This window comes from Bufo gargarizans, chromosome 2 (genome assembly GCF_014858855.1).
Source record: "Bufo gargarizans isolate SCDJY-AF-19 chromosome 2, ASM1485885v1, whole genome shotgun sequence".
NCBI classification, from domain to species: Eukaryota; Metazoa; Chordata; class Amphibia; order Anura; family Bufonidae; genus Bufo; species Bufo gargarizans.
In genome coordinates this window covers 261,300,794-261,444,972 of record NC_058081.1, presented here as the reverse complement: position 1 = coordinate 261,444,972, position 144,179 = coordinate 261,300,794, and the positions used below count along the sequence as shown (strand labels likewise).

The following is a 144,179-nucleotide window of genomic DNA, read 5'->3' as shown; positions in this document are numbered from 1 at the left end:
CTAAAAGTTGTTTCTTTAGAGGGTTGCGTCCTGACCAAGTGTTCACCTCCAGTAGAAGAAGAGATGATCCCAACTACGACTGGGCCCCCTCTTGCCCTGGGCCCCATAGCAGTTGCCTGGTCTGCAGCTATGGTAGTTAAGCCCCTTATGGACGTTACGTAATCATACCATTTAATGACATACTGTGGAATAAACTTTTCTGATAGAATCAGACTTAGGGGTCGTTCACACGAACGTTTTTTGCATTTCGTATATGGGCCGTTTTTTGCGTTCCAAATACGGAACCATTCATTTCAATGGTTTCGCAAAAAAAACGGAATGTACTCAGTAGGCATTCCGTTTATTTCAATTTTTCCATTCCATTCAAGTCAATGGGTCCGCAAAAAAAAAAAAAACGGAACACATACATGCATCTGTATGTCTTCTGTATCCGTTCAGTTTTTGCGGAACCATCTATTAAAAATGTTATGCCCAGCCCAATTTTTTCTATGTAATTACTGTATACTGTATATGCCATACGGAAAAACGGAACGGAAACACAACGGAAACAAAAAAACGGAACAACAGATCTGTGAAAAACGGACCGCAAAACACTGAAAAAGCCATACGGTCATGTGAAAGAGGCCTTAGGCCTCTTCCACACGAAAGTATTTTCTTTCCGTGTCCTTTTAATTTTTTTTGCGGACCGTATACGGAACCATTCATTTCAATGGGTCCTCACAAAAACGGAAAGTACTTTGTGTACATACCATTTCCATATTTCTGTTCCGCAAAAAAAAAGAACATGTCCTATTCTTGTCTGCATTACGGACAAGGATAGTACTGTTCAATTAGGGGCCAGCTGTTCCGTTCCGCAAAATACGGAACGCAGCGGACCACAAGTACAACAATAGACATCCTTCACAGGATAGCAGCTGTGTGGATGTGATAAACAATAAAACAATATAACAATAACTTATACAAAGACAGGTGCACTCTGCGGTCTTACTAAACCCTCACACTGATGTAAAATTGAGAGATTAGGTTTCTCAAGTTCTCTTGGCGCGGTGCTCGGGCTCAGACATGTCCTCCACAGTAGGATATGTTGGCTAATCTTTCAATTTTACATCAGTATGAGGGTTTAGTAAGACCGCAGAGTGCACCTGTCTTTGTATAAGTTATTGTTATTTAGTTTTATTGTTTATCACATCCACACAGCTGCTATCCTGTGTAGGATGTCTATTGTGGTACTTTTGGTCCGCTGCAGGCATCCTCCATTGTATGCATTTTTGCTGGGGAATGCCATTAGCAGAAGACCACAAGTGCAGGTTCTGCCCCCCGGTATAGATGCACCACTGCATATGGGGTTGAGCACTTCCTGCTTTTCATTACCACGCCAATTTGTAGTTTATTTATAGAATTGTTTGGAGGCGTAAAAACTCCTAGTCTGGATGTGCCTTTATTTACATCTATAGGCAACATTCTGGTGCACGTGTGAGGCCTGGGCTATATCAGCCAGTCTTGGGTGGGGCTCAGAGGTCTCTCCCTCCTCCCATTGTAAGCATGGCTGCATGCTGGAAGTAACTAGGAGTTTTCTGTGAGTCAGACTTTGCGCTCCTGTAATTTGTCCACTGGCTCCTGGTATTGCCCATAAGGCACAGGTCGGTTTAGCGTTAGGTCCCGAGCTACTTGAGAAACCTTGGCGCCTACCACGCCAATTTGTAGTTTATAACTTGATGAATATGGGCAACAAGCTTAAACGCGTGGCTGACATGAAACCTTTGGAGTTCTCCCCCTTGCCACCCGCTCCTGTCATGGTGGACGGCAGTTTAGAATTCCAGATCACCAAGATTATTGACTCTTGAGTTCCCTGTAGATCTCTTCAGTATCTTGCTCACTGGAAAGGTTATGGACCAGAGGAGAAGATGTGGGTACCGGCATCTGACGCGAATGCCAGTCGTTTGGTGAAAGCCTTTCACAGGTCTTATCCGGATAAGGTTGGTCCTGGGTGCCCGGAGGTCACCCGTAGAAGGGGGTAACTGTCACGGATGTACCAAGACATATGGGCGTTTCCGCGACAGGTGGCAGGAGATCTGTGAGACTGGCAACACGTGGATTGATCTGACATGTTTTCCTTTTGGATCATTTTCCTTTCTGGTGCTTGCCACACCTATAATCCCCAGGTGTGGCTATTGTGGTCATTTAACCTTCCCTTTTTTCTTTTTTTTTAAACCATTAAATTATTTGAATCAGCAGCAACCATTGTAAGCACAAGATACATAAATCCAGATTTTCATAGTATCGTACATACATTGAAAAAGATCATATTACGGCATTTGTGTTCAACAAAATACATACTTATATCCTGTACACTTTTTCATATGAATAATCACAAATTGTTACAATTGTAAACACCCTAACCCCTCCCCCCCCCCCGCCCCCCTACCCTAGCTCGAAGAAGCCCAAAAACAGTTCGCAAGTCAGTGCTCTCCTTATCCCCTAATCTACCTCCGACATCAATTTATTTCCATCTGCACTACACCGGACACTACTGTTCCAGTCTACCCAGAGTGCCTTTCAGCTGTTCAAGTAAGTACCAGGACGTCTGTTTCAAAGGATTCATAATTGTTTTGATCTCGTCCGAATCCAGCACCCTGCCAATAAACCCTCTCCACCTGCTCATTAACTTTTGTAAAGCTTTATCTGAGCCTTGATCTGCCGCATAGATTTCCCTATACAGGCACCACTTTACTTGGGAGATGACTTCCCCAATTGAGGGAACTGTTTGGGATAGCCAGTTTTTCAATATGGACCGTTTTGCTGCCATGATGCAAACATGGGCAATTTGTGTTATCTTTGTACCCTCGGGATAAAAATGGAACAGCAGAAGGTCCGGTGTTAGCGATATCGTAATATGCATCACCTCTTTTAACCACTTTATAAAGGATGTCCAGAAAACCACTACTTCCGGACAATTCCACAACCCGTGAAATAAGTTAGAGTTCTCTAATGCACACTTTGGGCAATGTGTAATCTTATTTGCCAGAATCGCTGGTCTCGTATTGTAAAACCCATAGATCGCCCTATGTACTAATTTGAACTGAGTCTCCCGCCATATCTCATTGGGAGTCGAGTTCCTTAGGCATAGCCATCCCTTCAGAATATTCTCGTGGATTCCTTATCTATCAAGCTCTTTATCCCAAGCTTTGAATGGCTGAATAGCGAAGGTCACCTGCCTAGCATCTTGTAGTCTACCTTGGAGATCTGACAAGGATAATGAGGCTGTGGTCGTGCCTCGCATAGGGTCAAACCTATTTGTGGGAAATTCTTTACTAAGGTCGATCACCCTACCTTTCAAAAAACTATATACCTGACGATATGCCAAATAATGACCGGAATTCAGCTCATACTTGGTGCACAATTCATCAAAATTAAGATATCTATGCTCTACATTGTGCCACAAATCACCCACCAAGCGTATTCCTTTGGTTCTCCAGTCCCGGAATTGTATGTTCATTCTCCCTTCCATAAATTCGGGGTGTCCCCATATTGGCATATGCTTAGATAATGAGAAAGGCAGCCCATACTCCTTCCTAACTGCCTTCCACGTGGCCACCGTGTCTTTTATAATTAAACAGCTTTTCAAAACCCGGGGTAGATTGGCATATTTGGTGTGGAGCAGTGCGGATAAGGACCAGGGATATGCTAAGTGTGACTCTAGTTTGTAATTTGAGTAACTATTTCTCCCCATCAACCAATCCAGGGCATGTCTAAGGTTACTGGCAAGATTATACCTTCTGATATCTGGGAAATTCACCCCCCCCCCCCCCTTTAAACTTCCCTTTTTATTGTTGTTTCTCCCACAATGCTTTGCGGTTTATAGCTTCTGTTGGACTTGTGGTTAGCTTGTGTTTGGTTCTCGACTGAGTTCCTGGTGATACCAAAGCTTTGTTGAATGTAAGTGTTTCAGTTCCCTTTTGTATTTTAAATAATTAGAAAAGGCTCCACCAGCAAACTACTGGAGCTCAGCCTCTCAGTTACCAGCTGAAAAGGGAGATAAATCAATACTAATAATACAGGCTGGCTCACAGTATTTTTGCGTAAAATTTATTAATACACCAAATCAATAATAAATTTAGTGTCAGTATCAGCATACATACATAAACAAATAGGTACAAATGTGCGGAGCTCACGCACAGACCTAGATAACCGGAGTACTCCTATACATGAGACTTATGGCTAGAGTTATGGTGCAGGGGATGATGTGTTGAACCGTTCAAATGTCCATGATTATAGTTACCGATTCACCGGATAGTTGAAACCATAGATTCAGGATTGTTGTAATTTCCCACATGGGGACTCTGTTTAGATGTTGTCTGGCAGTTCGTAACCACACTTTCTCCAATCTGTGGGGCTCCACTTACTTGTTCCTTGCGGAGCAAACCATCCGACCCGCTCGCTCAGCGTCCCACGTGTCCAGCCAGGTAGTTAATCGCTGGTTTGTGACGCAGGCGCCTGAGCCGTCAGGCTAGACGGAAGCTGGTATAGCTGAGTCGAGCCGGTAGTTGTCTGGACTTGTCAGGTCAAGGAGAGTAAACACAACAGGATTTACCTTGTGTTTGTGGTAATTACAGATGTAGCGACATAGTTTCAGTCCACTTAGTGGATTCTTGGTGAACGGAATCTTTGTAGCGGTATCTCGTTTTGAAAAAATCTTCTTGCGTTTCTGAAAAAGCCGCACCGATAGCCAGGTCTCAATACACACTAGACGCGTTTCGGAAACAAGTTCCTTCCTCAGTAGATAGTTGTGTAATGCTAGATACAGACACGAATTGTTGCTTTATATACCCTAATTGGGTTTATTACAAAGGATGGGTCGGATTGCGGATTGAACTAGTTGCACAGCCGCAATCTTCACTTTTAATATAACCAATTGCTAACTACAAATATATCACAATGTCTGTCTTCATTTGTACATTGTGTTCATACATTGTGACTTACATGTTAAAATGATTAAATTATAACACATGCTGAAATGACTGGATTTTGACATAGGATTTGATAGAAAATATGGGTCGGATTTTGGACTTGACCAAGTACACAGTCTCAACCTTTACCCTAAATATGAAAGTCAGTATATTCCAGTACATTGCTGCATACGTTTTACAAAACGCATATTCAAAATGCTCACATTTATAAATTATAATAAAAATGAAAATAAAAACCTTATGAATAAAATAAATAAAATAATTCAATAAAAATTACATGCTGGGATGTGGCATTGGGGGGAGAAGGGGAGGGATGCAGGAGGGGTCAGTGCGCTGAAAAACAGCCCGGCACTGACTCCCCGTGTAAACCCACCCTTCTCACCTATAGGAACCCAAAAATCTCAATCTCCGAGTTGAGACCCTGAGGCATCAGGGACCCAAACTCGAATATTTTCTTGGACTCCTGTCTCGACATTTTGGCCACGAAATCGCCTCCTCTCCAGTCTTGTTTAACCGACTGGATAGCCATATAACTCATGTTGCTTGGATCACCTGCATGACATAATTTAAAATGTTTGGATAGGGGATGCGTTTCAGATTGTTTCTTAATATTATTAATATGTTCAGATATTCTGGTTTTAAATACCCTTTTTGTACGGCCGATGTACTGCTTTGGGCATGGGCACTGAACAATGTAAATCACTGCCTTACTGTTGCATGACAGGATTTCTTTAATATCCCATTTAAAATTGTTGGACTTTGATGTTATCTGTCTAATGTTTCTATCAAAGTGTGTCTGTCTGCAATTTTGACAGCACCCACACCTGTAGAAACCTTTTAAATTGTCCCATGGGGTTGTCATTGTTTTAATTTGATGTTTTCTTATAGTGGGAGCCACTTGTAGTCCTAAATCCGCAGCCCGAGTATAAACTATTGGAGGATGTACCGGAAGTATGGGACCCAATAGTTTATCATCCTTCAACAAGTGCCAGTGGTTGTGGATAATACTACTCACCATTTTATAATCCTTATTATATGGTAGGATTATTTTAGCTATAATATCAGATTTTTGTACAGTAGTAGATACTTCTTTAGATTTGAAGAATAGGGTTCTATCAAGTTGTCTTACCCTTTGTAATGAATTCTCCAATAACTTGTTGGGGTACTCTTTTAGAAGGAACTGTGTTTTCATGTTCAGTGCCTCTTCCTCAAACTGTCCTTCAGCCGTACAATTTCTTTTTAGACGCCTGAATTGGCTATAGGGAACATTCAAGAGCCATCTCGGGAGATGGCAACTTGTGTTCAAGATGAAGCTGTTTTTGGCTACATCTTTTTGGTAAGTGCTACAGGCAAATGTTTCTTCTTTCTTTTCAATATGCAGATCCAAAAAGTTAACTGTGTGTGGATCAATATTGGCTGTAAATTTCAAGTTTAACTCGTTGATGTTAATGTTTCTTATAAACTCTAATAGTGATGAATGGGATCCCTTCCAGACTAGTAGGATGTCATCTATATACCGCCGCCATAGGACCAGGTCCGCTCCAAGCTTGGGAAAGATGGTATCTTGTTCCCATGCTGCCATGAATAGATTGGCATAGCTCGGAGCGAACCTGGTACCCATGGCGGTACCGGTAGTCTGTAGATAATAATTAGACCCGAATTGGAAATAGTTATGGTTCAGCACAAAATTGATCCCATCCAGTATGAACTGTAGTTGCTCAGTCGCCAAATCACCTTTTTGTGATAGGATTTTGGACACTGCCTGTATCCCCTGAGTGTGATTGATGCTTGTATACAAAGAACTTACGTCCAATGTAGCAAGCATCCAGTCTGGGTGACAGTACATATCTTCCAACATTTTTACTACTGTAGAGGTATCCCCAAGATATGAAGGAGTGTCTCCGACATAGGGTTGCCAAAACCTATCTAAATATTGAGACAGGTTAGATGTTAAAGATCCTATGCCAGAGACAATTGGCCTTCCAGGGGGGTTGACCGGATCCCTGTGTATCTTGGGGATACAGTAGAAAATGGGCAATCTTTTTTGAGTGCCCAGAATGAAGTTACATTCCTTATCGTTTAGAATTCCTATTTCTTTTGCTTTTGTGCACAACAATAATAATTGTTTGCAATATAAATTTAAGGGATCCTCATGTAATTGGGTGTAAGTTGTAATATCAGACAACTGGCTTAGACACTCTTTGTCATATTTTTCAGTGTCCTGGCGGTATATAGATGACATCCTACTAGTCTGGAAGGGATCCCATTCATCACTATTAGAGTTTATAAGAAACATTAACATCAACGAGTTAAACTTGAAATTTACAGCCAATATTGATCCACACACAGTTAACTTTTTGGATCTGCATATTGAAAAGAAAGAAGAAACATTTGCCTGTAGCACTTACCAAAAAGATGTAGCCAAAAACAGCTTCATCTTGAACACAAGTTGCCATCTCCCGAGATGGCTCTTGAATGTTCCCTATAGCCAATTCAGGCGTCTAAAAAGAAACTGTACGGCTGAAGGACAGTTTGAGGAAGAGGCACTGAACATGAAAACACAGTTCCTTCTAAAAGAGTACCCCAACAAGTTATTGGAGAATTCATTACAAAGGGTAAGACAACTTGATAGAACCCTATTCTTCAAATCTAAAGAAGTATCTACTACTGTACAAAAATCTGATATTATAGCTAAAATAATCCTACCATATAATAAGGATTATAAAATGGTGAGTAGTATTATCCACAACCACTGGCACTTGTTGAAGGATGATAAACTATTGGGTCCCATACTTCCGGTACATCCTCCAATAGTTTATACTCGGGCTGCGGATTTAGGACTACAAGTGGCTCCCACTATAAGAAAACATCAAATTAAAACAATGACAACCCCATGGGACAATTTAAAAGGTTTCTACAGGTGTGGGTGCTGTCAAAATTGCAGACAGACACACTTTGATAGAAACATTAGACAGATAACATCAACGTCCAACAATTTTAAATGGGATATTAAAGAAATCCTGTCATGCAACAGTAAGGCAGTGATTTACATTGTTCAGTGCCCATGCCCAAAGCAGTACATCGGCCGTACAAAAAGGGTATTTAAAACCAGAATATCTGAACATATTAATAATATTAAGAAACAATCTGAAACGCATCCCCTATCCAAACATTTTAAATTATGTCATGCAGGTGATCCAAGCAACATGAGTTATATGGCTATCCAGTCGGTTAAACAAGACTGGAGAGGAGGCGATTTCGTGGCCAAAATGTCGAGACAGGAGTCCAAGAAAATATTCGAGTTTGGGTCCCAGATGCCTCAGGGTCTCAACTCGGAGATTGAGATTTTTGGGTTCCTATAGGTGAGAAGGGTGGGTTTACACGGGGAGTCAGTGCCGGGCTGTTTTTCAGCGCACTGACCCCTCCTGCATCCCTCCCCTTCTCCCCCCAATGCCACATCCCAGCATGTAATTTTTATTGAATTATTTTATTTATTTTATTCATAAGGTTTTTATTTTCATTTTTATTATAATTTATAAATGTGAGCATTTTGAATATGCGTTTTGTAAAACATATGCAGCAATGTACTGGAATATACTGACTTTCATATTTAGGGTAAAGGTTGAGACTGTGTACTTGGTCAAGTCCAAAATCCGACCCATATTTTATATCAAATCCTATGTCAAAATCCAGTCATTTCAGCATGTGTTATAATTTAATCATTTTAACATGTAAGTCACAATGTATGAACACAATGTACAAATGAAGACAGACATTGTGATATATTTGTAGTTAGCAATTGGTTATATTAAAAGTGAAGATTGCGGCTGTGCAACTAGTTCAATCCGCAATCCGACCCATCCTTTGTAATAAACCCAATTAGGGTATATAAAGCAACAATTCGTGTCTGTATCTAGCATTACACAACTATCTACTGAGGAAGGAACTTGTTTCCGAAACGCGTCTAGTGTGTATTGAGACCTGGCTATCGGTGCGGCTTTTTCAGAAACGCAAGAAGATTTTTTCAAAACGAGATACCGCTACAAAGATTCCGTTCACCAAGAATCCACTAAGTGGACTGAAACTATGTCGCTACATCTGTAATTACCACAAACACAAGGTAAATCCTGTTGTGTTTACTCTCCTTGACCTGACAAGTCCAGGCAACTACCGGCTCGACTCAGCTATACCAGCTTCCGTCTAGCCTGACGGCTCAGGCGCCTGCGTCACAAACCAGCGATTAACTACCTGGCTGGACACGTGGGACGCTGAGCGAGCGGGTCGGATGGTTTGCTCCGCAAGGAACAAGTAAGTGGAGCCCCACAGATTGGAGAAAGTGTGGTTACGAACTGCCAGACAACATCTAAACACAGAGTCCCCATGTGGGAAATTACAACAATCCTGAATCTATGGTTTCAACTATCCGGTGAATCGGTAACTATAATCATGGACATTTGAACGGTTCAACACATCATCCCCTGCACCATAACTCTAGCCATAAGTCTCATGTATAGGAGTACTCCGGTTATCTAGGTCTGTGCGTGAGCTCCGCACATTTGTACCTATTTGTTTATGTATGTATGCTGATACTGACACTAAATTTATTATTGATTTGGTGTATTAATAAATTTTACGCAAAAATACTGTGAGCCAGCCTGTATTATTAGTATTGATTTATCTCCCTTTTTCTATTTTGTTTTGATTTATTTGTGTGTTGCCTTTCCCTGTTGTTTGTCATTAGGCCTGAGGGAGACTCCCAATCATCCTTCCCTTTGGAGGAACAGGTTGACTCAGTCCTGACATTAGTTCCAGGATCCTATAGGGTGATATAGGATTCTAGGTATCCGGTATATGAACTTTCCTACCTTTGGGGCCTGTTCATACTGGTAGTCAGTCATAACTGGAGTTAGGGTCTTCTCTAGGAGGTGTCCATCTTTCTTCCCTAGTTTCCAGGCCTTATTCCTGTATTCCCTTTCCCTCCTATGCACGGTGTGGTGTTTTCCTCCCACACATGAGCGTGACACATACTGTAGATGCCTACACAATATTAAGGAGAATTTTGAACCATTCCCACCCACAAATGGTTTTATTTATCAATATTTCTGGGAAGACTTGCAAACACAACCGTCTTCAGGTCATTCCACAGAATTCCAAACCAAATTCTTCTTCTTTTTCATTAATTCTTAAGTTGATTTACCTGTGAGCTTTGGACATTGTCTTGATGCATCACCCAACATCTTTTCAGCTTGTATTTATTCGCCCTAATAGTGGCCACAAAACTTTTGTAGTTTGTAGAGTCTTCTGTAGATCTGCTCTTACTCTTTCCTAACCTGTTTCAGGATTTTCTGTTGGGCTTTTAGAGAGATCATAACATGATGCTTACTTGTAGGAAAGGTACTAACATTTCTGAATTTTCTACATTTATAGACAATTTGCGTAACCATGGATTCATGTACAGCTGGGTATTTAGCAAGTCTTTTGTTGCTTTTAGTTCACACTAACCAATTTTTCCTTCAGATTTGTCGGTAAGCAGGCTTTGTGTGCCTTTATTTCATGGGCAAAAAGTACCTTTTAAATCTGTACTTCCCATTTCAGCTCCTAAGGCTACTTTCACACTAGCGTTTTTGCTGGATCCGGCAGGGTTCAGCAAAAAAGATTCCGTTACCCATACCCAAGACGGATCCGTCATAAACTGCATTGAAAGTCAATGTGGGATGGATCCGTTTTCTATTGTGTCAGATTGTGTCAGAGTTAAATGGATTCCATCCCCATTGACTTGCATTGTGGGTCGTGACGGATCCGTCTTGCTCCGCATCCCATGACGGTAAGAAAACCGCAGCATGCTGCAGTTTGCTCTCCGGTATGAGAACAGAACGGAATGCATTTTGGAGAATTCCGTTCTTTTCAGTTACATTTTGTCCCCATTGACAATGCATAGGGGCAAAACGAGCGCTTTTTTTTTTTCCGGTATTGAGACCCTATGACGGATCTCAATACCGGAAAATATTAACTTTAGTGTGAAAGTAGCCTTATTTGAAATACGTTATTTTAATTAGTTGTTCGAGAAGTCATTAACACAATGGTTCTCTCACTCCTTCTCCCTGCACTGTAACGGTTTACTCAATAAAAGATGTGGATGGTACAAGCATTTGTATATCAGTTTATTTAGTAATAAATGCAGAAATTTAGGTACTTCAAAAGGTTTTTTTTTTGCAAATAAATGAGGTTTCAAAGCAATTTTACACGTCTTCTTTTATGTTTTGCCAACAGATACTGTATAGAAATGTGCCTTTCTTCTCCCCTTTCTTTAGGGCCCTATCATGCTTTCACCAAATCTGCACTGTGTGAACAAAGACTTGGGGTAATTTCTCCATGTTTAAGCGGGAACTGCGAGCCCCTGTCTACTCTGTTAGAACCATCCACTTATTACTCACAGCGGTGTTATACTTTAAACAGTGCAGCCAAACTGTTTCTTGGTAAACTGGATTTTGTGCTTTTGGGGACTTAGCAGCGGCAGGGAAATCTGACTTATAATGGAGGAAGTTGCATCTTCAACTAGTTAGTGTACATTAAATTCTCTTTAGTGCATACTGCTATAGCTTAACAAGTGGTTTGAAGATCATCCATATGTCCAGTTTTGATAACAGTGTGAACCAAGAGAAATTTTGATCAGTCGCCAGTTATCACGCATGGTGGATGTTGTATTATTACTAGGTTTATAATGTTTATAACACAAAATAAAGTAAAAAACTTTTCTAGAAATACAAGGAATCATCTAAGGAATGTATCTTTATTTGTATTTACACTACCTATAAGGTACATGCCAAGACAGGCTTGCAGACAGACCACTATAGAGCAGCTGGGATTCTATTCATATGCTAACCGTGGGATTTCTTAAACCACATAAAGCACCAAAGCATGAGCAATTCACATTGTTTGTCCTTTGTGTGCACTAAAAAGCTAAAAAAAAAACTGCCAAAAACTTATTTAGAATGAAACCACCACTTTAAGCCTTTTAAACACAAGTAGTGTTGTATTAATATATTCTTTAAAATACATTTAGAACTAAAAATATAGGAAATAAATGGTCCCTTACAACATTTAAAGCTATAGCAAGCATGTAAATTAGGAATCAAAATAATGTATATTTGTCATAACTGCAGACCAAACTAAACTATAAATCCCCCACAAAAAATGAATAAAGAAATACTGAATAACAATGTCTTTATTAATTTACACAAAATATAAACATAAAATCAATCACAACAGCAACATGCACATAAAAAGAAAGGAGGGTACAGTGGTCATGTAGTAATTTCATAAATCAGGAAGGCTTAATTGATCTTAATGGGGTGTTCAAATCAATAGTCAACCTAGATGGGTACATAAAATAAAATTATATACAAAGTGCACAGTGCTAGCCAAAATGGAGGATATAAATCCCAAGACAATAGACAATGAAAGCAGCAATACATAAAGACCAATAGTGATTTCACATATTAAGGAAAATCCCCTGAGGAAGCTGAACAGTGAAACGTACGTCGGGGTGGAGGCACACTGGTCTGTATCTGACTATCATGTTGGGCTATGCCTGGTCTTCTTAATATGTGAAACAACTATTAGTCTTTATGTATTGCTGCTTTCATTGTCTATTGTCTTGGGACTTATAGCCTCCATTTTGGCTAGTACTATGCAATTTGTATTTAAAGGGTATGTCCGGGTTCAGAGATGAACCCGGATATACCCATATTCTCACCCAGGCAGCCCCCCCTGAGGTTAGCATCGGAGGTTAGCTAAATCGCGCAGGGTATGGGCTCTTTTGTTTATCATAACACACTGCCGGGTGGAAGCTTCCGCCCGGCAGTGTGTTTGGTGACATCACCGTGTCTGGGCAGGCTTTAGTGCTGCCCTAGCTGTTTTCCTGGCTAGGACAGCGCTAAATCCTGCCCATCAGTGCCGGCGACGTCAACAGGCTTCCTGGCAGTCCCATGGAGAGCCCGGTATGTCACCGGATCTCCAAAAAATGCCTTTGCCATGCACGATTTAGCGCAGAGCAAAGGAGAGCATCGGAGCATTAACTGCTCCGATGCTCAAGTCAGGGGGGCTACCTGGGTGAAAGTGGAGGGATGTCCGGGTTCAGCTCTGAACCCGGACAACCCCTTTAATTTGATTTTATGTACCCATCTAGTATGACGATCGATTTGAACCCCCCATTAAGATCAATTAAGCCATCCTGCCTTTTGTGGGGGATTCATATTTTGGTTTGGTTTATACAATTCTATTTGCCCCACACAACCCCACCAGCAGTTATTGGCTGGTGGTTTGTTTTTGGGGGGATAACTACTATTTGAGTACACAGATTCCGTCCCAGACCAAGGAGTCTCTCTTTTAGGCCATCTGCATAGAATGGTAAAAACAGTTCCAAGATGTCTTCAAGAATAAATATTTCATAGATGAAAAAAATACACACACACATAGCTACAATCAGGTCCATAAATATTGGGACATCGACACAATTCTAACATTTTTGGCTCTATACTCCACCACAATGGATTTGAAATGAAACAAACAAGATGTGCTTTAACTGCAGACTGTCAGCTTTAATTTGAGGGTATTTACATCCAAATCAGGTGAACGGTGTAGGAATTACAACAGTTTGCATATGTGCCTCTCACTTGTTAAGGGACCAAAAGTAATGGGGCAATTGGCTTCTAAGCTGCATGGCCAGGTGTGCGTTATTCCCTCATTATCCCAATTACAATGAGCAGATAAAAGGTCCAGAGTTCATTTCAAGTGTGCTATTTGCATTTGGAATCTGTTGCTGTCAACTCTCAAGATGAGATCCAAAGAGCTGTCACTATTAGTGAAGCAAGCCATCATTAGACTGAAAAAACAAAACAAACCCATCAGAGAGATAGCAAAAACATTAGGCGTGGCCAAAACAACTGTTTGGAACATTCTTAAAAAGAAGTAACACACCGGTGAGCTCAGCAACACCAAAAGACCCGGAAGACCATGGAAAACAACTGTGGTGGATGACCGAAGAATTCTTTCCCTGGTGAAGAAAACACCCTTCACAACAGTTGGTCAGATCCAGAACACTCTCCAGGAGGTAGGTGTATGTGTGTCAAAGTCAACAATCAAGAGAAGACTTCACCAGAGTGAATACAGAAGGTTTACCACAAGATGTAAACCATTGATGAGCCTCAAAAACAGGAAGGCCAGATTAGAGTTTGCCAAACGACATCTAAAAAAGCCTTCACAGTTCTGGAACAACACCCTATGGACAGATGAGACCAAGATCAACTTGTACCAGAGTGATGGGAAGAGAAGAGTATGGAGAAGGAAAGGTACTGCTCATGATCCTCAGCATACCACCTCATCAGTGAAGCATGGTGGTGGTAGTGTCATGGCGTGGACACGTATGGCTGCCAATGGAACTGGTTCTCTTGTATTTATTGATGATTTGACTGCTGATGAATTCTGGAGTGTTTTAGGCAATATTATCTGCTCATATTCAGCCAAATGCTTCAGAACTCATTGGACGGCGCTTCACAGTGCAGATGGACAATGACCCAAAGCATACTGCAAAAGCAACCAAAGAGTTTTTTTAAGGGAAAGTGAAATGTTATGCAATGGCCAAGTCAATCACCTGACCTGAATCCGATTGAGCATGCATTTCACTTGCTGAAGACAAAACTGAAGGGAAAATGCCCCAAGAACAAGCAGGAACTGAAGACAGTTGCAGTAGAGGCCTGGCAGAGCATCACCAGGGATGAAACCCAGCGTCTGGTGATGTCTATACGTTCCAGACTTCAGGCTGTAATTGACTACAAAGGATTTGCAACTAAGTATTAAAAAGTGAAGGTTTGATTTATGATTATTATTATTCTGTCCCATTACTTTTAATTCCTTAGCAAGTGGGAGGCACATATGCAAACTGTTGTAATTCCTGCACTGTTCACCTGATTTGGATGTAAATACCCTCAAATTAAAGCTGACAGTCTGCAGTTACAGCACGTCTTGTTTGTTTCATTTCAAATCCATTGTGGTGGTGTATAGAGCCAAAAATGTTAGAATTGTGTCGATATCCCAATATTTATGGACCTGACTGTATATACTATATATTGTGGGGTTTCGCTCTGGTAGATAGGGTAAGCGGGCACGGTACAGAGGCAAAATACAAGTTCTTAACTCAAAATGTCAGTGTTTATTCACACTTGAGGCAATTGCACAAAACAGCACGTAACTTTGCAGTCTTGGTGTTAATTCACACACAATGGAAAGTTCATATAACACAAGTGACTTTGCTTGCAGTACTGCCTCCAGTAGTCCACAGCAGGCTTTAGGGGGCCTGTTTGCCCAGTAGAAAAAACTGTATGATAATCTATGGCTAGATCACCTATAAATACAGAGTACAAAGAAAGATTGGAGTGGTGAACTTTTAATTAGGTCAGTAGAAAAAGGGTCCTTAAATATAACACATATTAACAATCTAGTGCACAATGACACATAAAATTCTTGATACAGAGCGGCACCTGGAGCGTAACCGGTTGTCCTACTGTAACCCAGGTGTCTTCCGGTCTTTACAGATGTTCAGTAGATGTAATCTTGCTGAAAATGCAAAACGGCAGGAACCAGGCGGGAATGATGGTGGGCTCTAAGTCCTTATATAACCCTAGGATAGGGGTGCTGACGTGACCCTGACGTCCTAACCACGGAGAACCCGTCCTGAGAAGAACGACCCCTTCCGGAACCTTGCCCTTACGCTTCTTGGCCCTGTTGTGCCCTAGTGCAGCTGATCCCTATATGCATGTTTCATGTAACAATCATCAGGGGAATATTGTGCAATCGAGCAGGGCATAAATCACAGAGTGTTCATATAGATGATTCAATAATCAAAACTGAGGGTATTCGATGTGATATAGGCTCCACTGGGTATCAGGGCTAAACGCATGCCTAAAGATATAAGGCAGTATAAGGTGCCTGGCCTGTTTCCTCAGCATGCAGCTCTTAGCCCTCCAGCACGGCACAAAGCGTCAGATCCCAAAAACAGCTCTTCTGAGCCCAGCTGTCTATTTAAGGACAGCCAGGTGCTGCCAAAACCTGGACCGGCACTTAAACTCCGGTCCTGTATTTGACCTCACCTGGCTCTAAACCAGCCCAGCCGCACATGCTGGGAGGAAAATACCTGCCTTCCCAGACATTAACCCTCACCGTGTCACAATATATATATTAGAGATGGGTGAATTTCTTGAAATTCATTTAGTGTCCAATTTGCCAAATTCTTAAAAAAAATTAATTGACTCCAATTGCCCTAAAAACTTGTATATAACACTCTCTAGTCTCCTAGCAAATAATGTCAGAGTGACACTGGCACACATACAGTGGTATGCAAAAGTATGGGCACCCCTGGTTAAAATTACTGTTACTATGAACAGTTAAGCAAGATGAAGATGAAATGATCTCCAAAAGGCTTAAAGTTAAAAATGGCACATTCCCTTTGTATTTTAAGCAAAAATTATAGGGGTCATTTATCAAACTGGTATAAAGTAGAACTGGCTTAGTGGCCTATAGCAACCAATCAGATTCTACCTTTCCTTTTGAACAGCTCCTTTGGAAAATGAAAGGAGGAATCTGATTTGTTGCTATGGGCAACTAAGCCAGTTCTACTTTATATCAGTTTGATAAATGACCCCCTATTTGTTTATTTTTAGCTCCTACATTTTCAAAATAACAAAAAGGAAAAAGGGCTTGAAGCAAAACACTGGGCACCCTCCATGGTTAGTACTTAGTAGCAACCACTTTGGCAAGTATCACAGCTTGCAAATACTTTTTGTACCCAGCCAGGAGTCTTTCAATTCTTATTTGAGGGATTTTCATCCATTCTTCCTTGCAAAAGTCTTCCATTTCTGTAAGATTCCTGGGCCGTCTTGCATGCTATGCTCTTTTGAGGTCTATCTACAGATTGTCAATGATATAAAGATCAGGGAACTGTGAGGACCACAGTAGAACCTTCAAAACCTTTAAAGCAGTGACTTAGGACCAAATGTCCAAACATTATGCCTCAACGGGGGCAGAATGTCTGCATGTATTTATAAGTGCACAAGTGTTAATTGTAAAAAAGAAACTGTGGCTGATTCTGCACAAGCATCAAAAAATGATGTCTTAATGGGGGCAGAATTCGTGCCTGAACAAGTGTTAATTATTCTGAACTAGCCTAAAATTTTTTTCCCTTTTCATTAGGAGCAGCAGCAGTACAGTGTGGCTGTGGAAAAGGTAGGGTAGTGGCATGTGGCCACAATGGTAGTAGCAGAAGTAGAAGTAACAGCACAGCATGCCACAGACAAGGCAGTAGATGGGTGTGTGGCAGTAGTTATTAGAGGTGACTGTGTAGCAGTAATGGTAGTAGTAGTAGTGGGGGTAATGGAAGCGGCAGTAGGGAACAGCAGCTGTGGGGATGGTGGTGACAGCAGCCATATAGTATAGAACATTATGGTAGGCAGGCGGACAACAGCAGGATGGCAGCAGCCATATGATACGGAACATGATGGTAGGCATACAGTGGCATGATGGTGGCAGCATCAGCCATATGGTACAGAACATGATGGTAGGCAGGTAGGCTGTGGCAGTGGCATGATGAGGCACCATTAGCAAGGGCACATCTATTCATCATCCTCTGTTAGAGGAGTGTGAAAATCCTCACGGATCTATGCCTTATTCATTTTTACAAAAGTGATGTTTGTCTGCTGGCAGAGGACAGCTTTATCAGTTTGGGTATCACAATTTCCCCTGCCCGCTGAAAACCCTCTTTGAGATGACACTGGAGGCTGGAAAAAAGAGACCAGAGAGAGCATACTGGGTCAGTTGAGACCTCTGCTTCAGTCTGCCTGCCCAGAAATCCATGGGGGTCAGAGAACATGGTATGTACAAGAGAAAGACCAGAATCCAGGTAGATTTGAACCTGGGTGTTGAAGAGGTACATCTCCATTTGCTAATTTGCCTCAGCCGAGCGTGGAACATGAAAAAATTACTCCATGATGTTGATAGTACTGGTACTGCCCAAGGACCAAGTTCTTTCCATCTCTGCCCCCCACTGAAATGATTTTTCATCATGACTGCTGTCATAATCATCCTCTTCCTCCTCCCGTGGCAGCTCCTCACCCTCATCCCTCTCTTCTATGGGACAGGACGGCCAGCGAGTTGCATAAAATGTTCTTCCTCTGCCATGGTCCCATCAGCGTGAGCGTCTGAAGGGTAGGGAATAGTGCCACCCTGTACTCCACACACACCACTGTCCCTACCTACTTGCATAATCCACCCTAAATTAAGACCCACAATTTGATGACAATTCCTAAGTGCAGGGACCTTAACCTAGTTGGGTAAAAGAGTAAATCAGACAATAAGAGGTCATAACCAGACAAGAAAAACCAGAACCAGATCATAAACTAAAAGCTAAGTGAAATACACAGCAGAGTGAAACCAGGAGACAAAGTAAGAAGCCAAATGGAAGGTCACAAACTTGGTCTATTACGAAAAAGTGTTCCATATCAAGAAATCAAATAACAAGCAGAGTTAAATACCAGGAGGTTGCATCAGAGGGAAAATCAGATCACATTGGCAAAGTCAGAAAAAGTAAAAGTTGGTAACTCAAACACAAAACTAGCTACTGAGGCAGGAATACCAGTCATAGGCAGCTGTGGCCAGTGGCTATGTTATTTAATAGCCCGCCCTCTGGAAGCATGTGACGCTGATGCCAAGCCTGATTGGTTCAGCGCTCCTGCTCCCTGATAGGTCAAACAACCCAACTTTAACCAGAGCAGGTTGTGACAGTAACAGAGCTATGCCAGCAATGCAGCCACCCTGTGATCCATCAGCATGGCTGTGCTTGCAGACCATAGGAAAAAGCACCAACCTATGTGAGCTCCCACAGTCCACTGATGGACTGCAGGGTGGTCGTAACCATGGAAATAGTCAGTGTACAATGTGATGGAAAAATGCAATACATTAGTAAGTGCCATGTATTAACTTTCTCTACATGATAAATGCCATTTGCTGAAGTGACACAACCCCTTTTTCTACTGCAAAAGTGTGTTTGTATTGGAAAAGAGGTATAGTGTGGTGATGGTCTACTATGGGAAAACTGCTGAAAGGGTATTTGGCACCCACTCCACAATGATTATACACATTGCAATCCCCTTGGGCCTTACTCAGTTCCCCAGTCCTCTAACTCCCCTTTTTAATAATCCTGACTTCCCTTTGGGCCTTGGTTGTACGTCCTTTTTGGGGTTGGATTGCGCGGACAATCCTACGGTTTCTGTGGTCTGGGCAGGGGGATCCCTTCAGCCAATTTCATCCTTCCCGGGCGGAGCGGATAGGGGAGCTTGGCTTAAATACATTAGTCTGAGAAATTTCCTATCTTCACTGGGCCCCAATAGCTCTTGGTCCAGGGATCTTTCCCCTTTTGAGACGCTTTGCACCCAAACATCCCCACCTACACATCTAGTGTCTCTGGTTTACGGGCTGCTCCAGGGGAGAGATGATGCCATATCTGACCTTCCCTTTGTGAAGGCTTGGGAACGTGACCTGGGGAGATCTTTTCCTCCTAATGAGTGGGAGACAGCATTTGAGATATCATATAAATCATCAATAAGCAGCAGTCTACAGGAGAAGAATTTTAAGATTATGTCCAGATGGTACAGGACTCCGGTCCTGCTGCACTCTTTCTTCCCTTCTTGTCCTAGTTCCTGTTGGCGTTGTGGCCAGGAGGAAGTTAGCATGTCTCATATCTGGTGGTCCTGCAACAAAATCGCCCCATTTTGGGAGGCTATTAATGATTTATACGATATGGTTTGTGGCAGGTCCTCCAGATGGACCCTTGAGGGCGCTTTGCTTTCTATGTTCCCTAGCACTTTATCTACTCTGAAAAAGGGTCTCCTGAGGTTCTTTGTTCAAGCTGCACGTTTGGTTATTCCTAGATTTTGGAAATCCACGCGCGCCCCTCTCCCTGGGGACTGGCTCGCCACCTTTGAAAAAATATATAGAATGGAGGAACTATGGGCGGAGGACATGGGCAATACTAATAAGTTCCTGAAAACCTGGACCCCTTGGATTCTATTTAAGGGTTCTCCTGACTTTCTCACGTGGCTAAATGGGAGGTCGCCAGTCCCTAGGGAGATTGCACACCCCATTGGATCTTAACCCACATGTATTTGACAAGCCATATCAAGCTATACTTCACACAGTCCTTTCTACCTCGACTTATTTGGTCAGGGATTCTCCCTTCCCCCCCCCCCCCCCTCTCTTTGTTCCTCCTGTTGTCCTGTCTCGTTTGTCTAAATTTGTTGTGTGTCCTATGTAGGAGCTCTCGATACCGCTTTCCCGCAACTGGGTCTTTGAGATGCTTTTATTCTGATGTTGGGATCATATGTTATTTCTTTGCTCATATTCATGTTTACATGATGTCTGCTTATATTTGCTGTGATCATCTACCTGTATGATAATATTTTATATGGTCCCGTTTTATGTTCGGGCTATTCTTAATGTGAAGTGATTATTTTGGCTCTTGCTAATAAAAGTATTTGAACAACAATGATTATACACAGAGGCAGACTGGGAACTTAAAGTGGCCCTGGAAAAAATAAAAAATAAAAGTGGCCCAATGTTGCAGGCAGGTCCAAATTGACAATAGGCAGGGCCAACATAATTATAATCAAATACCACAGTCCAGCAGAAAATACTGATGCCTCAGGTCCTCTGGACGGCAATACAATTGAATGTGCCAAGCATAGAGTGTCAGATCGCTATGGACCTGAAGAAGGGCTTGGGGGGCACCCTGGGCATCGGCCCACCAGGAAATTTCCCTGTAGGGTCTATGGCCAATCCGGCCCTGATTATACTCTAGTAGAAAATGAAATAAGAACACCTAGAAAACTAATGTGATTGAGCTGAGATTGACAAAGTAGAACCTGCTAGTGGTGCTTGGTCAATGATCACACAACAAAGATGGTGCCCTCTTTATTTTGGGTTCTGTAGTGTTCTGCCCAGCAGGGTTAGAAAATTATTCTAGTTCATTTTGCCAGAGCCTTTGTAATTTTGAAGTGTTTAATGTGGTTAGAGCACCATCTAGCGGTCTTAAGTTGTATTACTCTTTGTTTTTCTGCTACAAAGACTACTGCATTGTGGGTGGTGCACTGCATTGTGGGAATGAAAAGCATCTTGGGAAAGAGAAGCCTCCAGTCTCCAGGACACATCAGCAGAGCTGTCCTATGCATGTCTTCTTCTCAAACTCCACCATCCTTGTAAATGAATATCTGGTGAGAGGTCTACCTTTGTTTCAGGAATATTGTGTTATGCAGAGCTGTTCAGCTAGTTGTAATTGTTACTCAGGGAGTTGTTACTACTGTTAGCTAGACATATAATCTTATGTATAGGCAGACATTTTACCATGTGCTTCAGTGTTAATGCAAATGTTATAGTACATGCTATCTATACTTTATACATATACATGTTATTTGTATTCTTGTAGTTTTATCAAACAATTCTGTTTTGCCAATCAACAATAATGTTTTACCAATAAACAAGTTAGACTACAATGAACAGTCCTCTTATTTGGAAGACAGGAATGGTTTATGCTGAATGTCAGACTGCACATTGTGTGAACATGTATGAAGACAGAACATGCAGTATGTTGAGGCAGGGTCACATTAATACTGGGTGACATCTCCCCTTGCTGTGTTACAGATTGCCACACTGGCATGGTAATGGCCATACAGATGCTGGATACTTGGATCCGTAGTTCAGCCAAGGTGTTTGTTGGCTGCTGTGCATGGGAGATCCGTCTGCTCATCCGGTCCCAGACATTCTCAATGGGGAGAGATCTGGTGATTGAGCTGCTGGATACCCTGAAGAGCACGTTGTGTGGGCGGGTGTTATCTTGTTGGAACTTTTAATTAATACCCTCCAGCACTGCCATATTATAAAATCGGCTTTTTACCTTAAAGGGATTATCTCATGATTAACGTAAAGAAAGAAAATCACACAATATTGTACATGACAATCGCTTTCTAACATTTCTAACATTGCTAGGACCAGTCCTGTACTGCACATGGATGAATTGCTAGATTTATTTCAAGCTGCCAGCTCAGGAGATGTGTCCTTTCTGCTGCAGCTTAAGGGGCGTGTCCTGGACGCTGCAACTCTCTATCACAGCTCACTGGCTATACTACATTTTTAATTACATGAAATTACAACAGTATTCAGATCCAGGTGCTGGTTTGAAAACTTCCTTATTGGAAACTGACTAAACAAGCTAAATATTAACATAAAACGGGAAATAATTTTAGCAAAAGAGGAACTGTGGCACTGAAAATGCTACAAGATGAAACTTCATTGTAAACAGCACATCAAGTTACCCATACCAGTTATACCAGTCACCAGTGGCGTACCCAGGGGGGCAGGGGGTGTTGCCAGAACAGGGGTGTATTAGAACAGAAGCAAAGAGCGATTCCATCAATACAGATGGAGGCGCTCATTGCTTTTCCCTTTATAAGATGCAGTGCATCTTATAAAGGGAATACTAGTAGTGAGTGCTTCCATAATGGAAGCGCTCACTAGTCTGCAGAAGGAGGGGGAGAGAAGCACTGTGAGCGCTGTACAGTACCACGCTGCTGTGTACTGGCTGCCAGCAGCATCAGGACGTACAGAGCGCACTCTGACCTGACGCTGCAGGAGGTCAGGTGACTACAGCACGGCCCTGAGAAGAGAAGACAGCCAGGACAGGGAGAGTGGCGGCAGGAGAGGTAAGGTACTTTATTAATATTAATATCTAATGGGGGTCTGGAGAGGTCTAATGGGGGTCTGGAGAGGTTTAATGGGGGGTCTGGAGGTCTGACTGGGGGATCTGGAGGTCTGACTGGGGGGGTCTGGAGGTCTGACTGGGGGGGTCTGGAGGTCTGACTGGGGGATCTGGAGGTCTGACTGGGGGGGTCTGGAGGTCTTACTGGGGGGGGGGGTCAGGAAGTCTGACTGGGAAGTCTGGAGGTCTGACTGGGGGTCTGAAATTATGACTGGGGGTCTGGAGTGGTCTAATGGGGAGTCTGGAGGTCTGACTGGGGGGTCTGGAGGTCTAATGGGGGTCAGATATAGGGATCTGGAGGTCTAGTGGGAGTCTGGAGGTCTAATGGTGGGTCTAAAGGTCTGATATGGGGGTCTGGTCTGCTATGTGGGTCTGAAGGTCTGATACAGGGGTCTGGAGGTCTAATGGGGGTTTTATATGGGGGTCTTATCTGAGGACTGATATTTGTTCAGGTTCTTACATGGAGGTCTAATGGGGGTCTGATCTGAGGTTTAAAACTGGGGTCTTATATGGGGTCTGACATAGAGGTCTAAAGGGGGTTTGGTCTGAGATTGGGGGATCTCATTTAGGGTTTAATATGGGGGTCTCATCTGAAAGGAAGAGGGGATTTTTTTTGTACTAGCGCACAATATAAAGGGGTGTTTTTGTACTGACGAAAGAACACTGAAAGAAGTCAACATTGTGGTCTGGTCTAACAGGAGAAGAAGAGGAAAGAGAATATCTACATCAGAGAAGATACGTCACTAGATGTAAGAGGTATGTGGTGCTGTATGCCGCTTTATGTTCTGTAGCACTGTATGTAATGTTTTCCAAGTATGTCTTTAAAGGGGTTGTCTGCTTTTTTGGGGGGATAAGCACCGCCTTCTCTGCTCTGTTTACCTGCTCATCACTGCAAATGCTACGACGAGCAGGTGAACAGAGAAAGGATCTCTCATATGAGTGCTGCCTTCTCTTCAAACAGCTGGGGGCTGGGGGCACAGAGGGCATTACTACTATGGAGGGGGCATAGAGGGCATTACTAATGTGAAGGGGGCACAATGGGCATTTCTACTATGGAGGGGGCACAGTGGGCACTATGGAGATTATTACTGTGAAGGGGGGCACAATCGGGATTATTACTGTGAAAGGGGCACAATGTGGGCATAACTACTGTGAGGGGGGCACAATGTGGGCATAACTACTGTGAGAGGACACAATGTGGGCATAACTACTGTGAGGGGGGCACAATGTGGGCATAACTACTGTGAGAGGGCACAATGTGGGCATAACTACTGTGAGGGGGCATACATCTGTACAAAACTACTGTGAAGGTTTTACAATGAGAGCAATACTTCTGTGAGGGGGTACAATATAGACATTGGTCTATTAGCTCTGTCAATAAAAGGGAAGAGGGGAAAGTACTCATATAAGGAGGTATAGGACACACTTTAATATTAAAATAATTGATAATAAAAAATACAGTTCATACATAAAAATATTCTATTGAATACTACACATTCCTGGCTTTAAACTGAAGCTGGCAGTCCAAACAGCCAAATTGTGTAACTGATGGTTACTCCTGGTTACAGGAAAAACCAAAGGCTGTTCGGACGGCAAGTTCCTGCCAAGTCAGGCAAAATGATTATACAAAATACGTATAAAAGATGCTTAACACATTTGGCTAAACAGAATAAAAATTCGTTCAGTATAGTCCTATATGGGGGGAAGCAAAAATAAATAAATGCTTAGTTGACACTGAGTATAATCTCAATGGGTTTTTAACCTGCGTCCTGAGATGTTATTTGACATATGTAGCAATCTCTATAGGAAAGATGGACTTCCTTCTTTAACTGTTGCTATATTTGTATCAAAGTTCTGTCTTTAAATGTAGATGATATTTCTCCTCTTATTGCTTGGATGTGGTAGTTTAACAAGCTTAACCCACTATGTGGGCTTACCTTCACCTGCGTGCCTCTGTTCGTTTGGTGGGTTTGCGGTCCACAGTATATGCCGGCGTCCCGGCTCTGAAGTTCACCGCGTCCCACGTGTTTCTCAGCTGGCTTGCAGGGTTTGAGTCAGTAGGAGGATCACCCGACGCAGGTTAGTGACGTCTCAGGTTTTCTGTCCTTACGGAATGAGACCGTTCTTTTTTCTTTCTTTATTCTTTGTAGTGCACTCTTTATTCATAGGTCATCTGTAATTCAGGGTATTCCGCCAGACGCGTTTCGAGGAGACGCTGTCCTCTTCCTCAGTGGCATACCCCAAATCTTACAACGGTCTCTATTTATAATGACTTTCGGTCTATTTCAAAACCCGATCTGGATTCTAATTGTGTCTCAAAGGAAACCCCGGTCTGGATCTATTTTCTTGTTCCATATTTTATTTGCGTTTTTATTGCGGTTCTTTTCATCAAGTTACTTTCTTAGTCTTTCTTATATATTTGAATAGTAGGCTATTAAACATCACCTCAACATAATTTCTCATACAATTTTTTCATAAATTTTTCTTCCTATTTACCCATATACAGGTTTTTCTTTTCTTCACATATCATTAAAAATCAATCAGCATTTACTAAAAATCATTATTTAAACAAATTCAATTAAGATGAATAAATATATGCGAATTTTACAGCCTTGATATTTCCTCTTTATTAGCAGGTACCCGCAGATACATTTATAAGAAAAAACGCATATGTGATTTTATTGCGTTTTTTTGGGAGACTGCCCAAATTTTAGTACTTATGCTATTCTTGGGATTCTCAGATTGTTCAAATTTATAAGGAGCCAATTCAAATATTTCATACATTAATTTTCTTAAATATCTTTCATCCTCTCTCTTAAATATGGATATAGAAGGGGAAGGGTGGCCTGTGTGGGGTGGAGGGAGAGTTGCAGTGCTGGAAAACAGCCAAACTTGCAACTCTCCATCAACGCCCACACAGAACACCCATGTCTATAAAAAGCCGAATATTTCTAATTCGGCATTTAAGCCTCTTGGTAACATGCTACCGAATTCATAAATTTTTCTCGATTCTGCCCGCGATAGTCTTTCGATTTGGTTGCCTCCCCGCCAATGTTTCTCAACCTTCTCCAGTGCCATAAAGGAGAGACCCCTAGGGTCTTGATTGTGTGCATCCTTGAAGTGTCTGGATAGCGAATGTTTGTCATAACCTTTACTGATATTATTCAGGTGTTCTGCTATCCTGACCTTCAAGGTGCGTTTGGTTCTCCCTATGTATTGTTTTTGACAAGGGCACTGGACTAGATATATAACATTATTAGAATTACAGGTGAGAAAATGTTTGATTGTCATTGAGTGGGAGTTCTGTGTAGAGACAACTGATGTAGTTTTTCTCGGGAATTTAGTTTTTTTACATCCCATGCATTTTCCACATCGGAAAAAGCCTTTAGGTTGCAACCAGTTGGTAACCATACTTTTTTTACGTCTATCTTTCACTGAAGGGGCTACTTGAATCCCTAAATTTGGGGCCCTTGAGTAAATTATTTTCGGTGTTAAAGGCAAAAGCATCCCTATTGTTTTGTCATTATATAAATGGTGCCAATGTGCCTTTATAATATGTTCAACCTGTCTTGCCTGAATATTGTATGGCAGAATAATCCGAAAGCTTAAATCTTCCTCCTGTTTTGTTTTTTGAGTTGGCTGAAAAAAGGTGTTCCTATCCAAATTTTTTACTTTCTCGAGGGCATCATTTATAATGGATTCTGGGTATTCCTTTTCCTTGAATTGCTCCCTCATAACATTTGCTTCCTCTACAAATGTATCATCTTCCGTGCAATTCCGTTTCAACCTTCGGAATTGGCCGAAAGGGACATTTGTAAGCCACCTTGGTAGGTGGCAACTTGTAAAGGGAATATACCCATTTTTTGCTGTGGGCTTGTGGAATGTATTGCATCTATATTTATTTTCTTTACATGTAATCGCAATATCCAAAAACTCTATTTTTTCACTTCCAAAATTGGAGGTGAATTTTAAATTATTATCATTAACATTAATCTTTTTGATAAAGTTTTCAAGATCTTCTCTTGTTCCACCCCAAATAAAAATAATATCATCTATATACCTCCGCCATAGGACCAGGTCTGCCCCCAGTTTGGGATCAATATTCTTAGTCTCCCAATGCGACAAAAATAAATTGGCATAACTGGGGGCAAACCTGGTGCCCATGGCGGTGCCTCTCTTCTGTAGGTAAAATTGATCGGAAAATAAAAAATAATTATGATGTAGGATATAATCCACTCCTTCCAGTACATAATCAATCTGCTTCCCATTCCACAATTTATTTTTGGATAATTGTTCCCTTAGGGCTGATATGCCCTGATCATGATTTATTATGGTATAGAGGGACTGGATGTCCAGGGTACCCATAATCCAATGGTCCAGGACATGCAGTTCCTCCAGAATACCAATAATTTCGGTTGTGTCCCGTATATAGGATCTAATTTTTCTTACTTCAGGTTGAAGCAGAGTATCTATGTATTTTGACAGATTTACAGTTAAGGATCCAATTCCCGAAATAATAGGGCGACCTGGTGGGTCCACAATATTTTTGTGGACTTTTGGCAAGCAATAAAATATGGGTAGTCTCCCTTGTGTATTCATAATGAAATCAAATTCTTGTTGTGTTAATATATTTTCTTCTAATCCTTTTTTGCAGTAAAGGGAAAGGGACCGTCTAAAATCCTCCATTGGATCTCTTTTCAATGGCATGTAGGTGGTTAAATCCGCTAACTGTCTGAGGCATTCTACATTGTATTGTTCCTCTCCCCAGATCACTATGGCTCCTCCCTTATCTGCCGGGCGGATGACTACTTTTTCATTTTTTTGTAATTCTCTTATAGCCTTTATTTCCCCATTTGTTAAATTATTTCTATACCCTTTTTTTATTTTTAATTTCTCTAGATCCACTTCTACACTTTTTTGAAATGTGGCCATCTCTGGGCCAATTTCAGTTCTTGGGAATTTCTTTGATTTATTTTTTAGTTGTGTATGGATATAGGGATCTTTTGATGGTATTCCTAAAATTGGTGGGTTTTTAATGAAATATTTTTTTAAACAAATTTTTCGAATGAACTTTTGAATACCTATATAGGTATCAAATTTATTCAAGGTAGCCGACGGCGCAAATTTTAGGCCTTTGTTTAAAAGTGTAATTTGAGCACTAGTAAGATTAACTGTGCTCAGATTTATAATATTATCATTTAGTTTTAATGGTGATTTCTGTGATCTCTTTCTCTGGGATCTTCGGGTCTTCCTCTTCTTTGGTGGTTTTCCCTGTATTGATAATTCTCCCGTGTGTTCCCTAGATCGTGATTCTCTTGTATATCTCGTGTCCACCTCTCGTGTGTTGGGTGTCCTTGATTTCTCTGGCCTTGTGGTACCCTGTGTCTCAGATTGTAGGGCGTTCTGTATATGTGAGGTGTTGTCTTCTTGTGATCTACTTGTTGTGGGGGTCTTTGTTTTAGTCGTGGTGAATGGTGAGGGGGGGTGTGGTCTAAAAAAGAATTGTCGGCTAAAGTTTCGTATCTATTTTGTGTCGGTATATTATATCTTTTTGATTCCTTTTGTTCACGAATTATTGTATGGGGATTCTCTTCTATATATTCTTCTCTACTATGTTCTTTCTCATCTTTTTTAGTATTATTTCTATATTTCTTTGTTTTTTTTACTATAATTTCTTGTTCGGTTTTATCCAGGCTTTTATGTAATCTTTCTTGCCACATTTCATATGTCTGATCTTTTGGGAGTTTATCAATTTTTGTTTTTAATCTCATTATTTTTTCGGATACGCTATCCAAAAGGATAGTTCTCCTTTTAATAATTAATTCCATAAGCGCTCGAGATTGTATGTGTAATAAATCTTCCCATTCTCTATTGAAATCCTCACCCATTAGGTCTTGTGCTGGGGTTTTTGACAATTGCAACCCTTTTGGTACTTTATCATGATCCAAATATAATTTTAGGGAACGAATTTCCCAAATTTGTCTCAATTTTTTGTGTAATAGGTCCTCCAATTCTCGGAAGGATTCAGCTGTAGATATTCCTTCCTGATCATTATCTTTACCCTCTATATTTTCAAAGCTGTAATTTTCTGCCTTAAGTTGTTTCGTTTCCATATAACTCCATATATCCATGATGGGTGCAGAGGGAGCTTGATCTCCGTGGGTGATTAAATAGACAAATTGAATACGGTTTAAGAGATCCGCTCACCTCTGTAACCCTCAGGGTAGGTGCACCAAACAAGATTTGAGATCACCCCTCAAAAAAGTGGTTAAATTGTAAATTAAGTATGGATGGGCACTCATATAAGGAGGTATAGGACACACTTTAATATTAAAATAATTGATAATAAAAAATACAGTTCATACATAAAAATATTCTATTGAATACTACACATTCCTGGCTTTAAACTGAAGCTGGCAGTCCAAACAGCCAAATTGTGTAACTGATGGTTACTCCTGGTTACAGGAAAAACCAAAGGCTGTTCGGACGGCAAGTTCCTGCCAAGTCAGGCAAAATGATTATACAAAATACGTATAAAAGATGCTTAACACATTTGGCTAAACAGAATAAAAATTCGTTCAGTATAGTCCTATATGGGGGGAAGCAAAAATAAATAAATGCTTAGTTGACACTGAGTATAATCTCAATGGGTTTTTAACCTGCGTCCTGAGATGTTATTTGACATATGTAGCAATCTCTATAGGAAAGATGGACTTCCTTCTTTAACTGTTGCTATATTTGTATCAAAGTTCTGTCTTTAAATGTAGATGATATTTCTCCTCTTATTGCTTGGATGTGGTAGTTTAACAAGCTTAACCCACTATGTGGGCTTACCTTCACCTGCGTGCCTCTGTTCGTTTGGTGGGTTTGCGGTCCACAGTATATGCCGGCGTCCCGGCTCTGAAGTTCACCGCGTCCCACGTGTTTCTCAGCTGGCTTGCAGGGTTTGAGTCAGTAGGAGGATCACCCGACGCAGGTTAGTGACGTCTCAGGTTTTCTGTCCTTACGGAATGAGACCGTTCTTTTTTCTTTCTTTATTCTTTGTAGTGCACTCTTTATTCATAGGTCATCTGTAATTCAGGGTATTCCGCCAGACGCGTTTCGAGGAGACGCTGTCCTCTTCCTCAGTGGCATACCCCAAATCTTACAACGGTCTCTATTTATAATGACTTTCGGTCTATTTCAAAACCCGATCTGGATTCTAATTGTGTCTCAAAGGAAACCCCGGTCTGGATCTATTTTCTTGTTCCATATTTTATTTGCGTTTTTATTGCGGTTCTTTTCATCAAGTTACTTTCTTAGTCTTTCTTATATATTTGAATAGTAGGCTATTAAACATCACCTCAACATAATTTCTCATACAATTTTTTCATAAATTTTTCTTCCTATTTACCCATATACAGGTTTTTCTTTTCTTCACATATCATTAAAAATCAATCAGCATTTACTAAAAATCATTATTTAAACAAATTCAATTAAGATGAATAAATATATGCGAATTTTACAGCCTTGATATTTCCTCTTTATTAGCAGGTACCCGCAGATACATTTATAAGAAAAAACACATATGTGATTTTATTGCGTTTTTTTGGGAGACTGCCCAAATTTTAGTACTTATGCTATTCTTGGGATTCTCAGATTGTTCAAATTTATAAGGAGCCAATTCAAATATTTCATACATTAATTTTCTTAAATATCTTTCATCCTCTCTCTTAAATATGGATATATAAGTCATTATAAATAGAGACCGTTGTAAGATTTGGGGTATGCCACTGAGGAAGAGGACAGCGTCTCCTCGAAACGCGTCTGGCGGAATACCCTGAATTACAGATGACCTATGAATAAAGAGTGCACTACAAAGAATAAAGAAAGAAAAAAGAACGGTCTCATTCCGTAAGGACAGAAAACCTGAGACGTCACTAACCTGCGTCGGGTGATCCTCCTACTGACTCAAACCCTGCAAGCCAGCTGAGAAACACGTGGGACGCGGTGAACTTCAGAGCCGGGACGCCGGCATATACTGTGGACCGCAAACCCACCAAACGAACAGAGGCACGCAGGTGAAGGTAAGCCCACATAGTGGGTTAAGCTTGTTAAACTACCACATCCAAGCAATAAGAGGAGAAATATCATCTACATTTAAAGACAGAACTTTGATACAAATATAGCAACAGTTAAAGAAGGAAGTCCATCTTTCCTATAGAGATTGCTACATATGTCAAATAACATCTCAGGACGCAGGTTAAAAACCCATTGAGATTATACTCAGTGTCAACTAAGCATTTATTTATTTTTGCTTCCCCCCATATAGGACTATACTGAACGAATTTTATTCTGTTTAGCCAAATGTGTTAAGCATCTTTTATACGTATTTTGTATAATCATTTTGCCTGACTTGGCAGGAACTTGCCGTCCGAACAGCCTTTGGTTTTTCCTGTAACCAGGAGTAACCATCAGTTACACAATTTGGCTGTTTGGACTGCCAGCTTCAGTTTAAAGCCAGGAATGTGTAGTATTCAATAGAATATTTTTTATGTATGAACTGTATTTTTTATTATCAATTATTTTAATATTAAAGTGTGTCCTATACCTCCTTATATGAGTGCCCATCCATACTTAATTTACAATTTAACCACTTTTTGAGGGGTGATCTCAAATCTTGTTTGGTGCACCTACCCTGAGGGTTACAGAGGTGAGCGGATCTCTTAAACCGTATTCAATTTGTCTATTTAATCACCCACGGAGATCAAGCTCCCTCTGCACCCATCATGGATATATGGAGTTATATGGAAACGAAACAACTTAAGGCAGAAAATTACAGCTTTGAAAATATAGAGGGTAAAGATAATGATCAGGAAGGAATATCTACAGCTGAATCCTTCCGAGAATTGGAGGACCTATTACACAAAAAATTGAGACAAATTTGGGAAATTCGTTCCCTAAAATTATATTTGGATCATGATAAAGTACCAAAAGGGTTGCAATTGTCAAAAACCCCAGCACAAGACCTAATGGGTGAGGATTTCAATAGAGAATGGGAAGATTTATTACACATACAATCTCGAGCGCTTATGGAATTAATTATTAAAAGGAGAACTATCCTTTTGGATAGCGTATCCGAAAAAATAATGAGATTAAAAACAAAAATTGATAAACTCCCAAAAGATCAGACATATGAAATGTGGCAAGAAAGATTACATAAAAGCCTGGATAAAACCGAACAAGAAATTATAGTAAAAAAAAGAAATAAATATAGAAATAATACTAAAAAAGATGAGAAAGAACATAGTAGAGAAGAATATATAGAAGAGAATCCCCATACAATAATTCGTGAACAAAAGGAATCAAAAAGATATAATATACCGACACAAAATAGATACGAAACTTTAGCCGACAATTCTTTTTTAGACCACACCCCCCCTCACCATTCACCACGACTAAAACAAAGACCCCCACAACAAGTAGATCACAAGAAGACAACACCTCACATATACAGAACGCCCTACAATCTGAGACACAGGGTACCACAAGGCCAGAGAAATCAAGGACACCCAACACACGAGAGGTGGACACGAGATATACAAGAGAATCACGATCTAGGGAACACACGGGAGAATTATCAATACAGGGAAAACCACCAAAGAAGAGGAAGACCCGAAGATCCCAGAGAAAGAGATCACAGAAATCACCATTAAAACTAAATGATAATATTATAAATCTGAGCACAGTTAATCTTACTAGTGCTCAAATTACACTTTTAAACAAAGGCCTAAAATTTGCGCCGTCGGCTACCTTGAATAAATTTGATACCTATATAGGTATTCAAAAGTTCATTCGAAAAATTTGTTTAAAAAAATATTTCATTAAAAACCCACCAATTTTAGGAATACCATCAAAAGATCCCTATATCCATACACAACTAAAAAATAAATCAAAGAAATTCCCAAGAACTGAAATTGGCCCAGAGATGGCCACATTTCAAAAAAGTGTAGAAGTGGATCTAGAGAAATTAAAAATAAAAAAAGGGTATAGAAATAATTTAACAAATGGGGAAATAAAGGCTATAAGAGAATTACAAAAAAATGAAAAAGTAGTCATCCGCCCGGCAGATAAGGGAGGAGCCATAGTGATCTGGGGAGAGGAACAATACAATGTAGAATGCCTCAGACAGTTAGCGGATTTAACCACCTACATGCCATTGAAAAGAGATCCAATGGAGGATTTTAGACGGTCCCTTTCCCTTTACTGCAAAAAAGGATTAGAAGAAAATATATTAACACAACAAGAATTTGATTTCATTATGAATACACAAGGGAGACTACCCATATTTTATTGCTTGCCAAAAGTCCACAAAAATATTGTGGACCCACCAGGTCGCCCTATTATTTCGGGAATTGGATCCTTAACTGTAAATCTGTCAAAATACATAGATACTCTGCTTCAACCTGAAGTAAGAAAAATTAGATCCTATATACGGGACACAACCGAAATTATTGGTATTCTGGAGGAACTGCATGTCCTGGACCATTGGATTATGGGTACCCTGGACATCCAGTCCCTCTATACCATAATAAATCATGATCAGGGCATATCAGCCCTAAGGGAACAATTATCCAAAAATAAATTGTGGAATGGGAAGCAGATTGATTATGTACTGGAAGGAGTGGATTATATCCTACATCATAATTATTTTTTATTTTCCGATCAATTTTACCTACAGAAGAGAGGCACCGCCATGGGTACCAGGTTTGCCCCCAGTTATGCCAATTTATTTTTGTCGCATTGGGAGACTAAGAATATTGATCCCAAACTGGGGGCAGACCTGGTCCTATGGCGGAGGTATATAGATGATATTATTTTTATTTGGGGTGGAACAAGAGAAGATCTTGAAAACTTTATCAAAAAGATTAATGTTAATGATAATAATTTAAAATTCACCTCCAATTTTGGAAGTGAAAAAATAGAGTTTTTGGATATTGCGATTACATGTAAAGAAAATAAATATAGATGCAATACATTCCACAAGCCCACAGCAAAAAATGGGTATATTCCCTTTACAAGTTGCCACCTACCAAGGTGGCTTACAAATGTCCCTTTCGGCCAATTCCGAAGGTTGAAACGGAATTGCACGGAAGATGATACATTTGTAGAGGAAGCAAATGTTATGAGGGAGCAATTCAAGGAAAAGGAATACCCAGAATCCATTATAAATGATGCCCTCGAGAAAGTAAAAAATTTGGATAGGAACACCTTTTTTCAGCCAACTCAAAAAACAAAACAGGAGGAAGATTTAAGCTTTCGGATTATTCTGCCATACAATATTCAGGCAAGACAGGTTGAACATATTATAAAGGCACATTGGCACCATTTATATAATGACAAAACAATAGGGATGCTTTTGCCTTTAACACCGAAAATAATTTACTCAAGGGCCCCAAATTTAGGGATTCAAGTAGCCCCTTCAGTGAAAGATAGACGTAAAAAAAGTATGGTTACCAACTGGTTGCAACCTAAAGGCTTTTTCCGATGTGGAAAATGCATGGGATGTAAAAAAACTAAATTCCCGAGAAAAACTACATCAGTTGTCTCTACACAGAACTCCCACTCAATGACAATCAAACATTTTCTCACCTGTAATTCTAATAATGTTATATATCTAGTCCAGTGCCCTTGTCAAAAACAATACATAGGGAGAACCAAACGCACCTTGAAGGTCAGGATAGCAGAACACCTGAATAATATCAGTAAAGGTTATGACAAACATTCGCTATCCAGACACTTCAAGGATGCACACAATCAAGACCCTAGGGGTCTCTCCTTTATGGCACTGGAGAAGGTTGAGAAACATTGGCGGGGAGGCAACCAAATCGAAAGACTATCGCGGGCAGAATCGAGAAAAATTTATGAATTCGGTAGCATGTTACCAAGAGGCTTAAATGCCGAATTAGAAATATTCAGCTTTTTATAGACATGGGTGTTCTGTGTGGGCGTTGATGGAGAGTTGCAAGTTTGGCTGTTTTCCAGCACTGCAACTCTCCCTCCACCCCACACAGGCCACCCTTCCCCTTCTATATCCATATTTAAGAGAGAGGATGAAAGATATTTAAGAAAATTAATGTATGAAATATTTGAATTGGCTCCTTATAAATTTGAACAATCTGAGAATCCCAAGAATAGCATAAGTACTAAAATTTGGGCAGTCTCCCAAAAAAACGCAATAAAATCACATATGCGTTTTTTCTTATAAATGTATCTGCGGGTACCTGCTAATAAAGAGGAAATATCAAGGCTGCAAAATTCGCATATATTTATTCATCTTAATTGAATTTGTTTAAATAATGATTTTTAGTAAATGCTGATTGATTTTTAATGATATGTGAAGAAAAGAAAAACCTGTATATGGGTAAATAGGAAGAAAAATTTATGAAAAAATTGTATGAGAAATTATGTTGAGGTGATGTTTAATAGCCTACTATTCAAATATATAAGAAAGACTAAGAAAGTAACTTGATGAAAAGAACCGCAATAAAAACGCAAATAAAATATGGAACAAGAAAATAGATCCAGACCGGGGTTTCCTTTGAGACACAATTAGAATCCAGATCGGGTTTTGAAATAGACCGAAAGTCATTATAAATAGAGACCGTTGTAAGATTTGGGGTATGCCACTGAGGAAGAGGACAGCGTCTCCTCGAAACGCGTCTGGCGGAATACCCTGAATTACAGATGACCTATGAATAAAGAGTGCACTACAAAGAATAAAGAAAGAAAAAAGAACGGTCTCATTCCGTAAGGACAGAAAACCTGAGACGTCACTAACCTGCGTCGGGTGATCCTCCTACTGACTCAAACCCTGCAAGCCAGCTGAGAAACACGTGGGACGCGGTGAACTTCAGAGCCGGGACGCCGGCATATACTGTGGACCGCAAACCCACCAAACGAACAGAGGCACGCAGGTGAAGGTAAGCCCACATAGTGGGTTAAGCTTGTTAAACTACCATATCCAAGCAATAAGAGGAGAAATATCATCTACACTTAAAGACAGAACTTTGATACAAATATAGCCACAGTTAAAGAAGGAAGTCCATCTTTCCTATAGAGATTGCTACATATGTCAAATAACATCTCAGGACGCAGGTTAAAAACCCATTGAGATTATACTCAGTGTCAACTAAGCATTTATTTATTTTTGCTTCCCCCCATATAGGACTATACTGAACGAATTTTTATTCTGTTTAGCCAAATGTGTTAAGCATCTTTTATACGTATTTTGTATAATCATTTTGCCTGACTTGGCAGGAACTTGCCGTCCGAACAGCCTTTGGTTTTTCCTGTAACCAGGAGTAACCATCAGTTACACAATTTGGCTGTTTGGACTGCCAGCTTCAGTTTAAAGCCAGGAATGTGTAGTATTCAATAGAATATTTTTATGTATGAACTGTATTTTTTATTATCAATTATTTTAATATTAAAGTGTGTCCTATACCTCCTTATATGAGTGCCCATCCATACTTAATTTACAATTTAACCACTTTTTTGAGGGGTGATCTCAAATCTTGTTTGGTGCACCTACCCTGAGGGTTACAGAGGTGAGCGGATCTCTTAAACCGTATTCAAGAGGGGAAAGTACTTAGCACTCAGGGGCATAGAAAAAAAGGTGCTCCAAGAGCTACTCCGGCCCCTCAGTGCTCCGCCGTTATTCTATGCAGCCTGTAATATGCTATGCTAAACATGTTATGCTGGACAGTGGATTGTATGTACAGTGTAAAGGTAGATTTAGATGGTGCGATATTATTCGGAACAAACATGAAGGCAAATGTGTAATACTCCAGAGTGGCATTACCACCTCTTTTGGGCCCCACTATCCTAAATGGTGAATACTGTGTCATTTTGTACATCTAATATCATGTCCTGCAATATGTGTGAATGTATTTCCTTGAGAATTACTGTTGTAATGTTGCTGGTTCACCAGCAGATGGCGGGCGGCAACATTGGCAGTGCTAGTTTACATAGAATGGAACTTGTCTTTCCATTCTAGCCCTCTCTAGAGAGGGAGGAGATTAGTTAGGAGCCAGTTCCAGCCTACCCCTCCTGGGGACAGGGTGTGCCTCGAGGATCCCCTCCCTGGGGAAGAAGCAGGCCTCGTTCCTGCCTGTGAGTTCTACATGGTTGTGTGTCCCCTCCTGGGCTTGCATTGCCTAAAGCCAAGCTAAGTAAGCTTGAGGCCAGGAAGAAGTTCCTAGGATTAAAGTAAGAGACAGACTACTGAAAACCAAGTTCCAGCAGGAGAGGAAAAGTTCCTATTTAACCCAGCCAACATAGCAGAGCTGAGAGAGTACAGATGTAGCAGAGCTGATTGTGTTTGCCTTCCATTTTCATGCCAAAATCTGCTCATGACCTAGACAGAGTTGGGAGATTGTTCCTTGATGCAAGTTTATGCAAAGTAAAGCTGTGTTTAACGTTAAGAAAAGTCTGGACTCACCATCCAAGTTAACCACCCCTTTTATCACTGCTTCGGACAACCACGTCTGGGATCCAAGGATATCCAGGTAGGAGCACTGTGACATGTGCATCCAACTCCTTCAGGGAGATTTTAGGTCACTGTACACCACTCTGGCAATCCTACATCTGGGTATCTACACTTATTTCATCTACTTAAAGGGGACTCCAGGTCCTCGTTGCAGCAATGCCACTGCCGTCACAACGACTCTAACAGAGGGACATTTATCGTAAAAACCTCTTAAAGGGTAAGGGATACCCCAGATGCGGGCCTAACCGTCCATTGCAAATGACACCCTTAAAATTCCAACACTTAATAACTGCATAATAATAAATCTATATGTGTAAAGAAGGTTTTATATATATATATATATATATATATATATATATATATGTGTATCTATGTATTTTCCGCAATCACTCAAAAACGCAAATCGATTTCAACGAAACTTGGTATACACATCCCTTGCTACCTGGAAAGAACTTTTGTGGGGGTCACACCTCTCTAGGACATACTGTTCCTGAGATATTCCCCCAAAATTACCTGCATTAGCCAATACAAGCCTGCAATTCTTTCTCTTCATATCCCAACTGCCATACACACGGTCACATGTCCCTTATCAGCCAAAAGAAGCTTGCAGGCCCTTAGTCTCCACAAACACACAGTTTTACTCCAGGTTTTTTTACTGCTGTAGACCAGCCATTTTTCTTTACTGCTGTAGATCAGCTTTAAGCTAGGGCTACACAACGATGTGTCGCACGACACATAGGGCACAACTACACTGCTACATGTGTCGTGCGACATTGATGTCCCACGACAGTATTTATAATGAAAGTCTATGGTGTTGCACTGCGACTTGTGACATGCTGCGACTGCGACGCGACAGTCGCAGAAAAATCCATCTTGGATGGATTTTTTGTGACTGTCGTGTCACAGTCCAGCATGTCACATGTCGCAGTGCGACACCATAGCCTATCATTATAAAAATTGTTGAGACAAAATGTTGCGTGACACAGGTCGTCGTGTAGCCCTAGCATTAAAGGGGCAGGGCACTGTGGAGGTCACTGTTAAAGAGGAGTTCACTGTGGATGTTACTGTTAAGGGTGAAGGCCGCTGTGGAGGTCACTGTTAAAGGGGGAGAGGCCACTATTAAAGGGGCAACTGCTGTGGAGGTCACTGTTAAGGCAGCATGGTATTGTGGAGGTCAGTGTTAAAGGGGCGGGCCCCTGAGGAGGTCACTGTCAAGGGAGTGGGGTTCTGTAAAACTCACTGTTAAAGGGGCGGGCTGCTGCGAAGGTCAAAGTTAAGGGGGTGGGCTGCTATGGAGGCCCCATTTTAAAGTGGCGGGGCACTGTGGGGGGTCAGTGTTAAGGGGTGGGGGACTGTGGAGTTGACTGTTAAAGGGGCGTGGTTGTGTAGAGGTCACTGTTCTGGGGAAAACTGTTGATATCTTTTAACGACACACACAAACATTAAATTAAATAGATTAAATATACCCGTGCGAAGCTGGTTCCTTCTGCTAGTACATTAATAAAAGACATGACAACCTCTTATGGAATTAAAATGTCTGCAATGCTTTATAATGGGTAACCTTAAAATACAACACCATGAATAAATTAAATAATTTCATAAATAATTAAAAACATCCGACTTAATTAATGTACCATTCGAAATCCTCAATTAATCACCAAAATCCACTAATAAAGCAAAGGGACAAAAACAAAAAAAAGGGAGAAAATTTATAGGAAGAGGTAACGATCCGGTCCTCTTCAACTGGCCATGAAGTGGCCCTGCAATTTAAAGAGGAATTTTTCCCGCTGTGAGCGCTGTACATCCAATCAGGAGGGGATCTTGACTTGGGGCGAACCTTCATGCACGAGTTCTGTAAACCTGTCACCGAAGGTGTACAGGAAACAAGACAATGCAAAATGAATATATGACTCACTGGATCCAAAACTAAGGAACAAAAGGGAGACCCCTGCATCAGACCTGGCTCTCTCCCTTACTGCTCAGCCTATGCGATTATCCCAATGGTGGACGATCGCATATCCTCGTACCTCGACTATATAACACCTGAACACCCTACAATAGTGAAGGGACACGACCACCGGCTCCCTACACTAGACACGGAGGGAGTCAGGGTCACCTGGGATCCAGCAAACAGAAAATCACTAATTAATGTACAACACTTAACTTGTAGAAGACTGGGAAATAGGATCAGCATGCACACACACTCCAGGAAGCTGTATAAACCACACACTAATGCATTATGGGGAGGAATTTAAAGGGATGCAATCAGTCCAACTACATGACAGCTGAGAGAGGCTAACGAGATGAGGAACTGAAAACCAAAACCAAGAAAACTCAAGGAGGAGGTTCTGAAAGGCTTCTGTCAGAGCTTCTCAGCTGTCTGGTTGTGACAGTACCCCTCCCTCTACGAGTGGACTCCGGACACTCAGAGCCCACCTTCTCAGGATGGGACCTATGGAAAGCCCTGATGAGATGAGTGGCCTTAATGTCCGTCACTGGGACCCACATCCTCTCCTCAGGACCATAACCCTCCCAATGAACGAGGTACTTGAGAGAACCGCGGACAAGACGAGAATCCACAATCCTAGAGACCTGAAATTCAAGATTCCCATCAACCATAATCGGAGGAGGAGGCAAAGGCTAGGGTACAATGGGTTGAACATAAGGTTTTAATAAGGACTTATGAAAAACATTATGGATCTTCCAAGTCTGAGGAAGATCAAGACGGTAGGCAACAGGATTGATGACAGACAGGATTTTGTAAGGCCCAATAAACCTAGGACCCAACTTCCAGGAGGGAACCTTCAATTTGATATTCTTGGTAGACAACCACACCAGATCACCAACATTCAGGTCCGGACCAGGCACATGTCTCTTATCTGCCACACGCTTATATCTCTCACTCATGCTCTTTAGATTATCCTGAATCTTTTGCCAAATAGATGACAAAGACGAGGAGAATCTGTCCTCATCAGGTAAACCAGAAGACCCCTCTCCCGAGAAAGTCCCAAACTGCGGATGAAACCCATATGCACCAAAAAATGGTGACTTATCAGAGGACTCCTGACGACGGTTATTTAAAGCAAACTCAGCAAGGGACAAAAAAAGAACACCAATCCTCCTGATTCTCCGCCACAAAACAGCGCAGATATGTCTCCAGATTCTGATTGACGCGCTCTGTCTGGCCATTCGACTGCGGGTGGAAAGCAGAAGAGAATGACAACCGAACCCCCAAGCGAGAACAGAAAGCCTTCCAGAATCTAGAAACAAACTGCGTGCCCCTATCAGAGACTATGTCTGAAGGAATACCATGCAATTTGACAATGTGATCAATAAATGCCTGCGCCAGCGTCTTAGCATTAGGCAAACCAGGAAAAGGGATGAAATGCACCATTTTGCTAAAACGGTCCACCACCACCAGAATCACAGTCTTCCCCGAGGAACGAGGCAGGTCCGTTATGAAGTCCATGGACAGATGTGTCCAAGGACGGGAAGGAATGGGTAAGGGAAGGAGAGGACCTGATGGCCGTGAATGAGGGACTTTGGCACGAGCGCAAGTCTCGCAGGCTGCCACAAAACCCTCAACCGACTTACGAAGCGCAGGCCACCAGAATCTCCGAGCGATGAGATCCACTGTGGCTCTTGCCCCCGGGTGCCCAGCAAGGACCGTATCGTGGTGTTCCTTAAAAATCTTAAAGCGAGAGGCACAAACAACCTCTCAGGAGGACAAAGATCAGGAGCCTCTGACTGGGCTGCCTGCACCTCTGCCTCCAATTCAGGAAAAAGAGCAGAGACCACCACACCTTCAGCCAAAATGGGACCCGGGTCTTCAAGATTCCCACCTCCCGGAAAACAACGTGACAGGGCATCTGCCTTCACATTCTTAACCCCAGGGCGGAACGTGACAACAAAATTAAACCTTGAAAAGAACAAAGACCATCTGGCCTGTCTCGGGTTCAGACGCTTGGCTGACTCCAAGTAGGCCAGATTTTTATGGTCAGTAAACACGGTAATAGGGTGTCTGGCTCCCTCTAGCCAATGGCGCCATTCCTCAAAAGCCAACTTGATGGCCAACAATTCCCTATCTCCCACATCGTAATTTCTCTCTGCGGAGGAGAGTTTTTATCAAGAAAAAGGCACACGGTCGCCATTTGGCAGGAGAGGAACCCTGAGACAAGACCGCACCCACACCCACCTCAGAAGCATCAACCTCAACTATGAAGGGTAGAGAAATATCAGGTTGTACCAAGATGGGAGCGGAAGCAAAACTCTCCTTGATATTAGAAAAGGCCTTACGCGCCTCTACCGACCAGAAAGAAAAATCTACCCCCTTTCTGGTCATATCAGTGAGTGGTTTACCAATAGAGGAATAATTCAAAATAAACTTCCTGTAATAATTGGCAAAGCCCATAAAACGCATCAGCGCCTTCTGATTCTCAGGAAGCTCCCACTCAAGCACAGCGCGGACCTTCTCGGGGTCCATGCGAAAACCAGAAGCGGAGAGAAGAAACCCCAGAAATTGAATTTCTGGAACCGCAAACACACATTTTTCCAGTTTCGCATATAATTTATTCTCCCGCAGGATGAGCAAGACCTGACGTAAGTGTTCCTTATGCGTTTTGAAATCAGGAGAAGAAATCAAAATGTCATGCAAATACACTAATACAAATTTTCCCATTAAATGATAAAAAATGCTGTTCACGAAATGCAGAAAAACGGCTAGGGGCATTCATCAAACCAAAAGGCATAACCAAATTCTCAAAATGGCCCTCAGGGGTATTGAAGGCCGTCTTCCATTTGTCTCCTTCTCTGACCCTGACCAGGTTGTATGCCCCTCTTAGATCTAATTTGGAAAAGACTTTAGCCCCAACAATCTGGTTAAACAGGTCCGGGATCAGAGGAAGCGGATAAGGGTCACGAATAGTGATACTGTTCAGCTCCCTGAAATCCAGACAAGGTCTTAAAGAACCATCTTTTTTCTTAACAAAGAAAAAACCAGCGGCAACAGGTGACTTTGAGGGTCGTATGTGTCCTTTTCTCAGACTCTCCGAGATATAAGCACGCATAGCGACCCTTTCAGGTTGGGAAAGATTGTATAAACGAGATTTAGGCAGCTTGGCGCCTGGGATGAGATTAATAGGGCAATCGTACTCCCTGTGCGGGGGCAAATCCTGAACTCCACTCTCAGAGAAGACATCTGAAAATTCAGAGAGAAAAGGTGGTACAGTCTTAGTAGAAACCTCAGAAACAGATGTCGTGAGGCAATTCTCTCTGCAAAAGTCACTCCAACCATTTATTTGCCTCGCTTGCCAATCAATGGTGGGGTTATGTTTAGTGAGCCAGGGTAGCCCCAACACAAGAGGAGTAGGTAATCCGCTAAGGACGAAACATGACACATCCTCAACATGAGCATCACTCACAATTAAACGAATATTGTGAACTATGCCCTTTAATGATTTCTGAGAAAGTGCAGCGGAATCAATAGCAAAAACAGGAATATCCTTTCCCAAAGTGCACACCTGGAAACCATGAGTTATCGCAAAATGATTATCAATGAGATTGACAGCTGCTCCACTATCTACAAAAATCTCACAAAAAATGTTCTTGCTCTCTAGCGCCACCCTGGCAGGCAGGACAAAACGGGAACTACAAGCAAACGGAAAACCTTCAATTTCCGCCTCAACCCTGCCAATAGTAACAGATGGAACATTTTTAAAAGATTTTTTCCTTTTTGTTTCTTTATTACTCCCAGAAAACTGCCTGAATCTCCTAGAGGGACAAACATTTGCCAAATGATTTATACCTCCACAACAAAAACAAACCTTCCCATGCGGGCTGAATCTTCTATTGTCAGAGGCAATCAACCCCAGCTGCATGGGCTCCTGCTCAGAAGGGGCTGACAGCGACTGAGACCCCTGCGCACAGAATGAGACCGCTGCACTGTCCTGGGACTGAGTATGACAGGAAGGAGAGATCTCTCCTCTCTCTCTAAGACGCCTGTCAATACGAACGGCCTGAGACATAGCAGAGTCCAAGGAGATGGGCCTCTCATGAAAGGCAAATGCATCTTTCAATCCCTCTGAAAGACCATGGCAAAATTGACTTCGGAGTGCAGCATCATTCCAACCAGTATCAGCTGCCCATCTCCGAAATTCTGAGCAGTATATCTCTGCGGATTGTTTACCCTGGCATAACAGACGTAGTCTAGACTCAGCCAGAGCAATACGATCCAGATCATCATATATCTGACCCAGGGCTAAAAAGAATTCATCCACTGAACGGAGGGGCCGTGCCCCCACCGGCAGCGAAAAGGCCCACGACTGAGCGTTACCCCTGATCAGCGATATAATGATCCCCACCCTCCGTTCCTCATCACCAGAGGAATGGGGAAGAAGGCGAAAATGGAGTTTGCAAGCCTCTCTGAAACGCACAAAATTCTCACTACCCCCGGAGAACGTATCCGGGAGTGAGATTTTAGGCTCAGAACAAACTCCATGAACGCAAGCTGAACCGGTCACTAGAAACTGAGAAAGAGTCTTACGGAGATCAGCTACCTCCAATGAAAGACCCTGGAAGCGTTCAGTCAGAAGTGAAACCGGATCCATGCTTGAGACGGTTTTGGCGGTTTATAATGTCACGGAAGGTGTACAGGAAACAAGACAATGCAAAATGAATATATGACTCACTGGATCCAAAACTAAGGAACAAAAGGGAGACCCCTGCATCAGACCTGGCTCTCTCCCTTACTGCTCAGCCTATGCGATTATCCCAATGGTGGACGATCGCATATCCTCGTACCTCGACTATATAACACCTGAACACCCTACAATAGTGAAGGGACATGACCACCGGCTCCCTACACTAGACACGGAGGGAGTCAGGGTCACCTGGGATCCAGCAAACAGAAAATCACTAATTAATGTACAACACTTAACTTGTAGAAGACTGGGAAATAGGATCAGCATGCACACACACTCCAGGAAGCTGTATAAACCGCACACTAATGCATTATGGGGAGGAATTTAAAGGGATGCAATCAGTCCAACTACATGACAGCTGAGAGAGGCTAACGAGATGAGGAACTGAAAACCAAAACCAAGAAAACTCAAGGAGGAGGTTCTGAAAGGCTTCTGTCAGAGCTTCTCAGCTGTCTGGTTGTGACAAAACCACATCAAACCGGATAATAACGTGATTCATGAAAATCTTTTGAGGTAAACCTAAAAGAAAGAGCAGGGGTACCCTACTGGATGCAGGTGAAACGGGTGGCTCAGGAAATGCTAAATGTGTATATTGAAGGGCCCTATGGTACTTCTATTGAATGCGATAAGTGAGGCGCTAGGGTACGAGCACCAGGCTGCTCCTCCATATCCTACAGGCCGCTAAGTGCCTCCTTGCCCTGTTCTGGAAGTGCTCCATTTCTCCCTCTAGATCACACCTGTAAACTTGGATCTGCAGAATATTTGGTGGCCATCCAGCGGGATACAGTGGACAAGTTCTTAAAGGTTTGGCAGCCCTGGGACTCCTACCGCTACTGCCTTTATAGACGTGAACTGAAGTTTCCTTTCTTCAAAATACTATTTTTTTTCATTTTCTCCTTTTTTATGTACTCATGTTTGTTACATTGCTGTAATTTGTCATTGAAAGACAAAAACATTCACAAAAACGTAATAAAATCTAAGTAAAAAATAAATAAAAGAAAGAGTGGGTAAACAGGGACAGGAGAGGAAGAGAGAAACACAACACTAACCTAAACTAATGGTGTCATTGCCCCCATGTGTCCCCCAAGCTCAACTCCCTAGGGGGCCTATACATTCCTATGAGCACTCGTTCCTGACAATCTGCCCGTGCTTGCAAGTAAATGATCATTTCTGAGCAGCAGAGTGTGCCATCTAAACTGTGATCTACCCAGAAACAGTGCAGCTCAATGAGGACGAGCAATCAAAATAATGATCCCTCGTCATACTGTGGAGGTGATTGCTGCATGTACAATGTAAATCTACCTTTACATGCATTTAATAGCAGCCACTGTATTTTTGTGCACCTTTAGGACAGTGGTGATGGGCACGTGGCTTGGCTGGGGTCACACATTCAGACGCTGTATTGTTGTGCCACACAGGTTGCGGAGGAGTGGAGCGCCTTGTGGTGAGTGCAGTGAGGAGGATTTGGGCCTGCTGAGAAAGGTTGAGGCTCTTTCACTTTCCTTTAGGTGGATGGTTACTGAGGTCTGCCAGATGGCTACAACTCAGCTACGTCCTCAGGATGGCAATACAATTGAATCTAATGAATCTAATGCCCTACAAGAGCTGAAGGACCTGTGATGACATCACAGTCCATGTGATCAGTTCTTAATGCAGTAGCTGAAAAGGACCTGGGATGATGTCACCTTTATGTGACCAGTGCAGGAGAGGACGGCACAGCAGTGAAGAGAAGTCCTGGGAAGAAGCTGTGGTGAGGTCTGCTACATGAAGAGAGGTAAGTGAAGGGAGAGGCAGAGGAATGCTGGGAGACTGTATGTTAGGGCTGAAGGGAGGAAAGTTATTTACATGGGACAGTGGGGTGGAGTGATGTTATTTACATGGGACTGAAAGTTGAGGAGGCGGTTATTTACATGGGAATGCATGTTGGAGGTGGCTGGGGCACGGTGATGTTATTTACATGGGACTAAATGTTGAGGGGTAATGTTATTTACATGGGACTGCAAGATGGCGGTGGTTGGGGAGGGGGTGATTTTATTTACATGAGACTGTATGTTGAAGGTGTCTGGCGGAATTATGTTATTTACATGGGACAGAATATTAAGGAGTTGATGGGACTGTATGTTGACGGTGGCTGGGGAGGGGTGATGTTCTTTACATGAGACTATATGTTGAAGATGGCTGGGGAGGGGGTCATGTTCTTTACACGGGACTGTATGTTGAAGGCGGCCAGGGAGGAGGTGATGTTATTTACATGGGACTGTATATTTGAGGGGCTGGAGAGATAGTGTGATGGTATTTACATGGGACTATATGGTGGAGGGGCGGAGGAGCTAAGGTCGGAAGCAGGATAACAACACAGGAACTACGAGCTGGAACCTTCGCTGTAGAAAACTACAATATTGCTCAGGCGTCACAGGAAGGAGGGGGGGGGGACCCTTATAAAGGTGGTGTCTGGCCGGGATTGTAGAGAAGGCAGAATCAGGGGAGTGCACGAACCCTTAAAGAAACAGGACGTGTGCGGCTCCTACAAGATGCCACTGAAGCTGTCGCCGCCTGCGGGGTCCGGAGCCTGCAGCGGAGAAGAGGAGCCTTGTGTGCAGTTCAACTGAGGTACATAGCAGGATGCGCTGCACGCTGGCGGCTGCCAGCTGCCATTGTTACACACTTCAGAGCGAGCCTCATAACAGTAGGGGCTAATATAAATACTGGGGGCACTGTAGGGGCATTATAACAGTAGGGGGCGATATAAATACTGGGGGCACTGTAGGGGCATTATAACAGTAGGGGGTGATATCAATACTGGGGCACTTCAGGGTGAGCATTATTACAGTAGGGGGCATTATAAATACTGGGGGCACTGGGGGGCATTTTAAATCCAGGTGACATTAGGTGTTCTTACTACTACTGGGGTCTCTATAGGAGAGACTTACAGATCTGCATTATTTCTACTAAAAGCACTATAGGGGCCATATTACTACTGAGGGGCTGTAGAGAGATTTATTGCCACTTGGGGAACGATAGGGGGCCTTATTTCTACTGGAGGCTCTGTAAGGGTATTATTAATACTGGACGGCTCTTCTACACTCTTGGGGAGCACTATCACTGTTGGGGTCACTGTAGGGGGTAGTATTACTAATGAGGGTATTCTAGAAGGGAATTACTATTGGTCGGCCTATGAGGAGCACTATTACTATGTAGAAGATTATCTGTATGGCACTCATTTTTCTTCAAGATAGTATTTGGGGGTACAGAAAAGTGAGAGGTTACACTCTGCAGAGATGGGTCGGCTGAGAGAAGTGTCTGGACCGAAGGGAGAAGATGATGGCAGAGAAGATCTACATCAGAGGAAACATCCTCGGAGGTCCTGGATGTGAGAGGTACATGCTGCTGTATAGCAAGTACAGTAAAATGTCTTCAGTGCTAGTGTTTGCAGGGGAGGGGAACAGTTGTTCGACTTAGAGAATTGGGCCATATGCATTTGGGCTTGGGCCCCAGATCTTTTGAGACCCTAGCAACGCCCCTGGCTGAGGTTCCATTGAAACTGCCTTCCCTGACAACTCATTGGTCTTGAGTGGCAAAACTGGTGGCAGGAAAAGGACACTGCGTATCACTGCTTCCAGACCTCAGATGAGAAGTTCATACTACTGACCTCTCCTGCTCCTTCCCTCTGTCCCCAGAAGGTGCCGCAGATGACGTCCCGGTGCTGAACGTCAGGCGCTTGTGTCATCCAATGCCAGATACATATGGAGCCTCAATATGATGGGAGGCATATGGAGGTATAGTAGAGAGCTCATTACCTTCTATGGGAGGCCTATTGTGGAGCCATTATACAGCCATGTTCATGAGCCCTAAAAATAATAATTATCTTTATTTATATAGCGCCACCATATTCCGCAGCGCTTTACAATCAAGGGGTTCATGTACAAAACAAAAGACATCACAACGTAAGTGGCTAATATACAACTGAAACACCAGGAGTGAGGGCCCTGCTCACAAGAGCTTACAATCTATAATATGCAGACAATCAACTTCTATGGCTCTTTTTCTGTGCCCCACACATACAGCAGAACATAGGGTGGTCTCTAAGGGGAATATGGCAGAAGTACACACACCATGTCCTAGCCTACAGGACCTCTGTAATAACAGGTGTGAGCCCGGCACAGGTTATTACACACCATGTCCTAGCCTACAGGACCTCTGTAATAACAGGTGTGAGCCCAGCACAGGTTATTACACCATGTCCTAGCCTACAGGACCTCTGTAATAACAGGTGTGAGCCCAGCACAGGTTATTACACACCATATCCTACCTACAGGACCTCTGTAATAACAGGTGTGAGCCCGGCACAGGTTATTACACACCATGTCCTAGCCTACAGGACCTCTGTAATAACAGGTGTGAGCCCAGCACAGGTTATTACACCATGTCCTAGCCTACAGGACCTCTGTAATAACAGGTGTGAGCCCAGCACAGGTTATTACACACCATATCCTACCTACAGGACCTCTGTAATAACAGGTGTGAGCCCGGCACAGGTTATTACACACCATGTCCTAGCCTACAGGACCTCTGTAATAACAGGTGTGAGCCCGGCACAGGTTATTACACACCATGTCCTAGCCTACAGGACCTCTGTAATAACAGGTGTGAGCCCAGCACAGGTTATTACACCATGTCCTAGCCTACAGGACCTCTGTAATAACAGGTGTGAGCCCGGCACAGGTTATTGCACCATGTCCTAGCCTGCAGGACCTCTGTAATAACAGGTGTGAGCCTGGCACTGGTTATTACACACCATGTCCTAGCCTACAGGACCTCTGTAATAACAGGTGTGAGCCCGGCACAGGTTATTGCACCATGTCCTAGCCTGCAGGACCTCTGTAATAACAGGTGTGAGCCTGGCACAGGATATTACACCATGTCCTAGCCTACAGGACCTCTGTAATAACAGGTGTGAGCCTGGCACAGGTTATTACACACCATGTCCTAGCCTACAGGACCTCTGTAATAACAGGTGTGAGCCCAGCACAGGTTATTACACCATGTCCTAGCCTACAGGACCTCTGTAATAACAGGTGTGAGCCCTGCACAGGTTATTACACACCATGTCCTAGCCTATAGGACCTCTGTAATAACAGGTGTGAGCCCGGCACAGGTTATTACACCATGTCCTAGCCTACAGGACCTCTGTAATAACAGGTGTGAGCCTGGCACAGGTTATTACACACCATGTCCTAGCCTATAGGACCTCTGTAATAACAGGTGTGAGTCCGGCACAGGTTATTACACACCATGTCCTAGCCTACAGGACCTCTGTAATAACAGGTGTGAGCCCGGCACAGGTTATTACACACCATGTCCTAGCCTACAGGACCTCTGTAATAACAGGTGTGAGCCCGGCACAGGTTATTGCACCATGTCCTAGCCTGCAGGACCTCTGTAATAACAGGTGTGAGCCTGGCACTGGTTATTACACACCATGTCCTAGCCTACAGGACCTCTGTAATAACAGGTGTGAGCCCGGCACAGCTTATTACACACCATATCCTACCTACAGGACCTCTGTAATAACAGGTGTGAGCCCGGCACAGGTTATTACACCATGTCCTAGCCTACAGGACCTCTGTAATAACAGGTGTGAGCCCTGCACAGGTTATTACATACCACGTCCTAGCCTACAGGACCTCTTTAATAACAGGTGTGAGCCCGGCACAGGTTATTACACACCATGTCCTAGCCTACAGGACTTCTGTAATAACAGATGTGAGCCCGGCACAGGTTATTACACACCACGTCCTAGCCTACAGGATCTCTATAATAACAGGTGTGAGCCTGGCACAGGTTATTACACACCATGTCCTAGCCTACACGACCTCTGTAATAACAGGTGTGAGCCCGGCACAAGTTATTACACCATGTCCTAGCCTACAGGACCTCTGTAATAACAGGTGTGAGCCCGGCACAGGTTATTACACCATGTCCTAGCCTACAGGACCTCTGTAATAACAGGTGTGAGCCCTGCACAGGTTATTACACACCACGTCCTAGCCTACAGGACCTCTTTAATAACAGGTGTGAGCCCGGCACAGGTTATTACACACCATGTCCTAGCCTACAGGACCTCTGTAATAACAGGTGTGAGCCCGGCACAGGTTATTACACACCACGTCCTAGCCTACAGGATCTCTATAATAACAGATGTGAGCCTGGCACAGGTTATTACACACCATGTCTTAGCCTACAGGACCTCTGTAATAACAGGTGTGAGCCCGGCACAGGTTATTACACACCATGTCCTAGCCTACAGGACCTCTGTAATAACAGGTGTGAGCCTGGCACAGGTTATTACACCATGTCCTAGCCTACAGGACCTCTGTAATAACAGGTGTGAGCCCGGCACAGGTTATTACACACCATGTCCTAGCCTACAGGACCTCTGTAATAACAGGTGTGAGCCTGGCACAGGTTATTACACCATGTCCTAGCCTACAGGACCTCTGTAATAACAGGTGTGAGCCTGGCACAGGTTATTACACACCATGTCCTAGCCTACAAGACCTCTGTAATAACAGGTGTGAGCCCGGCACAGGTTATTACACCATGTCCTACCTATAGGACCTCTGTAATAACAGGTGTGAGCCCGGCACAGGTTATTACACCATGTCCTACCTATAGGACCTCTGTAATAACAGGTGTGAGCCTGGCACAGGTTATTACACCATGTCCTAGCCTACAGGACCTCTGTAATAACAGGTGTGAGCCTGGCACAGGTTATTACACCATGTCCTAGCCTACAGGACCTCTGTAATAACAGATGTGAGCCCGGCACAGGTTATTACACCATGTCCTACCTACAGGACCTCTGTAATAACAGGTGTGAGCCCGGCACAGGTTATTACACCATGTCCTAGCCTACAGGACCTCCGTAATAACAGGTGTGAGCCCGGCACAGGTTATTACACACCATGTCCTAGCCTACACGACCTCTGTAATAACAGGTGTGAGCCCGGCACAGGTTATTACACACCACGTCCTAGCCTACAGGATCTCTATAATAACAGGTGTGAGCCCGGCACAGGTTATTACACACCACATCCTAGCCTACAGGACCTCTGTAATAACAGGTGTGAGCCCGGCACAGGTTATTACACCATGTCCTACCTACAGGACCTCTGTAATAACAGGTGTGAGCCTGGCACAGGTTATTACACCATGTCCTACCTATAGGACCTCTGTAATAACAGGTGTGAGCCCGGCACAGGTTATTACACCATGTCCTAGCCTACAGGACATCTGTAATAACAGGTGTGAGCCCGGCACAGGTTATTACACACCACGTCCTAGCCTACAGGATCTCTATAATAACAGGTGTGAGCCCGGCACAGGTTATTACACACCACATCCTAGCCTACAGGACCTCTGTAATAACAGGTGTGAGCCCGGCACAGGTTATTACACCATGTCCTACCTACAGGACCTCTGTAATAACAGGTGTGAGCCTGGCACAGGTTATTACACCATGTCCTACCTACAGGACCTCTGTAATAACAGGTGTGAGCCCGGCACAGGTTATTACACCATGTCCTAGCCTACAGGACATCTGTAATAACAGGTGTGAGCCCGGCACAGGTTATTACACACCACGTCCTAGCCTACAGGATCTCTATAATAACAGGTGTGAGCCTGGCACAGGTTATTACACCATGTCCTACCTACAGGACCTCTGTAATAACAGGTGTGAGCCCAGCACAGGTTATTACACACCATATCCTACCTACAGGACCTCTGTAATAACAGGTGTGAGCCCGGCACAGGTTATTACACCATGTCCTACCTACAGGACCTCTGTAATAACAGGTGTGAGCCCAGCACAGGTTATTACACACCATATCCTACCTACAGGACCTCTGTAATAACAGGTGTGAGCCTGGCACAGGTTATTACACCATGTCCTAGCCTACAGGACATCTGTAATAACAGGTGTGAGCCCGGCACAGGTTATTACACCATGTCCTACCTACAGGACCTCTGTAATAACAGGTGTGAGCCCGGCACAGGTTATTACACCATGTCCTAGCCTACAGGACATCTGTAATAACAGGTGTGAGCCCGGCACAGGTTATTACACCATGTCCTACCTATAGGACCTCTGTAATAACAGGTGTGAGCCCAGCACAGGTTATTACACACCATATCCTACCTACAGGACCTCTGTAATAACAGGTGTGAGCCTGGCACAGGTTATTACACCATGTCCTAGCCTACAGGACATCTGTAATAACAGGTGTGAGCCCGGCACAGGTTATTACACCATGTCCTACCTACAGGACCTCTGTAATAACAGGTGTGAGCCCGGCACAGGTTATTACACCATGTCCTACCTACAGGACTTCTGTAATAACAGGTGTGAGCCCTGCACAGGTTATTACACACCACGTCCTAGCCTACAGGACATCTGTAATAACAGGTGTGAGCCCGGCACAGGTTATTACACCATGTCCTACCTATAGGACCTCTGTAATAACAGGTGTGAGCCCGGCACAGGTTATTACACCATGTCCTACCTACAGGACCTCTGTAATAACAGGTGTGAGCCCGGCACAGGTTATTACACCATGTCCTAGCCTGCAGGACCTCTGTAATAACAGGTGTGAGCCCGGCACAGGTTATTACACCATGTCCTAGCCTGCAGGACCTCTGTAATAACAGGTGTGAGCCCGGCACAGGTTATTACACACAGGCGTCCTGTCACCACAGAGCTGAGGCGCTTCCCCGTGTGTCACCCACGTTACCTCCCTCCACCCGACTCCCCTCTCCTCCCCCACAGCCCAGACCTCTCCTCCTTCCGCCTCCGCCCGCCTCCTTCCTCCCGGGCAGTCAGAGCTCTGTTTGCCGGTTCCACAAAATGAGCAGCCGCGGCGGATTTTACCGGCAGGAGCTGAACAAGACGGTGTGGGAGGTGCCGGAGCGGTACCAGCATCTCACCCCGGTGGGCTCCGGGGCCTACGGCTCTGTCTGGTAGGTGTATGGGCCAGGGACAAGTGCTTCCCCTCCTCCCCGGGGCCCTGCAGCCGGGGATCTCTAGGCACGAGGTGTGCAGCCCCTCCATGTCTATACCACTTCTAGTAGTGTGCCAGGTTCACTTGAATGAGAAGCTGGCACTGCTGAGAAAACTAGAATGGTTGTTGTTTTTTTGGCTGGCAAGCCTTGCCCCTTTTACTACTGCTTCCTGAGTGTCAGGAAAAGTGGGGGCTGATAAATATGGTGCTGGGCTTGAATGCCATCCCTCCTGCTGAATTTCACCAGTAATTTGCACAGATAAATGCACCCGCTATGTCCATATTGTCACCGCACAACCAGAGGGGCTTTTATGCTGTGTCTGATGAGGCGCTCTACGCCATGGGTTTTGTATCATAGTGCCCTGTGGTCGCCTTGCTGTAATGTGCTCGGTCCTGGGGCATTGGCTCGGTGCAGGGCCAGTTGTCCCAGTGTATGGGCGCAGGATCTTGCATGAAAAGTGAATGGGGCCGAGCGCGATACCAAACACAGCCGCTATCAAATGGATTTACTAACGGCAGTTTGGAGTAAAAATAAATAAACTTGCAAGACCCTTTTTGGATCTCATTAACTGTCATGTGACAATGTTTTGTCATGCGTGATGTTTTTATGGCATCCTTGCCACTGGGGAGTGGAGAGGGCATGTCGGGGCCACGCGCCCCAGCCTTGAAAGGGGTGTGTAAATGTTGGCAAAAAATCTCCTGCTGTTGTTAAATTTCACCCAACAAACGATCGTTTTTGGTTGAAATTGTTTATTTTGATCAACTTTGTTTTATTGTGTATGGGAACCTTACAGGGAAGGGGTTGTCCAATGTACAAAATATGCCCCCCCAATGCCCGGGCCCCTCATATAGATTATACTACCTGCATCGGTCCTGATCCCTAGCGTCACCCTCAATGCTTGGGAGACTTGGCCCCATGGCGGCCTGCTATTGGCTGCTCCCCCTGTCACCTGATGTTTTGATCTGTGCGACGGTGAGATGCGGGGATCAGGAGTGACGCAGGTGCCGGGGAGCAGGTAAGTAGGTATATTAGTGGTACAACCCCTTTAAGCAGGTCATACACATTAGATGAATATTGGCCACACACATCAGTCACATCGAATGTGGCATCTCCCATTGGGGTAAATTCGGGAGCCTTGTATTCTTGGGGAGCTTGGCAGTGACTTACTCCCCTCTCCCGTTCAGGATACAAGCAGGAGTGTATGGAGGAGGCTGGGGATAGTTGTTGGTTGAGTGAGGGTTCAGCCGACGGCTATCTAATGTCCCATAGGTTTTACGTTGAATTCTCAGTAGCGCCTGATCTATTGCAGCTAAAAACCCAGGTGAGACATCCACTTACAGGAGTGTTTCCATACAGACGTGTACGCCATGTCTTGTACCAGACACTCCATACCTTCTACGGAGAAGCCGTGCCGTCCAGAAAGCCCATTACTTCAGAGGAGACGTTGCTGACTACTCCATCAGTCATGAGGTTTGAAGGAAGGCTAGACGCTCTTGCACTGGTGTGCCCTGTTGGTTCCAGGGCTCACACCAGTAAGGCTTGGTTCACACCCGAGAGTTTTACAGCGTGTTCCTACGCGCTGTAAAACGCTCAACAGGCAAAAACCAATGTTTCCCTATGGGCATGGTTCTCACCTGAGCGTTTTACAGCGCGTACGAACGTGCTGTAAAACGCCCTACGCCCCAAGAAGTACAGGAGCTTCTTTGGGGCGTATTGTCTCGCGTATTGTGGCAGTTTTTCATTGGATGCCTCTGTGGTTAATCACACAAACGCGCGTTTCCAAAATACAAAAACTCCCTAAAATACGCCTCAGAAACGCCTGTAAAAAGCGCTTATCGAATACGCTCAGGTGTGAACCTAGCCTAATACTATTTTGTATAGTAAGAAAATATGTTAGCTAAGGGCTCATGCACACAACCGTTGTGTATTTTGCTGTCCGCAAATTGCGGATCGGCAAAACACGGATGGTGTCCGTGTGTGTGTCGCGGACAGCCATTAATATAGCTGCCTATTCTTGTCCGCAAAATGGTTGTATTTTTTTTTGTTGAGGACCACGGAACTGAGCAACGCATGCGGCCATGTTGAAGCGAAGCCAAAACTGCGGCTCAGATGCGGACCAAAACAATGGTCGTGTGCGTGAGGCCGAATAGAAAGGAAATGATAAACTATCATTTTGTGTTATCGGGAAGACATCAGAATATTCACTGAAATTTCTGTGGGTCTCGATGGACTGAGGAGATAATGTCGGCTGCACGCGGAAAGAAGATTAATAGTACTGTCGGGCTCCATTCACACGTCCGCAACCTGTTTTGCGGATACACGGAGCCACGGATCCGCAAAACACGGAAAGCGGCAATGTGCGTTCCGCACATTGCTGACACTAATAGAATATGCCTGTTCTTGTCCGCAATTGTGGAGTAGTTCTTGTCCGCCTGCGTGGAGTAGTTATTCACAAACATTTTCGGCTGTTTCCAGGTGTAAATGTTAGTAAATTTGCAGAGGCCAACGTTCTGGCCCCCGCCACACCCAGGAGGAAATAACAGCGTAAACAGGACCATGCGACAAAAAGGTTTCATAAATTGGTCTACAAATATTAGTAAATGACCCCCAGTGAGCTATGGAATTTGGTTAATAGCATAATCAATTATGAGCATTTCAGGTCTTGGAACGAGTCGTTCCAGTTGGATGGATATACTCCTCCCTGCATTTCTAGACGATTATTATGGCAGCGATAAACATTCATGAATGACTAGTCACGGAGTACGCTCACAGCGTCCGTGCGTTCTGCGATAAAAGACCCAGCCGTCCAAATCCCACTGGAAAACGGGCAGATTTTTCACTGCAGATTAAATGTATGTTCCACGTGGGATGTGGCCTTATAATGGCCAGCCACCTAAGCATAGCTACTGCAGATACAAAACCAACGTGGTTTTTTATTAACCCTTTATGAATGCAGATGTGTCCATGGACGCAGGTTTTCTTATTAACCAGGACATAACAAAATGATTTAACAAGCAGGAGATAAAGCATTTCATCTTTCCACAGGGAATTGAAATGGTTTTCATGCATCGGCTTAAAGGGTGTATTCAAGGAAATGTCCTGGTGTTTAAATCGCTTTTTTATGTTTGATTTCCATGTACCAATAACCAGACAGATTATTGGAAACGACTGTTCCCGATAATCGGGCCATCTAAATGTGCCGCCGATTACCTGAAGCTTGTTCATCGGGTGATCCTGTCATTCGCGCCCACCAATCATTGTTTCTGGGGAGCAGATCGTGCGGTCTAAAACGGCCAGAAACAATGGGTCTGTATGGGGAGGAGGGATCACTATAGCGACCTCATACCGTGAAGGAGATCGCTGCATGTAAATGCAGCGATCTCCTTCACTGTGCAAGCAGCAGACTGTCAGGAACCTTCCCGACAATCGGCTGTCCCATCGGCCCATGTAAACCCGCCCTTAGGCTGGCTGATTCTTGGCCAGTACATTGTTAATGATCTAGCAGTCCAATACTGCCGTCGATTGCTGATGAACGAGCAAAAATCATTGTTTGCAGACAGCAGATCGTGATGTCTAATCACAATATGCTACTGGCTAACAACTAGACAGCATGGGAACAAGTGATGGCATAATGCCAACGGACCTGCAAAGGAAAGTATACTTAAATGGTCCCCACTCCTTTTCTCCCTGCTGCCTCTGCAGATTTCCAGTCTACCAGTGTTAACACAGGTCACGTGATCACTATAGTCAAAGAATGGCCGCAGCGGTGGCGTATGCCCCATTCATCACGTGACCCAATAACATGACGCATGGGGACACGTCCCCGGTTTCAGATAGTCGTCAAACAGGACGATGGAGACCAGCAAACAGCAGTGGGGGGGGGGGGGGGGGATCAGGTAAGTATAATTCCTTCCACATGTCTGGCCACACTGACAGGTCTGCCAGAAAGGCACCAGGGGGTAAACAACACCTTTAGGCTACATGCACACGACCGTGCCGTTTTTTGCGGTCCGCAAACTGCGGATCCGCAGAAAAAAACAGAAGCCGCCTGTGTGCCTTCCGCAATTTACAGAACAGGCGGCCCATTGTAGAAATGCCTATTCTTGTCTGCAAAAAGGACAAGAATAGGACAGGCTATATTTTTTTTGCGAAGCCACAAAACGGTGCAACGGATGCGGACAGCACACGGAGTGCTGTCCGCATCTTTTGCGCCCCCATTGAAGTGAATAGGTCCGCAATAGAGTCGCAAAAAATGTGGTTCGGATGCGGACCACAAAAACGGTTGTGTGCATGAGGCCTTAAAAGAACAAACAAAAAATCCTGTACTCTCTTTTTTTTCTCCTGCTCCATTACCTGCACTACAGTCCGCGTCCTGCTGGAGCGTTGACGTGCAGGTATATGCCTCATTACTGCTGCGGCCAATCATTGTCTGTAGCAGTATATAGCATGAGACCCCTGAGGAAGCGATTGGCTGCGGCGGTCACATACCGCTACATCACCACTGCAGCCTTGAATACAACCAGTGGGAGGAGGACCAGACTTCGAGCAGAGAGCGGCACGTGAGAAAGGACTGGATTTTTATTTTAAAGCATTTGGAGGCATGGGGCCACATTTTACATAACTTTAAACATTGCAGGGCAACTAAAATGTTATATTTTCAGGAGTGAAAATGCTAATAAAATTGAATAAATAAAAGTATATCAAGGAGCAGGCGAGTGTTGGGTCTGGAGTTAGGCGTGCGCTTGTGTTCCTCGCTTCACATTAGTATATGTTGGAGGATGCTATTGTTTGTGACGCTGGAGAATAGAATTAGTACTTCCCCAGGGAGTGTGATAACTGCTCCCTCTGTGCAAATATCACTTGTGGTAATTGTTATAATGGTGACAGTTAAGCTTCCCTAGTGTGAATGTAAATCTTTTCAGGTTAAAATAAAATAGCAATTAGCAAAAGATCTGTAAACTGTCATTGAAACCGGCATTAACCATGGCGCTCGCTTTGTGTTTATAAAGCATTTTCACCGAAAACAAAAATTTGACACGTTAAATCTGGGTCTGTGTTATATAGTTATAAACTGAAATTATCACCCAAATTTACAGAAGTATGGGAAATCTTGGTGTCCATACCTGCCATCTACCGATTTACGATAAAACAAGTAGAAGCTCTTTGCAGGCTGATGGAAAGTGCATGGGGGATGAATGATCGTTACTATGATCATTCGCCCCCTATATACTTTACACTGTGTCACCAGCACCGTGCTAAAAGATCAGATCAGCTGACAAACGAGTGTCGGCTAATCGGTGGGGTGCTTAGACTGGCTGATGACTGACCGAACAAACATACGAATGTTCAATCCTGATCCTCCGCCCATGTAGAAGAAGGCCTCTGGAGATTCAATAGAATGCGATATGTGCTGGTCTCCATTCTTGCTCCTTGATCGTAGATGTAGCTGAAAAATCCCCACCCCCACAGCGGACAGGAGAATTGAGCAGAAGTTTGGGCTTAATCTTGTTCACTTGATACATAGGGGGAAATATGGAGGCAGTACTATCTGTGCCGACTTTATTTTGTAGTCACAATGATGCCCTGCGCCTGCCTAATGAAATCTAAGCACAGAGAAGGTGGTTTATTTGTACTTAGGGCAAGGAAAGCGTTTTTTTTTTTTTTTTTTTGTTTGTTTTTTAATAAAGAAATTTGCTCTCCTTGGTTGTATCTTGCACACAAGTTAGGGAGGAAACTACAGCACTTTACTGCTTCTCTGTTTTTACTGTAATTTATTACTTTGTTTTCCAGTTCCGCATATGACACAAAGACGAGACAAAAGGTGGCAGTAAAGAAGCTTTCCAGACCCTTTCAGTCCCTTGTTCATGCACGACGGACCTACAGAGAGCTGCGTTTGCTCAAGCACATGAAACATGAAAACGTGAGGAATGGATTCATCAGTCTTACCTGGATGTACATCTGTATAATACTGTTATTGCACTCTAGCACTGGTCATACACTTTAGATAACGCTCTCTACCAACCTGTTCACACACATCCTCTGCATGTGTTTCTTAAGAGGAGAAAGCCGCTGTCAGGCTCCTCACAGAAGCTGATCTCCCAGAGAACAAAGGATCTGACATCCAACAGCCTGGTCCTTGTCTCACCTGGCTTCTGTCGTTGGGGGAGACTCAGGAGGCCATAAGATGGTTGGCCAATATACGTCTAATGTGTGTGGCCAGCTTAAAGGGGTTGTACACCTTTAACCAATGAGTCATTTTCAGCAGCACGTTGTGAAATCTTTTACTATGTGGCAATGTTACGAAATGAGCTTCATGGACAATACACTTAGACATTTCAAAGCAGTTATGCTTAATGGGGAACTGTCACCAGGCTAATGCTGACCTGAGAGCGGCATACACTGGTGTCAGAGACCAGAGAGAGAGAAAAATAAAATCATGTGGTGAGCAGCTTCAGAGGGACCCAAGCACTGACGTGTGCTCAGCGCAATGCCTAAACTTGGGAGTCCTCATGTTCATGAGCTCCTGGCTGTGCCCCATCCATGACCCCACCACTTACTGGCAGCTTGCTTCCCCTATACACAATATAAGAAGGCGGCTGCCAGTCATCTGTGGGGGAGCCACAGCTCATCAATGTCAGGGCTCCTGCCATTGGTGGTGTTCGCTTTCGACATCCTTATGTCCATTCCATTATTTTTGTGGAACATGGTCTATGGACCAATAGAAGTCAAATGCAACTTGGACAGCAAACATATTTTGCCGGTCCGCATTTTATGGAACACAAAATGGATATGGTTTTGTGCATGAAGCCTAAAGAAAACGGTCATGGAGCTTGTATGTGCAGATGCTGTATGGCACCCAGGTGCCTAGCGTCTAGGCTAGAACACCTCTGTACATCTCGAAGCTCTAATACCACCATGGGCACAAGCCCTAGGTCTGATGGACCACAGCACTGACTGTTCAGTCTGAATGATTGATTTTGCTGCCATTTTATAATTGAATTGGAAATGAATTTTTAGCATCTTGTCCACCCATCAGTTGTGTGTCAGAGGACATTAAACAGAAAGTGGCTTTAAAGAAGCACACCTTAAAATCCAGTATGCTGCCACCCTACCTCTATCAAGCACTGGGAAGAGATTGCCTAAGCTTCAGTACATGAGAAGTGTGACCACATTAGTTACATACTATGCAGCCTGCCTTGTGAGCATTGCACAAATGTTTCCTTTCAGCAGATATTGCCAATCCGGGTCCTCGGCTCCCTTCACCAGTCTCCCGGCTGTGATATGTCCCTACGCGGTACACGATGTGCCACTTAGGGACAGTCATTGGCTGCGGCCACACACATGACCCCGTCTGTGTGGAAGTTTACAAGATGAGCGCTGAAGGAAGCTTGAATGGTGTGGTGGAGAGCAGGTCAATAGAGCATGCTGCTCAGAGTAGTCAAAAATGTCTGGACAGTCCATTTAAGGATTGTAATGCAGTTTAGACATTGGCAACTGAACTGTACCTACTGTCAGATTTAAAGTGACTGGGCACAACTCTGGAGCTGCACTTGAAGTGATTGGCGGCCAGGCTGAAATGCCAGACACAGACCATGGAAAGATGTGTTTCTGAAAACATTGTATATGTAAACTCAGAATCCCTTTACCCAATAATCAGTGGGGCGCTAAGTATAGTTTTCCAGCATGGCAAGACAATGGAAGCAGATTGCAAAGGATCCTGTATAGAGCCATGGGGAAAACCATCCAATATTAGGAACAATTAAAAGGCTACAGACCGCACATTAGCAATGCAGGATAGCTTATAAATTGGCTTCTTAGGCTACTTTCACACTTGCGTTCGGGGCTCCGCTTGCGAGTTCCGTTTGAAGGCTCTCACAAGCGGCCCCAAAGGGATCCGTCCAGCCCTAATGCATTCTGAGTGGATGCGGATCTGTAAGACAATGGGGACGGATCTGTTTGAAGTTGACACAGTATAGCTCAATCTTCAAACGGATCCGTCCCCCATTGACTTTCAATGTAAAGTCAAAACGGATCCGTTTGCATTACCATGAACAAAAAAAAAAATTTTTTTTTTTTTTTTTTTTTTTTTTTTTTTTGTTCATGGTAATGCAAACGGATCCGTTCTGAATGGATCTAAGCGTTTGCATTATAGGTGCGGATCCGTCTGTGCAGATACCAGACGGATCCGCACCTAAACGCAGGTGTGAAAGTAGCCTTAGCCATCAATATCTGATCGACGAGGATCTGACATCCTGCACCTCCGCCAATTAGCGCGGGAGCTGCCCTGAAAGTCATCAGTATTGGAAAACTCTTTTAAGGATGGGCATAGAAATATTCCATATAATGGGGACTCGTGAGAGGACAGCGAGATACAGAACATAGGAGGGGGGATATAAAAGGTAGAAGAATAAAATCCATCTGTTAAATCCATATTTTCCCTTGTTAAGCTTAGGCTATGTTCACATGACAGGCAAATTCGCCATGGATTTTTCATGAAATTTTGTACCGGAAAGGGTTTGTCCCCACATACCCAGTAGCAGGTAAGTGGATGAGAAACCTCATCTACGCGATATGGAAAAACCCTGCAGTATAGGCTAACTTGACCTGCAGAGATTTGGGCGCAGCATGTCACGTTTACTGCTGGCGGATAATACCCACGGCTTTCTACCACTGCAGTGCATTGCCGCTGTGGCAAAAAAACTGCCCATTTCAGATAAACCTGTGACTGAAATTCAGCAGTGGGCTCGCTATGTGGTCACTGTGATTTCTGCTGCAGATTGATCCTGAATCCACACACGGATTAGCCCTGTAATAGTTTTATGGCGCAGTGCCGATCCAGAAATATCAACCACAAATCTGCTATATGTGAACATACCCTAATGGGAAGATGTTTATCCCTTACATGTTTTGTTTGGGAAATAATGATACAAAATCTCTCCAAGTGTGACTGAGTCCTTCGGCTCGCTCTTTTCCAATTCCACACAAATTTTTTGAGCGGATTTCTGTGCTTTTCCGCACCTAAATCCGCAAGTGTTTCTTTCGGGTTTTGCCACAGATCTCACCTTTGCATTTAAAAGGCACCCCAGGCCAATTTCCGCATGGGATGATTGTCTATTCTTAGGCTACTTTCACACTTGCGGCAGAGAGATCCTGCCGGATCAGGCAAAATGTATGCTAACTGATGGCATTAGTAAGACTGATCAGGATCCTGATCAATCTTAAAAATGCCTGATCAGTCGAAAAAATGCATTGAAATGCCGGATCCGTAGTTCCGGTGTCATCTGGCAAAACGGATCCGGCATTTATTTTTTTCAGTCTACGCATAACGGAACGACGGATCCGGCATTCCGGTATTCTGAACGCCAGATCCGGCACTAATACATCCCTATGGGAAAAATGCCGGATCCGGCGTTCAGGCAAGTCTTCAGTTTTTTTTCGCCGGAGATAAAACTGTAGCATGCTGCGGTTTTCTCTTTTGCCTGATCAGTCAAAACGACTGAACTGAAGACATCCTGATGCAAACTGAACGGATTACTCTCCATTCAGAATGCATTGGGATAAAACTGATCCGTTTTTTTCCGGTATAGAGCCCCTGTGACGGAATTCAGTGCTGGAAGAGAAAACCGCAAGTGTGAAAGTACCCTTATACACTCTGCTGGTACTGGTATTTTGGTTTTTCCGCATGAGAATTAAAAAAAACGGCTCTTAAGGCTACTTTTACACTCGCGTTTGGTGCGGATCCTTTCAGATAATACAACCGTCTGCATTTGTTCAGAACGGATCCGTTTGTATTATCTTTAACATAGCCATGACGGATCCATCTTGAACACCATTGAAAGTTAATAGAGGACAGATCCGTTTTCTATTGTGCCAGATTGTGTCATAGAAAATGGATCCGTCCCCATTGACTTACATTGTGTTAGAACGGATCCATTTGGATCAGTTTCGTCAGACGGACACCAGAACGCTGCAAGCAGTGTTTTGCTGTCTGCCTCAGGAGCGGAATGGAGACAAACTGATGCATTCTGAGCGGATCCTTTTCCATTCAGAATGCATTAGGGCAAAACTGATCCGTTTTGGACCGCTTGTGAGAGTCCTGAACGGATATCAGAAGCAGAAAGCCAAAACGCCAGTGTGAAAGTAGCCTTATCTGCAACGTGTGCAGGTGGCCTTAATGTGAAAGGGTGTTTTCCATACCGGCAAACAGAATATGCTACGCAATAAAAAGATTACTCAAGTATGTGGCATGTGCAATACGTTCTGTATATCTAAGAATAAATCAAGGCATTCGTTCTTTACAGATATACCATGACCTGGATAATTGAGAACCTTCGCTGACAATACATTCTGTAGTTTAAAGGCCACTTTGGATTGCAGATGGAGGGTGGAAAACCTCATCCCAGGTTCATTCTGGCACAAGTGCAGTTTTGTGGGCATGGGCAAGTATTTCTGCAGACAGCCGTGCAGAAACGCCTGAATTCTCCATCTTGCCTGCTTTGTCTCTTGTATGAGTCATTGCCATCTCCCATACATTGTGCTGTGACACACCCGCCGAGGCCTTACTGTGCAGACTAAAGCTGTGAGCCCCATCATAAAGAATATATTAGGAAATTGCAGCCTTGGTTCCTTTTAAGCCTATTTTCATCATTGATTTCTAGGCTCCAATGTAATTATCCTGCTGATCTAATCCATCAGAATGGGATTTATTTGTCTTTAGCAAGTCCTCCTACAGGAGAGGTTAGAATTGAATGACCCTATTAGGGAACATATAAAAGGTTTTCTCTGAGAATAAAAACCTCATTAGTGGTTTCCTAACGGGACATATGTTGAAATGAATTTGTATGTTTTCTCTGTGGCAGTCATGTCTTCAGTTTGCTGCAAGAGCTTGCATGAGTTGCTTAGTGTTAACACATTAGGCTACTTTCACACTCGCGTTTGGTGCGGCTCCGTCATCGACCTGCACAGACGCTTCCGTTCAGATAATACAACCGCATGCATCTGTTCAGAACGGATCAGTTTGTATTATCTGTAATATAGCCAAAACTGATCCGTCTTGAACACCACTGAAAGTCAATGGAGGGATGGATCCGTTTTCTATTGTGCCAGATTGCGTCAGTGAAAACTGATTCGTCCCCATTGATTTACATTGTGTGTCAGAACGTATCTGTTTGGCTCAGTTTCGTCAGACGGACACCTGAACGCTGCAAGCAACGATTTGGTGTCCGCCTCCAAAGCGGAATGGAGGCTGAACGGAGGCAAACTGATCCATTCTGAGCGGATCCTTTTCCATTCAGAATGCATTGGGGCAAAACTGATCCGTTTTGGACCGCTTGTGAGAGCCCTGAATGGATCTCGCAAACAGAAAGCCAAAACGCCAGTGTGAAAGTAGCCTTCGTTGTCAGTATTTTTAATGATTGACCTGCATTACAATTATCCAGGCTTGGTAGTCATTTCTTACACATTATAATGAAGTAACTATTACATCTTAGTCAGCAGGGTGGAGGCCGAACAGCTTCACTACAAAGGGCTGAAATGTTAGTCACTAGACTAGCGCACTATGGATTTAATATGGCAGTTGTCTTAACCTATGAATTATATATACCAGTGATGCCCAACCTACTGCCCGCGGGGCCAAAACCGGCCCACGAAGCTGTGTCATGCGGCCCGTGCAGTGACCACATTCATCAGCACAGTGAGCGCTGTGAACAGCACAGGCAGCGCAGGGATGCTGCCTGGAATGACCAATAGCAAAGCTCCTTACAGCAAGGAGCTTTATTGGTTGGTATAGGCGCACGCTGGAGCCATACAGGTCCTGCAGCAGGGGAAGCAGACGGGAGCTGGAATGAGGAGGCACCGGCTCCTGGGAGGGCTGTTGTAGGAGAGCAGGGCAGGCTGCCGGAGGACCTTGGGGAAACATGACAGGGCCGCTGGAGAGGCAAGGTGCCGTGGACTCATGTAACTGGTCCCCGGTGACCCTGCTCCCCTCTCCTCCTATGTTGCCGCATTCTATGATGGGGATTGATTTGTACGGTTAACGCGTGCAGAGGTTTAGTAGCTCATTATAGTCATCCATCCCCATTGACTTACATTGTGTACCAGGACGGATCCGTTTGGCTCAGTTTCATCAGACGAACACCAAAACGCTGCAAGCAGTGGTGTCCACCTCCAAAGCGGAATGGAGACGGAACTGAGCCAAACTGATCCATTCTGAGCGGATCCTTATCCATTCTGAATGGATAAAGGACAAAACTCTTCTGTTTTGGGCCGCTTGTGAGATCCCTGAACGGATCTCACAAACGGAAACCCAAATGCCAGTGTGAAAGTAGCCTTAGCCTGTTCCATGTATCCAACAGGTGGGCAATAGGACTCATTTTATAAATAATGCCGCATGCGGAAGATATCGCCGTTATAAAGAATAGATTGATAGACATTGCACTCCGTTGTTAAAGCACTAATCACGTGACAAACTGACATATCCCTGAATTCTCTATACTGCTAACTGTACGCCATCAAATTTTAGTAGATGTTTGGCAAACAATGGTCCAGATTTACTAATATGTCTTAACCTAGAATCTGCCTAGAAAGTGGCGCAATTTGGCACAACTTTGTGCATATAGTGGGTGGGGCTTAGCAGAAAGGGGCGGGGCAATTTATCATCTAGCCTGAGCCACTGCAGTTAATCTGGTGCAGGTCTAAGTTTCCGCCATCTACAGGATAAGTAAATCTGGGCCAATGTTTCCAGACCCCATTTTTCTCAGATTTTACCTCTTTCTAATATCATTGCTTTAAAGACTTTTGAATGTGAAACTTTCTTGGCATAAACCTTCCATTTGTTTTTCAGGTCATAGGACTACTGGATGTCTTTACGCCATCTACTTCAGTTGAAACTTTTAATGAAGTGTAGGTATTGGCATCACCTATAACATGTATGACAGAATGTACATTTTTAAAGAATAGCAAAGTAAAAGGTCCATAATAAATGTCTACCTGAATATTTGTGTGATAGTATTAAAAGCTATGGCACCTCAGACACGGAAAAAAAATTTGGGCATATTTTGATTTTTACCTCAAGTAAGAAAATGTTTGTCTGCCGTTATGATTCCTTCGATCATTTTCAGACCACCTGACATTTTCTCAGGTCGACATGTTGTTCCCAGCAGTACATGCTGGATGTGTGTCCAGGATATTGCTGCCTTCCCCCTGCAAACTGGTTTGCCTGTGCTTTCTCCCTTATATACAGCCTTGTGAGCCAGCAGTACATCTTCCACACGTAAACGCAGATGAGACTTGACAAAGGTCACCATGACCTAAACGTTGTCACTTTACTTCATCTGAGAAATAACATATAATTTGAAATAACAAATTACCTTATACTGCTGGGATAATGGAGAATAATGTGTAAATACTGGATAAAGCAATAAATTGAAAACTTATCTTTTGCATGTGCACTGAATCTATTTGGAATATTGATTGGGTTGAACCCTTTTAGTCGCACCGCAGTCGTAAATGGTGTGCTATTCCAATATATACATTTGCTATCTATGTATATTCACTTACACACAGAATGCTATCAATCATAACACCTCCCTGTGTACAGCTATCAGTAACTGACAGCTATCTATATATACACACTTGCACAGAAAATACTGTCAATCACTGATAACACCTCCTCCATGTAAAACTATCAGTAACTGACAGCTATATATGTATACACAGTTAGACAGTGAATGCTATCACTGATAACACCTCCCCTGTGTACAGCTATGTGACTGACAGCTATCTATGTATACACACTTGCACAGAGAATGCTATCAATCACTGATAACACCTCCCCATGTACAACTATGTGTACTTTCACACTAGCGTTAGAAGAATCTGGCAGGCAGTTCCATTGCAGGAACTGCTTGCCGGATTCCGAAATCCGTATGCAAACGGATATCATTTGTTTCCGGATACGTCTGACAAATGCATTGCAATACCGGATCCGTCTCTCTAGTGTCATCCGGAAAAACAAATCCGGTATTTCTTTTTCACAGATTGAAAGATCTGCGCATGCGCAGACTGAGAAACCGGATCCATTTTTCCGGAACACTTGGTACCGGATCTGGCATTAATACATTTTAATGGAAATACCACAGGCAAGTGACCCACCTCCTGTCACCCCACTAGTGACCCTGCTCCGCCCACCTCCTGTCACCCCACTAGTGACCCTGCTCCCCCCCCTTCTGTCACCCCACTAGTGACCCTGCCCCCCCCCCCCCCCTCCTCCTGTGACCCCACAGGGAAGAAGCTGAACAGACTCCACTGACTATGATGGGATCCATTCAGTTTCCGTTCGGGATCCTGTCTTTTTACCGGACACAAAAGTGCTGCATATAAGGCTTTTTTGTCTGGTCTTTCGACAGAATCTGCAACAGAGGTTCCAAACACATCCTCCCACGCAGATTTGAACAAGTGTAGGCCTACGTATTCTGTATTTTAGTAATGCTCACTCATGCCCCCTCAGTGTTTGCATTTCTTTCTGGCAAAGGTACCTGGTTCTGGGCCGAATTTTTTTTACTATGTCTAATGCGGCCCCACGTCTAGTGGGCACCACTGCAATAGACTATTTATCCATATGCACGTCACGTGTTTGTACACCCGCACGGTTTTTTGCTTTACTACTAGAGTGAATTTAAAGAGCTTGTGATGCCTTCCTTTGCCATAAGTAAGCATTAAATGCTGATATAATATCCAGTGTAGGAAATGGTTTCATTCCTTCCTCACAGAATGACTTATGTCGTAGAGAATATTGAGTGCTCAGTAGGAGTATTGCCTTTGTGAGAGTGTGCTGTTTCTGCTCGTTTAGTTCTATAATATGTTTGCTTCTTTTTAGGTATCTAGTAACAAATCTAATGGGAGCAGACCTAAATAACATTGTGAAGTGCCAGAAGTTGACAGATGATCACATCCAATTCCTTATATATCAGTTACTTCGGGGACTCAAGGTAACACATTTTTACTCCTACACAAAGCCACCAGAAGCGGTTTTACTTGCGGTTTAACAGTAGGAAATACTAAGGCAGTCTAAGGAACATGCATATAGCAGTGTACATATGTGGATTTTAATGTGGTTTTTGCTGCATTTCTATGTTTCCATACCAAATCCGCATGTGGTACTTGAGGATTTTGTTGTGGACGCAGATTTTTCCCAGATCTCACCGTTTGCATTGCAAATGGTGTAATCTTCAATGAAAATCCACAAACAATTGACGTTCTGCAGATTTCCGCAGGTCAATTTACACTTGGTTAATTTCTGCACAGTGTACTTGAGATTTTGAAAAGCTCATCTACTTGGACTACTTTCACACTAGCATTTTCAATTCCGCTATTCAGATCTGCCATAGGATTTCAATAGCGGAAGAAAACGCTTAAGTTTTATCCCCATTCATTGTCAATGGGGACAAAACTGAACAAAACGGAGTGCACTAAAATGCATTCCGTTCCATTTGGTTGCGCTCCCCTCACGGACAGAATAGTGCTGCAAGCAGAGTTTTTCTGTCCGTGATGTGATGCGGAGCAAGACGGATCCGTCCTGACACACAATGTAAGTCAATGGGGACGGATCCGTTTTCTCTGACAGAATAGAAAACTGATCCGTCCCCCATTGACTTTCAATGGTGTTCATGACGGATCTGTCGGCTATATAAGACATAATGCAACTGAATCCATTCATGACTGATGCATGCGGTTGTATTATTGTAACGGAAGCGTTTTTGCATGACGGATCTGCAAAAAACACGATTGTGAAAGTAGCCTTAGCTGGTACTGTATTATGCCGTGGATTTTCCGCATGTAATACGCATCATACTGTATTTCCAAACTCATTAGATGAAGGACTGTTGTTTTTTTGTTTTGTTTTTTCTCTAAATACAAGCACAAAACTTCTTGATCATTTTCATTTAAGATGGACCTGTAATTTTATTCAATCCCCGAACAAAAAACAAGATTGCTGTAAGTAAGGGAGAATTCACTTTGTGTCTTTATAGTGATTGGAGCTCTGTTTTTGTGCAAAGCAGCAAATCCATGGGCATACTACATATTTAAAGGAAAACTGTCACGTTGAACATGGTGTTAGAGCTGCAGGCAGCATGTTACAGAGCAGAAGGAGCTGAGCAGATCGATTTTATATAGTTTGGTGGTAAAACATTCAGTAAAAATTGTATTTTATTCATTTTAATTCCAACTCATTCTGAGCTTTGAAGTCAAGGAGTCGGTCCTATCAGTACAGACAGCCTTCCCTCTGACTGTCTGTACCAAGATAGCTGTAAATCACTGATAGGACCGCCTCTTTGACTTCAAAGCTGGGAATTAACAAAATTTTAATGAATATATTACAAAATGTAATGAATCTCTTCCTACAAAACTATATATCATTCTGCTCAGCTCCTCCTGCTCTATAACATGCTGCCTGCAGATTGCATTTTCATGGTGACATGTTCCCTTTAACCCTTTCTGGACCCACACGGTAGGTCGATCTTCACAGCGTGCACAATAGACTCTGGGTTTCTGCTGTTTTAAACAGCAGACAACCGAGGCTAATGTCTATGATTAGTGATCATACTGAACTCTGACATTTAATCCCGTGGTCAGCTCCCAGGACTGGAACTGTTTCTCCGCACTGAGATCGGGGAAGATGATTTTTTAGTGGTGATAGGCCAGAGCCTGTGAGAGTCTACCAGGCCTATCACAAGTATATTTCAGTGTAGGCCTGCAGGTGGCAGCACTGCATTGGAACATACTGAATTTCCTAGCCACTAGTGTACAGTGGTCCCTCAAGTTAGAATTTTAATTGGTTCCCTTATATGTTGAAACCATTGTAAATTGAGTAATTGGTTCCAATTTCCAAAGCCCCAAAATGTTATCCAAGATTAGAGAAAATGAGGATTTAAGAAAAATAAGCAGATAACGAAGACAAATAAAACAAGTCCTTACATATAACAGTCAGGGATAGCTGCTTACTAGCATCTAATACAGCTGTTTTACCAGAGAAGTGGCCTTGATTGGTTGGGTCGGAGTCTGAGACATTGTATGTTGAGTCTGGTTTCAACTTACAATGGACCAGAAAAGACCATTATTTGTTGAAAATATTGTATCATGAGGCCATTGTATCCTGAGGCAGTGCATTAATGCATAGGAAAAACAATCTGATTTCATGTACCCTAGGGGGCTTAAAAAAAAGTTATAAAAACTATATAAAAATTTAAATCACCCCTCTTTCCCCATAATTAAAATAAACAATAAGAAAAACATCATGGGCCTCGCCGTGTCCTAAAATGGTAAAACTACTGAAATATAAACATATTTATCCTGTACAGTGAATACCATAAAGGGAAAAAGTATGCCCCGTTTGCAATTTTTGTTGTTGCTTTTTTTTAATAAAAAAAATGATCAAAAAGTCATATACACTCGAAAATTGTATCAATAAAAACTACAGTCCGTAGACATAACAACTATAAAAAAGTTATGGGGGTCAGAATATGGCAATGAAAATAAAATAACAATTTAAGTAATTTTTTTTCTTTCTCCCCCTATTAATACTCAAGAAAAACTACATAAACGTGGTATTGTCTTATTCATAACCTGAATTGTGACCCGGAGTATGAAGGTTAGTTTTACCACATGGGGAGAGGCGTACAAACAAAACACATAAACTGGTGGGTGGTTTTCCGATTACACCCCATTTGGGAAAAAAATTCCAGCTTCCCACTACATCGTATGCAATATTAAATGGTGCAATTAGAAAGTACAACTTGTCCGCAAAAAAACAAGCCCTCATACGGTTATGTGAATAGTACAGTAAAAAAGTCATGGCTCTGAGAAGGCCGAGAGTAAAAAAACAAAAACGGAAAATCCCAGGGTCTTAAAGGGAATCTGTCACCTGCTTTCACCATTTTAAAGGGAATCTGTCACCTCCTTTTACCATTTTAAGCTGGCACCATCGCTATGTTGACTAAAGTACCTTATTTCCAGGACTCTTCTTTTTACTTTATTTAGTTTAGTAGTTTTGATATAAAAGCGATTTTTATGTTATGCTAATTAGGGTCCAAGGTGCCCAGAGGGGCGTTTTTTTTCCTTCTCCGGTGCCCAGTGACACCCGCTGCAGTGCCCAAGAACGCCTCCTGATCCTCAAATAACCTCCCAAAGCCCCGGCAAACGGTTCCGCCCCCCTCCCCACGTCATAGTCTACCGGAGAAGGAAAAAAACGCCCCTCTGGGCACCTTGGAGCCTCATTAGCATATCATAAAAAGCGCTTTTATATCAAAAGGACAAAACTAAATAAAGTAAAAACAAGTCTGCTGGAAATAAGGTACTTTAGTGAACATAGCGACGGTGACAGCTTAAAATGGTAAAAGCAGGTGACAGATTCCCTTTAAAACATAACATGTTAGGTATGTGCATCCACCACTAGAGGGAGCATGGGAGCTTAGTACTTACTGTTAACTATCTGGGATCTGCTGCTTAGAAACGACGATGCTCTATGGGGATGAACAGTCTCTTGTCCCTGTACAGAGAAGAGGATTGCTACATGTAAATGTAGCACTCGCCTCCTGTAATGAACAGGTAGTTGCCAGGAACAATGCCATATACCACTGAGGCTGATGCTTGGCTGCAGTGGTCATGTGTGGTATATGGGCTTGTCATTCACATGTCAGTGAATTATAGACATGATTTTACTGCGTCCATTCACACATCGTCGGTGAAAAAAACGGAAGCACAAACTACTTTGGTTTATGTTGCAGACCAGACGTGTCCCTTTTGAAGGTTATAGGTCAGTGAAGTCGAACATGAATGGCATTCGTGTTATGTGAGTAGTGTTGATTGACCATTAGTAGAAGATGCACTGGAAATCCACTTTTCAAGCGAGCAGTGCATGTGGAATATGGGTGACACCCGGACCAACAACGGGATGAAACACTGGCCATTTTCCACCGATGTCGGACATGGACGTGTGAATAAGGCCTACATCTGCTATAAACGTTCTCCTAATGGTGTATCCTTATAGAATAGTTTCCCAAATACAGTTTCTTCATTTTAGTGCCTGCAAGCTGGAACTTAACCTTTTAAAGGGCTTGTGCCATCATTAAATGTTATATTCCTTGTATAGATCATAAAAAGTAAGCCATGTTGTGAAATGACTATTATCCATGACCTGTGGGGGGTAAAGCAGAGATGTGCTCTTGCAATATAGTCAATGTTCCTGCAACACTTGGAGGAAATGCTAGTGCAACTAAACCGCCCATTCTACAGTGTACTATTGTCTTATGACTTAATATCCATATGGATATATTTGCACAGTTGGATCCCGTGTGTATATAAATGCGTTTTCAGGCTCCCGGCCTCTTTCCTTATTTTTCATGCACACCACTTTTATATTCTTTTATTTCTCTTCATTTTCTCCAGGAGAACGCTGTAGAGATTATATCCGCTGAGTTACCCTTTTAGTATTTACCCATGTACAAATACAAAGCTAGTTAAAGGGAACCTGTCACCGGGACTTTGTGTATAGAGCTGGGGACATGGGTTGCTAGATGGCCACTAGCACATCCGCAATACCCAGTCCCCAAAGCTCTGTGTGCTTTTATTGTGGGAAAAAAACCGATTCGATACATATGCAAATTAGCCTGAGAGGAGTCCTGTCCCTGACTCGTCTCACCTACAGGACTCATCTCAGGTAATTTGCATATGTATCAAATCGTTTTTTTTACACAATAAAAGCACACAGAGCTATGGGGACTGGGTATTGCGGATGTGCTAGCGGCCATCTAGCAACCCATGTCCCCAGCTCTATACACAAAGTCCCGGTGACAGGTTCCCTTTAAATGTAGGTTCATTTTGGTGACTTTTTCAGACCATATTACTAGAATTTAAAGGCAAAGTACACCACAAGTAATGTTCTGTACAGTACTAAAAATGCTTGCCAGAAGATCAGAATGGTGGAGTGTGATTTTGACGCTCATCCATTTCCAGCATGAAGACTCTGCGGGGGTCTGAGTTAGAATACTCTACCAATGAGACTTGTTAGGGATTGTTCACATCTGTGTTGGAGCAACCGTCACAGACTGCACGCAGAACCTTTTTGTCAAGTTAAAAAGCAGGCTCCTGAACGGTACTGAACGCACCCCATTATAGTCAGTGGTGTCTGTTTAATTGTGTGCCAAATCCGCATTTAAGTGTTTTTTGTGTTTATGCTCCTGTAACTGAGCAGAACAATGGAAATTGCTAGCGCTGATGTGAACCTGGCCTTATTAAAAGAACATTTTTGGTGTGGATTTGGAATAATAGAATTATCATATGTACGGTATACAAATGCCTGGCTAATACCGGTATTCATTTTCATCCTAATCTGCTGACATCTTGTAGACTGTAATTTGCAGCAGTGTTTTATAAAATAGCCTGTAGTGGTCTGACAGATTTATTTCTCTTGTAATAAGGCCATTTTACCAAGCGCTAGCAGCGTGTCCCACTAAGCTAATGATGTATGCTTGCCTGCTCCCTGCTGCTCTGATATGCCATCTTCAGGTCTCCGCACTGTTTTCTTCCAGTGCTGCATGGACATGGTCATATGCTACTCTGCAGCCGGTGATGTGCTGCTTTTGGTCATGTCATCACTGAAGCCATTCATTGACTGCAGCAGAGCATGTGACCATGCCCATGCAGCACCAGAATAAGGCCGAATGCACATGGCTGTTTTTTTCACGGGCGTGAGCTGTCCGTGGAACCGCGGCCTGGATTCCTGCTGAGAGCAGGAGCGCACGGCGTCATTGGTTGCAAAAATGGCCGTGTGCATTCGGCCTAAAACTGTGCGGGGACCAGAAGATGGTGACACCGGGGGCAGGGAACAGTTAAGTATGAATTGTTAGCTTAGTGGGGCAGGCTGCTGGCACTTGGTAAAAGGGCATTATTACCGGAGAACCCTTTTAAAGAATGGGAATCTCTCTACTGCCTTTCATATTGTTAGTACTGGGTATCTACCACAACTAAAAGGAACTATATCAGTACTTACATGGGTTGTCTGATGTATTAAAGTCTCAGACAACCCCTACAATAGCTTAAAATAAAATGTACACACCCATTAGTCCAGTGGTATTTTCTGTGGCTCTGGTCCGGTACCCCCGCTGCTCTTTGTTTACAAACAGCGCAGTGACCACTGCAGCCAGTAGAGCACTGAGGACAGTGATTGGCTGCAGCAGTCAGTTGCCACATCACTTCTGTATATGGCACTGCCACTTCTAAATATGTCCTATAATGTGTGTTCTTATTCTTACTCTTTGCAAAATGTCGTCCAGGTTCTAGGTACCTTTTTAATTTTGTCATTGAAAGTGCATAAAAAAACGCTTCAGAAATGTCATTCTTCTTAATGCGACTGTCGAGTCAGGAGCTCACAAATGATATGCAAGTTAGTACTGATATTCAGGGCTGGCATTTATTTTCCTCATGCTTGCTGCTTGGGGGCATTTAAAGGGACTCTGTCAACAACGAAACACCCCACACACTAGAGTAAGTGGTGTGCAGTGTCAATGATGCAGAGTTCAGTTATGTCATTTTTGTCTTCTTACTCACCTGATGCTGTGCTACAACAAACTAGCAGTAAAATACATTGAGAGGACTCCCGTGCTCAGGCACATAATGGAGAAGACTCGAGGAGTAGTCCTCTCAATGCATTTTACTGTTGGTTTGTGGAAGCACAGTTTTGCAATGCAAGTGAGTATGAAATAAAAAAATTACAGATTCAGATTCAGTATCACTGACACTATAGACCGCTTGCGCTAGTTTTGGGGGGTAATTTGGAGCTGACAGGTTCCCTTTAAGCTGATCACCATCAGGGCCAAGCTGAGATCTGTGACTACAGTGCCTACAGGGAGTGTGAAGTAGTCTTAATCACACTTTCTGTATCATCATTGATGAGCGCCTTCTCTGTGCGAATGAGGCTGTTGTATCCATAGTACATAGTGTTTACTACTATATCACGGGTCCCTGTGGCAGTCACGTTTAAAACACAAATTAAGGACCGAAATGTATAAGTTGTTTTTGGCTTGCCTGCTTAAGGGTCCATTCACACGTCTGCAATTTAGTTCCGCATTTTGCGGAACGGAATTGCGGACCTATTCATTTCTATGGAGCAGAACGACGTGCTGCCCGGACACGGAATTGCAGACCCGCACTTCCGGGTCCGCAATTCCATTCCCGAAAAAAAATAGAACATGTCCTATTCTTGTCCGCAATTGCGATCAAGAACAGGCATATTCTATTTAGTGCCGGCAATGTGCGGTCCGCAAAATGCGGAACGCAAATTGCCGCTGTCCGTGTTCTGTGGATCCGCAAAACACGTTGCGGACGTGTGAATAGACCCTAATAAAAAAAGGCATTTGGTGTGGACTGTGGAGTTCTTTTTACCTTTTTTTCTTACTAATGAGCTATCCTTTCTCAAACAGCTGATCGGTGGGCGTCTCGAATCTCTGACACCCGCCGATCACATGCTGATGACCTATCTAAAGCTAAAGTGAGAGCTGATCTGTGACCACAGTTTAGCTACGGTGCTTACAGGGACTATGAGGTATTCTAAAAAATACCTTCTGTCTGATTGGTTTAGTATACTACTCTGCCCCTCCCCGCTGCAGCGCTACTCATTTGATTGCCTACTATGTACAAACACAATTCTTTTTTAATACATGCATTTTATGTTTGTTAAACTATCTGAAAGGTTTTAAAGAGGACCTGCGGCCAGTTTTGTTTTTGTAAAAGCAATACCTCATACTGTAGACCAGGTTCAGGAGATGCCATCCTGCTATCTTTTATTTCGTGTTGCGCTGCTATGCGTCTCGTTCGATTTTGGCACCTAATATACTAATTACTAACATCGGTGCAGAGAGTAGGAGACTTCCGCTCTTCTCAGTGGGTGTCTCCTTCTCCCTGGCTGTGAGGCTGTCCAATGGCTATGGACCCCTTCGCAGCCAGGACGAAGATGAGCTGTTCTCGTGAGATTTGGTAAATCTCGTAAGAACACGCCATGTAAGTGAGCATATTACTAGCTGTATTTTGTTACATTACCTGTTCTTACAAGTTTTGGTAAATTTCACAAGAATAGCTCGTCTTCTCCCTGGCTCCTCCTCCCTGTACCGATGCTAGTAATTAACATATTAGGCACCAAAACCAAATGGGGGCATAGTGGCGCAAAGGAGGAGCGGATCATCAAAGATAGCAGGATGGCATCTCCTGAACCTGGACTACGAGGTATTGCTTTTACAAAAAAAAAAAACAGGGCGACAGGTTCTCTTTGAGGTCTGTAAAGAAAAATGCGATACCTAGATCACTGATTTGGGGGGGAAAAAATCTCTGACCACAAAAACGCCACACACAAGATATGGATATGTTCCTGTAGACTAAGTGTTTTGTTGGAAAAAAAAAAAACACTAAAAACAATCACTCAACTGAAGCTCAGTATATGACTCCGGTCCTATGTAGGCCCATTCAACAAATGGAGTTGAAACCTAACTTTTAAAGAGAACTCCCTCCCATATAATGTACAGTTCTAACTTCTCTTCTGATACCTGAAACCAGACAACTGTACTGTACAGTTTGATTTCCCTTCAGTGTTATGGAAATTAACAAAGTAACGCTCGGCATAAAAACATTATGTATATCAGACTGTGACAATTGATGCATAACAGTTTTTAATTTGTTTCCATAGTACATCCACTCGGCAGGAATTATCCACAGGGTAAGTCAATTAGACATCCTTTCTGAAAATTAGAGGAAAGATAAACAGGCTTGTCCAAACGTCCTGGAATTGTACATGGCTCCTCTGTGCACTGCTTTGCACATTGGAACATTGTTGGATTCCATCTGGCAGTAGAATTTTTTTTATTTTTTTTTAAGGGAATCTGGGAATCTGTCAGCAGTTCTAACCATGTTAAACTGTTGACAGAACTAGGTAGGTGCTGGGGAGAGCGGTAGAAACATTCCTTCTATGGAGCTTATATCAGGAGTAGTATGTTTAACTTCTATTCTGCCAGGTTTGCATGAGACCAGCAGGTGGAGCTTCACTTTGAATTACTCTGCTCTCTACATTTCACAGCCCCTCCCCTATGCTCTGAGCGGTGGCTATAGTGGACTCCTGGTTGGATGCTACAGCTGTCACTCAGAGCAGAGGGGAAGGGCTGTGAAGCAGATCAATGCAAAGAACAGATTGCCGTTCACATGGAAGCGCCACCTTCTGTGTATTTCTCAAAAGGCATTCACCTCCCCAGCCCCCATCTACTGCTGACAGTAGTTTAGTATGGACAAAACTGCTGACAGAACCCATTTAGAAAAGGATCTGTTACCTCTTCTAACGTGTTTTTGTAACTACCGTATTTTTCGGTTTATAAGACGCTTTTTTTTAATACAGACCTAGCAGAAATAATAGAGGAACGGCACAACATAGTCATAATAAAAAATCCTAGAGAATGGTCATTTACTGTTAAATACTATTTACTAAAACAGACATGTCAGGAAAGGTTACAGGTCCTCTTTAAGCATCAAGCCATTTGTATATATTCTCATGTATGATTATCGCCTCTTGTAATAACATTATATTTATAGCGGTTTACTTTTTACTACATTTTAGGACTTGAAACCCAGCAATTTAGCTGTAAATGAAGATTGTGAATTAAGAGTAAGTATCCTTCCCATACACTGCCTGCTGTAGAAATCTTTAACCGGGACCTTTCCCCACAAAATGCTGTGCAATCTGCAGGCAGCATGTTATAGAAAAGGAGAAGCTGTGCAGATTGAGGATGCCTGGTATATATCAAACTGCGACCCTCCAGCTGTTGCAAAACTACAACTCCCAGCATGCCCGAACAGCCTACAGGTATCAGCCTACTGAAGGGCATTGTGGGAGTTGTAGTTTTACAACAGCTGGAGGGCCGCAGTTTGAGGATGCCTGATATATACAGTGGATATAAAAAGTATACACACCCCTGTTAAAATGTCAGGTTTTTGTGCTGTAAAAAAATTAGACAAAGATAAATCCTTTCAGAACTTTTTCCACCTTTTTTAATGTGACCTATAAACTGTACCACTCAATTGAAAAGCAAACTGAAATCTTTTAGGTGGAGGGAAGAAAACAAAAAATAAAATAATGTGGTTGCATAAATGTGCACACCCTCTAACTGGGGATGTAGCTGTGTTCAGAATTAAGCAATCACATTTAAAATCATGTTAAATAGGAGTCAGCATACACCTGCCATCATTTAACCAGCTCAGGACCGCCGCACGCAGGATTGCGTCTTTGCGGCGGCCCTGTTATTCCTCCTGGATGCGCCGGGGCGTCATCTCGCGAGACGCGGGATTTCCTGTGAACGTGCGCACATAGGCGCGTGCGTTCACATGAAGTGCAGGTAAACTAGCTGATCTACAGCCTGCCAGCGGCGATAGTTCGCTGGCAGGCTGTAGATGCGATTTTTTTTTTTTTTTTTTTTTTTTTTTTTTTTTTCTTAACCCCTAAAAGGTATATTAGACGCTGTTTTGATAACAGCGTCTAATATACCTGCTACCTGGTCCTCTGGTGGTCCCTTTTGCTTGGATCGACCACCAGAAGACACAGGCAGCTCTGTAAAGTAGCACCAAACACCACTACACTACACCCCCCCCTGTCACTTATTAACCCCCTGATCACCCCATATAGACTCCCTGGTCACCCCCCTGTCATTGATCACCCCCCTGTAAGGCTCCATTCAGACGTCCATATGTGTTTTGCAGATCCGATCCATGGATCCGCGGATCCTCAAAACACATACGGACGTCTGAATGGAGCCTTAGAGGGGGGTGATCACCCCATATAGACTCCCTGATTGCCCCCCCCGTCATTGATCACCCCCCTGTAAGGCTCCATTCAGACTCCGTATGTGTTTTACGGATCCATGGATCGGAACCGCAAAAGACATACGGACCTCTGAATGGAGCCTTACAGGGGGGGGTGATCACCCCATATAGACTCCCTGATCACCCCCCTGTCATTGATCACCCCCCTATAAAGCTCCATTCAGACGGAATCCAAATGCGTAAACATTTTTAGACATTTATATTTTAGACTCATTCTCGCGCTTTAGGGCCCCTAAAATGCCAGGGCAGTATAAATACCCCACATGTGACCCCATTTCGGAAAGAAGACACCCCAAGGTATTCACTGAGGGGCATATTGAGTCCATGAAAGATTGAACTTTTTGTCCCAAGTTAGCGGAAAGGGAGACTTTGTGAGAAAAAAAAATATCAATTTCCGCTAACTTGTGCCAAAAAAATGAAATCTTCTATGAACTCGCCATGCCCCTTATTGAATACCTTGGCGTGTCTTCTTTCCAAAATGGGGTGGTCACATGTGGGGTATTTATACTGCCCTGGCATTTTAGGGGCCCTAAAGCGTGAGAAGAAGTCTGGGATCCAAATGTCTAAAAATGCCCTCCTAAAAGGAATTTGGGCCCCTTTGCGCATCTAGGCTGCAAAAAAGTGTCACATGTAGTATCGCTGTACTCAGGAGAAGTAGGGCAATGTGTTTTGGGGTGTCTTTTTACATATACCCATGCTGGGTGAGAGAAATCTCTCTATAATGACAACTTTGTATAAAAAAATGGGAAAAGTTGACTTTTAGAGAGATATTTCTCACCCAGCATGGGTATATATAAAAATACACCCCAAAACACATTGCCCTACTTCTTCCGAGTACGGCGATACCACATGTGTGACACTTTTTTGCAGCGTAGGTGGGCAAAGGGGCCAACATTCTAAAGAGCACCTTCAGGATTTCACAGGGCATTTTTAACACATTTGGATTTCAAACTACTTCTCACGCATTAGGGCCCCTAAAATGCCAGGGCAGTATAACTACCCCACAAGTGACCCCCTTTTGGAAAGAAGACACCCTAAGGTATTTTATTTCAATATTTTTTCTTCCCTCTACCTAAAAGATTTCAGTTTGTTTTTCAATTGAGTTGTACAGTTTATAGGTCACATTAAAGGTGGAAAAAGTTCTGAAATGATTTTTCTCATTTTTTTACATCACAGAAACCTGACATTTTAACAAGGGTGTGTAGACTTTTTATATCCACTGTATATACATTTCATTATTATTTTATGGGGAAAAGATTTAATAAAACTTGTAATTTATAAGTTTACTTCTCTGTTCTTTCTGACTTCAGTTATAGCTCTGTGTAAGGCCTCATGCACACGACAGTATTTTTTCACTGTCCGCAAAACGGGGTTCCGTTGGTCCGTGATCCGTGACCGTTTTTTCGTCCGTGGGTCTTCCTTGTTTTTTGGAGGATCCACGGACATGAAAAATGAAAAAAAAATCTAAGTCAAGTTTGCCATTGAAATGATAGGAAAAAACGGACACGGATCACGGACACGGATGACAATCTTGTGTGCATCCGTGATTTTCACGGACCCATTGACTTGAATGGGTCCGTGAACCGTTGGCCGTGAAAAAAATAGGACAGGTCATATTTTTTTCACGGCCAGGAAACGGATCACGGATGCGGCTGCCAAACAGTGCAGTTTCCGATTTTTCCACGGACCCATTGAAAGTCAATGGGTCCGCAAAAAAAAAACGGAAAACGGCACAACGGCCACGGATGCACACAACGGTCGTGTGCATGAGGCCTTAGTGTGTATACATAGATAGCTGTCAGTCACTGATAGTTGTACACAGTGGAGGCATAATCGGTGATTGATGGCATTCTCTGTGTAAGATTGTATACATAGCTGTACACAGGGGTGATGTTAGTAATTGATAGCATTCTCTGTGTAAGGGCTCATTCAGACAGCCGTATGCTGTCCGCAAAAATGTGGATCCGTTTTTTTGCAGACAGTTCAGCATGTCCGCAAAAAAACGGTTTGTATTTGTTTGCATTTTTGCTGATCCATAGACTTCAATAGGGCCATGTCCTGAATTTCACTGACAAATATAGGACATGTTTAATTTTTTTGCGGAGCCGTGCAATGGAAGGGCCCCATAAAAGTGAATGGGACAGCATCTAATACGCAAAAAAACTGATCCACATTTTTGCGGACAGCATACGGCCATCTGAATGACAGCTATCGATGTATATAGGGCTCAGTCACTGATAGTTCTACAAGGAGAAGGTTATATCAGTGATTGACAGCTATCTCTGTATACACACTTACACAGAGAATGCTATCAATCACTGATAACACCTTTCTTTTGTACAGCTATTAGTGACTGACAGCTATCTATGTATGCACACTTAGGACTCATGCACACAAACGTATTTTCTTTCCGTGTCCGTTTGTTTTTTTTTTTTGTTTTTTTTTGCGGGCCATATGCGGAACCATTAATTTCAATGGGTCTGCAAAAAAAAAAAGGAACGTACGTGTGCATTCCGTTTCCGTATGGCCGTATTTCCGTTCTGCAAAAAAATAGAACATGTGCTATTAGTACTGTTCTATTAGGGGCCAGTTCCGTTCCGCAAAATACAAAATGCACACTGACATCATCCGTATTTTTCGCGGATCCGTTTTTTGCGGACTGCAAAATACATCCGGTCGTTTGCATGAGCCCTTACACAGAGAATGCTATCAATCACTGATAGTTGAACACAAGAAAGGTGTTATCAGTGATTGATAGCATTCTCTGTATAAGTATATATACATACTGCACAAATTGGTCATAAAATGTGATCTGATCTTCATCTAAGTCACAACAATAGACAAACGCAGTCTGCTTAAACTAATAACACACACAGAATTAAATGTTACCATGTTTTTATTGAACACACCATGTAAACATTCACAGTGGAGGTGCATCTCTCAATGAGATGAGATTGGAGGTGTTGGTTACAGCTTCCCTGCCCTATAAAAAACGCACACCAGTTCTGGGTTTGCTTTTTACAAGAAGCATTGACTGATGTGAATGATGCCTCACGCAAAAGAGCTCTCACAAGACCTACGATTAAGAATTGTTGACTTGCACAAAGCTGGAAAGGGTTATAAAAGTATCTCCAAAAGCCTTGCTGTTCATCAGTCCGCGGTAAGACAAATTGTCTATAAATGGAGAAAGTTCAGCACTGCTGCTAGGAGTGGCCGCCCTGTAAAGATGACTGCAAGAGCACAGCACAGACTGCTCAATGAGGTGAAAAAGAATCATAGAGTGTCAGCTAAAGACTTACAAAAGTCTCTAGCATATGCTAACATCCCTGTTAGCGAATCTACGATACATAAAACACTAAACAAGAATGGATTTCATTGGAGGATACCACAGAGGAAGCCACTGCTATCCAAAAAAAAACATTGCTGCGTGCTTACAGTTTGCACAAGAGCACCTGGATGTTCCATAGCAGTACTGGCAAAATATTCTGTGGACAGATGAAACCAAAGTTGAGTTGTTTGGAAGAAACACACAACACTGTGTGTGGAGAAAAAGAGGCACAGCACACCAACATCAAAACCTCATCCCAACTGTGAAGTATGGTGGTGGGGGCATCATGGTTTGGGGCTGCTTTGCTGTGTCGGGGCCTGGACGGATTGCTATCTTCGAAGGAAAAATGAATTCCCAAGTTTATCAAGACATTTTGCAGGAGAACTTAAGGCCATCTGTCCACCAGCTGAAGCTCAACAGAAGATGGGTGTTGCAACAGGACAACGACCCAAAACATAGGAGTAAATCGACAACAGAATGGCTTAAACAGAAGAAAATACACCTTCTGGAGTGGCCCAGTCAGAGTCCTGACCTCAACCGGATTGAGATGCTGTGGCATGACCGCAAGAAAGCGATTCACACCAGACATCCCAAGAATATTGCTGAACTGAAACAGTTCTGTAAAGAGGAATGGTCAAGAATTACTCCTGACCGTTGTGCACGTCTGATCTGCAACTACAGGAAAACATTTGGTTGAAGTTATTGTGTGTTATTAGTTTAAGCAGACTGTGATTGTCTATTGTTGTGACTTAGATGAAGATCAGATCACATTTTATGACCAATTTGTGCAGAAATCCATATCATTCCAAAGGGTTCACAAACTTTTTCTTGCAACTGTAGATAGGTGTCAGTCACTGATAGCTGGTCCTAAGTATAAAAAAGGAGAGGGTTAAATGTACATATATAGTTTTGTTGAAAATGTAAAACTTGTACTATCAATTTGTTCAGCATCTTCTGCTCTATAACATGCCATCTGCACATTGAACTGCATTTTGTGTTGATGGGTCCTCTTTAAGACATCTTGTTAATGATATGAGTCAAAAATAGCTAATGGCTTTTTTCTTCTTCCTGCAGATTTTAGATTTTGGGCTGGCAAGACAGACAGATGATGAAATGACTGGATATGTAGCAACCAGATGGTATCGAGCGCCAGAGATAATGTTAAATTGGATGCACTACAACCAAACAGGTAGTGGAAAAAGATACAATATCAATTGGATTGCTCTTGATCAAGCAATTGTTATATTTTTTATCATAAACTGAAATAGGTATTGTTATCAGCCATTCATAGGTGTTACAGGGACAGCATAGCCCACTCATATGTTTCTATAACCCTAGCACTTATGAAGGCAGCATGCAACAGATATGCCGGTCTAAACCATGAACCACTTTAACCCCTAAAGAACCTTGTGTATGATTACCCCTGAGTCTTTAAACAGTGGCCTATCATCTGTTTGACCTCTACAGATTAAACTTTTACCACAGGTCAAAAACAAAAATTTGTTTTTTAATAATATCTTTTATGTGCTTTTTCTATTTATTCTTTTTGTTTTTTAATTTCAGTTGACATTTGGTCAGTTGGATGCATTATGGCAGAGCTGTTGAAAGGCAAAGCTCTTTTTCCAGGAAACGACTGTATCCTTCTATTACGGTTGATAGGTCATCAGTATCAGATCGGTGGGGGTCCAACACCCGGGATGCCCAAAAATCAGCTGTTTGAGAGAGCACAATCGCAGTAGAGCCGTGACCTTCTCTAACCTCACCAGAGCAGAATAATGGAAAATGTGCCGCACATGTGAACCGACCTTTAAAAAGGGGTTATCCCATAATTAATGTAAAAAATGAAAATCTGACGACTTAAACATAACTATCGCTAACAAAGCCAGAACCAGCTCTGTACCTCACATGCAGAGATCTCACTATTTATTGCTCCAATTGCTCTACTAGAATTATGTCAAACTGGCAGCTCAGGGGCGTGTCCATTCTGCTGCAGCTCAGGGGCGTGTCCTTTCTGCTACAGCTCTCTCCCTATCACAGTTCAGGAAGCAGCAGAAAGATGGAACTGGTGAGGACAGAGAAAGAAGAAAAAGAACAAACAGCAGGTGGCGTTATACAGATATACATTTTATTAAATACAATTTTAATTACATGCAATTATAAAAGTATTCAGATCCAGGTGCTGGTTTGAAAACTGCAGAATAGTTTTCGTGGACAAACCCTTTTAAGGAGTGTATGCACACTAAATACATTTTTCACATACGAAATATTTTCATGTGCAAATTGCAATAGAAGTGTGGCAAGCATAGTAAATCGTGCCGATTGTCCCTTGAATTAAAAGAAAGGAGCTGGTTTGTATTGGTCAGGTTTTGTTGGATAAACAGGACCCTGAAGTGTTAATTCTAGGCGCAATAATCTGACAGAATCATCAAGTATTTGGTTATATTATAATGCTATACATACAGTTTTCCTGAATACCTTCAGATATTGACCAGTTGAAGAGGATAATGGAGGTTGTAGGCACACCTAATTCTGAATTTCTTATGAAAATTTCTTCTGAGCATGTAAGTTCATTTGTAGCAATAACCATCACAATTTGTTAATTCTGCAGTGATCATGGAGACGGCTATTGCAAAATCCAAGCTCTCAAAATATCAAAACAGTTGATCAAAATTTATTGTGCATACCAAATATCACTGTTGTTGGCAAATGCATTTCATCCAACATTTGCTTTTCATGTGATCTGACGTGTATTATGGTAAGGGCTCATGCACACGACCGTATGTATTTTACGGAACGGAACAGCTGGCCGCTAAAAGAACAGTACTATCTTTGTCCATAATGTGGACAATAATAGGACATATATATATATATATTTTTTTTGGTTTTTTTTTCCCGTAAATATGGACATATGGAAACGTAATAACGTAATGCACAAGTCTGTTTTTTTTTTTTGCTGACCTATTGAATTGAATAGTTCTGCATGCGGTCTGCAAAAGAATCAGAATGGACACAGAAAGAAAATATGTTTGCTCTAACTCTATTGATCAAATGTCCATAAGATTCCTATGATTGGTGGTCTAGAAACTTGCTACATTTAAATGGATCTTTGCTTCAAGGGGATCTGTCTCCAGAATTCACAATACAGTCTGCGTACATTATTAAATAGATCTATTGGTCTTGATGAGGTTAGTGTACTTTCTGTGCATTGAAAATCCATGTCAGAATGACTGTACAATCCTATTTGAAAGTTTACCTTCTGATATTAAGCGGAATACATTATAAGTGCAGTTAGAAGTTCAGGTTGCCCACCTAACTGACTAGTTGCAGCTTGTATCCAGCAGTGTGAGGCGAGGAGGTACACTCTAAGGAGCTTGTCCATTACTTGGGCAGAGATTGATTTAGCTTGTGAAAGCACTATACTGAAATTTCAAAAAGGATTTATACAGTAAGTACACCGGCCTATTCAGGTCTAAGAGATCTGTTTAATGATGAGTTTTTATTGTGAAATCTGGTAAAAATTATAATAGAAACTGCAACAAATGCATTTTTTCTTAAGAAAGTTATAACTTGCAGTTTAGTTATTGTAAGCCATTCATGTATTACAAATTGTGTGAATAATCTGTTTTGTTTAACTAGGCTAGGAGGTATATTGAATCCTTGCCACACATGCCGCAGCAGGATCTGAATGAGATGTTTCGCGGTGCCAATCCTCTAGGTATGTGACTTCTGCGGTAGTCTGTGAGTTTTGTACTTTGAGTGTAGATCATAATTGATATAATTAAAATGGCAAGTAGATGTACAAGCACAGTCATTCTCTTTAAAAAGCTGTCTGGGGTGATAGGAATGGCAGCTGAAGCCTGTAAATTGGCATAGACCGGCTGCCACAGGTCCGTTGCACTCTTCTTTTTCTAACAGTAGCAAGATTTTGATGAGATGTCTTATCCTTTAGCAATTGATCTGCTGAAACGGATGCTGATTTTAGACAGCGATAAACGGATCGCAGCTATTGAAGCCCTTGCACATCCTTACTTTGAGCAGTATCATGATCCAGAAGATGAGCCCGAGGCTGAGCCCTACGACGAATCTACAGAGAATAAGGAACGCACAGTTGAAGAATGGAAAGGTAAAGGTTGTTTGTATGCCAGATACACAAGTGTGAATAATAGAAGCCTACATACTTATGTCACTTCCTGTATGTCGATGGTATAATGTAGAATGTCAGCTCTTGACGGGGGTGGTCTTGAAAGGTGATCTTTTTGGATGGTGACCACCACCGTACCAAAAAGTGTCTGAAATGCTATAATATGTTTGAAAAATACAGTCGTACTCCTATTTGGATTCTTTAATTGTACTGTTATTGATGCACAGGACAAATGACAGTTGCCAACTTAAAAGGAGTTATCCCAAAAAATGATTGGGGGAGAGAAGGGTCAGACATGTTGGATTTCAACATACCCCATCCTTTTGTTCTCAAAGATAAACTGCTGCCAAAGCTTTTTTAACTTTCACATTAGTTAGCTCAAGTATTTGGGACATAATTATGGTCCCCATGACAAGGACATGTGCCATTTAATTCATAACTGACATTATCACAACTGGCACTGTGGTCAATGACTACATGTTTTTGATCCACACTGCTTTCCTATATATTTTGATGAAAAATGTTAATACTAAAGGCACACTTTCATCAGAAAGGCCTCATTTTATTTAAACTCATATTCACAGAATGTAAAAAAACTGTTTGGCAGTACTATACCATTGTACTATACTAAATTAACTACAAAATATTGTCCTTCTGTAGCAGTCATTAGAGAGAGCTAAAACTCTTATGTAGACAGGTAATCCACTGCTGTAAGGGGAAGATGTTATCTGCTAGTATAATAATAAATGATAGAAACAAAATAACTAATGCTCATAGACGTTCAATAATGAAAAATAGTATACTTTATTACTTACAAAAAATCAATGGCTAATAAATACCATAAAAAAGGGGGTTAAGAAGCAAGAAACACCATCCCAGCATTACAGAATCTAAATGTATAGCGTCACATGGACATGCACATAAATTGATAGAGGCAGGTCCTAATATAAAAACATCATGGCAAAATTGCCAAACAATATCGCTATAACAGGTAGTATCCCCAAAGGGTGTTATACAAAAAGACGCAGCAAGCAGCTGCTGTATAGACCCACTGGAGCCATATCCTGACTGTGTGACAAGCCATGAATGCTCACACATATATTGCAGTGTACACTTATTCGGCAACTGACACCCATGGTTGTTTTTGTTTTTTATTAGTATAATAATAAATGTAGAATTGGGATGACAGTATTACACATCTATTGTTGTCTTGACCAGTCTAGATAAAGTCCACAGAAGAGCATTGCACTTGTAATGTGTGACGTTCTAATTGAGTCACCTATCCTCCTTTCTTTCATTGGCCACTGTGAATGGTCTGACTAAGAAAGTAAAATGAGGCTGTTTGCTGTGCTAAGAGTCCACACACAGGATAAATTGGGGTATGGTCACACTGACAGCCAGGATCTCAGGCACATTGCAGTGTAACAGTGATCCCATAGAATCAAATTGGGTCGCGCTACGAGACGCTTGTGTGCCCTGACTGTGACGCCTTTCCTTTCTATGGGATCACTGCTACATTGCGATGCCCCTGCGTTCCTGGCCACAACAGCTATTTTGTGACCAGTGTCATCGTGTAGCTGTACTATAAAAAAATTAATAAAAATAAGTAGAATATTCCCTGTTAATACGTTGTGTTTTTTCTTTTAATGGTAGTATCCCTTTGAATAGAAGCTTTTATTTATTTATTTTTAAATCTTTTTAAACTTTAATATCGCTTTTTATTTATTTCTTTCCTCACCAGAGATTACTTACGAAGAAGTGGTTAGCTTTAAGCCACCTGATATTAAAATGGATAATCTGGAAATCGAACAGTAAAGATTGCTTTTTCTCCTCCTCACAACGGACAATTACAGTATTGACTTTGGCTTTTGCAACATAAAAGACTTCTGTTGACCAAAGACAAGAGGGTCCTGAAAATACCATCATTGTAAGCTCATGACTGCTGCTATCACCTTACTGGAAATAACTCTTCCAGTCTCTCGATTTTTAAATACTACACTCAAGCACAGTCGCATGTAGTTTTTATAAATGTTATGTTCCCTGGATATCTGCTGTACGAGTATCAGTTCAGATGATATCATATATCTGTCCAACTCTTCCAGGCTCTTATCAGAATGCTCACAACTTGGTTTTATTTATTTTCATTGATAGCCATCTGTAGGCCAGCATTTGAACACTGATCAAGGTCTAATTTATCTAGCTTCATTGACATGGTCTGACCACTAAGGGTACAAGTTCACCGATTACCTGATTAACGAGTGAAACCCTTGTGCGGTCACCTAAATCATTGTTTGCCGGCAGCAGATAATGCCGTCTAAACATGCTCTGCTGCTGGCAAATGATGATTCTGTATTAGCGATTGCTCCTCCTCATACTGTGGAGGAGATCTTCATGATGAGCAGGTGATTGTAGGGAAAGACATACAACCACACTTGCCAACATTACTCTACAATCTAGCTGTCAGCATTACAGATACTACATCATTACTAATTTAGCAACTCCCCACCGCTCTACCACTTTGTGATTGTTCTCATAAAGATGTGCACTACGACACAGTAATATTGGATATGGAATGGGGTTACATTTTATGTTATGATGGGACATTCATTTATGTAAACTGATCAACGGGTAATGTGTAGAAAAGGTGGATTCACTTATAGGAATATACAGTATATAGAATCATGTATGTACTACTACTGGAAAATGGCTGTACTCTTTTAGACACTCCGTCTAACTGTTCCCAATGGTAACCTGCTTTTCTCTTCTGGGTTTTGCGGCTACCACTTTATTCTCTGAATAGTGAATGTCACACTCACTATGGGACAGAGTCTGTTCTTCTGTATTTCCTTCCCATCTCTAGTTATGATAGACTTCCCTGAGCACTGTAATGTGTGGGTGTTGAGAGGTAGTTTTGACATCCTGCGTAAACAGTGTGGGCGAACCTTATTTATATGCATTGCTATATTATGATACCGCTCGGCGTATTACAGCAACATAAATATTTCCCATGAATGTGAAAATCTGCTTTTTATTAGTGTGTGATTTCTGCATGTTACAATGAAGTTTATAATGATATTAGAAGGGAAGCTTAATGTAAAATGAATTCACTTATCAGGGAAAAGTTTACTCCTTGAATGGAGAGCATTTTTGCCAGCTTCTATAGCGGGTGCCTTCACCGGGTGGCTGGGCAGAGTCATTCCTATTAGTTCTCTTTAGCTGTTTGGGAGGCAATGTGGAATAAAGAAATGTTGGTAAGCCTTGTATTTGTCCTTCTGCCAATAAAATCGTTCTTTTAATTATTTCTGGTCTGTTTCCTCTCCTTTTCGTGGTATGACTGTTAATGAGGCAAATTAAGGTAAAGTTCACATTACAGATTTTTAGTCAGTTATTTCCATCAGTTATTGTGAGCCAAAACCAGTAGTGAAGCCTCCTCAGAGATCAGGTATAATGGAAAGAGTTCCTCCTGTTCTGTGTTTTTTGACCCGCACCTGGTTGGTTTTGGCTCACAATAAGAGATCATTCACACAACCGTTGGGTATTTTGTGGTCCGTTGTGGATCTGCTACACACACATACCAGCCGTGTACATTCCATAAACGGAATGCATTTCCTTTTTTTTTGCTGCCCAATTGATGTGAGTAATGGAAAAAAAACTGACCAAATAATTGAAGTGTGAATCGGCCTTAGGGCTCTTTCACACCTGCGTTATTGTCTACCGGCATAGAGTTTCGTCGTCGGGGCTCTATGCCGGAAGAATCCTGATCAGTTTTATCCTAATGCATTCTGAATGGAGTGAAATCCGTTCAGGATGCATCAGGATGTCTTCAGTTCCGGAACGGAAAGTTTTTTGGCCGGAGAAAATACCGCAGCATGCTGCGCTTTTTGTTCCTGGCCCAAAAAACTGAAGACTTGCCGCAAGGCCGGATCCGGAATGAATGCCCATTGAAAGGCATTGATCCGGATCCGGCCTTAAGCTAAACGTCATTTCGGCGCATTGCCGGATCCGACGTTTAGCTTTTTTAGAGTGGTTACCATGGCTGCCGGGACGCTAAAGTCCTGGCAGCCATGGTAAAATGTAGCGGGGGAGCAGCATACTTACCGTCCGTGCGGCTCCCGGGGCGCTCCAGAGTGACGTCAGGGCGCCCCAGGCGCATGGATGACGTGATCGCATGGCACGTCATCCATGCGCATGGGGCGCTCTGACGTCACTCTGGAGCGCCCCGGGAGCCGCACGGATGGTAAGTATACCGCTCCCCCGCTCCTACTATGGCAACCAGGACTTTAATAGCGTCCTGGGTGCCATAGTAACACCGAAAGCATTTTGAAGACGGATCAGTCTTCAAATGCTTTCAGTACACTTGCGTTTTTCCGGATCCGGCGTGTAATTCCGGCAAGTGGAGTACACGCCGGATCCGGACAACGCAAGTGTGAAAGAGGCCTTTAGTAATCAAGGTGGTGGATAATAGATCTTAATTTTTTTTTTCACCAACTACATTCAGTCGGTGTCACTGATTTCATGCTTGTCCCTAAAGAGACACGAAGGTACAAATTAAAGGGCATCTGTCAGCAGGTTTGTACCTATGAAACTGGCTGACCTTTTGCATGTGCACTTGGCAGCTGAAGGCATCTGTGTTGGTCCCATGTTCATATGTGTCCACATTGCTGAGAAAAATGATCTTCTGATATATGCAAATAAGCCTCTAGGAGCAACAGGGGTGTTGCCATTACACCTAGAGGCTCAGCTTTCTCTGGCACAGCCACACCCTCGTCAGGGCCAGGCGTGATGATGTTTTCAGTTGGCTGGCCTTATAAATCAAAGTGCTGATGCCGTGGCATTCACAGTTAGAGAAGAACCTCGAAGTCTGCCTTTTTCTCAGCAATGTGGGCACATATGAACATGGGACCAACACAGATGCCTTCAGCTGCCAAGCATACATGGAACAGATCAGCCAGTTTCATAGGTACAGATCTGCTGACAGATGCCCTTTAATTCAAATTTGTCTTACAGGTTGAACATTTCATATGCAAGTTTGGACTGTGTAAGACATTTTCTCTTACTTTTTTATTTTTATTTATTTTTTTAAGTAATTTGAATTCATAAGCAAAGGTCCTGTCACTGAAGCTAATAGGTTAAAGACCACCAAGTCAGAACATCTCCAAAAATGGCAGGTCTTCTGAAGTGTTTACAGTATTAACTGGGTGAACCAGTTATGGCTCATCTGGTAAGCTGGATCTGCTAAGCCACTGGACTGGGTGTGCAGGTATTGTGCAACAGGGCAGGAACACGAATGCAGCAGAAGCGGTGACATAGAAGATCTGATGGTGTAGTTGGAATAGAACTAAAGCTGCAGTCACACAGAGCCGTGGAACACTTGGTCTAACAAAGCTGTAATAGTGCAGTATAATGCAGAGTTGTGGACATGCATTGATGATTCAGTGTTGAAGTGCACTGAGTAGCTGAGCTGTAGTAGTACTGTTCAATGCTAAGGATGGGTTCACATCACATTTTCCCCATCTGTTTAACGTATACGTTATACGGATGCTTCAGACTAATGCCATACAGTGGCAACAATTCACCATAGAATTCTATTGTAAAAAAATTTATATACACACTTTTTTTTTTTTTTTTTTTTTTTGGGACTGTGCAGGATACAAGGACGGCTGTGCTGTGTTTTTTGTAACATATACAGCAAATTGAGGTATAAAACATGATGTGAACCCACTGTACCAGTGTCATGCAGTGCAGCAGAGTTGGAATAGTGGCAAGTCTGATATCACAGTGTTGATGCAGTGGCAGAACTGATGTAGCAGGATTGGAATATTGTCAAGGTCTGTAGTAGAGTTAGAAGTGTAAAAAAATATTAGCAGAGATGCAGACCTTCCTGAATAATCAAGTGACGTCCTGCTGCTGGAGATAGGTTTAAATAACCCGCTGACGCGATGTTACTGCTGCTTGTTAGGTTGTCATAGAAACCTGACGCTCAGAGGCTCCAGAGTAAGGGCGGTGCACAGTGCTGGATCCACAACAGTTAACATCAACAGGACCCGTGGAGGATGTCCTATTGGTCTCTGTAGGGACAGGAAGCGAGGGAGATTAAAAGGCACCTTCCCACCCCACTCTCCAGTGTTCTTCATGTCCCTACAGGGATAGGAGCAGAGAGATTTTTGTTCCCTGCTCTAGGGAAAAGGATGTAGGCCGAATCTGGTCAGGGGATTCTGCCTCTTCAGGTTCTAGTGGCTAGCACCTCTCTGGGTAGAGGTCCCCTAGCTTGCCCCGATACCCCTGTCCCTTCTGCCGCTGTATTGGGGGGGGGGGGGGCGAGGCCGCTTCTCCGGTTGGGATCTCTGGGCTCGGCTGCGGCTCCTGCGCCGCTCCTGACGGCGGGCGGAAGGCCATGTGACCGGAAGAAGGATCACATGGTCGGAAGAAGATGGCGGCGCCCAGGTAAAGCTGGAGACCGGGACGGCAGTTGTGTTGAGAGGAGGTTGACTCTTCGTCGGAATGAGTACCCCAAGAAAGAGGGGAGGCAGAGCTGCGCGGCGACAGGGACGGACCAGGTAGGATATAAATGTGATGTCAGCTGGTGTCAGTCTGAGTCAAGGAGGTCCAGATGTCGGCTATGCAGGAGGCTAGTACAGACATCCCTGTCCAGGGTCATGTAAGTTCCCAGGGGGGGGGGGGCTCGGATATCACCCTTATTCAGTGCAGTTAGAGCTAATGAGGCTCTCTCTCCTCTTCCTTGTAGGGAGAGAGAGACTCGACAGCCAAGTCTCTGGGAGACTCAAAAAGGAAAGCAAGGAGGTGTGCTATCTGTTCAAAGAAGATGCCAGAGTCCTATAAGAAATCTTTATGCAGTGACTGACGAAAATTCTCAGAGAAGAGCAGTCATCACTTTTATCAGATTTAAGAGTGATTGTGAAGGAGGAAATCCAGGGGGCAAGTCACAGTCTGGTTCAGAAGCCATGCGCCGGTTCCCCTCTCTCAAAAAGACGCAGAGTACTGTTGGAGTCAGAGTCTGAGGAAGAGGGGTTATATCTTTCAGAAGATATGAAGGAAGATGAGTGGTCAACATATATGGCAGGATGATAAAAAAAATATATATATCTTTTTTTCGCAGGAAGATTTAGACCCCCCTTCTTTCTGCAGTAAGACAGACAATGGATATTGAGGAGGAAGAGCAGACTCGCTCAGTACAAGATGAAATGTTTGGGGGTTTAAAAGCAAAGAAAAAGAAGTTGTTCCCTGTAAATAAAAATTTTAAGGACTTGGTAATTGACGAGTGGGCGGATGCAGAAAGTAAGCTATATGTACCACGTGAATTTAAAAACTGATTGCTATTCAACCCTGAGGATACAAAACTGTGGGATGTGGTCCCTAAAGTTGATATCCAGGTAGCAAAAGTGGTTAAAAGAACCACAATACCATTTGAGGATTCGGCTCGATTAAAGGATCCGATGGATCAGAAGATTGATGGTTTACTCAAGAAAGCGTGGGAGGTATCCACAAACACGATTAATACTAACAGCGCAGCTACCTCGGTAGCTAGATGTGTGTTTGTGGGTAAATCATCTGGAGGATCATCTTAAACAGGACACCTCTAAGGAAGAGATCCTGGGTTCTCTACATTTATTTAGGTTGGCCGCGTCCTTTATAGCAGACGCTTCAGCTGAATCAATAAGATTTGCGGCAAAGACAGATTCCTTGACTAATACAGCTAGGAGAGCGTTGTGGCTAAAATCCTGGTCAGGGGATATAGCCTCTAAAAATAAACTTTGCGCAATACCTCTTAAAGGGTCCCATTTCTCCGGCCCGGTATTGGGAGTCTTTTGAAAGCCGCAGAACATCTCCTCAAAAGTCATCATGTCAGAGTCTTGTCAGACAATATGACGACAGTCTGCTACATAAAATGGCAAGGAGGGACAACGAACCCTCAACTTCAGAGTCTGGCGGATCTGATCTTCGAGTGGGCAGAAGAGATGGTCTGATCCATCACAGCTACGCACCTGAAAGGGACCCTCAACTCCACAGTAGACTTCCTCAGCAGGCACAGAGTCGAACCGGGGGAGTGGAAATTAAACAAGGAAGTGTTTCAGAAGATTTGTCAGGAATGGGGGAATCCGCAGGGGGATCTGTATGCGTCAAGCCAAAATACTCAGCTGGACTGTTTCTTCTCGCTAGACCCAGGAGGGAGACCAATGGCTGTAGATGCTCTATCCCAAAAATGGGACATGAGTCTAGCTTATTCATTTCCTCCACTTCCCCTCATCCCGATAATTCTGAAGAAGTTGAGATCGAGTACAACTATGCTGATTTTGGTGGCACCAGCCTCGCCCAAAAAAGCCTGGTTTTCGGTTTTGAAGATAATGTCCATCAATGAACCGATGCCTCTTCCAAAAAGACAGGATCTCATGTCGCAGGGGGCGCTTTTACATCCCAATCTGGACAGACTGAATTTAACAGCCTGGATCTTGAGAGGCAGACCTTAAGAAATCAAGGTCTTTCGGATAAGGTAATCTCAACGCTACAAGGGTGCCGCAAACCTGTCACAAAAGCAATATATAATAAAATATGGAAGAAATTTTCTGCCTGGTTATCGCAAAATTGGGCGAATACCAGGTCTCCTTCGGTGGGTTGTATATTAGAATTCATTCAGGAGGGATTTGATGCAGGGCTAAAACCTAGCACGCTTAGGCCTCTTTCACACTTGCGTTGTCCGGATCCGGAGTGTACTCCACTTGCCGGAATTACACGCCGGATCCGGAAAAACGCAAGTGTACTGAAAGCATTTGAAGATGGATCCGTCTTCAAAATGCTTTCAGTGTTACTATGGCAGCCAGGATGCTATTAAAGTCCTGGTTGCCATAGTAGGAGCGGGGAGCAGGGGTGCGGCATACTTACAGTCCGTGCGGCTCCCGGGGCGCTCCAGAATGACGTCAGAGCGCCCCATGCGCATGGATGACGTGCCATGCGATCACGTCATCCATGCGCCTGGGGCGCCCTGACGTCACTCTGGAGCGCCCCGGGAGCCGCACGGACGGTAAGTATGCTGCTCCCCACTACACTTTACCATGGTCATGTTACCAGTGGGATTCCACAGGGATCTGTACTGGGACCAATTTTGTTTAATATCTTCATAAGTGATATTGCAAAAGGCCTCGATGGTAAGGTTTGTCTTTTTGCTGATGACACAAAGATATGTAACAGGGTTGATGTTCCTGGAGGGAAACGCCAAATGGAAAAGGATTTAGGAAAACTAGAAGAATGGTCAGAACTCTGGCAACTGAAATTTAATGTGGATAAGTGCAAGATAATGCACCTGGGGCGTAAAAACCCAAGGGCAGAATATAGAATATTTGACACAGTCCTGACCTCAGTATCTGAGGAAAGGGATTTAGGAGTAATTATTTCAGAAGACTTAAAGGTGGGAAGACAATGTAATAGAGCAGCACGAAATGCCAGCAGAATGCTTGGATGTATAGGGAGAGGTATAAGCAGTAGAAAGAGTGAAGTGCTTATGCCGCTGTACAGATCACTGGTGAGACCTCACTTGGAGTATTGTGCGCAGTACTGGAGGCCATATCTCCAGAAGGATATAGATACTCTAGAGAGAGTTCAGAGAAGAGCTACTAAACTGGTCCATGGATTGCAGGATAAAACTTACCAGGAAAGGTTAAAAGACCTTAATATGTATAGCTTGGAAGAAAGAAGAGACCGAGGGGATATGATAGAAACTTTTAAATACATAAAGGGAATCAACTCGGTAAAGGAGGAGAGCATATTTAAAAGAAGAAAAACTACCACAAGAGGACACAGTTTTAAATTAGAGGGGCAAAGGTTTAAAAGTAATATAAGGAAGTATTACTTTACTGAGAGAGTAGTGGATGCATGGAATAGCCTTCCTGCAGAAGTGGTAGCGGCAAATACAGTGAAGGAGTTTAAGCATGCATGGGATAGGCATAAGGCTATCCTTCATATAAGATAGGGCCAGGGACTATTCATAGGATTCAGATATATTGGGCAGACTAGATGGGCCAAATGGTTCTTATCTGCCGACACATTCTATGTTTCTATGGCTGCCAGGACTTTAGCGTCCCGGCAGCCATGGTAACCATTCAGAAAAAGCTAAACGTCGGATCCGGCAATGCGCCGAAACGATGTTTAGCTTAAGGCCGGATCCGGATCAATGCCTTTCAATGGGCATTAATTCCGGATCCGGCCCTGCGGCAAGTCTTCAGGATTTTTGGCCGGAGCAAAAAGCGCAGCATGCTGCGGTATTTTCTCCGGCCAAAAAACGTTCCGGTCCGGAACTGAAGACATCCTGATGCATCCTGAACGGATTTCACTCCATTCAGAATGCATTAGGATAAAACTGATCAGGATTCTTCCGGCATAGAGCCCCGACGACGGAACTCTATGCTGGAAGAAAAGAACGCAGGTGTGAAAGAGCCCTAAGAGTCCAGGTTTCGTCACTCAGCTGTATTTTAGATACACCCTTAGCGGAGCATATTCCTCCTTGGAGTCTAAATATAGTCTTGGAAAGTTTATGTGATCCCCTATTTGAGCCAATCGAACATATATCTGAAAAAATTCTCTCCTTCAAGGCCGTATTCCTCTTGGCTATAACCACAGCTCACAGGATAGGAGAAATTCAGGCTTTATCTAATAAAGAACCATACTTGAGGATTTTTGGATGATCACATAATCCTGAAGTTAGATCCAGCCTTCTTACCTAAGGTGGTGTCAACTTTTTATAGGGAACAGGTGCTAACACTCCCTTCATTTTGTGCCTCTCCCAAAAATATACAGGAGGAAAGATTCCAGTGCCTGGATGTTAGAAGAACGATTCTAGCCTATCTTGACAGAACAAGTACCTGGAGAAAATCAAATAATCTATTCATCCAGTTTGGTGGAAAGAATAAAGGCATGAAAGCTTCAAAACAGACGTTGGCACGGTGGATTAAAGAAACTATTAAAGAAGCGTACAGACTTCAGGAGAAGACCTGTCCTCTAAATCTGAAGGCGCATTCTACTAGAGCCATGGTAACTTCCTGGGCAGAGAAGGCAGATGCCACGGTTGATCAGATTTGCAAGGCTGCAACCTGGTCTAGCTTCCTGACCTTTGCCAGACATTACAGACTAGATTTGTTGGCCAGCCAGGACTTGGCCTTTGGGAGGAAAGTCCTGCAGGCAGTGGTCCTCCCCCTAGAAAATTAAGTTGTTAGTTCTCCATGGGTGCTGTCATAGAGGGACGTCCTGGAAATACTGGTTTAGTTTACCGGTAAATCCTTTTCCAGGAGTCCGACATGACAGCACCCCATATTACCCTCCCTGGAATATTGGTTCCAACCTTGATGGCAGTGTGAATGTAACATTGTTATTAATAAAAATGAGTTGGATCCTATCCGGTGTAGTAATTTGGAAAAACACTGGAGAGTGGGGTGGGAAGGTGCCTTTTATTTTCTCTTGCTTCCTGTCCCTACAGAGACCAATAGGACAACCTCCATGAGTGCTGTCATGTCTGAGGGCTCTTTCACATCTGCGTTATTGTCTTCCGGCATAGAGTTCCGTCGTCGGGGCTCTATGCCGGAAGAATCCTGATCAGGATTATCCTAATGCATTCTGAATGGAGTGAAATCCGTTCAGGATGCATCAGGATGTCTTCAGTTCCGGAACGGAACGTTTTTGGGCCGGAGAAAATACCGCAGCATGCTGCGCTTTTTGCTCCGGCCAAAAAAAACTGAAGACTTGCCACGAGGCCGGATCCGGAATTAATGCCCATTGAAAGGCATTGATCCGGATCTGGCCTTAAGCTAAACGTCGTTTCGGCGCATTGCCGGATACGACGTTTAGCTTTTTTAGAGTGGTTACCATGGCTGCCGGGACGCTAAAGTCCTGGCAGCCATGGTAAAGTGTAGCGGGGAGCGGGGGAGCAGCATACTTACCGTCCGTGCGGCTCCCCGGGCGCTCCAGAGTGACGTCAGGGCGCCCCAGGCGCATGGATGACGTGATCGCATTGCACGTCATCCATGCGCATGGGGCGTTCTGACGTCACTCTGGAGCGCCCCAGGAGCCGCACGGATGGTAAGTATACTGCTCCCCCGCTCCCCACTCCTACTATGGCAACCAGGACTTTAATAGCGTCCTGGCTGCCATAGTAACACTGAAAGCATTTTGAAGACGGATCCGTCTTCAAATGCTTTCTCAATACACTTGCGTTTTTCCAGATCCGGCGTGTAATTCCGGCAAGTGGAGTACATGCCGGATCCGGACAACGCAAGTGTGAAAGAGGCCTGACTCCTGGAAAAGGATTTACCAGTAAACTAAACCAGTATTTTCATGGATGTCCAAGTTTCATTGATGCACGTGGACAGTTAAGTCTAGTCTGTCTGGTCCAGTGCCATAGAAGACCTACTGACCTACACAAATTCCTGAAAAAGGTCATGCTGGTTCTGATAGGAAGGTGTTGGTACATATAGTGCATCACGACTTGCTTTGTAGCCATTGAATCATCAAAATGTCCATTCTGACTCCATGTCCACTGCCAATAGCACCTTCAGTAGGCATGTGAGTATCAGAATTGGATCATGGGTCAATTGTAGAAGGTAGCCTTGTCATTATGTTGATGCCCAGGATGCATGTGCATCGCTTATCTCAGGCTGAGCAATGTTCTGCTTGGAAACCTTTGTCCCTGCATTCATGATACTAACATTGTTGCAGATCAAGTACACCACTTCTTGGCAACAGTATTGCCTAATGCTACACTGCAAAAATTGTTCAGGAATGGTCTGAGAAACCTGAAAAAGAGTTCAATGTGTTGACATGTAGTAAAGGAAATTCTGGTTCAAGCAGGTCTCTGTAGGTGAATCTTCTTTATTTACATAACAAACATATGTACATAGAACAACACGTTTTAGGGCCCAAAATGTTCCCTTCATCAGGTAAATAAGTAATCAATTGACATGGCCTACAAACTATCCAGATCTCAATCCAGTCAACCATCTGTGGGGTATGCTGGAAAAACAAGTGCAAACCTTGCAAATTATAGGATTTAAAGGAACTGCAGCTAATGTCTTGGTGCCAGATACCACAGAACACCTTCAGAGACTATGTTGAGTTTATGCCTTGATGAGTCAGAGCTGTTTAACAGCACAAGGGGACCTACACAATAATATATATTATAATACAGGATGTGGGTTTAACCCTCAGAGAACTTTGTGATTTTCCATCTTTTCATTTTTTACTCCCAGCTTTCCCATAGCCCTAACTTTTATTTTTTAGTTCACATAACCTTATGAGGGCTTATTTTTTTGCAGGCCAGGTTGTACTTTCTAATGGCACCATTTACAGTTGCATACAATGTAGTGGGAAGCGGGGAAAAATTAGCAAATGGGGTGGAATTGGGGAAAACCATTTGTTTTTTTTTGTTTGTTTTTTTTCATCGTTCACTATGTGGTAAAATTGACCTGTTACCTTCATTCTCCAGGTCAGTACAGTTACAACAATATGACACTTGTATAATTTTTCTTGAGAATGTTTTTATCACCATATTCTGACCTCTATAACATTTTTGTGGTTATGTGTGCGGAGCTGTGTGAGGGCTGATTTTTGCGGGGTGATCTGTACTTTTCAGTGATACCACTTTGAAGTGTGTGACATTTTGATCACTTTTTGTAATAGTTTGAACTTTTTTATATTTATTTTAGTTTTTTATATTTTTGAAACCTAACTTTTTTTTATTTATTTTTTGCTTAAGTCACCCTGGGTGACTATAACTGGCAATCATTAAATAGCCCATTGTGTTCATTGATGGCTATATAGCCATCATTGAACACTTAATTTTCAATATAACAATACAGTGCTGCCACCTAGTGGCCAGTATTGGTATATTCCTCTAATAACCAATATTCCTCTAATAGCCTCCGAAACCTGCTTGAGGCTTCCGGCTATTAGATGAGTGTAACAGGTTCCCCAATCTCAGTCGGGGAACGCAGTTACTGGAGCAGGCGTGCGGCTTCCGGACTGATCACATACATGTGCCGCGAGTGTCTGCTGTTTTAAACAGCAGAAACCTGGTGTCTATGACGCCCGCTAAACGTGCAAGCAGGCGCCATATTTGAAGACAAGACTTCCTGAAAGGGTTAATGTTATAGATGATCAGCATATAGCTTAGTAAATGGTTCTCTTGCACTCATGAACAAGTCAATGGTTTTCCTACAGGGAGTCATCTGAGGAACCAGTAATAGGGCCATAATATATTTTTAGGGTACTGGAATGATAACTCCTAAACAGCTGGATTGAATTTTAGTAACGTTGCAGAGAAGGATAAGTGAAGGTGGTATGTTTTTTCCTGCTGATTATTATTATTTTTAGTTTAAGGAGAAATGCCCTTTTAGGTTTAACAGCTTGCATGCTCTTGTTCTAGTCCAGGGGTCAGCAACCTCCAGCCCTCTAGCTGTTGTAAAACTGCAACCCTCAGCATGCTCAATTCACTTCTATAGGAGTTCTGAGAACAGCCAAGCAAGTGTGCTGTAGTTTCACCATACCTGGAGTGCCAAAGGTTGCTGATTCCTGTTCTAAATTCACTGGTAGTATTTTTCAGGAATAAGGTAGATCAGCTGAGACCCTATAGGGTTAAAAGGGTTTTTTGCAATGTTGAGAACAGCTTACATGCAAGTAAGCCTTTCTATTTCTGATGTTCTAACATGCTCCACATCAACTCCAGCAGGTCATACTGTGTATGAACTACATAAGTTGTCTCTGGAAAGCACCCTCTGGAAATCAGTCTCATTAAATAGGGTACCAAGATCATGAACATCACATTAGACATACAGACAATGTAATCCGAGAGATGAAAAAAATATATATATTTATATGTGACAAGTAGGTATTTTGAAGAAGCATATTGGTGTTCTGCCTTATGAAGCATTAAGTGTATTTCATGTCCCAGAATACCCCTGGAAATCCTCTTGTCAACCTCATTAGAGATAAACCATGAGATAAGAGCAAGCTAACCAGAAAGTGTCACTATGATAGACAAAGCAGAACATAAATGGCATTATCACCTACCAATCTGAAATCTGCCATGGGACAGTAATCCAAGTGACTGCCATCTACTGAGTGTGGATCACTGTGGAACGAACTGGAAATCAGAATGAAAGCTGATTGCACAGATCAAGCATAGCCATCCAACAAGTCTCCTTATCAGACGTGTGGAAGGAATCCTAATGATAGTGCAAGGTTGGAAATTTATGAAGAAAATAAGCTGTCTTGTAGGACAGTGGTCCCCAACCACCGGTCCGCGGCCCAGGACCGGGCCCTGGATTATTGTTTGCCGGGCCGCGAAAATACAGACAAGTAGAAATGCAGGAGCCGGCAATCTCCATACCAGTATGACCATCCCTCAGGCAGCCAATCCCAGTGCTTCTTTCATGTACACCTGATGTGAGAGCAGCTATAACAGGTCCACTGATTGGTTAGTGGTAAGACAAATGCTGATTGGGGCGGGGCTTAGCGCAGTCGGAAGTGTAGTGTTTTCAGGTTAGTGTTGCTTGCTGTACATTACTCGGGCTGGTGACTACCTGCAGTGCATGACCCTGTGTGCTGTGTGGGCCCGAGCTGCTGTCATGGGGTTGTCACTGTTACTGCCTGAGGTAGGCGATGCTCTGTGTTTGCATCATACAATAACTTAGTTCAAGAAGCAACCTCTGGCCTTAAGTGCACTACAAAGCCCAGCAAGCCCTCAGCTATTTATGCCATGCAGACACTGAATAGATATTGTATGGGGGGAGGGGGGGAATTGTTGCCACATGCAGTATAATGTCATCATTTGGCCCACCCCATGCAGTATAATGTCACCTTGTCCCCAGCTGCCTCGTACATTATAATGTCTTTGTGGCCCCATACAGTATAATGTCACCTTGGCCCCAGCTGCCTCATACATAGTGTTATATATTTTAATATGCACCTTGTGTTTTGTTATGCACGTGAATCAGTCAGTGCCGACCAGATCCCCCCCGGTCCCTGGGAAAATTGTCTTGCATGAAACCGGTCCTTGGTGCAAAAAAGGTTGGGGACCACTGTTGTAGGAGATATATGTAACGTTAGAAGCACCAAGGTTAATTATTAGTCAACCAGATAAGTGAGTTAGAAATGAAAACCCACATAAAAACATTGTGCGAGATACATGACAAAATAACATCTCCAATTACACTCTTTTTATGCTATGTTCTAGTCTTTTTATGATTTTATTTTTTCGGGTTTGCTCCTTTCCCAGTGGCACTTGAGCCTCCCTTACTGATACTGAGTGGTACCATCTTAAATCCCTGATATGAAAAACTATTGATTGTGTCTTTAGTACATTCTATATAAAATGACAGCTGTCTCACATGGTTGTATAAACACATGGGAAAGTGATGGAAGGAACAAGAGACCCGCAGACCCAATAAGGGAGGTCCATCATTGACAGCTTTCTCACTATGCACAGTACAAAGGAGAAAGCAATCAATCTTTGGCTGGAGAGTAGTGGAAACCCACATTTTAGGAATACAGTATATTGGACTCCGTGCTGGCACTGCACTGCAACTAATGAAATGTGGGTAAATCTAGTTTCATAGATGTGCAAAAGCTAAATAGGCCTCCTTGAAGAACAATGTTTTAAAGGCCCACTTAAAGTGGCCATACACATTAGGCTAAGGTTGATCAAAACTGACAATTTTAACTAAAACTAATGTTTGTCGGGTGAAACTCATCATTGTTTTAATTTTTGGCCTATGGATAAAATATCGCTCTTTGGCATAACGTTCCTTGAAAGATCATTCATCATCGATATCAATGAACTTGTATGGTCAGGTTGAACAACTGCATCAGGCATTATGGGTGTAAGGAACCTACAAAAATTGAAGCTCATGGGTACCAATACAAAAATATACTTTATTGAATTACAATTGTACATACATAAAAGACGTAATTACAAAAGGTAGCAGCAAAGAAAAACACTATCCCAGTGGGACACTGGCTACATATTATATTAGAATAAACAGCAATTTGTAAACATATCTGTGTGGCTGAGTCAGATATATTGCAGCAATATATGCATAAGGGACAAAGTCTCCAAAAATGTTCCCAGCAGTCTAAAAAAGTGTCACAACAAGATGTACTGCCCATAAAACAGGGACAAGAAATATATCGACTGCTGACGGCAAAAAGATAATAACCAGGAACCAAGGGAGAGACTCGCCTACAGAGCTCAGTGTACCCAAACCAGGATGGCGCTACCCTGATGCGTGTTTCGGCGTGCCTAGTAATCAGAGCCTCTGGTAACTACAACAAAACTATTAGCACAAAGCTTAAGATGGCTAGCCAATGAGCCACCAGCCTTAACTACGCAGCAACGGGCTGGATGTTGAATCAGAGGACCAAGAGAGAATTAAGGGGAAGATAGAGAGAAAGGGGGGATAGAATTAATGGTAAAGGTATATTTTTCAAATTAAGCAGCTAAAGTTAAGCTGCTCATTCAAACCCAATGGGGCCATGGTTTTAAGATAATAAATCCAACGAGTCTCACGTTAGAGAATAGCACGGCCCAGTCCCCCCCACGCCGCGGGGGAAGGGCTCTGTCTATGCTCATAACAGACGCAAGCTTTGCCATTGTGGTGACTGTGAATATGATTGGCCACTGGTGTGTCTTTGGCCTTGGAAATATCATTTAGGTGTTCACCAATTCTTCTGCGGAACTCGCAGATGGTCTTACCCACATATTCCCTGCCACATTCATCTAAGAAACTACACCCCTCAAGGTATTCAAAACTGATTTTACAAACGTCGTTAACCCTTTAGGTGTTCCACAAGAATTAATGGAAAATAGAGATACAATTTCAAAATTTCACTTTTTTGGGCAGATTTTCCATTTAAATATTTTTTTTTACTTTTACAAAGCAAGGGTTAACAGCTAAACAAAACTCAATATTTATGGCCCTGATTCTGTAGTTTACAGAAACACCCCATATGTGGTGTTATTGGCAAATGGAGATGAAATTCCAGAATAAAAATTTTTGGGCAAATTTTCCATTTTAATCCATTTTTCCCAGTAACAAAGCAAGGGTTAACAGCCAAACAAAACTCAATATTTATGGCCCTGATTCTGTAGTTTACAGAAACACCCCATATGTGGTCGTAAACAGCTGTACGGGCACACGGCAGGGCGCAGAAGGAAAGGAATGCCATACGGTTTTTGGAAGGCAGATTTTGCTGGACTGGTTTTTTGACACCATGTCCCATTTGAAGCCCCCCTGATGCACCCCTAGAGTAGAAACGCCAAAAAAGTGGCCCCATTTTAGAAACTACGGGATAGGGTGGCAGTATTGTTGGTACTAGTTTAGGGTACATATGATTTTTGGTTGCTCTATATTACACTTTTTGTGAGGCAAGATAACAAGAAATAGCTGTTTTGGCACCGTTTTTTTTTTTTATTATTTACAACATTCATCTGACAGGTTAAATCATGTGATATTTTTATAGACCAGGTTGTCACGGATGCGGCGATACCTAACATGTATACTTTTTTATTTTTTTATGTAAGTTTTACACAATGATTTCTTTTTTGAAGCCAAAAAAATCATGTTTTAGTGTTTACATAGTCTGAGAGCCTTAATTTTTTCAGTTTTTGGGCGATTACGGGTAGGGTATGATTTTTGCAGGATGAGATGATGTTTTTTTGGCACTATTTTGGGGCGCATATGACTTTTTGATCGCTTGCTATTACACTTTTTGTGATGGAAGGTGACAAAAAATTGTTTATTTAGCACAGTTTTTATTTTAAATTTTTTTGCGGTGTTCATCTGAGGGGTTAGGTCATGTGATATTTCTATAGAGCCGGTCTTTTTTAAAACAAAAAAAAATTATGTTTTAGTGTCTCCATATTCTGAGCCATAGTTTTGTTTATTTTTTGGGCGATTGTCTCAGGTAGGGGCTCATTTTTAGCGGGTTGAGGTGACGGTTAGATTGGTACTTTTGGTGGGCAAACGCCTTTTTGATCGCTTGCTGTTGTACTTTTTGTGATGTAAGGTGACAAAAAAATGATTTATTTAGCACAGTTTTTATTTTTTATTTTTTACGGTGTTCATCTGAGGGGTTAGGTCATGTGATATGTTTATAGAGCAGGTCGATATGGACGCGGCGATACCTTTTTAGCAATTTATTTTAACTTTATTTGGGGAAAATTAAGTTTTTGTTTATTTTTACTTTAAACTTTAAATTTTGTGGGGGTTGAATCTCACAGGCTCGTCACCGGAAGGCAGCGCAGATGCCTCAGGAAGGCATCGCGCTGCCTTCCATGCCATCAGGTCCCCCCCACAGCCCCATGGGGACCCGATGGCACAACCGCCTCCGCTGCACCAGGTAAAAGCCGCAAACCGCAGGTCTGAATCGACCTGCGGTTTGCGGCGATCGCCAACATGGGGAGGTCACGGGACCCCCCACGCATTTAGCCAAGGTGCCTCCTCAATGATTTGAGCAGGCACCGGGTTCAGATCACCGCCCGCCGGGCGGCGGTGATCGGAACAATACATGATGTACCGGTACGTCATGGGTCCTTAAGGACTCGGGAACCATGCCATACCTGTACGTCATGGGTCCCTAAGCGGTTAAGCGGGAGAGGATGTCTACTCTCCCACCTAAGCAAGGTATTAGTAGATGTAGGTTTATTGTATACAGACGTATCAAGCTCGCCTCCTTTTGTTTTAGAGATAAGAACATTAAGGAAAGGCAGACGTTTACTGTCTGCCTCACAGGTGAAACATAACCCAATGTTGTTATCATTAAGCATCTCCACCAAGGAACGGAATGAAACCTCACTACCATTCCATATGATGAAGATGTCATCAATATACCGCGCCCACAGTCCCACTTGGTCCATATATGCAGACCCTTCCTCTGTGAAGACTAGGTTCTCTTCCCACCAGCCCAGGAACAAATTAGCATACGATGGGGCACAAGAACTCTCTGAAAAAAGTGGCCTAAACGGGTGGAAATGCTTCAAACCCAGACACTGTAGCGTGTCTATAACCGGGGAAGCAATTCCTCCGCATGCAGTACGCATATGATGGCAATCCCCAGCAAAAAATGCGTACAATGGAGGATGGCGGGGTGGACCGCATGCACCACAAGGACATCTTACACAAAATTATACATTGTGCAGATGAAAAAATATCTACATATACAAATCACTGAAAAAAAATGCACCAAAATGATACGCAACTGACAATACTAGCTAATTCCTCAAGCCAATGTTAAAAGCTGAGAACTTTGCCAATATCTTCCAGTCAGGAACATATCGGGTCTCTGATATAAAAAAAAAAAAATTCTGTCATACCTTTTACTATAAAGATTACTTTACAGGTTTTAGATCATCTGTGCATTGTTAAGTTTCCTTACCTACCCCTCTATAGAAAAGTTCTGCTGTGAAGATGGGATTTTTTATGCCTTATCATATCATTTTACTGTTTTTCATTATTAAATATCAAACAACAGTATTTGGTATCCCTGTAATCATAATAACCCATACAATATAGTGATCAAATTATTAATGGTAATTGATAAACAGTGTGAATAAAAATGAGGAGAAGGGGTACATGGTTGTAAATGTATGCAAATCTTTCATGCAATGTATTTCTTTCATAACATAGTATTTATAACTCACCTTCAATTTTAGTGGGAACAGTGTTGTTGGTCTCCCTTTTTTGCTAAGGCATCAAAGTCTGGAGTTGGCTTTGTTGTAATTCGCAGAATAGATACTGTGCCAGTATATAGGGCCCCCATAGTGCTTCCACTCTTCTCCATAGTCCCCCCATATTGTGTCAGTATATAGGGCCCCATAGTGCTTCCCTTTTTCTCCATAGTGCCCCACCATATTGTGCCAGTATATAGGGCCCCCATAGTGCTTCCTCTCTTCTCCATAGTGGCCCCCATAGTGCTTCCTCCTCTTCTTCATAGTGCCCCCCATATTTTGGCAGTATATAGGGCCCCCATAGTGCTTTCCTTCTCCATAGTGGCCCCCATAGTGCTTACCCTCTACTCCATAGTACCAATCCATATTGTGCCAGTATATAGGGCCCCCACCCCCCTTCTTGCCACAGTATACTTTAAATTATAAAAACAATAAACACATATACTTACCTTATGCTGCTGTCAGTAATGCGATGCAGGCCTCTTCCGGCCTGTGTCCCGCACTGTACGGCTCAGGCGGCACAATGATGTCATTGCGCCACCTGCACCAGCCTCTGATAGGCTACAGGCCTAGTGCCTGTAGCCTATCAGAGGAACGGGTAAGGGAGACGCCTCTCCCCTGCTCCTCCACACCATTCATCTGTATTCATCTGTATCACTGTCCTGAGGAGGGCGATACAGATGAATATGGAGATGAGCGCTTCCACAATGGAAGAGCTCATCTCCACTCCTGCTGCCTCCAGACAGCTCTGCGGGCCTGATAAAAATGTCCGCCGGGCCATAGTTTACCCATCACTAATCTAACCTGTCAAGTGAAAAAAAAACTGTGCCAGAACAGCTATTTTTAGGTTACCTTGTGTCACAAAAAGCGCAATATAGAGCAATTAAAAGTCATATATACCACAAAATAGTACCAATAAAAGTGTCACCTTATCTTATAATTTCCAAAATAGGGTCACTTTTTGGGAGTTTCTACTCTAGGGGTGCATCACGGAGTCTTTAAATGTCATATGGAAACTTAAAATTATCCCAGTGAAATCTGCCCTGCAAAATCCATATGGCGCTCCTTTCCTTCTGCCATGTGCCCACACAGCAGTTTAAGACAACATGTGGGGTGTTTCTGTAAACTGTACAATTTGAGTTTTATTTGGTTGTTAACCCTTGATGTGTTACAGGAAAAATGAATTAAATTGGAGAATCTGCCCAAAAAAATTAAATTTAAAAATGTCATCTCCCTTTTACTTTAATTCTTGTGCAATACCTAAAGGGTTAACAAAGTTTTGAAACCCTTGAGGGGTGTAGTTTCTACAATGGGGTCATTTATGGGTGGTTTCCACTATGTAAGCCCCACAAAGTGGTTTTATAACTGAAGCGGTCCTTACAAGTGGGTTTCGGAAATTTTCTTAAAAATTTTCTTCTAAAATTTTAAGCCATATAAGATCCCCCCCAAAAAAATTACATTTATATGATGCAAACATGAAAGTAGACATATGGGAAATGTAGTAATAACTCTTTTATTACTTTGCAGAGAATAAAAATTTAGAAAATTGATAATTTTTCAAAATTTTCAGTAAATGTATTGATTTTTTAATAAATGTTTCACTATCATTTAGTACAATGTATCGCGAGAAAACAGTCTCAGAATGGTTTGCATAAGTAATAGCATTCCGAAGTTACGCCCTGTGTAGTTCCGATCACTGCCTGCTGAAATCAATCAGCAGGCACCCTGGTTCAATGCCGAAGGGGGTCGGCGATCGCTGCAAACCGCAGGTCAATTCAGACCTGCGGTTTGCAGCGCTTTCGGAAGTTTCTGTTTCAGTGACTGCGGGGATCAGAAACTTCAAAATGCTTTTTTTTATGTTTAACCCCTGCCCACTGCAGGAGGTGAGGCGGTGCTGGGGGGGCAGGCAGGCGCGCGATCATCCGGCCCCGTCTCTTAGGATGGCCGAGCTTGTAAAGCAGAGTGTCAGCACATTGCTAACACTCTGCTTGAAACGGCTGACATCATCACACAGATCTCAGCCGTTTAACCCCTTCCATGCCGCGGTCCGTAGGGACCACTGTATGGAAGAGGTTAACAGGGAGGGAGCTGTGTTGTGGCAGCGAGTGATGGTTACCATGGTTACTATGGCAACCGGACGCCTTCACAGGTTTCCAGATGTCCATGGCGCTGATCAGACTTCTGCTGAAGGCTATCAGTGACTGACAGCTATCTATGTATACACACTTACACAGGGAATGCTATCAGACTTTGTAAAGTGAAAATACAGTACAGTACACTATATAGTGTACTGTACTGTATTATACAGACATCAGACCCACTGGATCATAAAAGAACCAAGTGGGTCTGGGTAAAAAAAAATGTAAAAAAATTAAAAAAACACATTTATCACTGATTAGAAATTAAAAAAATAAAATTAACTACACATGTTTGATATCACCACGTCCATAACGACCTGATCTATAAAACGGTCATGTTACTTTCTCCGCATGGTGAACGCCATATTTTTTTTAAATAGACTATGATGAAATTGAAATTTTACTCACCTTACTTCCCCAAAAAGGTAATAAAAGTGATTCAAAAAGTCATATGTACGCCAAAATAGTACCAATCAAACCGTCACCTCATCCCACAAAAAATGAACCCCAACATGAGACAATGGCCTAAAAAATAAAAAACTATGTCTCTCAGACTAAAACATGATTTTGTTTTTCAAAAATGATATTATTGTGTAAAACCTAAATAAATAAAAAAGTATACATATTAGGTATTGCCACAGCCGTAAGAACCTGCTCTATAAAAATACCACATGACCTTACCCCTGAGGTGAATACTATAAAAAAAAATGTCCTAAAAGCTATCTTTTTGTTACCTTACATCACAAAAAGTGTAATAGCAAGCGATCAAAAAGTCATATGCACCCCAAGATAGTGCCAATCTAACCATCATCTCATCCCGCAAAAGATACCCAACCTGAGACAATCGCCTAAAAACTGAAAAAACTATGGCTCTCAGACTATGGAGACACTAAAACATGATTTTTTTTGTTTCAAAAATTATATTATTGTGTAAAACCTAAATAAATAAATAAAAGTATACATATTAGGTATCACTGCGTCCATAAGAACCTGCTCTATAAAAATAGCACATGATCTAACCTATCAGATGAACTTTGTAAAAAATAAAAACGGTGGCAAAACAGCTTTTTTGGCAAATTTTCCATTTTAATCCATTTTTCCTCGTAACAAAGCAAGGGTTTACAGCCAAACAAAACTCTAAATTTATTGCTCCGATTCTGTAGTTTACAGAAATGCCCCATATGTGGTCGAAAACTGCTGTATGGCCACATGGCAGGGCGCAGAAGGAAAGGAACGCCATATGGTTTTTGGAAGGCAGTTTTTGCTGGACTGGTTTTTTGACACCATGTCCCATTTGAAGCCCCCTGATGCACTCCTAGAGTAGAATTTCCCAAAAGTGACCCCATTTACGAAACTACACCCCTCATGGTATTCAAAACAGATTTTACAAACTTTGTTAACCCTTTAAGTGTTCCACAAGAGTTAATGGCAAATGGAGATGAAATTTCAGAATTTCTATTTTTTGTTACTTTGCCTCACAAAAAGTGTAATATAGAGCAACCAAAAATCATATGTACCCTAAAATAGTACCAACAAAACTGTCACCTTATCCCGTAGTTTCCAAAATGGGGTCTTTTTTTGGAGTTTCTACTCTAGGGGCGCATCAGGGGGCTTCAAATGGGACATAGTGTCTAAAAACTAATCCAGCAAAATCTGCCTTCCAAAAACCAAATGGCGTTCCTTTCCTTCTGTGCCCTGCTGTGTGCCCATACAGCAGTTTACGACCACATATGGGGTGTTTCTATAAACTGCAGAATCAGAGAAAACCCTTGCTTTGTTACTGGAAAAAAAATATTAAAATGGAAAATCTTCCAAAAAAGTGAAATTCTGACAGTTTATCTCCATTTTCCATTAAATCTTATGGAACGCCTAAAGGGTTAATAAAGCTTGTAAAATCATTTTTGAATACCTTGAGCGGTGTTGTTTCTTAGATGTGGTCACTTTTATGGAATTTCTACTCTAGGGGTGCATCAGGGGTTCTTCAAATGGGACATGGTGCAAAAAAAAAAAGGCCGTCAAAATCTGCCTTCCAGAAACCATATGGCGTTCCTTTCCTTGTGCCCCCTGCCGTTTGGTCATACAGCAGTTTACAACCACATATGGGGTGTTTCTGTAAACTACAGAATCAGGGCAATAAAATATTGAGTTTTGTTTGGCTGTTAACCCTTGCTTTGTTACTGGAAAAAATGGATTAAAATAGAAAATTTGCCCAAAAATCTAAATTCAGAAATTTTATCTCCATTTGCCATTAACTCTTGTGGAATACCTAAAGGGTTAACGACTTTTGTCAAATCAGTTTTGAATACCTTGAGGGGTGTAGTTTCTAGAATGGGGTCATTTTTGGGTGGTTTCTATTATGCAAGCCTCACAAAGTGACTTCAGACCTGAACTGGTCTTTAGAAAGTGGGTTTTTGAAAATTTCAAGATTTGCTTCTAAACTTCTAAGCCTTGTAACGTCCCCAAAAAAATAAAATGTCATTCCTAAAATGATCCAAACATAAAGTAGACATATGGGGAATGTAGTAAATGAATAACGATTTTTGTAGGTATTACTATGTATTATAGAAGTAGAGAAATTTAAACTTGGAAATTTGCCAATTTTTTCCAATTTCTGGTAAATTTTGTATTTTTTTATAAATAAAAATGAATTTTTTTAACTCTATTTTACCAGTGTCATTAAGTACAATATGTGACGAAAAAACTCAGAATGGCTTGGATAAGTCAAAGCGTTTTAAAGTTATCACCACATAAAGTGACACTGGGCTGATTTGCAAAAAATGGCCTGGTTCTTAGGGTGAAAATGAGCCCGGTCCTTAAGGAGTTAAGGTGTTAAATCAATTGAAGGTGTTGTAAAGGATTAGAAAAACATGCCTGCTTTCTTTCAAAAACAGTGCCACTCTGTCTACAGTTTGTATGTGGTATTGCATCTCAGGTTCATTCACATACATAGAGCTGAGCTGCAATTCACACAGTCCATGGACACAGGTGGTGCATTGTTTGGAAGACATGTTCTTTCTAATCTAATTTCTAATTTTCTGTGTGCTTGGTTGCTGCCGAGCAAGTACCTCACTAATTGCAGTTGCTTTTAGTGGTTCTAAGATCATGAAGTCCTTGACAGCAATGGAAATCTTTGCCTTTCCTTTCATTTGTTTCTGTTCTGCAGTAATAACACGTAGGGAATATACTCATTTAATTGTGGGTTATTTCTGTATAGATGCAATCCAGAATGTAGCAATACCTTAAGGAAAGAGAAGCTCACCATCTCTTCCTCTTTTTCATCAGAGTTTTTTTATGCAACCATATCATCAGTACGTAATTGTATTCTACAATTGCAATATGGTCTGTGGTATACAAAATATGGAGACATTTTACTTGTTTAACCTCTGAACCACCAGGCCTTACTTAAAGAAGACCTTTCACCACAAAATGCTGTGCAATCTGCAGGCGGCATGTTATAGCCCAGGAGAAGCTGAGCAGAATGATGTATAGTTTTATGGGAAAAGATACATTAAAACGTGTAATTTATTATTATTTATTAATATTAAAGTTGTGCATTTATTTCTCTGTATTTCTGAACTTAAGACCACCCCCTGTACAGCTATTAGTGGCTGACAGCTATCTATGTATACACACTTACACAGAGAATGCTATAAATCACTGTTAATGCCTCCCCTGTGTACAATTATCAGTGATTGTCAGTTATATATGTATACAAACTTACACAGAGAATGCTACTAATCACTGATAACACCTCCCCTGTGTACAAATATCATTGACTGACAGCTATCTATGTATATATACTTACACAGAGAATGCTACTAATCACTGATAACACCTTTCCCGTGTACAACTATCAGTGACTTACAGCTATCTATGTATACATACTTACACAGAGACTGCTACTAATCACTGATAACACCTCCCCCGTGTACAACTATCAGTGACTGACAGCTATCTATGTATACACACTTACAGAAAGAATGCTATTACTGATAACACTGCCCATGTATACAACTATCAGTGTCTGACAGCTTGTATAAACACACAGAGAATGCTATCAATCACTGATAACACCTCCAGTGTATACAGTTATCAGTGACTGACATATACATATATATACAGTACAGACCAAAAGTTTAGACGCACCTTCTCATTCAAAGAGTTTTCTTTATTTTCATGAGTATGAAAATTGTTGATTCACACTGAAGACATCAAAACTATTAATTAACACATGTGGAATTATATACATAACAAAAAAGTGTGAAACAACTGAAAATATGTCATATTCTAGGTTCAGGTTCGGTGAATGTGGAGGCATGGTCATCTGGCGCAGCACCCCATCACTCTCCTTCATGGTCAAATAGCCCTTACACAGCCTGGAGGTGTGTTTGGGGTCATTGTCCTGTTGAAAAATAAATGATGGTCCAACTAAATGCAAACCGGATGGAATAGCATGCCGCTACAAGATGCTGTGGTAGCCATTCTGGTTCAGTATTCCTTCAATTTTGAATAAATACCCAACAGTGTCACCAGCAAAGCACCCCCACACCATCACACCTCCTCCTCCATGCTTCACGGTGGAAACCAGGCATGTAGAGTCCATCCATTCACCTTTTCTGCGTCGCACAAAGACGCGGTGGTTGGAACCAAAGATCTCAAATTTGGACTCATCAGACCAAAGCACAGATTTCCACTGGTCTAATGTCCATTCCTTGTGTTCTTTAGCCCAAACAAGTCTCTTCTGCTTGTTGCCTGTCCTTAGCAGTGGTTTCCTAGCAGATATTCTACCATGAAGGCCTGATTCACACAGTCTCCTCTTAACAGTTGTTCTAGAGATGTGTCTGCTGCTAGAACTCTGTGTGGCATTGACCTGGTCTCTAATCTGAGCTGCTGTTAACCTGCGATTTCTGAGGCTGGTGACTCGGATTAACTTATCCTCCGCAGCAGAGGTGACTCTTGGTCTTCCTTTCCTGGGGCGGTCTGCATGTGAGCCAGTTTCTTTGTAGCGCTTGATGGTTTTTGTGACTGCACTTGGGGACACTTTCAAAGTTTTCCCAATTTTTCGGACTGACTGACCTTCATTTCTTAAAGTAATGATGGCCACTCGTTTTTCTTTACTTAGCTGCTTTTTTCTTGCCATAATACAAATTCTAACAGTCTATTCAGTAGGACTATCAGCTGTGTATCCACCTGACTTCTCCACAACGCAACTGATGGTCCCAACCCCATTTATAAGGCAAGAAATCCCACTTACCAAACCTGACAGGGCACATCTGTGAAGTGAAAACCATTTCAGATGACTACCTCTTGAAGCTCATCAAGAGAATGCCAAGAGTGTGCAAAGCAGTAATCAAAGCAAAAGGTGGCTACTTTGAAGAACCTAGAATATGACATATTTTCAGTTGTTTCGCACTTTTTTGTTATGTATATAATTCCACATGTGTTAATTCATAGTTTTGATGCCTTCAGTGTGAATCTACAATTTTCATAGTCATGAAAATAAAGAAAACTCTTTGAATGAGAAGGTGTGTCCAAACTTTTGGTCTGTACTGTATATATATATATATATATACTTACACAGGTAATGCTATCAATTACTGATAACACCTCTCATGTGTACAGTTATCAGTGGTGACTGACAGCTATCTATGTATACACACTTACACAGAGAATACTAGCAATCACTGATAACACCTCCCTGTGTACAGTTATCAGTGACTGACAGCTATCTATGTATACACACTTACACAGAGAATGCCATCAATCTCTCCTGTGTACTTAGAGCTAATCACAAGGGTGGTCTTCAGTTAAAAAACTCAGAGATATGTGTATAAATTACAGGTTTTACTGAATCTTTTCCCACAAAACTATACATCAATCTGCTCAGCTTCTCCTGCTCTATAACATGCTGTCTGCACATTGTACTGCATTTTGTGGTGACAGGTCCTCTTTACTTCCTAAAATGCTTTAAGGGGAGTCTGTCACCACTATATGGCCATATACAGCTCTTACATGGCGCTGTAGCACACCTATACATGATTTTAATAGTACCTTTGTTATATAATTTAGACATCCAGAAGCAGGAAAAACTACGTTTATTTCATATGCAAATGAGCACTTGCAAGTGCCCAGGGGCAGTGTTCAGTGTGTAGGTGCCCAGGCTGCTCTGCCTTTTTAACCGTTACTCCTCCCCCAGTCTCTTCCTTTGCCCGCCCCCCTCCTATTCCCTTGTATCATTCCTAGGTCCGGCCGAGATCCCACGCCTGCGCACTGCTTCGCTGGGCCGGGGCATGCACACTGCAATGACCATTTTTGGTACGGCATCAATTCAGCTAGTGCGCATGTGCCAGCCAGCGAAGCAGTGCGCAGGCACGGGATCTTGGCCGGACCTAGGGATGATACAAGGGAATAGGAGGGCGGGCAAAGGAAGAGGCTGGGAGAGGAGTAACGGTTAAAAAGGCAGAGCAGCCTGGGCAACTACACACTGAACACCGCCCCTGGGCATTTACACACGAACACCGCCCCTGGGCATTTACACACTGAACACCGCTCCTAGGAACTTGCGAGTGCTCATTTGCATATGAAATAAACGTCGATTTTCCTGCTTCTGGAGGTCTAAAGAAAATAACAAAGGTACCATTAGAATCATATTGGATAATTAGATTGGCACTCACAAATACAGGGGTCACGCAGATGCAACAGTATTAAAATTTATTAATTTAAAATTCCCTATACATTCAATAACACAATATGTATTGGCCAATACTCAATATTTAAAGCATTGTACATACATTAGTCCTGAGAGCCTCTTGTTACTGGCACATGATGGGGCATGGGGGGCCCTCTTGTTACTGGCACATGATGGGGCATGGGGGGCCTCTTGTTACTGGCACATCATGGGGCATAGGGGGCCCTCTTGTTACTGACACATGATGGGGGGCCCTTCTGTTACTGGCACATGATAGGGCATTAGGGGCGCCCTCTTGTTACTGGCACATGTTGGGGCATTGGGGGGGGCTCTTGTTACTGGCACATGATGGGGCATGGGGGCCCTCTTGTTACTGGCACATGATGGGGCATAGGGGGGCTCTTGTTACTGGCACATGATGGGTGGCTCTCTTGTTACTGGCACATGATGGGGCATGGGGGGCCTCTTGTTACTGGCACATGATGGGGCATGGGGGGACTCTTGTTACTTGCACATGATGGGGCATAGAGGGGCTCTTGTTACTGGCACATGATGGGTGGCTCTCTTGTTACTGGCACATGATGGTGCATGAGGGGGGCCTCTTGTTACTGGCACATGATGGGGGCCCTCCTGTTACTGGCACATGATGGGGCATAGGGGGGCCTCTTGTTACTGACACATGATGGGGGGCCCTTCTGTTACTGGGACATGATGGGGCATGGGTGGGGGGTTCTTGTTACTGGCACATGATGGAGGGCCCTCCTGTTACTGGCACATGATGGTGCATGGGGGGGGCTCTTGTTACTGGCACATGATGGGGCATGGGGGGGGACTCTTGTTACTTGCACATAATGGGGCATAGGGGGGCTCTTGCTACTGGCACATTATGGGGGGCTCTCTTGTTACTGGCACATGATGGGGCATGGGGGGCCTCTTGTTACTGGCACATGATGGGGCATAGGGGGCCTCTTGTTACTGGCACATGATGGGGGCCCTCCTGTTACTGGCACATGATGAGGGCCCTCCTTTTACTGGCACATGATAGGGCATGGGGGGCCTCTTGTTACTGGCACATGATGGGGCATAGGGGGGCCCTCTTGTTACTGGCCCAGGATGGGGCATAGGGGGGGGCTCTTGTTACTGGCACATGATGGGGGCCCTCCTGTTACTGGCACATGATGGGGCATAGGGGGGCCTATTGTTACTGGCACATGATGGAGGGCCCTCCTGTTACTGGCACATGATGGGGCATAGGGGTGGGGCCTCTTGTTACTGGCACATGATGGGGCATGGGGGGGCTTTTGTTACTGGCACATGATGGGGCATGGAGGGGCCTCTTGTTACTGGCACATGATGGGGCATAGGGGGGCTCTTGTTACTGGCACATGATGGGGGGCTCTCTTGTTACTGGCACACGATGGGGCATGGGGGGCCTCTTGTTACTGGCACATGATGGGGCATAGGGGGCCTCCTGTTACTGGCACATGATGGGGGGGCCCTCCTGTTACTGGCACATGATGGGGGGCCCTCCTGTTACTGGCACATGATGGGGTATGGGGGGCCTCTTGTTTCTGGCACATGATGGAACATGGGGGGGCCACTTGTTACTGGCACATGATGGGGCATGGGGGGGCTCTTGTTACTGGCAAATGATGGGGGGCTCTCTTGTTACTGGCATATGATGGGGCATGGGGGTCTCTTGTTACTGGCACATGATGAGGGGGCCCTCTGTTACTGGCACATGATGGCGCATAGGGGGGCTCCTGTTACTGGCACATGATGGGGGGCCCTCTTGTTACTGGCACATGATGGGGTTATATATGGGGGCACATTTTACTGGCACATTATTGGGGGCACTTTTTACTGGCACATTCTTGGTGGGCACTAATGGGGCATCTACTGAGGCCACAAAAAGGGGTATTTTTATGGGGGGCTCTGTACAGTAGCATTTTATACTGGGGCACATTATGGTGGGTACTGTTGGGGAGAGGAGTACTATGGGGTCATCTACAGGGGCACTAAGAAGCAGTATTTTATACTTGCAAATTATGGGGGACACTGAGGGCATCTACTGGGGCATTTTATACTGGTAATTTATGGGGGGCACTAGGAGGAAGGGGGGAGAGGAGCACTTTGGGGGCATTTACTGGGGGCATTATATAGGGGTATAGGGGTGAAATCTTTCTCATTAGGATAAAACACAACATCAGCTCCACTGAGCCCCCCAGCCAAAGTGTTGAAGTGGTGTCCGAGATCCCCAAGGGCCAAGCCAAGTAATTGTAAGTTTTCATGTGAAATATGTTTATGTTATACACATATAGCATACACTGTGCCACACAATATACAGTATACCTCTACACTGTGTAGTCTGTCCTATAAGCACCATTGTTTTTTGTTGGCGGACAGAAAATAATCTGTAAGTGCCCCTCCCGAGACCAGGCTCTGGATCCGCCACTGCCTCGGCCTCGCTGAAGTCGCTTGGCGGCCGCCCCACTACCCGTTAAAAGGACCGGGCCGACTGTCAGATGATGACGGGGCCGGTGCCGCAAGGAGTAATCTCCCAGGCCGGCCCTTTACAGAACTCACCAGGACAGTGACAGGTCAGACTTCTCCCCTGGTTCGTAGCGGCTGCTGCTCGCAGGAAGCTAAAAATTCTTCCTGCTTGGAGTCAGGTGCGCTGCTGGCAGCTGGCTGTGAGTCGCGTTCAGCAGCCTTCAGTGTACTGCCCTACTTGCCCAGAAAACAACTCATAGGTGGTAAGAAAGTAACTCAGCATTGGCTCACCTCACCTATTATACTGTATAATTTATACATATGTCATTCAGGGGCATGGGAAAGCTGGGTGATGATTTTATGACCTAGCTTTTCCATGCTTCTGAATTGCATATCTGCTTATAGGCATATATCTTTATAATAGCTGAGCCTGATCTATTATAAACAGATATGCCATTCAGGAGCATGGAAAATCTAGGTGAGAAATAGTCACCTAGCTCTTCAAAGCTCCTGAATGGCATATCTGCTTATAATAGATCAGCTATTCTAAACAGATATGCCTATAGGCAGATTTGCCACTCAGGAGCATAGCATGGAAAAGTTAGATGAGAGATTATTGGCTCAATGGGATCGATAATGCAGGCTTTTCCTACCTGCCTACTCAATGGGGGGTCTACTTACTATGTGACTGTCTGCCTACCTACTGTATGAGGGCACAAGGGGGTGTATTACCATTTGGGGCACTATAGATGGGGTGTTTGTATAGAGGTGCTAAGGGTGCTGGAAAACTGCTGCTTCTAAGATGTTTGCCTTCCAATTCTGCAGAAACTAGTCACGTATCGGCATAGTGATCTGAGCAAGATGGAAAAGAAAAGAGGATGACTCTGATCAGAAAAGACTTCACCCGTGAGTCCAAACCTTTCCCAATGTGGGAGCTTTTACACATAACATCTTTGCAACATGCATGTAAAAATTTGTGTTTTTCAAAAAGATTTATGGAACATTGCTAATCATTATCATTAACCAAGATGCTTACATTTTTACATGCAGTTTTGCATGTGTTTTATTGGGTATAAAACCCATTTCACAACACCATGTTTCATATAGCATGCTACTGTGTATAAAAACTGATCTCCAAATGCTTCCACTTCAAGTGCTCTAAGACACGTACATGCTTCCACTCCAAGTGACGTGCATGCTTCCAGTCCAAGTGATGCATATGCTTCCACTTCAAGTGCTCTAAGTGACATACATGCTTCCACTCCAAGTGACGTACATGCTTCCACTCCAAGTGACGTACATGCTTCCACTCCAAGTGACGTACATGCTTCCACTCTAAGTGACGTACATGCTTCCACTCTAAGTGACATACATGCTTCCACTCTAAGTGACATACATGCTTCCACTCCAAGTGACGTGCATGTTTCCACTCCAAGTGACGTGCATGTTTCCACTCCAAGTGACGTGCATGTTTCCACTCCAAGTGACGTACATGCTTCCACTCCAAGTGACGTACATGCTTCCACTCCAAGTGACGTACATGCTTCCACTCCAAGTTATGTACATACTTTCACTCCAAGTGACGTACATGCTTCCACTCCAAGTGACGTACATGCTTCCACTCCAAGTGACGTGCATGTTTCCACTCCAAGTGACGTGCATGTTTCCACTCCAAGTGACGTGCATGTTTCCACTCCAAGTGACGTACATGCTTCCACTCCAAGTGACGTACATGCTTCCACTCCAAGTGACGTACATGCTTCCACTCCAAGTGACGTACATGCTTCCACTCCAAGTTATGTACATACTTTCACTCCAAGTGACGTACATGCTTCCACACCAAATACTCCAAGTGATGTACATGCTTCCACTTCAAGTGCTTCAAGTTCAACCAGTGCAATCAATGTCAGTACATCCAGTTTGGTTGTTACACATGTGTCTACTACAAGTAAAACTAGTGCAGGAACAAGTGGATCCACTGATTTTGTCACAGAACAGCAAGAGGATATTTTTCCAAATGATATTGGAGATTGGAGAATTTGTGATTCCTTAAAGGAAATTTTTTGTCAAAAAGGGGTTGCCAACTTTCAACATACGGACAGTAATTTTAGAGCATCAGAAAAGATATGTCCAGGTGAAACTTATACAAGACACTGTACAAAGTTTTTTTTTTTTTTTCCGAGAAACGATAAATGGAGAAAAAGTTAAGAGTGACTGGCTGTGTTATTCCCTGAAAACTGGCAAAAATGTTTGCGCTCTTTGCAAACTGTTTTTGAAAGACGAAACAACGCATTTGGCTTCAACTGGTTATTCAGATTGGCGACACGCCACAAGAGATTTAGGCAGGCATGAAAGTAGTGCTTCCCATGGAAAAGCAATTGAAAACCTTATCATAAGAAAAACTTCTCGCCAACGCATAGACAACGGGCTTGTTAAACAGTTTGCGAATCAGATTTTTTTTTGCCACAAAATACTTTGACGTATTCTGAGCATTATAAAATTACTTTCATCACGAGGTCTTCCATTTCGAGGAAATGATTAAATTATTGAATCAGTACACAATGGAAATTATTTGGGTTGTCTTGAGCTGTTAGCTGAATATGAACCATTTCTAGAACATATTCAAAAGTATGGCAACAAGGGAAGAGGTCACGAATCATACCTGTCATCAACAATATGTGATGAGTTTATTGAATTGCTTGGTCAGCAAGTGCTATAGTAGACAAATGAAAATTAAGCAAGCCAAATATTATTCAATTTCTGTAGATTCAATCCTTGACATTGCTCATTCTGATCAACTGACCATAATATTTCGCTATGTACTAGCTAATGGTCCAGTGGAGCGTTTCACAAAATTTGTCCCAATATATGGACATACTGGTATGGTGCTAGCAAACACAATTCTTACATTTTTGGAAGAAAACAGAATTTCCATCAAAGACTGCAGGGGTCAGTCATATGATAATGCATCTAATATAAGTAGTAAATATACTGGAATGTAGGCCTTAATTCGTGAAAAAAATCCACTGGCTGAGTACATTCTTTGTTGTGCATATTCGCTAAACCTTGTAGGTCAAAATGCTGTAAGCAGCTGTCCAGTTGCAGTTTCTTTCTTTAATTTTGTACAGCAGCTTTATTGTTTTTTTTTCTTCTTTAACTCACCAGTGGAATCTGTTAACAAACAGTTTCAAACCACGTGGTATACCAACATTGAAAAGGTTAGCTGATACTCTTGGTCTGCTCACCATGATGCTGTGAATGCCTTACAAAAAGGCTGTAGTACTATTAAAGATGTCCTTACAAATATTCTTAATGATGAATCCACAAAAGGAGAGATCTGTTTACAAGCCAAAGGCCTAAGCATTGTTATGGATCACCACCTGAAGCCTGCAAGCACACCCACGCACTAACACTAAACTTTCACTGCCACCACCCGTCAGTTATAAGGTCGACAGGACACCCCTGAGCGTTCCACTCGCAAGCAGACACCCACACATGGTAGCAAGCCTTACGGAAAACAACATACAGCCTCAGACTGCGCACACACTCTTCATGGAGCTAACAGGTTACAAGACAAACCATCAAACTTTTAGGTTTAATGTATTAAAAATAGGCAGTACTTGGTTACAAAAATTGATTAACAAGAGACATACATAAATGGCAAACAATTCTAAACTAAAAAGGAGAAAACATAGAAAGTTCTTAAACTTAGCAGTTCCGTGGTAAGAGTCCTTTCCTCCCAGGAGATTTGGGCAGAATAATGGTGCACAAGCCAATTTGATTGGATCTCCCATACAGCAACAGGCATGCTGAATTCTCTAAAGGATTTTGTGCAGTCTCTTCGTTCTAGTTTTTCTGAATTTGAACAACAGGGAAAAAACCTTGCAGGCTGTGAGGAGCACCAACTACAACGTGGACGAAAAATTAAAAGAAATAGGAGGTGGGACTACGGTGATCAGGGTCGGTGCAAGGATTTTTGCCAACACAAGCGAAGCTACATTTTGGCGCCCCCCCCTCGCAGCTCACCTGGCCCTGGTCCCGTTTGCAGCAGCTGGGTTCTTCTCTGTGTGGTCCTGGTATCTTCGCTCTGCTTAAGAAAATCGCTGGTTTGAGGACCGTATCTTTCGCCCTCTAAGACGCACCTAGGTTTTAGAGGAGGATAATAAGAAAAAATATTTTCCATTGCACCTCAAGTCAGACCAGCAATCAGACCTCCAATGTTAATCAGACCTCAGCTCACAGCCCCAATCAGACCCCCAATGTTAATCAGACCTCAGATCAGACCCCCATGTCAGACATCGGCCCCCATCCATCAGCCCCCCATGTCAGCCATCATGCCGCCATGTCAGCCATTAGCCCCCTTTGTCAGCCATCATGCCGCCATGTCAGCCATTAGCCCCAATCCATCATGCCCCCATGTAAGCCATCATGCCCCCATGTCAGCCATCAGCCCCCCATGTCACATTTCTCCCCCTCCATGTCAAATCACCCCCCTATGTCACATCAGCCCTCCATGTCACATTTTTCCGCCCTCCCCCAGGGTGCACCCTAAGGCAACCGCTTGGTCTGCCTTATGGTAGCACCGGCCCTGACGGTGATGCAGAAGATGCTGATGCTGATATGACACCATCTGAGAAGTTTAAAGTGCACACCTTTTATCTTATAATTGACCAACTGACTGAATCACTGAGTCACAGACAAGCAGCATACAGCGTAATTGAAGAAAGATTTGGCTTTCTGTCAGAAATAAGCACACTAGCAACAGATAATCTACGCTCCAAAGCCAGAACACTACAGTAGTAACAACATATCCTGAAGATCTTGACCCCCTGTTTGCGGAAGAAGTTGTACAGTTTGCCTCGGTTTTCAAAATTTGCCAGTGTTCCCCTACAAATAAAGACATTCATGAGAGTCAAGAAATACAAATGTACAAGTTTCTGATCACACAATCCCTAGTTGGTGCATTTTCAAAGACATATGTGACCCTTCGCATGTATTTGTGTTTAATGGTCAGTAACTGCAGTGGTGAGCGTTCATTTTCAGCTTTAAAACGTGTACAAAATTAACGAAGATCTTCAATGGGTCAGGAGCATTTAAATGCACGCTCTCTGTTATGCATTGAAAATGGGTTGCTGAATGAGCTTAAAAATGGGGGGGAAATTCCCCTGCGTCTTTTGGGGCGAATGCTGACATTTTTACATCGCAGGCTGCGATGTATGAGTGAGCGGGGAGGGACTGGGAGGAGGAGCTGGGGGCCGGCAATTGCGGCGGGCCGGTGCAGTCACTGTACTCCGGCCCCGCCGCTTCAGTGCTGCACTATACAAATATAAAATGTCTCATTCAGTTAAAAGTGATTAAACATGCCCACTTTTAATATTACCGTACACCCTAACAGCTTCTGTAGAATGCAGGCAGGCAGCGTAACTCCCTGATGTCACGTACCTGCGCCGCCTACTTTATGAATGAAGCAGGCGGCGCAGGCACTTGACGTTAGTGAGTGACGCGCCGGCCGCCCTGGCCTGCCTGCGTTGTACAGAAGCTGTTAGGTTGTACGGTAATATTAGGAGTGGGGGGGGGGATGTTTAATCACTTTTAATTGAATGAGACATTTTATATTTGTATACTGCAGCACTGGAGCGGTGGGGGAAATCTGTGGATGACAGTTTTTTGGGGACATCTGTGTATGGCACTCTTAAGGGGTGGGGGGTCTGTGGATGTCACTGTTATGGGCTGGGGGGTCTGTGGATGGCACATATACAAACCGCATTCCCAAAAAGTTGGGACACTCTACAAATCGTGAATAAAAACTGAATGCAATGATGTGGAGATGGCAAATGTCAATATTTTTTTTGTAATAGAACGTAGATGACAGATCAAACATTTAATCCGAGTAAATGTATCATTTTAAAGGAAAAATACGTTGATTCAAAATTTCACCGTGTCAACAAATCCCAAAAAAGTTGGGACAAGTAGCAATAAGAGGCTGAAAAAAGTAAATTTGAGCATAACGAAGAGCTGGAAGACCAATTAAAACTAATTAGGTCAATTGGCAACATGTTCAGACGTTCAGCCAGATGAAGCGCATTTAGCGCGAAACGGCCGCCGCTGATCTATGCGTGCTGTGAACTGCCTCTCCCCTACTGCCTGATGTTACTGTGGATCACAATAAAGCTGCAAACTGTTTCCGACCACACTGGTGAGTGCCGCTATTTCTTTTCATTCTACATTACCTTCAATTGGCAACATGATTGGGTATAAAAAGAGCTTCTCAGAGTGGCAGTGTCTCTCAGAAGCCAAGATGGGTAGAGGATCACCAATTCCCACAATGTTGCGCAGAAAGAGAGTGGAGCAATATCAGAAAGGTGTTACCCAGCGAAAAATTGCAAAGACTTTGCATCTATCATCATCAACTGTGCATAACATCATCCGAAGATTCAGAGAATCTGGAACAATCTCTGTGCGTAAGGGTCAAGGCCGTAAAACCATACTGGATGCCCGTGATCTCCGGGCCCTTAAACGACACTGCACCACAAACAGGAATGCTACTGTAAAGGAAATCACAGAATGGGCTCAGGAATACTTCCAGAAACCATTGTCAGTGAACACAATCCACCGTGCCATCCGCCGTTGCCAGCTGAAACGCTACAGTGCAAAGAAGAAGCCATTTCTAAGCAAGATCCACAAGCTCAGGCGTTTTCACTGGACCAGGGATCATTTAAAATGGAGTGTGGCAAAATGGAAGACTGTTCTGTGGTCAGACGAGTCACGATTCGAAGTTCTTTTTGGAAATCTGGGACGCCATGTCATCCGGACCAAAGAGGACAAGGACAACCCAAGTTGTTATCAACGCTCAGTTCAGAAGCCTGCATCTCTGATGGTATGGGGTTGCATGAGTGCGTGTGGCATGGGCAGCTTGCATGTCTGGAAAGGCACCATCAATGCAGAAAAATATATTCAGGTTCTAGAACAACATATGCTCCCATCCAGACGTCATCTCTTTCAGGGAAGACCCTGCATTTTTCAACAAGATAATGCCAGACCACATTCTGCATCAATCACAACATCATGGCTGCGTAGGAGAAGGATCCGGGTACAGAAATGGCCAGTCTGCAGTCCAGATTTTTCACCTATAGAGAACATTTGGCGCATCATAAAGAGGAAGGTGCAACAAAGAAGGCCCAAGACGATTGAACAGTTAGGGGCCTGTATTAGACAAGAATGGGAGAGCATTCCTATTTCTAAACTTCAGAAACTGGTCTCCTCGGTCCCCAGACGTCTGTTGAGTGTTTTAAGAAGAAGGGGAGATGCCACACAGTGGTGAAAATGGCCTTGTCCCAACTTTTTGGGGATTTGTTGACACCATGAAATTCTGATTCAACATATTTTTCTCTTAAAATGGTACATTTTCTCAGTTTAAACTTTTGTTCCATGATTTATGTTCTATTCTGAATAAAATGTTAGAAGCTGGCACCTCCACGTCATTGCATTCAGTTTTTATTCCCGATTTGTATAGTGTCCCAACTTTTTTGGAATCCGGTTTGTATAAGGCTACTTTCACACTAGCGTTCGTCGGTCCGCTCGTGAGCTCCGTTTGAAGGAGCTCACGAGCGGACCCTAACGCAGCCGTCCAGCCCTGATGCAGTCTGAATGGAGCGGATCCGCTCAGACTGCATCAGTCTGGCGGCGTTCAGCCTCCGCTCCGCTCGCCTCCGCACGGACAGGCGGACAGCTGAACGCTGCTTGCAGCGTTCGGGTGTCCGCCTGGCCGTGCAGAGGCGTGCGGATCCGTGCGGATCCGTCCAGACTTACAATGTAAGTCAATGGGGACGGATCCGTTTGAAGATGCCACAATATGGCTCAATCTTCAGGTGGATCCGTCCCCCATTGACTTTACATTGAAAGTCTGGACGGATCCGTACGAGGCTATTTTCACACTTAGCTGTTATATGCTAAAAATAATGCAGACGGATCCGTTCTGAACGGAGCCTCCGTCTGCATTATTATGATCGGATCCGTTCAGAACGGATCCGATCGAACGCTAGTGTGAAAGTAGCCTAACAGTTCCATCCACAGATCCCCCATAACAGTGCCATCCACAGATCCCCCATAACAGTGCTGTCCACAGATTCCCCATAACATTGCCATCCACAGATCCCCCATAACAGTGCCATCCACAGATCCCCCATAACAGTGCCATCCACAGATCCCCCATAACAGTGTCAGCCACAGATCCCCCCTGTAACAGTATCATTCACAGATCCCCCATAACAGTGTCCGTCACAGATCCCCGATAACAGTGCGTCATCCACAGATCCCCCCATAACAGTGCGTCATCCACAGATCCCCCATAACAGTGCGTCATCCACAGATCCCCCCATAACAGTGCGTCATCCACAGATCCCCCATAACAGTGCCATCCACAGATCCCCCATAGCAGTGCCATCCACAGATCCCCCATAACAGTGCCATCCACAGATTCCCCATAACATTGCCATCCACAGATCCCCCATAACAGTGCCATCCACAGATCCCCCATAACAGTGCCATCCACAGATCCCCCATAACAGTGCCATCCACAGATCCCCCATAACAGTGCCATCCACAGATCCCCCATAACAGTGTCAGCCACAGATCCCCCCTGTAACAGTATCATTCACAGATCCCCCCTGTAACAGTATCATTCACAGATCCCCCCATAACAGTGTCCGTCACAGATCCCCGATAACAGTGCGTCATCCACAGATCCCCCATAACAGTGCGTCATCCACAGATCCCCCATAACAGTGCGTCATCCACAGATCCCCCCATAACAGTGCGTCATCCACAGATCCCCCCATAATAGTGCGTCATCCACAGATTCCCCATAACAGTGCATCATCCACAGATCCCCCATAACAGTACCATCCCCAGATCCCCCCATAACAGTGTCCTTCACAGATCCCCCCATAACAGTGTCCTTCACAGATCCCACATAATAGTGCCATCCACAGATCCCCAGTAATAGTGCCATCCACAGACATCATTAGTTCCAAACCCACCAAAAGCACACCTTTTGGTTAAAAAAATTTTTTTTCTTATTTTCCTCCCCAAAAACCTAGGTGCGTCTTATGGACCGGTGCGAAAAATACGGTATTTATATGAGTCATGTATCTTACATTTATATTTCATTTATTTATATGGTTTGTTATATTTATAAGAAATGGTTGTTGTGAATGTTGTATTTATTATGGCTTTATTTAATTGACCACTTTTCTATTGTTCCCAAAAAAGAAATATTTTCAATATGTTCCTGTTATGGCACTTTAATAGTAATTAAAATTGTTTAACGTGTATATGACATATGAAAACGCACATGAAACCGCCGGCACAGTCTCAGGTTCCTACAGACTCCATATTTGTGTACCGCAATCCCTATTCACCCATTCATGGCACATGTGCAGGATCTTAACACGTCGCTGTTAAGTGAGCCGTTGGTGTCAACCAAAGGAGCGGGCGTGACTTCACATGGGAGAGGTGTTACGGTCTGGAGGGCACAGAGGACCCCCTACCACACCTCTTTTGACACTCTGGGCCCCCATAAGTGTTTTACTTAAAACATTTTTTTTAAAGCTAAGTAAAGGCTGAAGAACAGATTCTATAAAGGTAAGCAAGGTATGGATATATCAACATATATTCAGCTATGCTGGTGATTTCATATGCATAAAACATATGACAGATGCACTTTATTTGTGTTATAAAAAATTGCTCTGCGTTGCGTTTTCATTTTCTATAAAAAAAAAGGCCCATTAAAATCTTCAGCACCAGGCCCATGATGCTCTTAATCCGACCCTGGTGTTACAAGGGCAGTAATAGGGGAGTGCTTATATAACATGCTGGTGGGAGGAGCTATAAACTAGCTGGGTGTTACTAGTGATAGGGGAGTGTCTATGCAACTAGCTGGGTGGGAGGAGCTATAAACTAGTTGGGTGTTAGGACAGTGATAGGGGAGTGTGTATGTAATTAGTTGGTGGGAGGAGCTATAAACGGCTGTTACTAGGGACAGTGATAGGCGAGTGTGTATGTAACTAGTTGGTGGGAGAAACTATAAACTAGCTGGGTGTTACTAGCGACAGTGATAGGGAAGTGTCTATGTAACTAGCTGGTGGGAGGAGCTATAAACTAGCTGGGTGTTACTAGGGCAGTAATAGGGGAGTGTCTATGTAACTAGCTGGAGGGGAGAAGCTATAAACTAACTGGGCATTGTTGGGGGCAGTAATAGGCGAGTGTCTATGTAACTAGTTGGTGGGAGGAGCTATTAACTAGCTGGGTGTTACTAGGGGCAGTAATAGGGGAGTGTCTATGTAACTATCTGGGTGTGGGGACCTATAAACTAGCTGGGTGTTATTAGGAACATTGATAGGGGAGTGTCTATGTAACTAGTTGGTGTCTATGTAAGCTAGCTGGGTGTTACCATGAACAGTGATAGGGGAGTGTCTATGTAACTAGCTGTCTGGGAGGAGCTATAAGCTAGCTGGGTGTTACTAGGGACAGTGATAGGGGAGTGTCTATGTAACTATCTGGTGGGAGGAGCTATAAACTAGCTGGGTGTTACCAGGAACAGTGATAGGGGAGTGTCTATGTAACTAGCTGGTGGGAGGAGCTATAAACTAGCTGGGTGTTACCAGGAACAGTGATAGGGGAGTGTCTATGTAACTAGCTGGCTGGGAGGAGCTATAAGCTAGCTGGGTGTACTAGGGACAGTGATAGGGGAGTGTCTATGTAACTAGCTGGTGGGAGGAGCTATAAACTAGCTGGGTGTTACCAGGAACAATGATAAGGGAGTGTCTATGTAACTAGCTGGTGGGAGGAGCTATAAACTAGCTGGGTGTTACTAGGGGCAGTGATAAGGGAATGTCTATGTAACTAGCTGGAGGGGAGAAACTATAAACTAATTGGGTATTGTCGGGCATATTTATATCTGCACATTAAGGTCTGACAATATTAGAACCAAAATGGAGATTCACATTACCTTTAAGAGGCCAAACTCTCTGTTGGAATAAGCCAGAGGATGTCATAATAGTCACTGGCATACAATGTATATTGTTTTAAAAGTTATTACCAACAGATGTGGTATCTTAGAGAATGTAATGGGTCTCACATAAACTGTCTCAACTACCGGGGTCAAGAGAGGTTATTGCTTAAAACACTGGTTTCTCTAAACATGTCTGTCTGAGGAACAATGGGTGTTTCATGGCTAAACCATGATCTGATAAGAGACGTCCATAAAACACATCTGGTGTGGAATAGATATCTATTCATATATATATATATATATATATATATATATATATATATATTCCTGTGTGCATTTATTTAGCGTTTGGACTTGTTAATGATTCATATATATTATGCAATATTGATGTATTATAACCAAACATTATTAATGTATCTTTATATTGTGTGTATCTCACTGAGGGGATATAGAGAGCGTAAGTTGTATTTTCCTAAATTTGAGGAGCTGATGTTATTTCAAACATCATTACTCAGTAGCTGAGACAGTTAGGTGTATACAAACCAGGGGAAGAGTTAAAAGATTATGGTTCTCTTATCTGACCATAAATAAGATGGTCTGTTAATTGTCAAGATGGATCCATGATGTCTGGGAAAGTGATTTTAAAGTGTCAAAGAATAATCCCTCCTAATTGATTTAAGTTGGGAGAGGCCAAAGTTTAAGTGGTGTAATAAAGCCATATATATGTGTTAATTCTTAAAATATTTAAAATTGTTATATGATACAACAGTGCCATCAAGTGGTAGATGGGCAGAAGTTTCTAAGGAATGCCAATTAAATGACATCATCCCCATGATTAACATACGTCACACCCACTTTATCTAATTGGAAATCTCTAATCCAAGAGGGGATGGGCATAGATAAGGATTAGAATATCTGATCCAGTTTTTGGAGAGGAGGGGATCACTTGAGAGACACTTCAGAGGCACTTGGGATTCATTCATGAGCATCACTACACACGTCAGGAACGTACCACAGGACGGGACAGATCTAAATCTTGGAAAGCTGGGTCCCTTCTAAAAGCTCTTTATCCCAAAGCCAGGGGTAATGTATAATCTCTTTTATTTGCAGTAATTATAAATCGCTCCAATTGGCATATAGTTGAGATCCCATTATTAGTGGGTCAATAGTGTTAAAACAATAATTTTATGGGAAATTTTAATGAACGTGCACATCATTAGAATTCCTGTAATATTGCTATCAGAGTGGAATCTCTGATCGGATTTTATTATCCGTAGTTAGGCCAACGGGCGTATTTATAAGGTGTCTCTTACTGCCATATTCTTTGATTGAGCATAAGGGATTTTCCACAGATTCATTTCTATAATTGTTTTTGTTGTTGCATTATAATATTTTGATAACCAATACACTAATCGGTAATAATTTGAAAAAGGAAAAAGTAGTATTGTATTGTACTTGGTGTAGTAAATTAAGTGAGCCCGGCATAAACGGTGGAGCACCATCGTGTGGTCAATTCTGATATTATCCTTGTATGCCATTTTTACTGCATGTATTTATAATAAATTATATTTTATATAATTAATTGCACCCTGTTTCATTAGCTGCACAAATTAACTTTAGATCTCATCAATAAAAGAACTGGCGTTTATATGTCCGCCAATTAAATTTTTCATTTTTCATATTTCATAAAAATATGAAATCATAATTTTTATGATTTCATATCTTATATAAAATAAATACCTGACAGCATTGTTGGGGGCAGTAATAGGCGAGTGTCTATGTAACTAGTTGGTGGGAGGAGCTATTAACTAGCTGGGTGTTACTAGGGGCAGTAATAGGGGAATGTCTATGTAACTATCTGGGTGTGGGGACCTATAAACTAGCTGGGTGTTATTAGGAACATTGATAGGGGAGTGTCTATGTAACTAGTTGGTGTCTATGTAAGCTAGCTGGGTGTTACCAGGAACAGTGATAGGGGAGTGTCTATGTAACTAGCTGGCTGGGAGGAGCTATAAGCTAGCTGGGTGTTACTAGGGACAGTGATAGGGGAGTGTCTATGTACCTAACTGGGTGGGAGGAGCTGTAAACTAGCCAGGCATTGTTAAGACTGGTATTGGAGTTGTGACAGAGAAAGGAGAAGTGCATCATGGGTTTGGTTGGATGAAGGACCATTAAGGGCTACCTACAGGAAGGAAACCAGAGTGATTTGTTTACATTTGAAAAGGGCACAGGACAGTCTATTGTCTGGGCCAAATGGAGAAAATACAATGGGGCAGATTTTTCAAAATGAAAGGTGGAATATGATTGGTTGCTATGGGCAACTAAGCCAGTTTCCCTTTACACCAGTTTTGAGAAATCTCCCCAATGTGTATTTTTTTTTAATCAAATGGTTTTTATTGATCACTTATAGTAAGCATTTTCTGTATTCTGATCAACATTACACCCCCCAATGGATAAGGATAAGACAATCTCCATCTTATTTTATAACACAATATGAGTATGAGACAACTCATATTGTTGGTTGGATCAAGAATTCTGCAATGCCCCTGTCATGATTGTCATGCCCCGCTACAGTTAAGGTGAGCATAGGCTTGAGTCCACAGTCAGGTTTCTGCATTATATGTCAGCCAGCTATGCAGTCAATCAGTAGCTGACCTCCAATATACCAGCCTCTCCACTGCTTGCCCCCTGTTCACCATCACCACAGTTTCTATGGGGCTAAATATCCCACTTGCTACAAGTTACAAAATGTTTATATAATATATAGAGAGTAGATGTATCTTCTATAAGTATAAACTATGATGTGTGTGTGTATATTTTTAACTTACATATATATATATATCATTGACATCTCCAATATCATTGGCAGCCATCATTTATGCTCAGCATGAATTGACTTTCATCAGTGAACAGAACTGAGGCCCAATGGTCCCTTATCCAGCATAGATGCTCCCTGGCCTATGCAAGACCATGATGCCTGTGCCTGGTGGTGTGGTCAGGTACGCTTGCAGGTCGTCTAGCATGCAGACCCCGCTAATGTAAACGGTTTTAAATGGTCTGACGTGACACTTGTGTGTCTCTCACCTCCCTTAAATGTGCCTGGATTGTATGGCATTCATTATCCGGTTCCGCAGTGCATTGATTACTTCAGTTTTGTCCACTTGTATGTCTTTCTGTGACTCTTCCAGTCTCTCTGTATCTCTGTTGCAACCTGCTGATGACACTCTGTGACACTCTAAGCTCAGTGGCCTCTCTCAGTAGCATCTGAGAACATCCTGCTTGAAGCCTCGCAATGGCAAGGTACTGTTGATCAATTGTTAGGTATCCTCTTGGTCTCATGATGTCAAAATTTAAACAGCATGATAAGAAGATCTGTTTAAATTCTAATTGAACCAGGAAATGTATTGGGGCGATTCATGGATCAAACACCTGTTGTGAGGTTTGCTGTTAACTAGAGATGAGCGAACTTCTGTTTTAAGTTCGGCGTCTAAAGTTCGGCTTCCGGTTAGCGGAGAATCCCGATCTGGAACCGGATATGGATTCCGACTTCCGTTGTGGTCCGTGGTAGCGGAATCAATAATCGGCCATTATTGATTCCGCTACCACGGACCACAACGGAAGTCGGAATCCATATCCGGTTCCAGATCGGGATTCTCCGCTAACCGGAAGCCGAACTTTAGACGCCGAACTTAAAACAGAAGTTCGCTCATCTCTACTGTTAACCCCTTAGTGACCAAGCCTGTTTGGGCCTTTATGAACAAGTGTTTTTCTTCCTTTTTTCATGGTCTCGTTCCAAGAGCTATAGCTTTTTTATTTTTTCATCTATATAGCTTTATGAGGGCTTGTTTTTTACGGGACAAGTTGTAATTTTTAATGGCACCATTTTGGGGTACACATAACTTTCTGATTAACTTTTATTAACTCTTTCTGGGAGGGAGATGGGGGAAAATAGCAATATTGCCGCTGCATTTTTACATTACAAATATAGATAAAATAAAAGTTATGTTTTAAATAACTACAATAAGGCACACTCAGTCTAACAGTTATATTCAAAGACACCATTGAGTAATCATACACTGGGCCACGACTATTGATCTCCTGACCCTGAGTATTCTTTTCATTATAAATTTTACCGCGTTAATTTTTCAGTACAAATAATTTATTCTCTGGGTCAGTACGATTACAGTGATACTAAATGCTTATAATTTTTTTTAAGTTTTACTACTTTTTTTTCCAATAAAACCCCTTTTATTAACCAAAAAAATGATTTTGCATTACCACTTCACAAGACCCATAACTTTTTTATTTTATTTTTCTATGGAGTTGTGTGAGGGCTTGATTTTTGGAGTAAATGCAGCTTTTTGATCGCTTGTTATTACGTTTTTTTCAGTGGAAACGAAGAATAAATTAGAAATTCTGTCTTTTTTTTCTTTTTACGGCGTTCACCATAGTGGATAATTGATGTAATATTTATGTAGTCCGGGTCGTTACGGACATGGCAATACCAAACATATGGGGGATATGAAAAAGTATTGAAACACTGAACAGTTGGACATGTGTATTCAAAAGTTTACAGAAGATCACATTAGATTCACCTGTAAAGGTTAGAGTGCATTTTAGGTTCATCCAGAAATTTCACCCACAAGCCAAATATTCCTAACTTTTTGTGAGTATATATATATATATATATATATATATATACACACTACCACCACCGGGGCATTATAAAGGAGAGCATTATATATATTACCACTATAGGCAGAAATTGTACTACAAGGGGACTACAGGGAAGGGCATTATACAGTCCTCATCAAAAGTTTAATACCACTTGAAAAATAGCAAAAAATCATATTTAGCATGGCTGGATCGTAACAAGGTTCCAAGTAGAGTTTCAACATGCAACAAGATGAAATGGGAGTGAGACAAAACATTTTTTGAGCATTCAATTTAATGAAAACAACGAATAAACTGAAACAGGCTGTTTTTCAGCTGATCAAAAGTTTAGGACCACACCTCCAAAAAAAACTAAACCCCCCCAAAACAGAAATCCAACTTCCAAACCTGAACTCAGTAACGAGTAGCTCCGCCGTTATTGTTTATCACTTCAAAAATTCGTTTCGGCATGCTTGATGCAAGCGTTTCCATGAGGTGAGTGGGAACATTTCTCCAAGTGGTGAAGACGGCCGCACGAAGGCCATCTACTGTCTGGAACTATTGTCCATTTTTGTAAACTTCTCTTGCCATCCATCCCCAAAGGTTCTCAATTGGATTTAGATCAGGGGAACACGCAGGATGGGCCAAAAGAGTGATGTTATTCTCCTGGAAGAAGTCCCTTGTCCTGCGGGCATTGTGTACTGTAGCGTTGTCCTGTTGAAAAACCCAGTCGTTACCACACAGACGAGGGCCCTCAGTCATGAGGAATGCTCTCTGCAACATCTGGACATAGCCAGCGGCCATTTGACGCCCCTGCACTTCCTGAAGCTCCATTGTTCCACTGAAGGAAGAAGCACCCCAGACCATTATGGCGCCCCCTCCACTGTGGCGCGTAGAAAACATCTCAGGTGGAATCTGCTTGTCATGCCAGTAATGTTGGAAACCATCAGGACCATCAAGGTTACATTTTTTCTCATCAGAGAATAAAACTTTCTTCCAACTTTTGAATGTCCCATGTTTGGTGCTCTCTTGCAAAGTCCAATCGAGCAGCTCTGTGGCCTTCAAGGAGATGAGGTCTTTGAAGACGTTTTTTGTTTTTGAAGCCCTTCAGTCTCAAATGCCGTCTGATGGTTATGGGGCTGCAGTCAGCACCAGTAAGGGCCTTAATTTGATGACATTTTTTTGGGTCTTCCACTTGACTTTTTTGTTCCATAACCCTCAGGATCATTTACGAAATTACAAATGACTGTCTTACTGCGTCCCACCTCAGCAGCGATGGCGCGCTGTGAGAGACCCTGCTTATGCAGTTCACCAACCCAACCACGCTCAAAAAGGGAGAGTTTTTGTTGCCTTTGCCATCACAACGTGTAACTACCTGACAGAAAATGACAATGAATCCACATCTTTGCACAGATTTGGCCTTTTAAAGGCATATGGTCCTACATTTTGGATCAGCTGAAAAACAGCCTGTTTCAGTTTAATCGTTATTTTCAATTTATTGAATGCTCAAAAAATGTTTTGTTTCACTCTCATTTATTCTTGTTGCATGTTGAAGCTCTACTTGGAACCTTGTTAAGATCTAACAATGTAAAATATGATTTTTGCAATTTTTCAATGGTCTTAAAATTTTGATCAGGACTGTATATAAAACGTACCACTAAATATATATATATATATATATATATATATACACTGAACAAAAATATAAACGCAACACTTCCGGTTTTGCTCCCATTTTGCATGAGCTGAACTAAAAGATCTGAAACATTCTCTACATACACAAAGTGTGCATAACTGTGCATATTTCAGAGTAGTCTTTTATTGTGGGAAGTCTAAGGCACACCTGTACAATATTCATGCTGTCTAATCAGCACCTTGATATGCCACACCTGTGAGGTGGGATGGATTATCTCGGCAAAGGAGAAGTGCTCACTAACACAGATTTAGACAGATTTGTGAACAATATTTTAGAGTAACGCTCCAGATAAACAGAAAAATCCAGCTCACCTGATACTCTCCGTGCACAGGACACACAGAGGCAAGTTCCCCACGTATAAATGTATAAGAAAAAGTTCCAGCACTGAATTAATTCTCGGTTGGGTCGTCTTTTTTTCATGTTGCATATTACATCCTGTGGACATCACCTCCCACTACCACCAGTTGACATGTTTCCAACTGAATCTTTCTTAGTCATAACCTTGTGGTGTGTCTGGCCTCTGCGATTCAAATAGATCTGCCCCTCCAATAGAAAAGGTAGATGAAAACAGGGAGGGAAAACAGAAAAGGAGAGGAGGAAGGGAAGAAATAGGTGTAGACAGATGGTAGGAGGAGAATCATCATCCCTAAGTCGGACACACCGTATTTGAGCTTCTATCACATTCAGAATGAAGGTATACAGTATAGACATATTAAAATCAATTACCCCCTCACCTGATACAAAATATATATATTATTATTGAAAATCCTTCTAAGATGTATCTGTATAGAAACATTATAATATAATGACAAAGGCACGCCAAAACGTGCGTTGGGGTAATGCCATCCTTGCTGGTTGACACACGGCACTTGTCCTAGTAGGTTCTCTTTTATATTTCTTCTATGCTGTCGGGTTGTATGGGTGGAAGTGGGTGGTTATTTCTGGATCCTCCTTCTGGACCGGCAGTTATTATTCTGTTCACCTGCTGTTCCCCACATATATATTGTGTTATTATATATGACCTACCTTCGTGATATCTATTGATTTATTATTTTTTATGCATTATTGCCTGTAGCCTGTGTCCCATCAGGATGTTGTTTTTCTCTGTCCACTTGTTTTTTAATGATCATGTCCTTGATATATATTATGTTTTGTAATTAATAAAGTATTTATGATATTTGATAATAGTACGTAGTCAGCTTCATTTCTTCTATAGGTTTTGCATTATAATATAATATCACATCAATAGAAGATTTTATATTAAAATTCGGTTAGAAACAAATATGTACATAGTGTGAATGGGTTCAATACCATTTAATAAAAGAAAAAGGGAAAAAAAGCTTAAAAACCACAAGAGGGGAAGAAACAGGGACATGCTTTGGAAAAATTCCCTCTTTGGGTTGAATGTGACACTAACATAAAATCATTCCTTAGTATCATAACATTGTTAGATTGCGGCTCCCAATAACAAAACATCAATTATTTTTTTAAGTTACGGCCAGAGGGGAATCTGGTATTTAATCTAAATATCCAGTATGCTTCACGGATACGACCAAGAACGCTTCAGTTCGAAACATGCCAACCGGTGGTGGTGGGAGGTGATGTCCACAGGATGTAATATGCAACATGAAAAATAAAGACGACCCAACCGAGAATTAATTCAGTGCTGGAACTTTTTCTTATACATTTATACGTGGAGAACTTGCCTCAGTGTGTTCCGTGCACGGAGAGTATCAGGTGAACTCAATTTTTCTGTTTATCTGGACTGTGATGTTTGATGGTTTTCCGTGCTCACCCTCCTAATCAATGCATTATACTTGGGAAAGTTGCAAGTCACGATTTTTTCACTATAGATAAAGAGGACTCCCTTTCCCCCCACCTCGTGCTTAGCTATACTATGGTCTTTGCAGCGGTTCCTGACCGCAGATCTAAAGCAGACCGTGTGTTCAATATGCTCATGACCAGCTTGAAATGAAACAGAAAATGCAGGAGCTGGAGAAACTTTTAATTCAAGAAACGAAATTATGGTGGGACCACACAACACTTGAGAATTATATAGAAAAATTAATGATTCCTCGGGGACTTAGAATTAAAAAGATCCCGACTATTGTGTTTTCTGATGCCTTTGTACAGCAATGGAATGATATACTGTCGTAGTGCTCCCTACAATTGATGTTACTAATCATAGAACAGGAGAGCGATAAACTCACTTCGATACAACAATAAATTGAAATACATAAAAACCTATTGAGGAAATATGAAAGTATGCCTGATTATAGCGTGATGGAGGACAAGATTAGGACTACAGTGAAAGAAATGGAAGATGGTATAATGGAAATGAAGCAAAACAAGTTCCAACGGGACTTGTATGATTATGCCAACAACCAAATTTATGAATGGGGAATTCCTATCGTACCCTGAAATCCATCCTGAAAAACAAAAATTGAAAATCGCATAAAACAGCAACTAAATCTAACCTAGTCCGGAAAGTTAGTTTTTACTCTTCCGAATTGGAAACTTTGCAAGTCCCTAGTGACTCTCAGGAGACGGTGGGGATGGTTCAATTAAGATGCAGGAACAGCCAACAGTACAAGCTAAATCCTCGTATTATAAAAATAAGAAGCAGAAGAATAGAATGAGATGAGGAGATCCTTCATAAAATGATCGAGAAGAGCCGGACAGAAACATAAGATTAAGAAAAAAAACTCATGCAATGGCTACCAGACTTCAGAAAAAATAGGAAACGAGGAGAATCATCTGAAATCGCTGGATGTTATTAATCTATCACCAAGCCAATCTAACACAAGATGAAGTTGATGTATTGTCTCTTGGATTAAATTTCGTTCCCACTACTATCCTTGATGTCAATAGATTTATTAGGAACTTAACCTTAAGGAGACATTTTTCGGACTCAGATATTGAATTCAAGGACAAAAAGAGAGGAATAGAAATGAGGGAAAATGAATATACTAACCTTTCTTTCCAGGAGCAGCTGTCTTTGATTTGCCTCACGGACCTACAAATAGAAAATAACAGTTTCTCGGCAACAGTTGGGGGACAGGAATTTAAAATTACAAACCTGCAATATTATCCAGTTAACTCACGTACCCCTGGTATGGACACTTTTCAGGAAGTCCTTGAGAAAGAGCTTACAGAAATTTATAACAAAAAGTCCCATACCAAATATAAACACCATAATTTAACTTAAAAAAAAACAGAGATGCTGTAAAAAACTAAACTGGAAGATCGCTATGATCTTATTATTAAAATGGCAGACAAAGGGGGTTCTGTGGTGATATTGGACAAGTAGGTTTATTACCAGCAAATGGTTAAAGGAAGTCTGTCACCAGATTTTGACCTTATAGACCGCTTACATAGCGCTCTAGCATAGCAGTCTATGATTCTAATGGTACCTTTGATGTTTTCTTGTGAAGTTCCCCCAAGACAAAAACAGACTTTTATTCATATGTAAATTAGGGCTCGCAAGTGCCCAGGGGCGGCGTTCACCTTGTTGGTGCCCAGGCTGTTCTGCCTCTTTTCGTCATATCCCCGCCCCAGCCTCTTCCTCTGCCCGCCCCGCTCTTTCTTTGCATCCTTCTTCTCTGCAGCGAGATCCCGCACCTGCGCTATCCATAGCTTTGCTGGGGCATGTGCACTGGGATGCCCATTGTGGGCACGGCATCGCAGTAGCTACTGCGCATGCGCCGGCCAACGGCGTGAAACAGCGGCAGTGCGCATGCCCCGGCCAAGCAATGGAGAGCACAGGCGCGGGATCTCGCTGCAGAGAATTTGAGAAGGAGGACGCAAAGGAAAAGCGGGGTGGGCAGAGGAAGAGGCTGGGGCGGGGATATGACAAAACGAGGCAGAACAGCCTGGGCACCAACGAGGTGAACGCCGCCCCTGGGCACTTGCGAGCCCTAATTTACATATTAATAAAAGTCTGTTTTTGCCTTGGGGGAACTTCACAAGAAAACATCAAAGGTACCATTAGAATCATAGACTGCTATGCTAGAGCGCTATGTAAGCGGTCTATAGGGTAAAAATCTGGTGACAAACTCCCTTTAATATGTTGTCCGACACCTCCACATATAGGGAGTTGGATGGAAACCCTATATCCGAATACCAGAAAGAATATGTATTGTAAGAAGATACCTGCAATCATTGAGGATGGAAGGTAAGAGCCGGTATTTTTGCAGCTATTGCTAACTGACACCTTGAGATTTAGCCTTGCTGTCATAGCTGATCTAGGACGGCTCTTACTGGGAGTAGTCAAAGTGCTTTGTGGGTGACTACTTCCCATGTTCCAGGCCGGGTTTTGCCAGGCATAAAAACAAGCCAGCACTGCCAGGTGTGGTGGATTTACCTCCTCTGACAGTGGAGCTCAGGAGTCTGTGTGCTGTGAACTGAGGGGTGTGCTGGGATTTGAGGTTTGAGCAGGGCTGGAGGACTCATGTCCCTCTAAAGGCGGACAGGCCGCCTATGGACTTGATGAGGCTGAACTGCTAACAGGGTGTGAATTAACATCCAGGAGAAAAGGTGACTTTTATTTTTTATGGACTTTCCTTGTGTGTGAACAAACACCAAGCAACCTACGTTTTGTGATACACCTTATCTGTGTTTTGTTATACACCAATGTGTGAATAAACACCGCTGTTTGATTCAAGAACTGTGTACTTTTCCTCTATACTGCATCTGTTAGTCCTACCTACCAGATCGAATCCACACAATTGGTGGATGATGTGGGCGCTAGCACAGTGAGGCTGGCGTGAATGCCGATATATTTTAGGGTTTGCATTTTTGGACACAGTTGTATGTTGCACATCAAACCAGCAGTATTTCCATGCCCCATGACAAAATGGAGGTTGTTGTGAAGGCCCTCATGGAGGCTAATTTGCAGCAGCGAGAGACCAACCTGCATCAACGGGAGGCTAATAAGCAGCAGCAAGAGACCAACCAGTTTCTGCTACAACACGTGAGGGCTTTGTAGACAGCAGGAGCAACCCCAAGCAGTCCGTGCAGTGATCCCTAAGATGATCCCCGCAGATGACATCGAAACCTTCCTGGCGATGTACGAGAAAGTGGCCACCAGGAAAAATCTACCTCGAGACCAGTGGGCTGAGGTTGTCACTCCTTTCCTGGCATTAGAGTCCCAGCGGGCGTATTTCGACTTGCCAGACGATCAAGACTGGGGGTGAATGTTTGGTCCGGGCCTAGCGGGTACATCAGTGGGGGTTTAAGCCTGCTGAGCCCGCAAGACCCCAGTATTATGACTTACTCTACCTTTTGCAAAAGTGGCTACAGCCTGATGTGCTGAGTCCCACGGCTATGCTGAATAGACTATTGGCTGACATATTCTGGGGGGCGCTGTCATTCCCTCTCCAGCACTGGATCGGAAACAGTGGACCTGGTGGAACGCTATGAGGCCACCAAGAATCTCAAGGGGGGTTCTTTTGGGAGGAGGGCAGGCAAACTCCAGAACTCCCCACCCCAGGCCCACCGGTATGAGCCAATGAAAACCCCCCCGGTAGTGATTCCCCTATAGGCCGGACCCAGTTAATCTGCTGGCGGTGTCAGGAACTTGGTCACACTAGGGCTGAGTGTCCTCATCGGGTTGAGCCCATGGACACTAATTGTGGTTACCGACAATCGCTATATGCTAGGAACCTGTGTGCCAGGTGGAAGTGGGAGACACTCAAGCAGAGGTTCTGCTGGACTCAGAGAGCTTGGTGACCCTGGTAAAGGCTACCCTGGTGCGGTCCGCTGAGTATACTGGATGAAAGTTGGGGTGATGTGCATTCATGGAGACTTGATAGACTACCCCACCGTGCTCGTGTCTCTAACCACTGTGGCCGGCAGGTGGACCCACAAAAAGGCAGTTGCCACAAATCTCCACTATGAACTCATAATAGGGAGAGACTTTCCAGGTTTCCCTGCCCTATGGCCGGTTGTGAGAGTTAAGGATACCCCTGAGACAGGAATAAGTCTAGGAGATTGGTCTTGTTCAGGGGGACGCCACTTCGGTGGAAGAGGGGGAGACAACCCCACATAAGGTAATGGTGGGAGACATGGAGGAGTTTCCACCGGGTCCTGGGTAAACAGACCTCAACGTCTCTGGGGAGAATTTCAGTACAGCCCAACGCCGAGACCCAGCCCTATACCGGACCTGGGAGAATGTGGTAATACTTGATGGTGTAACCTAACAACCTAGGGCCGAGTCGATGTTTCCCTGTTTTATGGTCCACCAGAATATGCTATATCGGGTAAACCATCTGCGGGGTGAACCTGTTGAACAGTTGGTGGTGCCCGGGGCCTATCGAAAATTTGTGTTATAGTTAGCCCACCAACATGTTCTCGGGGATCATCCGGGACTTCAGAAGACACAGGACCGGATACTACAACTGTTTTACTGGCCCAGTGTCTTTAGAGACGTGGATGACTTTTTTAAGTCTTCCCCGACCTACCAAACCACTAGCCCCCAGGCCAGCACCTGTTCTGCAGTCCCTTAGTGCCCCTCTCGATTATCGAGGAACCATTTGAGAGAATCGCTATGGATCTTGTAGGCCCAGTACCGAACTCCACTATAGGGCACCAACACATCTTGGTCGTCCTGGACTACGCCACTCGGTACCCGGAGGCGGTGCCACTGCGACATACATCGGCCAAACTCATAGCAAAAGAGTTAATGGAGATGATTTCCTGAGTGGGGATACCCAAAGAGGTTCTGACTGACCAGAGGACTCCTTTTATGCTCTGTAAGTTGCTGAATATTGAACACATACGGAAATCTGTCTATCACCCGCAAACTGACGACCTAGTAGAAAGGTTTAATAAAATGTTAAAAACTATGTAAACTATGTTAAAACGAGTAGTAGCTAAGGATGGAAAGGACAGGGACCTCCTTCTGCCCTATCTTATGTTCGCTGTGCGAGAAGTGCCCCAGGCCTCTACTGGGTTCTTGACCTTCAAACTACTATATGGCAGACGGCAGACATCCACGTGGTCTGTTGGATATAGCCAAAGAGGCGTGGGAGCAACAACCCACACCATTTAAAAGTGTTGTTGAATACGTCACCCAGATGCAGGAACGTATGAAAACCGTGTTGGCTCTGGTAAAGGAATATATGGAGACAGCTCAGCGAGCTCAAAGTCGGGTGTATAATCGGCAGGCTCGGGTCCGGATCTTTAACCCAGGAGATCGGGTTTTGGTTCTGGTACCGACAGTGGACAGTAAGTTACTGGCTAGGTGGCAGGGACCCTACGAGGTACTTGAAAAGGTTGGAGAAGTAAACTACAAGGTACACCAGCCAGGGCGGCGGAAGCTGGAGCAGGTGTACCATGTGAATTTACTCAAACTATGGAAGAATAGGGAGACCAGTACTGACGATAGCCCATGGCTGAGTTTTCTAGGGGGAGAGGTTCTGGCCCCTAAGTCTGATGTAAGGGAAGCGGTTGCCACAGTAAAGATTGCTAGCAGCCTCTCCTCTAAATAGACTCAGGAGGCCAGGGAGTTCATCAGCAGGAACACTGATGTGTTTTCAGACCTCCCTGGATGCACTTCCTTAATCCAGCATGACATTGTAACTGAGCCTCAGGTCAAAATCTGGTTGAAACCATACCGGGTACCCAAGGCTCGGCGACAGGCCATCTCTGAGGAATGCTGCAACTAGACATCATTGAGGAGTCTAGAAGTGAGTGGGACAGCCCTATAGTACTGATACCCAAACCGGTTTGGATGGGACATTGCAGTTTTGTAACGATTTTCAAAAATTAAACAAAGTATCTAAGTTTGACGCGTATCCCATGCCCCGGGTAGACGATAGCTGATTGAGAGGTTAGGACAAGCCTGGTATTTTTCTGTTTTGGACTTCACCAAAGGGTACTGGCAGGTACCCTTAACGGAGGCTGACAAAGAAAAAACGGCCTTCCTCACACCGGAGAGGCTGTACCAGTATAAGGTAGAACCCCCTTTCTGGTCTGCATGGCGCCCCCGCCACTTTCCAAAGGCTATTGGACATTGTGCTGCGACCACATCGTCGGTACACTTCGGCTTACCTGGACGATATTGTCATCCACAGTACCGACTGGGAAAGTCACCTGCCCAAAGTGCAGGCTGTAGTAGACTCTCTTCGAAAAGCTGGACAACCGCTAACCCCAAAACAATGAGCGATAGGGTTAGAGGAGACTAAATACCTGGGTATGTCATTGGGCACGGAGTCATCAAACCCCAAGTAAACAAAATAAAGGCAATAAGAAATTGGCCCCGACCTGTCACCACTAAACAAGTAAAGT

General features: G+C 43.0%; 1 protein-coding gene across 1 annotated transcript; it reads left to right on the top strand.

The window, feature by feature from the left end:
• The first annotated feature begins 52,874 nt into the window (after nucleotides 1–52,874).
• Nucleotides 52,875–89,788, top strand: MAPK11 (mitogen-activated protein kinase 11). The gene is made up of 12 exons (XM_044280255.1): nucleotides 52,875–53,070; nucleotides 58,903–59,032; nucleotides 65,954–66,012; nucleotides 67,988–68,099; nucleotides 76,844–76,873; nucleotides 77,762–77,809; nucleotides 83,423–83,537; nucleotides 83,912–83,983; nucleotides 84,830–84,909; nucleotides 85,985–86,063; nucleotides 86,298–86,471; nucleotides 88,231–89,788. Exons 1-12 carry the CDS (start codon nucleotides 52,958–52,960, stop codon nucleotides 88,302–88,304), a joined length of 1,086 nt encoding a protein of 361 aa, XP_044136190.1. The 5' UTR covers nucleotides 52,875–52,957; the 3' UTR covers nucleotides 88,305–89,788.
• Nucleotides 89,789–144,179: the final 54,391 nt, after the last annotated feature.

Excerpts from the sequence above, each read along its gene's own strand:
- MAPK11 (XM_044280255.1), top strand. The coding sequence starts at position 52,958 with ATGAGCAGCCGCGGCGGATTTTACCGGCAGGAGCTGAACAAGACGGTG. Across the intron at positions 59,033-65,953 it reads AGCACATGAAACATGAAAAC|GTCATAGGACTACTGGATGT; the intron begins GTGAGGAATGGA and ends TTTGTTTTTCAG. Across the intron at positions 86,064-86,297 it reads TCGCGGTGCCAATCCTCTAG|CAATTGATCTGCTGAAACGG; the intron begins GTATGTGACTTC and ends CTTATCCTTTAG.